The sequence below is a fragment of the Pezoporus wallicus genome, unplaced genomic scaffold, assembly GCF_028554395.1.
Source record: "Pezoporus wallicus isolate ANWC-B61680 ecotype Strahan unplaced genomic scaffold, APGP_CSIRO_Pwel_v1 contig_5485, whole genome shotgun sequence".
NCBI classification, from domain to species: Eukaryota; Metazoa; Chordata; class Aves; order Psittaciformes; family Psittacidae; genus Pezoporus; species Pezoporus wallicus.
The window spans coordinates 4,812,005-4,956,183 of NW_026641550.1; the positions used below are offsets into that span (position 1 = coordinate 4,812,005).

The following is a 144,179-nucleotide window of genomic DNA, read 5'->3' on the forward strand; positions in this document are numbered from 1 at the left end:
GATTCTAGAATAAATACTGCAGGGAAGTACTTACGCCACAGCATGACAAATACTTTCTTTCTGTTAGCAGGTGATTTGGGGAGAAGGTTATCATCATCCTCATTTTAACACAAGGATATGAGATGCTGAGTGGGGTCCTCAGCTGTATTTGACATAGCTCCAGTGACTGCTGGGAAATTATAATGAGATATGTGGCCATGGAGATCTGTGGCCAGTTGCAGCAAAAATCCAGATTCGTTGCACTGGTCTAAGATCTTCTGTTTTCTAGAGCCCAGAAGGCTAAATGCCCCTGGTTCAGAGGGAACACAACAGTTGACACTTCTGTTCTTCAAGAGAGACTTCTGTAGATCCTGTCAATATAAAGTTAATGGCCTAAAACCCCCAAGGTCTCTCTCAGTGAGAGAGATGGAGCAAATTGGTGATGGAGCTAGGGTGGGCCTTGTGCCATAGACTCCAGCTCCTGTGCAGTACCTTGCCCTGTGTCAGTCCTGAGCTCTACCCTGGATGCTACTTACACACCAGCCACCTGCCACAGGGGAAAGAGCAGTGAAGCCTGGTACTAACATGCATCAACTACACCACACAGATAGCATTCAAGAGGATAAATTTACAGCTACATTGATTTAGAAGAGTCATGAGTAGATGGAGTCCTGTTTTTGTTTCTTTCTCCCTGATTTCTGTTAGTATTATTTGTCATAGTTGCAATAAATTTCCTATAAAGTGACTTTGATTTTTCTTATACAGTTGAAAACCAACCAACCAACCAAAAAAGCCAAAACCCAACACTGTAAAAAGATCTCTGCTAAAATGGTTCTCTGGAAACTCTGTGAGCAATATCAGCTAGTGCAAAATAGCTGCCTTCTGGAAAACAAGGCAACAGGGCCCTACTGCTCCCAGCACATGAGCACAGGTACTGCTCTACTCAGCAGAGTTAGCACATCTTCAGATGCTGACCAAGTCTTGGTCTGCTTAAAGCACCTGCTCATGTATCCCTGTGCAATGAAAAGCCAGGACACATGGTGCACTGAACACAGCCTTTTAAAGAAAATAATCTTTGTAAGACTTCTATTTTAAGCTTTGAAGTTCTAAAGTACTTCCTGAGCTTCTATCTTGGCCAACTTGTTGCATGCACACAACCAAAGGAAGGTATGCCTGCGGCTCACACTCTCCTTACCCAGCTTTAGTGTAAAGACCTCCAACTAGGCCACTGCTACCAGTCTCTGTACAGGCTCCTTAGATGCCTGGACTGGCACTCTGGCTGTCAGGTTGTGCTAACACCTGCATACTGCTTTTGGTACCTCCACCAGGCACCTAAACTGGCACCAGAAATAAAATGTGCACACAGAAAAGGTACACCTTCCTTCTGCTCTGCAGGAATTAGCCTCTGAAAGGAGTTACCCTCCACTTTAGCTAAAGGGTTAAAAATAAACTAAATAGTGTTGCTTTCCCAGACTTTACAACTATGCAGGTGTGAAATGCTGTTACAAAATATTATCTTTCAAACCAATTAAACAAATTCTCACTTTACCAAGAGATCTGCATTAATTTTACACAGCATTTAAAGAACAAACAAAGGTTAAATTAGTATTACAATTTAAATGGTGACCTTGTGTCCATTAGTGTATTCAGGGTAGGACAACTGCCTTCAGTTTCATGGAAGAACTTGGCAGTTTCATTAACGCAGCAGTATTAATGAAGAAAACATGACACTTTCATTCCAATAGGCATTTTAGCAAAAACAAGCCAGGGGAAACTGAGGGGACACAGAAAGAAACCAGATTTGTAGAGGGTGCATTGGACATACACAAGACCATAAAACATGAACAATCCATGAATTTAACATGCAAAGGATACTGGTACATTGCAATGCTGGTTATGGTTAAAGAGACTATACAGCTCCTATATCTTTGCCCTTGACGCTTCATTAAAGTAAGACTCTGAACTTCAAGTTCATAAATAAAATGGAAATTACAGTAGTGCCATAAAAACATAGGTAGAAAAATAGTGCAAAGCCAAGGGCTGGACACTTCAATCTGTCACAAGTACCCGCAAGCACTACTATTAGTGCTCTTAAAGAAAACACATACAGAAAACATTCTCTATTTTTTATAAATGGCAGTTGCCTGCATTGCACTCTGCATTTAGAATGTACTGACTACCTCTCCGCTTCCCTTCGAAGCTGTGGATGGAGAATAAATATAGCCTTTCACACAGGTGAGCCCTGCCTGCCCTCCAGTCACGACTGGTAGCAAAGTCAGACAGTATTTATAAAAGAAATCAATTAAAAAGTAAACCAGACAATATCATTTAAGGCCTCTGTTCCTGCTAGTCTGCTCAACAGACCACACTTTCTTAAAATAAGAACATCTTCCACTTCTGTTACAGTAACCAGAGAGCAAAGTTACACAAAAAAGAGGTCACATATATGGCTGCCAAGAAGGCAAAGCTCCTGAGGCTCGGCCAAACGCAACAGCAAAGATGCCCTTCACAGGACTCTTCGAGTGCCTCACACTGCAGATAGAGGAAGGAGGGCAGATCAGCGGAGGGTGAGCCCAGCATGCTGCTCAGGCTGAGCACCTCATTTAAACCTTGCTGCCCTTATTGAAAGGGGGGTGGAATTACAACCGATTACATAGTGCAAACTCAGATCAGCTCCCACAGATAAAAAATGCACAGATGGGAGTCTAGAACAAAAGCCACCACCAGCCAGGGTTGTGAGGAGCACCAGCCATTAAGGAAATAAACTCCAGGGAGCAGAGTCTGACATCAGCTAGTCCTGAGTGAGCCTGGAGTAATGCCAGCTTTTCAGTGAGGATTTGGTGAACTTACACAGGTGTAACTGATACCAGAGTCTGAATCAGTCTGGTGGTGAGGCACCAAATTAAAATGAAGCATTCATTAAATGACAGCCTTTCAGATTTAGAGCAAGTAAAAATCATCGGAAACAGAGTTTGTTAACCTCGAGTGGGACAGAAGAAACAGCCACCAAGGGACAGAGCTTATATTTACACAGCATTTCTCAAGTATTCGCTTCAGCAGGTCCATAACATTTTAAAGGAGGGTTTGGCTTAGCCTGGTCTGTGTAACTTTTTAACAGGGTTCCTGCTGCTGCCTCATGTAAACTGTTGAAAAAACATATTCTATCCATGCCCATGTGGCCACTCTACACAGGCACAACCAGAATTCCAATACTGTGCACAAAATAGGAACCATATCATAGCCTTTCTTAACATATTAGCCTCACGTAAGTTTGCTGCTCGCAGGTTACTGACAAAAGGCATGCTCAATGGCAGGGAAATATGCATACTTCTGATATTTCAAGGTAGATGTCATGTTTGATCTGACAAAAATACCAGCTTTCTCAAGGTAGTCCAGACTCTCAAAAGAGAGTGTTACCTTAGTTAGAAATAGTTTTGTTGGGTTTTAGTTCTGTAATGGATTTCAATTGCATAAATCAAATTGATTGCAATGCCAAAAGAAATGCCATGGCAGCCAATTGACAGGAAGCTGTCAAAAAATATTTTCTTAAGAGTTTGCTATCTTTAATGGGACACAAGCTAACAGACAAAGGAACTTAATCAAGCTTTTCCCTCTCCCTCTTTCGAAAAATAACCCAAACTTTTTGAGAGTCTGAGCGTCACCGAGAACCAACAGAAAGCATGAAAGTAATGACTGGGTCTGCACAGGTGGAGTAATACTGCAGGATCAAGTCATGTGCAGCTGATGGAAGATAGTAAAGTTCTAGCAGTCTCAAAAGCTGTCTCATTTAAGGGTACACACTACTGAATGGTGTCCCATTTTCCTTTTAGAAAGCAAAAACCTACACCATATCTACTGCATGATAATCTAGACTTTTCCCACACTGGGACTTGTTAGTGATAAAGTAGCCTGTAAGGAATAGGCACTTATCCCAAGAATTGGCGTAGAAGAGTATTATTTGGCAGGTATGGCACCAAAATACAACCATTGTGCTTTCTCACAAAAAATAGGCTCTGCAAATGGAGGCTCAGAGAGACACAGAGTTTTAGGTTGTTGGTGGGCTGTGTTTCTTCTTTTTGCTTCGGTAAGATTTGCAAATGCAGCAGATGATGCACGGAGATGCCACAAGCAGCAAGGGAGAGGTCACCAATGCTATTATACCTAGTCCAACGAGGATCCCCACAACCTGAAAGACATGGCGGTGAATAATATGTTTTTAGCTGACATGGTACATAAAATATACATATGCATGCACAGGCACAGCAGAGATCTCAAAAAGAAAGATAAAAACATAAAAATAATCATCTTTATCCTTCACTGAAGGGTAAAATCACTTTGCTTCCTGCGTGCATGAGAGCTCGGCTCAGCTGACTAGGAACGCACCTGCGTTCTGTTCCACATCACCGAAGCCCGTGAGTGGCCCAGCTTGTTTCTGCAAGGGCCTCTGTCGTAATGTCGCAAGAAGATATCGTTCTGAAAAACAAAAGTAGAAGCTGTAAGAACAGGTTACAGTACTGCAGGGAGAGGTTCAAGACTGGACTGGAAATACAACCTTCCCGATGCTGCGTTAAAATTACCAGCTGCCAGCAGACTAGCTCATCCCACTTCCAAATAATTACCTTGAGAGACTTTTTGCAGTTTCAGAAAGTGTGGTGTGTGTAGGACCTGAGATATTTTATAGAACCTTTCACCCCCACTTTTAAAAACCACAAGTATATGTGTTGCACCTACTGCACATCTGTAATCTGGTGGTGATAAAGGGGCAAAGTAAATAGCAGATACTTCCGAAAACTAGCAACCTGAGGAATCATCTTTCTGAGTACTTCTACCTTCTGTTCTCCTGCTGTCCCTACACCTTATAGACATTTCCTTCTTAAGCTTAACAGGAAAATTAAAAAAGAGAAATCCCTGTTTCCTTGTTCTTTTTCCACTGATGCTTACGAAATGATCCATTTTTACTTTAGAAAGTGACTAATGCCCTGTGTTACCCTCCCTTAGCCAGCTGTGCTGTAACCTGCTGCTCCTTCCTCTTTCATTTTAAAGCCCTGCTCTTTGGCTCTGCAGGTAGTACCTTCACCTATGCCAGGAGCTCCTGTAACCCTGCATATTTAGAAAAACCACATTTAAATCACCCTACAGCTTCCTTCTTCTTCCTCATTTTGAACTGATGAAAACTTGATAAGGGCATGTTTGCAGAGTCTGTGAAGATCTGGCAGTCTTCCAGTTCAGCACAGTGTTAAGCAATTGTGGACTGTATGTACTCTGGGGCAAGCGGTAAGAATCATGTTGAAAAAGCATGCTCACACACAGAAACAGGATCTGACACTAAGCAAAACCTGTTTAGCATGCTGAGAAAAGGAAGGACAAAGAATGAGGAAGTCTCATTGTTTGCTGGCTGCAAAGTACAAAGAAGAAAAGATATGCAGCACCTAACATTTTATTTCAAGTGCTGGCAAAGTCCTTTTCACACTCCCACTGTTGTTTCTGACAACTGTTTCAAGAAGGGAAGCTGCAATATACATGAGCACATTACTTCCCATACTATTAATCCTGATAGGAAACTTGAAGCCACACAAGTTGAGACTAGTTGGTATCCCTTGAGAAGTAACTAGCAACCTGTACTTCATAATTCAAGTTTATAATCCAATACTTTTATAGCCAAACCTACTAACCAATCATTCTCTTTAGTAATCATGGCACTAGAGATGGACTAGTAAAGGAGACCTAGTCTATATGAGCTCACCCTACAGTTAAACAACCCCCTTCACCCACTACCATGCCATTCTTTGAACAGGCTGTGACCTGTCAGGTGTAAGACCCTTATTTCCCTGGCTCTCAAACATTTTTTAGCTACTGCACTGGAAGAGGGAATCAGAGAAAGGTAGTGCTGGAATGGACCTCCAGGAAGCAACTGGTCTGGTCCATTTCCCTCAGAAAACTAGCATGGGACCCACAGAAATGTTTATGGAAAAAAAAGATATTCATATAAATAAAAACACTGGGGGAACAAGAAGAAAGAAATGAAGTCAAGAGCTGACTTGAGCCAAGACATTCACTAGGATATCAATAAATTGATGAAGAGTTTGTACAGGGCCTCAGATTAAGCCCAGCCCCTTTACCCTTTATCTAGGTGTTTTTTTTCTGCAGCACTTACATCCAAGTTCTGTAGACAGTACCAGCAAAATGTGTGTTTGCAGTTCTTGCACATCATCTGAGCACAGCCCTCATTTCGCTCAATGTAGATCCGACAAACTGGGCACTGCTTAATTGGTGCCTCTGACTCTGTTCCAATAAGTGATCTAGAAGAGCAAGGAAACATTAAAGTTAAATGTGAATGTAATTACTGTTGATATTCAGGTCCTAATGTGTGCTGAGCTTATTTTCCAGAGCATTTAATGTTGTTGTCTTCAATGCACTCAGTGTGTGAGGCTTGTTATGCTCAGTACAGTATATTGAGGTATACTCACTACTAGGTATAAGATTATTAATATAATGTTAAACTCCATTCCCTTTGTCTTTTATGCTACATAAAACTACCACTCGGTACACCCACTAATCTATCATCTGTAGAATTAAAAATCAGCACGCTGTAAAACAGCTTGCACAATTCATTTAACAAGACTGGATTATGCAACTCGTAACAGTCCTTGCCTGGGCAAAATAACCTTAAACTCCGCTAAAGCCAGATATCAAACTCAGAGAAAAAAAAGTTAGGGCAAGAGCTCTCTGGCAACTCCTATTCAATGAAGTCTTTAGCAAGCAGAATGCTTAGATTTTAAGGAAGTCTTTCATTTTTTTGCAAAAAAAAAATTATAGAAAACTTTGAATGCATATCACTGAAAGTCATCTGATTCTAAAGACAAAGACAGATGGCCAGAGATATGATCTAATTTAAATACAAAAGTGCTCTCTTTCTGTAGATTAATGTCTTATTCAACTTTATCTGTATGAGCTTAAATCAGGTTTCTCACACAAAATGGGACATTTTACTCTGCCTAAGAGTTAAGATTTGTCTATGCAGATAAATATTAAGCAGAGGTGATTTCTTAATCACAGTATAAGCTTGACTGGATAGGATATCCTATCTAGGATATAAGTTAGAATCCTAGAATATCGTTGGTGTATTGGATTTTTTGTATGGGCGCAAGTCACAATTCTAGCATGTGAGCAAACTGTTTAGGTAGATTCAAAGCCCTGGAGGGCTTCAACTTTCAGAAGTGTCAGTGGCAACCCAAACAAGTACACAAACAATATTAAGTATTAAAAAATAAAATTATCATTTAAAACAATAATTAAAACAGGACTTAAATTTAGGAAACACCAGGAGAGAAGGAAAGCCTTGGAGATTCACCTAAGGAGCTAGAAAGAAGGTGTTTCATTAAACTGATGAGACGCACAGAGCTAGTACCCCATGCCATAAAGAACCAAAAGACAGCGTGACCTCTGTGGGTTCCCCTCTTACCCATGCTCATTTAGCAAAGGAATTTGGTTTTCCTGGCACAGGTGCTGTGGGTGCCATGCCTCCTTGCAAAAGGAACAGAACTTCAGGTGACAAGATGGGCATTCCACCAGCATCCGTGCTCCCGACTCGCTTGGTGCCATATGGCACACCGTTTGGCAGTCGACTGCAGGGCACCATGTTCTCCGGGGGTCCAAGTGGACTTCTGAAATGTATCAGAGAAAGAAATAAAACTGTTTATTCAGTCCCCTTCCCATTCCAGTGACATTCCAGTGACAGGTACGCAAGACCCAGTTCTGCACGTGGGTGGCGAAGCCACCATGCCTGTGGGCGTTTGAGCCTACTCTTCTTTAGGCAGGTCTGCAATTGTGCTCTGCTAAGGCAGTTGCACTGGAAGCATCACAAGAATGGCAATGCACTACACAGGATGTATTCTTTGCCTTTATAAGGAGGTACAAAAGATTAACCTAACTGCTGCTCCCTGAGAAGAATGTATCTTCTGTGACATTAGGCCATCCCATGTTTTTCATGCGTGCAAGCCATGCAGTATCTTTCATGTAAACAGCAGGGCTGTGATTAAATTAATGTTAAGTCACATTGCATGCCTTATTTCCTCCCCTCTACCTGCAAACTCCAATTAATATTCACTTTATTATATGATCACTATTTGTCAGATACAGTGATAGCCAACATGAGATTCAGGGTGGAGATGCTGAGTTACAGACATGGCAAAGAATGATAAATGTTGATTCTTCCTCTCACTTCCCAACATATATTCAAGGAATCTGGACCTGCAGCAGAAACCCAGCTGAAACACATTCACTGTTACAGGTGCCCACTCTGTGCGCAACTTTATGCTGCTCAAGTCCATGAAGTGCAGCCAAACACTCCCATCCTACAGAGCCTCCCTAGAAAAGGGCTGTTGTGCTTGCAGGAGCTACCTGCCTTTCCTCCTTCACTGGGAGCTCTCTGGTACCACCACTGAAAACAAGTAGATGGAGGGTATGTCTCAGAAACAGGTAGAAATCCCTGACCGTGAGATGCCAAAGCCATTACAATGTACCTCCAGCAGATAAAATGTCCCACTTGAAACAAAAAGCTGTATAAGGGCCACAGACACATGTCCTCTGGCAAATTTTGCTAAAACAGTTGAAGGCACTTCCTCCTATGCACATTCCCCTGGCCTGTACTGCTCTTCTGCAGGAGGTTGCTGGTAACCCAGAGTGAAGGGAGCTGGCGGATGGACTATCTAGCAGATGCCCCAGTCATGTCATCTGTAGGCAATGCCAGCAAAACACCTGTACCATCCACCTCCATCTGTTTCACAAACTTGTTGCATTCTTTCCTCTTATTCTCTTACATGTGCTTCCTTTGCCCCACAGGCCAAACAAACGTTTTGGTTTGTACTGAATGAAAGCTGGAACAGTTTGCAGTTTCATTTGTTGAAGGAAGGGAGACACAAGGATGGGCAGTACAAGCCATATTTCATTTTTATATACTTTTAAAAAGTAGTGTCCTGACTGAGAAATCATTATTTCTGTAGCTTCCCTTGGTGTCTCTTAAAAGAAACTCTGAACTAGTCAAGACCATGGCCTAGGAGTGGCTATTGCATTTAAGTCTACACACAGTAGGTTCTGTATGCTTTCTGTTGATAAACAGCAGTTAAAACGAGATAAAATGCAGTTCCCACAGACAGCTGCCTCACATACCTCTGGAAGCCTAACTTCTCCTGTCCTGGCTTTGGATGAAAGCTAGGATGTCTGGTTTTAACATCACTGGGAGGAGGGGAGCTGGCTTGTAAATCTTACTGATTTTTACAAATTTGTTATAGCAAGATGTAATGCATGAGATGAAACTCCCTCCTCTTCCACTTCCTCCATTTTACAAAGAACCTACAGATGGTGTTTTGCAATCCATGCTGCCTCATACTGTTTGGTTTATCATGGCTTAAAAGTGAAACCAGAAAAAAATAAAAAGGAGCACCCAAAAAAAAAAAAAAGGAAAGAGGCTATCTCATTGCTGCGACAAGCTTCTCCATCTTTTGGTTAGGGGCATTTCTCTCCCAAGCCTTTCCCTTGCTTCCCCAGAGCCAGTTAAGACACACTTGCTCCACTCTCAGGAGGAAAGCCTTTCCACACAGTGACAATAGCAGGCAGGAATTGGGCCAGTTTTCACAAGACATACAAGCAAGCAGGTGGGAGACAGACAAGGGAAAGACAGCACCCTGAAGAAAGGAGAACTTCTGGCTCAGGAGAGGTACTCAATGAAAGGATGAAGCCTATGCCTTTCACAGAGTATTAGGAACACTTCCTTTTAAAATGGACTACTTTTTGGTCAGGCATAAAATGGAGATCCTCATCATCTACCACCTGGTCTATTGGGCAACTGTCACAAAAATAGAAATATAATGCATGTGTCCTAACCACATCCTATTCCTCTACCTCATTACTTCTGATGACCACATCAACCCCTTCCTCAACAGACACAGAGTAATTCCTGTTCCTTCTGTTAAAATATGCTGCATGGAAGCTCTGTGGCTAGGTCCTGACTGAATGCAGAGAAGTTACAGATACGTAAGAGAGTTTGCTTTTAAGCCTGAAAACATTTGCATTCTAAGAACACAAAACCCACAAGACAATATTTTCAGTGCAGTCCTTACTGAACCAAGCAAATGTACAGAGATATACAACTGGATAACAGTTACTTCTCACTACTTTTTCACCCAATATTATTTGCCTTTTTTTTTTTTTTTTAATAAGGAAATGGAGAAGAAATCTCTTTTATCAAAATAGCTAGCATGGGGGATGGGAAAAACAGCTTTTGGATGTATAAGCCCTTCTTCAGGTCTTCAAAATTTTCCTCAAAATTCATCTCACAATACAAAATGTCTGGAAGGGTGAGAAGCATTGGCTTTACCAATCACTTCAACACTGGTAAGCAAACACTACAGAGCGAGTCTTCTGACTTACCCAAGAAGCGTTTCTAGTAAAGCAAAGGGAGTGCTGAAGCAAAGATCCCATATCTCAACAGAATAAAGCTGAGAGAAGAAGGGTCTAAAATAGGAAGCTATAGAGTTTGAATAAAGTGCTCTGTTGATCAGAGCAAGTCATGAAGGATACCCTAGGACCTGTCTATTTTAAGAGAGGAGAGGCCTGGGTTTTCTGTAGCCCCATGTTTGAAAAGGGCTAGGTTGCACTAAGGCTGACACAGACACAAGACACACAACAGATCTCTGCTGCTGGGAGTCCCTGGGCAGATTCTGGGTCAGAATTCAGCCCCAGCAGATGCCATCAGCAAGGTTTATTGCAGGTTTCAGAAAAAGACTCTCAGGCCAGTGCTGGCTGGCACTGGTCAGGGCATGCAGGCTTGCCATGCTGGGGTCAGGTATGAGGACAAGCTTCAGGCCACCAGAAGCTAATAAGCCAAGTCCAACTGATGAGTCCATAAAGGTCAGCCTTGAGAACAGGGCTAAATCCAGGACAGGTAAAAGGTCTTAGCCAGGATTTGGATTAGGCTGGTGTCCAGGTCAGAGCTTTAGTTAGCAGGAATCAGTACGCTAGATTTATTGCTGTGACCAATAGGCAAGGCAAAAAGGCTATGTATAAGCCTGCTGCTGGTATGCCAGTTTTTACTCATCATAAAGGAGAAAGGACAGATCTTAGAAAAGAGGTAACGGAGGTGGAGGAATATTTGCCAGATTTAAGCAAGAAAGAAAAGGAGGATTTTAAAAACAGACAAGTTTCAGGCTTCTGTGTGTGGGAGGCAGTAAAAAAAGGAAAAGAGATATAACAGGGAATGGGACAAAAGATCATGAGTTCAGCTTTGCTAGTTACAGAGGAGATACCAGGAAATCCTTAGTTTCAAGACCTCAGCTAAAAAAAGGTTTTATATAAAACAGATCAATGTATTGCAAGAATGTCTGTTTCTTAATTGCTTTAATATGGTGATTTAAAAGCTCTGATTTCCCCTGTCTAGGGCTCTAGACAAGCCACTGCTTGGCTTCTGAACTGGAGGGACTTCTTAAGGAATAAAGGATAAACAAGAAGGAGGTAAAATAGGAGAGAGAAATAAAAAATAAAGCAGGGTATGGAAATTTTTTTTTTTTTTTGGCCTGAGTGCTTGCAAATCACAGCTACAATCTGCATCTGTCCATGAACTCGGGGGCATGCTGCAGTTTCTGTGCTTCGTGATCATTCACCATGACTCATGCCAAACGAAATTCTGTAAAAACCCACTTATTCTTCCACATGACCATCTTTCCAAGTGCATTACTGTGCCTCACTTTTATGAACTCCTGCATTTTTATACAGGTGTTCCCAATCTATTTGCATCTAGGCATGCATGTAAAGCGAGAACACGAATAGTCTTTCAGGGAAAGTTTGAAAACAGGCAGAGTCACAATAGATCAGTCCAGATACACTACCCTGCAAGCCACCATGGAGTGAGCTCTTTGAAAAACACTGCAGCTTCTAGCTGAGGCTTTCAAGTCAGTGTCAGCCTTTAAAACCAGCGTGGGACCTCGTCTTTCTGACTAGCAAGTTTATTCTTCAGCCTTGGCAAGGAACCTTCTTCTGAAGCAGAAGGCCGGCCTCTGGCATAGGAAAGCTGGGCCCCAGTAACACTTTCAGTTTCAAACTTCTTTACTAATGGGCCTTACTCAGTAATGAGGGGTTCATTTATCCCTCAGGAAAAATAAAATACACTAGATGAGCACACATGAGGCTTCTACATATGAAAAGCTCCTTGCATGGAGCAAGCAGCTTTGGCAAAAACCCATATCAAACTGCAGGGTCTGTTTCCCCCAGAAGTTCTGAAGATCCCTGTGGATGTATGAAAGGACCGTGTGCATCCTGCACCAGCCTCTAGCACCTTGTCTAGTCCTAACACTACAATCACCACCTCAAAGACCCAGGATAAGCATGCTGCAGGAAGAACAATGGAGCCTCAGGCATGCAATCTGAAGGTGCTGCCCACGAGCTTCAGTAAAACTGTGGCATTTCAGTAAGACACCAGTCTGTTGATTCTGCTTCACTAAAATAATTTCAGAAAAAATTAAAATAAACTAAAAAATAGATTAAAAAATTGTCTATGGAGCACAGTCAGACCTAGTGATTGCTCTTAAACTCTTTCAGAACAAAGGTATCTTCTCTGTCTCTTCTTTAACTTGCCCAACAGGCTTTGTCTCTGCAGTATGTAATACTGCTGCCTCCACTGACATGTTAAAAAGGAAGGTAATAGAAACCGAAAGGTTCACACCTCGTTCAAAGCTCAGTCTCTTGTATAACTGAAACTGGTCAACCGGCACCAAACAGGCAATCTGAAATGAGAAACAAACACACAGGAAAAACATTAGAAACACAGACTTGAAAAGAATTAATAAGCACTCTGCTCTACACAACCTGCTCAGCTGAGCCAGCTCTCCAATCCACCACTTTTCCCTGCTTGCTTTCACCACCACATTCCTCTATACCTTGGCTTCCTTTTCCAAAATTTAAAGTAGCTCTTGATCTCTCCTGTTTCAGCAACACAGCCCAGTAGTTCAGGCCATGTCTTTTTTACTATGCATAGGAAAGTCTTCTCTGTGGATTCTCTATTTACTTCAGGCTTCTCAGTCTTATTTCATGTTGGTTTAACGTAACAAAGGGTGACAGCTTGCCAGGCTTCTAGACTGCAGTATTCTTGTTCACGCACAAGAATATAACTCAAATGAATGGTTCCTCGTTCCTCAGCCTTAATGGCAGGGGTCACTTAGCTCTTCGGTTTCCATTTTTTATTCACTTCATGGGTTTTGGGCTGAGATGGTTAATGCACCGCTGTTGGAATTTGACTTAGACATGCACCAGCCCACTGGGAACTGAAGTTAACAAATTTAGCTGACATAGACAAACAGGCTTTGCTGATACATTTTATACATTACCATAATTAAACTAGCAGCCTGAAAGACAATTAACAGTCTATGTAGGAAAACCAAGCACCCTATTTAAAGCCCTTAAACAAACCTGCATACTAGGTAAGGAGGGCTTCAAAGAAACTTTACAGACATTTCAGGAGACACATGTTTGTTGGACTCAGATCATTCTCTTTATCTGATTCATTTGTAATATTGTACCAGCACTGAAAATCTATTTCTCTTTTATTGAAAATAAACCTAGACTAATACTAATACAGCACCTCATCATCTGAGGCACTGTGGGATAGTGCAGAACTGGCAGTTTCAAAATGAAGGGCTCTCAAACCTCATATCCAGCATCCCAACATAGTCCTTCATATTACTGTAAAAGGCAAAATTTTGTCCTCAGTGAAGTGGACATTGGCCCTTGCTATCCTTCTGGGATGTGTGACACAGCACTTGTGAGAAGAAATACAAAGGCAAAAAAAAAATCCAATATATAATTCAACATCAAGCTGTGGATAATTTGCTTTTGTAGATGGAAAAAAAAGAAAATAATATATCCACATCAAATCAATTGGAATTAAAATTGCATTCTGAAGCAGATATTTGGATCATTTATCTGATGTCAAGATTTAAGTATTCAAAGACACTTAAAAGACTTGAAGAAATCACAATGGGAAACACAAACAGATCTGAACAAAGCATACTCTTAGTCAAGCAAGACAGCCCTGGGTCAAAAGTACTGTCCTTGTTCAATTTCTGAATTCAGGGTGTAAACTATTTTTAGTATGAAAGTATTTGCATGTCTAAACAATGTTACATTAGTATGATTGCAAGACATGGAGTGCTTCCTGGCAAACTCTTCACTTGTTCATCAGAAATCAGCCGTAACACCCTTGGAAAACAAGTAACAATCAAACAGGGGGAAAAGAGTCAAGCTCAGCAGCTTCAGCAAAGATGACAACCAGCAAAGCTGTATAAAATCCACAAGACACATTATTTCAGTATTGCCCACTTCTCCACAGGACAGCTGCAAATATAAATGGAGTTTGGAAAACAAAAGAAGTCACTGCTTTTCTCTAGCTGGGTGAGCATTGGCAACTACTTGAAATTTCCCTTCATTACGACTAAATTAAAACAGTGCATCTCAATGCTGTAAGAGCCACTTGAGTGAATTGTTTAGTTGTCTGGGGTCTTTCTGTGCTTGCTTTTGCTTTTAACAAACAGTTTTCCATGAGCAGCTCTATCGAGCCCAGAACTTCCCATATAAAAATCAGCCTTTTCGATTACAGTGGGAGTGGAGTTAGGAGTGTCACTGCAGATTTCAATAGGAAGCAGAGGCAGCACTGTAAGCCTTCCTTTCTCCAACTGGAAACCTGGCTTTACCATGAAAGCCTTTCCCACTGGTTTCACCAACTCCACTCTTCTTCTTATGTACCCTGTTCACAGTTCAGGTCCCCCATCCCTGCATACAGCTCTGGGTGTTGAACACACACCAGTGGCACTGACTCCCCCAGGCTTTGAAAGATCAGACCCCAGTAACACCCACACTGAGATCAACCTGAGAAGGGCTGAGCCAAAGCCTCCCACAGGTTTAACATCGTTAGGAAAGAAGACAGGAATGCACAATTTCTGCTGCTGCCTGAAATTGGGGACACACCAAAGCTGTACATGCAAATTCAATTGAAAAAAAAAAAAAGAAAAATGAGTATCAGGTCCCAAAAAACACCCAGCAAATCCTTTCCTGAGTGAACTTAATCCCACTTATGCTTAATTGAGGAGGACAGCCGTAAACATGGTAAGGGGATTAGGTTTTTATCTTCTGCTTGGCGTCAGAGTCTAAATGTTCATCTTCATACAACTTCTCCATACAACTTCTCCACCCCCGTGCAGGAGTCCATCCTAAACACCTCCTCTTCTGCACAATCACACACACTTCTGGGCTAGACAGAGGATGTAGATCTGGGGAAGAAGCAAACCAGCACTCCAGCAGGTGGCAAAGGGCCAAGACGGAAAGACCATAAGCGCGTCGGAAAGCAGACATTTCTTATTCTAGGCCATGAAACTATTCAATGTAGCCAGAAATGCTACAGGACAAGTTTTTGGTCTTTTTTCTCTCCCTCTCTTTTTTTTTTTTTAATACTGGGTTAAGGTTACAATAAAAGCCTATGAAGAAAATGAGAGGCAAGAACTCCTCTGAACTCTCTCCTGAGAAGATGTTGATTTGTGACTTAGCAGGCTGCTGGGACTTGAAGTAGGTTTTCTGGTTTTCTATACCCTGTTAACAACACAAGCAGTTAAAATACCCTTGTTATAGAGCACAAGAACGTGTAAGAGCTCTCGCTAACAGCAGCAGCTTCCACCTGAAGTAAAAATATCAATGGAAAAAAAGCAAAATTTTGAAGGTTCGCTACCACAAAAGGCTCCAGCTGGACCCGTGCCAAGTGTCCAAAAAGGCTGCCCAATGTGGTGCGATAACCAGGGCCCTGTTACTATGCGAGACAAAGAGCAAAGGAAGGAAAATGAAAGCATTTGAAATAATCAGGTTCAGTTTACACAGGGGCAGAGTGTTCCTTGTAACCCAGGCAGTGCAGTAACCAGGAGCCAAGGAAGAACAACTCCCCTGTTTTCAAATGCTGGCTACCACAGTGGAAAGGGAAAATCACTGCTCCACCTATTCTCAGGCCTTCAAGGGAGATGCAAGGAGGCAATCAAGAAAACTGAATAGATCTTACTTCCTTTCACACCCATATGAATCAAACCTTGATAATTCCAAGGCAAGGAAGTTCACCAGTACAAGTGCTTCCCCGTTTCTCACTTTAGCAGATATACAAGGGCAGATCATGCATTGGCAGCAGCAATGGCTGTCTGCAAAGGGGTTGCATTGCCCTCCTCTGAGAAAGTCCCAGTCACATGGGCACTGCCTGGCTTTGCAAGGAGTGCAAAACAGTTTTAACTTGGGCGGTGATTTGCTTTTGAAAGGGGCATGGGAATTCAGACTCTTCATTGTTAGAAATTACACCCACACCTTTCTTCACCAGTTACCACGCTCACTACAGTCATAATGAAATATTAAATTATTCATTTTGTCCATTAAGGTGCTCTTCTCTTACTCCGTGGCAAATAAAAACAAAATTAAGACTCTCTCATTTGCTCCGCTTGGATTTATTTAAAAACGAGTAAGTAAGAACCAAAATTGTAATTTTGACCCTGAAAAAGACAGGTTGGCTTGCAACATTTTCTCAGCTTCCTCTTCATTTTACCATTTCAATTGCCTCAAGCAAATTGTAAACCAATTTTCAAATTAAAAATAAAACTCTTATTTTAAACTGACACCCAACGGGATTTTTGTTCAGCCGTGCATGGAATAGAGCGTAATTAAGAGTTCTAAGATCTGGGTCACTGTCCCATTTCAGCATCACTTTACGAAGTGCTGACAACCCTCTGTCAGGTTAGTATTAGTGCAGATCATAGTCTACCCCGATGGAGTGACAATAAGCAGAATCTGCACTGCATGCAAAGGGGTAATTCTCAAAAGACACAAAAGGACAGCCCAAATCAGTAACTCCTTTACTGCTTGCTGCCTTGTTTTAATCCGGATCAGGTTATGTATACATGGATCATTGGCATCAATGCTATAAGCCTCAAAACAATACAGGAATCAGAAAGAGCAAAGCACAATTCCCCAGACATTATCCGAGTGAGTATTACATTAGAAATCCCTGTTTGCAGTTGAGATTTATCCCGATTCATAGTTTACACTGGTGATTGGATTTGCACCAAACAAAACCATTTCAAACCATGATAAATTACCCCTTATTTAGATTAGGGTCCAATGAAATCAATGGAGCAAATTCCCAAGAGAGACAGGAATATTCTAGACAGAAATCTGCATGGCTAAAAAGAACTGTACTAACGTAAGATGTTCCTCCTACCTTCTGCTGCCAGGAAGGAATCCAAATCATCTTTGTTTACCATACTATTAGAGCTTAAAAGGACAAACATCTTGTTTAATGAGATTGCTTTTAAACTTCCCTTTTTTTTTGTGTAACCAGCTATTTGAAACAGAGTCTGTACCAAAACCATTGCCTTCCCACCACCAACACCCATTTATTTCTACTTGAAACCAGCTATAATACAAGCAGCTGCTATCTTGATGTAACAGGTCAAGATCTGACCTAAGACTGCACTCCAGTGGAACAGTTCCTTCTGTTTGAATGTATTATTGTCAAAACAAAAAAGTACTGCTGGGAAATGTACCAGTTTTGACTGGGTTTTGTTGGAAGTAAAAAACAAAACAAAACCAAAAACCAAGCCCACAACCAAACAGAGGGGTGTCAGGATACATATTTTCAAAGCACTGAAAAGTACATTTCTAGTTTAAATGACTCTTCATTTTAAGTTCTTTTGGAACATTTTCTTCTCAGGTCCAAAGAGGCACAAAGACCCAAAGTAAAGCCTGAATTCCCAACATTTTCTATACAGTATGAATAAAGACCTTGAGAGAGGGAGGCAGAGGAACCTTCATAGATATAATGTGTTATGAATTACTTATAAGCTTTTTTATTAATTGTTCAGTTTCCTCATTGAATCGAGTTCAATCCAAAATACACCAAAGTCAATTAAAAGGCTTTCCTTCACTTCAAATTATGTCTAAATTCACCTTCACAGGCAAGGGCAAAAGGCATTTAAAAAGCAAACAAAACAACCATGTTAGCTAACAGACACAATTTAGCCCAAAGTTTAGGAACCAATTTAACACCATGTCCACGGCAAAGACAGTCTGAACTGCTATGTTTTCTCCAAACTGTAATGGTACCTGGGAAACATCAGGCACAGCAGAGTCTGAAATGGACATGACATGGAAAGTATTTTTTCAAAACCCTGATGCTAACACAAAGCTGAAAAAAAGACCAATACAGAATACAGAGTGCTCATACACACTCTGCAGTTTACATACTAAGCTTTCATATTATTAACAGAGATAATCTATACTTTCTATCATTCCTTTGGGGCTTTTTTTGGGGGAGGGAGGTCCTTAAAGAAAGGAGTTTGGCAAAATACATGAGCAGTTCATTTTAATCAGGTTGGGTGCCTGTTTGCTTTTCAAGTGTAAGTCTGTTTTTCAAGCACATTGCCAAAAGGGAGTATCAGAACATTCATTTATCCATGGGATACTAATGCACATCTGGGCTGTTTAGTCATTCTGCCTTCAGCCCAGAAAACACCCTAGGATTAAGCTAATGGTTCATTTATACCTGCCCTGGAGTTTTCTCCTGCTTTACTAAGGGGAAATATATCTCTATAATTCCTATAGCATCATAATGCTACCATTTGTTAATTTTCTTTAAAAAACACGTTTTCAAGACTAAACCCCCAACCTGGTGGGATGGGTAGAAGGAACATTGCTACGCCCTCTCAGTATCTATACAGAAGGAGGAAAGGAAACAGCTGGCTACTTTCCACAATCGCTGTATTCAGCCAAAGAAAAGTGCCACCATATCCTGGCATGCCATGACAAACATAGCTGCAACTCCCAGGACCTGATTCAGCTAAGCATGGTGTTTCAAAGGTATGCTGGAGAGGAGATCATGATTTTCTTCCGGAACAATAGGCATTTTTGGTATTGGGAATTTCACTGCCTGTGACTGCATTTTAATAAGATTATATACTTCTACCACACCTATGTCATCTGTAGTCACAGGGCTCAAGGGAACCAAGAAGGTAAGCTGCTTTTCTTCAGTTCAGGGATGGAGACCTGATTCTCTTTAATTTTGTCTCTGCAAACAAATGCAGAGAGAATGCGCAAAACTAGCTACAATCCCTTAACCACCTTTTTTTCCTGGTTTGTCTTCTTTTCCTGCGTGTGTTCTCAGGCCCAGCAGGCACCTACCTGGTTTACAAAGCAAGAATAGCTGCAGGGCAACATCAGATTTGTCCACAGTCTTCTGTGGCCTTCTAGATGCACAGAACAGCTGGGACCTACTAGGGTTCCAGCCACGCTGCCAACAGCTTCTCCCACATCATGGGCTTGGTGCTAAACACAGTTCAGCAACTTTACACCATCCCTAAATCAGGCAGGAGGCTGTTCAAGCATTGGTGCGAAAGCCATCAGGCAGCCTGTTAGGAGCCATCTAAAAGCCCCTTGGGCCTCACTGTCCCAAGTGGTGCAAGAAGGTCTGAAGAGCACAATTTCCCCTCCAGTTTTTCCACCTCCAACTTTGAAACTGAATCTTCCAGTTACACTGGAAGATAGTGCATGTGTCTGATTGTGCATGTGTCTGATGTGCAAAAAGCCCTACCTAAACCTCATTTAGCTTCTGAGCTCTCAACCTGTCCCGTATCTGCCTTGGGAGTGAAGACACTTGAATGTCTTAAGAAATTCCACCCAGTGCTGTGCAGTTACCTTTCTTTCTATATAACTATACAGTCTTGTATGTTTATATTGGACTTCAAATTGGTTGTTGCAGACCACTAAAAACACACATGAAGAAATTCTGGCCCATCACTTTGAGTTCTTGCTCTTGAGTTACAAGAGGTGCAAGAATTACAGTGTTTGCACTCAAATCAAATCTGATTTAACTGACAACAGTAATGGAGGCTCAGCAATTCTGGGATACAGGGTATTCTGGTTAAGTCACCTGCATGGGTAATTCAGAGGTTGTCAGGATGCCAAGTAAGCCTTTCCTCAAGGCACAGATGGAGGGAAAAGTGCAAAACCCTTGAAAAACATCTGTTTGTTTCTAGTTCCTCTTGTCAGTCAGGCTTCTTGCCAAAAGCTCATTAAAGGTAATTAAAGGGAGGAAAAAGTTTATGATCATATTCGTTATGTAGATATCAAGAAGACTGGGGGGGGGGCAGGTATGTTAAAAAAAAGAGAGAAAGAAAAAAGTATTGGTACCTCTTCTTCGTGTAGGGTCCCATGGTTCAGGCATACCATGTCTGGACATGTGATAGAAGATCCACAACCTTCTTGAATTGCCAGCTGTACGTACTGTTTTAGGCACTAAAAACAAGGAAAGAAAGAAAAAAGTTATAGCCCACATGATGGTAACACACAGATGCTATAGATGCTGCACAGCTACCACCAGCTACCACACCTCCACTGCCTTAACTGGCTGTCTTGAAGCTCCAGCACATAGAAACATCAATTATTATAAGTGTGAATGCTACAAGTCATTATACTGGAAAGAATGCAACAAAGAACAATTAATTATGCATTACTTTATCTGCTGAGCATTGCATTTACCCAAGTCAGCAAGTCAGACCTTTCAGTGCTAACAACCCCTATGCTCTGCTAAACTGGGATTGGAGGATTTAAACGGGGAGAGTATCTCTCATCCTAATTAAACAGGCTTCACTCTTGTGTCTTTCCAACTATGTTCTTAATTCAGACTCTCAGCCAGCAGTCTCCATTGTAGGAAACCTCATTTACAAGAAAGAGACTACTGTTCTCAGCAGCATAAAAGGTGAAGAGAGTTTATAGCCTAGTTAGGGGGTTATAATCTGCCCTAGAAAATGTGCAGCTATCGGTTCTTCCCCCCACCTCCAACCCCCCACATAGATCAGGTAATTTCAATAGTTTACCATGATTTACCATTAGCCTCTAGTCTGTGGAGCAGGAATTCAAAGTCCACCTGCAGCATGGAGAATGCTTTATACTGTTTCCAAATTGTTCCATTACACAAAAATGGCAGGCCTACCCCCTCAAAGGAAAAAATAGCCCTCCCCACATGCTGGTTTCAAATATATTTAGCTTGTCTTTTTATATACATATAATATAATACATATACATATACATATACATACACATACACATACACATATACATGCAATAGAGGCTTCATGGCATAAACCTCCTGCAATGGACCAAAGGACAGGGTTTGAATTGTACCTCCAAACTGCACAGCTAACTAAGTAAGCACACTTTTAAATCAAACAAAAAAGGGAGTCTCCTCAAAATAATGACAAATTCTAGTATCAGCTTGCCTAAGTTTATTGTAAATGAAAACCAACATAATTTACGAGCAGCAAGACTAATGAAGCTTTGTTCCCTACAGATTTGTCTTTCATGCCCACATGATAAACTTCTCCTCTCCCCCCTCAGTATTCCTGCCTTCTTCCCATATTGCCCCATTAGTTTTGAAGAAATATGTCGAGGTGTAAGGTCTTTAAGACCTTAGGCCAACTTTCAGAACAGGCACTGAGTTCAAAAGGCTATGTTACGGGGAAATCACAGCCTTTTGGAACATCTATTCATTCTATGACTCTATGATTCTATAATCAGTTCTGGTAAAGTCCCAAGAGTCTTCACAAAATGTTTTCCCAGTATTTACAGGCATTTAACATTCAATTCAGCATTAGTTTGGACTGTTCTGAGAAGGCCTTGCATATCGTGCTTTGATTAAAGACACTTCCTCATTTGTATTTTTTATTGGAAACTGGTACCCTCTTAAATGTCAGGATAATTAGGACTTTTACAAATGGAAATGAGGTTTCCTTATTATCCTGTCTGTCTCTTGACTGAAATGTCCATGTCCACATGTTTCGGTTAATTGCGATGAACTATATGGAGGTATTAGTTCAAGCAAGTAGCATCAGCTTAACTCATTATTTTAAATGAGCTTACTTCTGATCTGTACATATTTGAAGCATATTCATTTAGAAGAATGTAGGGGTGTAACCTAAATGGTAAGCTTTAAATATCTAGCTCATTAGGCACTAATGGATTCAGATCTAGCACACACCCCTGTAAGAAAGCAGCAGAGCAGGCTGTAAGGAACTGATGGTGCAAGGAGTATGTGGGAGGTGAGGGAAATACAGGTGAAGAGCAAAAAAGAAATCATGTCAGTAACTGAACACAGTATTAGTTAGCTCCTTTGGGAATATCAGACCAGATTTAACCAGGAGCTATTCTTCTATTATTCAAGCAGCAGCCTCAGCGCCCTGTACCCAGCCTCCATCATGAACAATGCAAACAGAAAGTCCTGCCCCCTAAGCTCCTTTCCCAAAGCCTGCACATGCTGCAGCGTGTTTGCTGCACTTCTTAGAATCGTGGGTGTTGCTTCAGCAGAGCCTCCTTCCATCTCGCTACCTCTCCTCATGGAAGACCTTATCACTTTCTGGATCAAGTCTCAGGGCAGCATTTGGGGAAGGAGGACTGTTTCCCTTAATGTTTGCTTGCCTGAATTCCTCAGCAAGCATGGAAGAGCAACCTTTTACTTTCGCTAAGATCCTGGCTTCTGTCTCCTCAGTGGTGCTGCCTGACACTTAGTAATTTGTTTTGACAGCATGGTACAGTGGATTTGTATGCTGGGGGCAGCTCAGGTCAGCCGGTTACAGAGCAAGGACAAAGCCTAAGAAGTTACTACAGGCCCAGAAGCAGCCCAGAGGCTTGTTCTTAATTTAGACTTCCAGGACAGAGCTCAGAGCACTGACAATTACCCATCTGGATGGGCACGAAGCTCTTAAGGAGGTTCAACCCACAGTATGGATTTTGCAATCAGTTTCAATATGCAGTATCTTAACAATTAGGGTTACCTAGCCAGGAGAACAGAGGTGATGATTGCTAATGCATCTGGATTCTCCTTGTCTTCCAGCTCACTCTCAGTTGCAGGTAAGGACAGGTGAGCAACTGGAGACTTCTGCAATACTTTTAAATGATGCTGTTCTTTCAGAGGGTGACTTGGAGAGATTTTATAATAGATATGTGAAGTGCCATGGGTCATCAAATATTCCACAGAAAACTTCCGTGTTAAACAGCTTTTACAGGTATTGAATTTTTGCCTTGATTTTCTGCACTTGGAAAAGGTGCTGTGGGTGTAATTCAACAAGTTCATGGAAGGACTTTAAAGGTGCTGAGAAACTCAAAGGAAGCATTTAACATTCACCACTGAAGGATTAAGCTTCTTACTAAGTCTGTACATGAACATGAACTTCTTGTTCCCTGTTTCACAAGTCAGCAGCAAAGAAGAGCCAGTGGAAAATCACTAGAATTTTAAAATAACTTTAAAATAAGACTGTTTTTAGAGGGGTTTTACTACTCTTTACAGCTCAGCTACTAATTTAGCTACTTGAGAAGCAGCAAATAGAAGTATCTGAAAAGATCTACAAAGCTGCAAATGTGATGAAAAGAGGATTCAATGTCTATATAATGAATCATGACTGACCTTCTCAGCAGCATGTCCTCCCACACTGTGGAGAATACATTATACAGACATCAAATATATACACATACAAAAGACTTTTTGTTCATTTTGTCTACAAAGATGAGCAGTATCTCAGGAAAACTATACACAGTACCTATGCTACTTAATTGCTCTACAAAGTGAAGGTAAGATCAAGATACTCAGCCTTCTCTGATATTAGCAGCTCCTTGAAAGGATCTTAATCTTGACATCCAAGAAATTACATGGTCTCAACACCCCTGGGCTACGCTCCCTATGAATTTCCCACAGTGTGGTGACTTACAAGCATGGACAGCAGTCAGTGGCCGGAGAAGCCACACAACAGGACCTGCGGCTTACAGTGATAGTGATACCATCGTCTTACTCTCCATGGCCAGAGAAAGTCACCAACAGTGACCTTTCTACCAACACAGCAAGGTTTCAACAAACGTGCCACATAGTCAAGGCAAAATGGTTGAGGAAACAGACTAAAAGTCTATTGTGGTCTTCCTGAACAGGCTTGAATCCTGCTGACCAGAACATTTGAGCTTTGGCTACGTTATGTTCACCCTTAAATAAATGCTAGACATCAACATAAGGATTTTTAATTTCCATACCTGCAAGTGCAAGCTAATCAGCTATGTTCACTTTACTCAGATTTTCCCCACTGAGCAACTATACCATGTACATATCTGTGTTCTGGGATACACAAAAAAAACCCTGATGCAACCAAGCGAGAGGAATCTTTTCAAATGTGATAATGTAATTCCACCAGTAAAAGTCAGTACACCTAACAGAAGGTTCTGGTGCTGAGCTAACTTTCCCAAGCATCCTCCTGTTGTCAGTCTCAGTGGAGAGTGTACTACAAGTAATTTTAATCTGCCTGAGATTCATCACGCATAATGACAGCTTTTCAAACAATTTTCTGTCTAAGCATTTGGGGCAAGATTTTATTTTTATTCTTATGCCATTTGTGTCTTTCAGACCATTGCCTTCCTCTTATTTGATAAAGTCAATATCCATTCACCTACTTCACAAAATGATACTCATGAGTATCTAGTAAGTTAAGGCCTGTGAAGTACCTGGATCAAATTATCATGCAACATGCATGCATTTCTTTTTTTTTTATCTTGCAGGACTTGTAAGAAAGATTACAATTTAGGTAAATATTTACATATGCCCCAAGTACACATTCCTCTCCCGGAGCTCAGGCTTTGCTGAAAGTGTTTGTCGTAACATGAGGGAAGAATCTCTAAAAAAGCACCTAAAAGCCCAATGCAGGAATGCACAAACTAATAACATGAGAAATTCCTTCTTCAGTAATGAACACTTCCTCTAACCTTTGAAAGTGTTTTCTGTGGTCAGCTGTGAGCACCATGAACAGAAAATTCTGTTCAGGCTATTCATGAATTCTTCATTTCAACACTTCTCCTACATGCTGCTCTAGTTTCAACTTTTTTTTCCCCTGAAGTCTATTGTGTGGAGGGGATTTTCAATGTACTGACCAGGGAAAAAAGGAAAGAAAAAAATGTCTGGCAATGTATTTAAACTGCAAAGGGACCACAACAGTTCCTCATTTTAACATAACAATGAGTTCAAAGTATAATCTCAGTATTATGTTACTAGGTAATGATATGAGAAAGACACTATACCTCTCTTACTGTGAAATCTTATGTTTCTATTCAAAGCCATTTTCAGATAATCTCTGTACCAGAGACAAAAGATGGATCTCAATCATTCCCATATATTGCTTTTTCAAGTGCTTTGACATGTTTCATTACCTTGCTCATCTCCCATCTACATGCAGCTCTTTAGCTCCCCAAATGCAGCTTCATTGGTTTGGATGCAAAAGCATGGAAGGAAACCACATATGTGACATGACAAAATTGAACAGGTAGTTTCATTAAGAAACATGGGAGGATGGGTAGGAAGAAGAAAGAAATGGAAAGTGCTGGCCTGTATTCCTGCCAAATGCTACAGAAATTGCTTCTAGTCACTGTAAAGCAGTTGATGCAGGATAAGTAAAGGATTAGTTAAGTCTTTAAACTGCATAAAGGATAAAAATGGATCTACAGTATTTCCTAACCAGTACTAGGGCATGACCTACCTACATTAAATATGAAAATGCAAGAAATTATTGAAGGCACCTTGTCAAAAGAGGGTTTTCCTTACTAATGTATAATTTGAAGACAAGTTCAATTTCAGAAAAATTAAGAAAACTTCAGATTTCAATCTTAAAATCCACAAGATTGTTTATGTACTTTTTATTCAGTAAGACATAACTTTCATTTCTTTCTAACCATTTACCCATTCTTCAGTGGCTACACAAGACAATGTAGTAGTCATGTTGTTTTAAATGGAATATGGAGTATTATTGACTTCTGTGAGATGCCAGAACTCGAAATTTATCCCCCTGATCGCCTCAGCATTTAATCAGTTGTGTACTCAAATAAATATACTCTGCCCCCACAACAGTACTGATAGTGTTTATGACAGATCTACATAACATTTAGTATTATGTTCATCGTTGTCCTGACATCTGCAGTTCTGCAGGTTTAATCTCTAAAATGGCCTAATCACTTTCAATGTGTAGTAATCAAACTCCTGGAATATCTCAAGAGTTTCTCAACAGGTCTTAAAACCAGATCAGTCAAGTCTATTGGCAATTAGCCTGAAGGCATCTGCACTTCACCTGGAAAATGTGAGCTTTTCCAATTGAAGATATTTTTTAAGAGTACACCACAGAAATAGCCATTTATTAATTTGTTAGAGATAAACTTATAATAGGCACAGTTTAAAGGGGAAAAAAACAGACATGCAATGAAATACACATTTCCATTTCTCAACCTGTATTTTAACTGCTAAGGACTAGATACAGTGATAAATGAAATTGCTTTCAAATGGATAGATCATCAGGCCACATTAGAGCCTTACTGAGAGAGATGCTTGAAAGAAAGTGAGAAAATGCCCCTTTAGCCTCAAATGACATATAGTCATCTTGTGGCTCAGTAAGAAGGGGAGGAATAACATCACTGACAAGCATTTCATTTTGTCATGACCAAGTGAAAACAGCAAGCAAACATGACAATGGACCAAAATATAATGGCCTCCCGCTGCTCCACAAGCCTGTTTTTTAGGGAATCTTTCAAGCGTATCTGAGAAATATATTGTTATCAGCTTTGTCTTAGAAGATGTGCTACCAATGGTGCTAGATTCTGCTCAGATATATAGTCTAATGCTTACACATAACCCGCCATATCCTGGTAGCCTTTCATAAAAGTCAGGATAGTTTCCTGGTAATCATTGCCACGAAATGTTACCACCAAACAGAAAAGAACAAGAGAACAGGACCAGAGAAACTCACCCTTCCCAAAACCAAACCATCTGCGAATACCATTTCTTTCGCAAACAAATCTGTGTCAGGCCAAACCCAGTCTTAACCAACAGCTACAAAAACAGACATGAGCATGAGGCTTAAGCCACAGGCTGGCTCAGCTACCGCAGCACTCTGAGGCATTGACAACTTACTTCGCATCTGTTTCTTCATTTGTTAAATGACAATAACACCAACTTCACCAAAGTGGTGCTGTCATTAAACATGTTAGTTCCCTCTTCCTCACCTGTCTTCCCTTGGCCACCATCCAGATGCTGCCACCTCTATTGACTTCAGAAATATGTAAACCCTCTTCCTGGACATTAGCATCCATCAAAAAGCAATGGGTACATTTGCACTCTTTTAGTACCCCTAGTAACTCTGCTTTTCACGTGACTCTGCACAGAAATGCATTTAAGAAGTTCTTAAACCACCTAAGTTACTATAGAAGTGCTATGTGTTCAGTGCCAACACAGCAGGTGTGGGAATTCCATTTTTTTATAACTTTAAAACAAAGCTATTCTGAAACATTTTAAATATCAAGCTGGGGGGAAAAAGAATCCAATATGTCAAAACTTGACAGCTTGCTACCTGTGAGTGGAAGCAGAAAACAACCTGAGGTGAGCTTTATACAAAGTAGGGCATTTTACAGCTCAAGGTCTATTTAGGAAGAGGAAAAAGTAGTGCTCTGGTGTAGCTGTGAGCACATGCAGGTGTCTCCAAGGATAGGGGAAAGAGGAGGAAGAACAGCAGACCAAATTCCTTCCTGAAAATTAGCACAAAGAAACAGAAGAGATGCTAAAACCCAGTGCTGGCTAGATTGAGGCAAATACAAATTTTCCCTGACTCAGAAGTTTTACTAAGTAGTTTTTCACTGAAGTATTCATGTGCATTTCCTTCGTTTATCAGGCAACCCACGCTCTTTGTCATCTGCCTCCTCCTTGCCTTTGATCTACTCAGTCTCCTCTGCTCTCAGGCTTTTCTGCCCATGCATTTTGCTGATGACGCTGATCCTCCACATCAGTTTGTCTCCACTTCTGCAGTGCTCTCCTGCACAAGTGATCTGAGGCTCCACAGCACCAAGGACAAAATGTCAGTATTTAGCCACCTGAAGCTGCTTTTAAAAAGATTAAGGAAAGCAGAAGAGCCTTAAATGTAACAGAGAAACTCCTATTTCTGGAAGGGTTTCCCCTTTCCCCCTAACAAAAGTAGTGGGCAGCAGCATGCAAGCCCCCCTGTCAGAGGCTGCAGCCTCCCAAGGCCCTGACTCACCAGGCAGGCAGCTGCCCAGGGTGCCAGGCTGCCAATAGCAGCAGAAGGGCCTTTTACACCCATGTCTAGCCCTGGCCCTGCTGTCACACATAGCTACAGTGGAAAATATTGTTCTCACGAACACCTTCAAGATCACCTTCTACTTGTTGAATAGCCAAGACAACACAGAAGCTACCTGGGCTTCTGTTCAACGTTGCACACTGACTTCTTCTAAGGTTGCATGAAGTTTTATGTCATTCAGACTGCATTGTGTGCACCAAAATAACAAACAGGTGTATCATCATATTTGTTTTGCACCTTTTGTTACTCAGTTAACTCACGTATTTCTCAGAAATGTAAGACCCAACAAAGAATTTGCTTGGAAAAAAAGAAGGGTGAATAACACTAGTTCTGCACAAACATGTGCTGACAACAGAAGCACACACGGGAAAATATCTTCAGGGTTTGTTATCTGTTGTCTTAGGCATATCAAACCCTGTTCCAGTAAATAACACACAGATGGATCTAAGAAGCTGTTTGATGTAAATAGCAGCAATGTTTTTATTGCTCACCTGGCTCTCATCAGGACTCTGAAATGCTAAGGAGGAAGGAGAAAAGACAAAAGACAAAACCAAACAGAATAGTCATGCAAGGAAGAAGCTGACACTGGCTTTTTTACTGACCCCCAAAACCATGTTTTCCGTAACAGCACTGCACTGATTCTCTTCTATCATCACTGCCTCCATAGCAGTCTTATCACACCTGGTAAAACCTCATCTCCATGACTGCTACAGGCTCCAGACTCGCACCAAGTCTTACACAGGGCCCTTAGTATTTCCAGTTTTACTGCTAGTCCTACACTCCTCACTACTGCTTCCACAGTGTAATTTATGCTGTGCCAGCTACCAAGGAACTACTTGCAATAGGAAGTGAGGTGCATGTGCTCACACCACTCATCTCTGGCAGCTATCTTCCCACTTTCAGCCACGTTTTGAAAAGGCAGGAGTGTCCAAGATGTATACTTTCCAGTTAGTTTAATGAGTCCCAAAGCCTGGGTAACATCCAGTGCCCCTTCCAAAAGCAAAACTAGGTGGTCGGCCCATCCATTTCTGGTACTACCCTCTTCAAGCACTGCTGAATCTTGCCTGTGTGAGGCACCTCTGGAGCTATCAGAGGGAAGGAGAAGAGCAAAGGATACAAACATGTAGAATTGACTAGGAATGAGTCTAATATTCACAATATAATTCTATAGGTGTACCAATCAGGACACAATTAATATTAGTTCCTTTGAACCCAGATACAAGTGGACTAAAATACTGTATGTTGTAACCTTGTGATGGTGTAGCCAGACACAGCGCATAATTATTTCACGTACATGTGTGAGTGATGTAACCACCATAGGGGTAAAACCTCAGCAGTTGCACATGGGCATATTCACGGCAGAAAAAACTGAAAGACAAGAAAAGCACAAAGGACTGAAGATAGGAAGGACATCCCACCAAATATACAAGAAGGATGAATGGCAAGACAAAAACAAGATAAGCAGTATCAGGAATAGACGACAGCCCCTCCACTTTTGGGAATGGGGCAAATAGCAGAAAGTTCCATAACACATACATTGCTGAACATATATATATACAGAAGAATGTGGGCCACACCATGGCACTTCCACAAAGATTTTATGGGTATAGGAAATGAATTGAGTAATGCAAACTGCGAAGCCATCAGGTACTCTAGAGCCATTTTCAAATTCTTAGGATGTGTCAGTGTGTGCTTTATCTCACATTTCAGTAGAGTCTTACAAATGCAAAACACGTTGATAAATACAAGGCTGATGCCTCTTCAGACCTGACCAGGCTACCAAATAAGAGGGTGTGTTCTGCAAGCCATCTGCTTTTTCCTCTCTGAACACAGAAAGTAAAAATGTGTATAGCTATTTGAAAACTCCTGTCTTACTAGCAACATTCCACCAAAATGCAAACATACATCTTCTTAAACACAGGTTACTTACTTTGGCTAGAACACAGCTTTTACAAGGGATAATGTTTATTAAAAGAGTTTCTAAGATGAAAAATAGCTGTACACAATTCTAACTCATTTGAATTCCTTGGTTTTAAAGACTACAAGTGAAAGGAGATACAAGCTCACCCCCACAGATGCCTAAATAGTAACAATTTCCAATTATTACCACAGCCAAAAATGCTGCAGTGAAAAACAATCATAGATGTGGAATCATCATTAGTTAGCAAAAACAAAAAAAGACGTCACACATGTAATAGAACAAAAAAGAAACTAAACTGTTTCATCTTAGTAGAGCAGAACCTATTATGTCCATGTCAAGCCCTTTTCAATTTCAAATTTTAAACTACTCTTGGATCTATATAATTAACCTAGTGGTAGGAGATAAGAATAAGCTACATACGATAAAGGCATTGCCAGCTGAAAAACTCCTATGGACTCAATCCCATAGCTCACAGTTGACATTCTTACCCCAATCTCTATCTTAAGGCTAGAATAAAAGAATCTAGAAGCACTGCCATAAGCAGGAGGAAATTTAGGGCATTGCATACTAGTGCAGCTACTGCAGGCTGTGGCCCTGAGCACTCACTCATGCAAGCCCCAGCACCAAAGCCTTCTGTGGCAAGATGCTTCTGGTTCTACTCTTCAGTGCTGCCCAAGGGGCAACATATACGGCCTCCCAGAAACTGCTCTGGATTCAAGACAGAAAGCCATATAGGCAAGTTAAAAGTTTCAAGAGCCCTCTGATACAGGATGTAAGATCTACGTGTTTCTGTTGCATCAGTCCAGACATGTCCATTGAGAGGATATTCAGACACAGGCAACAACAGCCAGACAAAGGGTAGGCATGGTACGTAAACACAACTGAGACATATTACACCCACTGAAATAAACAGAGCATGTCTAAAGCTTCTCCCAGCTGCATTCAGCAGTCACTCACAGCTGGCTCTTGGTTCAGAGGAAGTCAGCGAAGTTTGCACAAATGCCAAACAACTGTGCCTGTACTCTCCTCTTTGCTGTCATGGCATTGGAGAACCAAGCTCAGAGCAGATGCTCTTCCTGCTACCAGCCAGGTAAGGGGTGTATGTATGGAGTGGCAGCTGCAGCATCAACTGGGGACAGGCAGGGACAGCAACATCCCTAGCCATCACCGACCTCTCCCTTTGGCCAGTGCCCTGGAGGTGTGGAGAGCCCAGCGCTGCCTGGCATAGTCCTCAGCAGTCCTCCCTTCCATGCCCAGCTAACACTGAGGTTAATGTGCCATTGATGATACTAAACCAGATTCACTTAATTCTTGGAGAACAGTGGGAGCACTGTAAAGGTATTAACTTTCCTTTTTTTTTTTTAATTTAAAGCAATATCTTCATACCTACTTGTAAGTTTCCTTAAAACTAAGATACAAAAATGTTTTCTGGAAATTGGCATGGAAAACAAAATTCATGAGGTCTGGGTTGAAAATGTATATTAATCGATCTTATCCTGCTTTCCTGAAACACAGCTGGATTCTTATCTCATTTAAGCTATCCTGAATTCAGAACAAATGAAGATACTCTCACACAATCTGGCTTCACGAATATCACCTTTCTTCCATGAGTTCAAACAATCAAGGGCAAAACTTAAATGTACTTGCTTGAAGCTTATCCACAATTTGTTGTTAAAAAAATAAAACCAAGTACATTTATTACAAAGTTAAAAAGAACAAAACCCTTTGACATATTATCAAAAGCAGAATGACAGATAAGTCTTTTAAATAAGGCAAGACAGACAAATAGAATCTCAGAATCAGTTGGAAAAGACCTTCAAGATCATCAAGTCCAGCCATTACCCAGGACTGCCAATTCCACCACTAAACCATATCACCAGGGGCCTCATCTACATGGTTTGTGAACACTCTTCAGACGGTGATTTCACCACTTCCCTGGGAAGCCTGTTCCAATACCTCACCACCCTCCTGGTGAATAAATTGTTCCTAAAATCCACTCTAAATCTCCCCTGGCACAGATTGAGGCTGTTTCCTCTTGTCCTATCACTTGTTACTTGGGAGAAGAGACAGACCCTACCTCACTACAACCTCCTTTCAGGTACTTGTAGGAGCAATATGGTCCCCACTGAGCCTTCCCTTCTCCAGACTAAACAATCCCAGTTCCCTCAGACATTCCTCATCACACTTGTGCTCCAGACCCTTCACCAGCTTTGTTGCCACTCTCTGGACCCGCTCCAGCACCTCAATGTCTTTCTTGTAGTAAGGGGCTAAGAACTGAGGTGCAGCCTCACCAGCGCCCAGTACTACAGGGGGATGATCACTTTCCTGCCTGCTGACCACAATATTGCTGATACAGGCCAGGATGCTCTTGGCCTTCTTGGCTGCCTGGGCACAAGCTGGCTCATGTTCAGCTCTGTCAATCAGCACCCCCAGGTCCTCTTCCCTGCGCAGCTTTTCAGCCGCTCTTCCCCAAGCCTGGAGTATTGCATGTGGTTGTTATGGCCCAAATGCAGGACCCAGCACTTTGTCTTGTTGAACCTCGTACCATTGGCCAGAGCCCATTGATCCAGCCTGTCCAGATCCCACTGCAGAGCCTCCCTATCCTCCAGTGGATCAACAGTACAGCTCAGCTTGGTGTCATCCACAAATTTACTGAGGGTACGCTCAATCCTCTCACCCAGATCATCAATGAAAATGTTAAACAACACTGGCCCTAACACCGAGCCCTGAGAGACACCACTACTGACTGCTTGACAATTAGATGTGACACCATTCACCACCACTCGTTGGGCTCAGCCATCCAGCCAGTTTCCAACCCAGTGAAGAACACACCTATCCAGACTATCAGCAGCCAGTTTCTTCAGGAGGACACTGGAGAGAGCGGGAGACAGTGTCAAATGCTTTACTATCCAAAGAGACAATGTCCACAGCCTTTCCTTCATCAACCAGGCAGGTCACCTTATCGCAGAAGATCAGGTTGGTCAAGCAGGACCTGCCCTTCATGAACCCATGGTTCATGACTGGGCCTGATCCATCCATTTTCCCACACATGCTTTATGATCTCACTTAGGACCATCTGCTCCATGTCCTTCCCCAGCACTGAGGTCAGGCTGACAGGCCTGTAGTTTCCAGGGTCTTCTTTCCTGCCTTTTTGTAGAGAGGCGTCATGTTGGCCAGTCTCCAATCCCCTGGGACTTTCCCACTAGACCAGGACTGCTGATAGATGATGGAGAGTGGATTAGCAAGCTCCTTGCCAGCTCCTTCAGCACTCTTGGGTGTAACCTATCTGGCCCCATAGATCTGTATACGCCTAAGTGGAGCAGGAGATCATAATTTGGTAACACCAAATGCTCTTTAGGAAAGCATCCTCTATCACCATAGTTAACACACATTTCTTGTACAGAAGAAGCAAACCCATCTCACAGCTCTGCATATCTCCCATTACATCGCTCCTGTAATGTAAAGATAATGCTGGAACTTACCGATGTACAAAAGATGCAGCTGCATTCCTGGAGAGTAGTCATCTTATCCAGGGAATATTCACAGAGGCATAGTTTGCAAGTGAGCAGGGGCTCCAGAGCTAACTCTCCAGCTTCTGACTTGTCAGCTGTCATGATGTGAGGACAAGCTTCCCCAGTGGAGCCCATTCACTCATTAATGGTCTGCTCAGCCTGAAAAGAGAAATCAACAGCTGAAACATCCCACAAGCCATGTAGTCACTTCTCGTTGACATCTGAATTTACATCTCAGATCCATAGAAGCATCTGCACATCCAAATGTACGACTTCAGCATCTCAGTGCCGGTCCCACACTTCAGGTCATCAAAATTTACAGAGAAGGCGCCTGAGAGCTCACCTCCCCAAAAGGTGTTGGGAACACTGCTGGGTTCTCAGAGAACGTTCACCTTGCTGACACAAAGCAGCTCAGTCAGGCCACTCATCAAATTAACAAACAAACAAAATTCACACAGACGAGACACTACCTATGTTATATGCCACAGTACAGTATATGCACTATATGCAACTGAAAGAGAGTAGATTTAGATTAGATATTAGGAAGAAATTCTTCCCTGTGAGGGTAGTGAGGCACTGGCACAGGTTGCCCAGTGAAGCTGTGGCTGCCCCATCCCTGGCAGTGTTCAAGGCCAGGTTGGATGGGGCTTCGAGCAACCTGGTCCAGTGGAAGGTGTCCCTGCCCATGGCAGGGGGCTGGAACTAGATGAGCTTTAAGGTCCGTTCCAACCCAAACCATTCTGTGATTCTATGATTCTATGGTAGTGGTCAGAGCACTTCATCAAAGTCCCAGAAGCAGGGATCCGACCTGGGACAATAAATTGTTTATTTAAAAAATAATCTGCATTTGTATGTATATATATATATATATCCCTCTGTCTTTATGAACAAGTTTCTGGCTTCACCAGAACACAAAGTGGGAGCTCTCCTGCGCAGCACAAGATGACAGCAAGCACAGATTCCCTCTTCCTAGGCACTTCAGACATTTAGCCTGTAGTATTGGTGGTGGGTACCATGAGCTCCACCTTCTCCATGACTTGTCACTAAGATAGTGAGCTAGCAGTCCATTGCAAGAGGGGTGGTGAAGGCATCTAAACCCAGGCAAGGGTTTTGAATTGCACGTCCTACTTCATAGAGGGCTGAAGTTTAAATCCAAGTGCATGAGAGTATTTCATGTGCAGTCCTTTCTGCATTGCCTTGATGATGCCAGAGAGGTGCCTGCTCAGGTGTGTAACTTTTGTGCGTATCAACTGTTGACATGCAGCTCTTCTATCTATTTCATAGGGCTCTTGGGCATCTAACTGAGGGTTGTGAACCATGAACTAAGTGCACTAGCCCTTTGACAGGGATAATCTCAGAATAGCTGTGCTTGACCACACATTATGCCACAGCAGTACTTGGGTAACAAATTTCTATCCTTTGAGAAGCAAGAAATAGGAACATCATGCTCATGCGGAATGTTTTCTGGCCTAAGCATTTCAAAACACTGCACCATAACAACAAAAAAATAATCAAGTCCCTCATTCTTACACAGAAATTAAAGAGAATATCCCCATGCTTAACATGGAAACAATAGCAAATTTGCAGATTTCATTTGCATCAAAATAGACAGTGGGGTTCTGTGCAGCATTTAAGGCACAGGAAAATCCACTCCCATCTCCAAGAAACTTGGCCCAACTTCCATAGATCCATTTCTGAATACACTCACCCGACGGCAAGAAAATTTCATATACATTTCTTACAAGCAGAGACCTGGTGGCTGGCTGCGCACAGCTGCCTGCAGCAGCACCAAGTAAGAGTGTGGCTTTACTACATGTTCAAAGCTGCATCATGAATGGAGGCTGCATGAACATGAAAACAACCAAGACCCATCCATGTGCCTGTCACATCTGACATCTCATGGGGCAAACAGGAGACTCGAGTCCTTTGGTCCACTTCTGCCTGCCTCCCTCAGAGTCCTGAGTGTCCTCATGGCAGGGCTGTCAGGTCACATTTGGCAGCATGTCACTGCTGCCATTCTGCAGCTCCCAGAGCAACCAGGCCAGCTGCAGCCAGTCAGTGCATACGTGACGTGCTGGCTTGCAGTACCGGCTGAATTGCTCCCCAGAGGGAGAAACAATGGGGCTCATGGAGTTGGAGGGGTCAATGCACAAGAACCTTGCCCCACAGCTCCCTTGATGCGCAGCCAAACCCGATCCCTTGGCCTGCGTTGTAAGCCTCATGCCCTGTGTTCCTATGGGTCTGCCGGAAGATCCTTTCTCTTCAAAAGCCATGAAACCACAACAAATCAGTGTGGGAGCACACTTGTCTATTCTTAACTTTCACACCTTGCAGTTTCCTAGTGTAGCCTGACAGAGAAGCCACCAGATGTGCCCCCTGGAATGTCTTTTCTGCAAGCACCCAGTTTTGATACAAGAATATTTTAGAGCCGAGATTCTGGCAACCAGATTTCTGGCTAAGAATTCAAAGCAAACTTTCTCTTTAATGGCTTGCTACCACTGGTTCCGTGCTTGGGTTATTGTTAGTGCAGTCCTGACCTGCTACCATGATGCCCCCACCATCTACTCCGTAGTGTTGCAGAGCTGGAGCTCCAGCATGGCCAGAAGCCTTGCAAGGATGCCTCCCTCTGAGTCAGGAGCTTCAATACTCTTCTGTATTACTGCAGCGGGTGGGGAGGGGGGAGAAGTGAGTCACTGGAAATGCTATGGAAGATCAAGAACTACCTGTTATTTAAAGCTACATGCTAGACATTATCTCATTATTTAGGAGGATTATAGCACATTCACTCAGGTATGCTTTTCAACTGCAGCTGCATCTGTACAGGTAAGCTACTCACTGCATCGGTACAGCTAAGCTACTCACCCCAATTCCTCACAGACCTGGAATTTCTTCATTTACATGGTAAAAGGTGGCAACGTTAAGAGGAGGGATGTACAAAAGAATAGGTGGGAATATTTTGGGCTGGATATAAAATGGATACAGTTGTTTCTGAAGTCAGTTTTCTTTTTATAACCAAAAGGATCATGACCCTGCATGCTTTTATTAAGGCAGCAGTAGAAAGATTCAGGTGCGTGACTGAATTTTAGGGCCAGGGGCTAGCTTTAGATGGCCTAAATCTGGCACTCAGTGTGATAGCAAGAGAGTTTGCCACAGGGAAGAGTGGGCTCCTGATACACTGCCCTGTCTTAGAAGCGACCAGATGCCAGTGTGATGGTTGTGGGGACTTGTTATGATCTCCCAAGCACCCTTGTCCCTGAAGACTGCAGATTAAATTCAGCTTTGCTCCCTGTCCCTCTCACACTCCTCCTCCCCTTGCACCAGGGTTCCAGAGCAGGGCTAAGGTTCTCCATAAAACAGCCAGAGCACCTTGTGGGAATCTCCAGAAGACAACACCAAGCAAACCTGGCAGACCAGGGGATCCAGCCCCATACAGCCCAGGCTAGCTCACATCACCTCACCTCACCATGGCCTCACCAACCCCAGCAGGGTTCAGCTAACAAAGCGAAAACACAATGGGAGCCATGGACACAGCTCTGTGACCCGCCAACACAGCCCCTGGAGTAGGCACCATGAATACAGAACAGAACAACAGAACTCTCTTCTATGCTCCCTAAGGGCAAGCTTGTCCACAAGCAGTCCTCCAGGTGAGGCTGGCACAGGTAAAGCCATGCAGTTAGCACCTAAAACCCACCAAAGGGAGAATAGATGGATGGCCTACTTCCCTGCTCTTTTTCCTAGAGCAACCCAACCAGCTGGTTGCTGCTTCTGCCCACCAGAATTGTGACTTCTGCTACTGCTGCCCAAGGAAGCATGCAGGGGGAAGAGTTAATGGTTACGGAGAAATGTAGCCTCATCCAGTGGCAGCTGGGCCCTGAAAAGAAATAAGGCCTGTGGAAGAAGTTCATTCCCATGATCAGATCAGATGGTGGGAATGATGAGGAGAGAAACACACACAGAATCACAGAATCGTTAGGGTTGGGAAGGACCTTAAGATCATCCAGTTCCAGCTGCCCTGTCACAGGCAGGGACACCTCACACTAAACCATGTCACCCAAGGCTCTGTCCAACCTGGCCTTGAACACCACCAGGGATGGAGCATTCACAACTTCCATGGGCAACCCATTCTAGTGCCTCACCACCCTTACAGTAAAGCATTTCTTCCTTATATCCAATCTAAACTTCTCCTGTTTAAGTTTTAACCCATTACCCCTTGTCCTATCACTACAGTCCCTAATGAAAAGTCCCTCTCCAGCATCCTTATAGGCCCCCTTCAGATACTGGAAGGCTGCTATGAGGACTCCATCTTCCTCTTGTTCTTACTGTCTATTCCTTTCTCCTGTTCTTTCACATCACTTCAAGATGCACTGTCCTCTCCTACGCTCTCAAGCCACCTCCTCAAATTTACTACCCTGGCAGAACTGACTTTTCCACTTCTCTGCAGAGAAGCCATGAAGCTCCACCTCAGCTGCATACAAACACAAATGACCCATTTAGGATTGAATCCCAAGTAAAGCAAGAAATGTATCACTGAAACTGTAACACAGCACCTAACTCCTCACAAAAACCTCCAGGGAACAGCAACACAGGCTCCATGAGATGTTGTGGAACAAGGATAAACACATCTCAAGGACACTCTAATCCAGAGGAACATGGTAGACTACATTCAGCACCAGAGCACACTCATTGCAAGGAAGGGTTAAACTGGAGCCAGCGTGTGTCAACAGTGAGGAACAGTAAAGATCCACAGTTTTCACATACTTCTATTGGCCACGTACATGCTCATTCATGTGCAGAGCACACTCCTTTCACATTGCACAGAATTTCCAGGAAATGGGATGTATTTCCTCAAATTGTATGCTGCCCTCCTTATAAGGAAGAACTGTTGGGAGCACTCATCCTTCCATGACTCTGACACTAACGGTGTTGATGCCATAGGACAAGGCAGGACCGGAGAGTCTGAACAAATGTGAGATATATGGAGTCAGCCCTAGGAGGGCATACACTGTACCCTCACCCCAACCACAGCTTGGTGAGCATTCTGACCTGTCAACGTTTCCATTTCGTTCATCTGTGTGAGGACACTTTTGCTTTGTGTCGGGGGGGCGACAAAGATTTGTGCTTTCACATAGCACTGAAATGTCTCAACACTATCCTTAAGCAAGAAAACACTGGAGTGTGCTGAAAGCAGACAGAGAAAGGGCTTGGTGGGGTGGGAAGGACAAGTACAAGCAGAAACACTAACACAAAAGCAGTGGAGATTTTGAGCGAAATAGGAGCAAAAGCACTAAAGGAAGGAGTATAGAACTTGTCTGCCTTCAGGGCTTCCTGACACCATGGTGTCTGGTGCCTGGCTTTCAAATCTTGGTATTAGTGTTCTGAAGTGGAAACTATTAAGCCCCTGAAGTGGGACTGAGAGCAGCTGGGTGGACGTCTGACAGCCAGCCAAGGTCAAGCGACCACAGCTCCATAGAGGTCTTAAAAATTGATGCAAACTAGGGCTGAAACTTTCCCTGTGAGCATGCGTTGTAAGGTTAACATCCTTGTTACAGTCACACAAAGGGTCACTTGAGTCTCCACAATTGCCTCAAACCAAGATTACTAGGCTCAAAGTATAAAAGTTACTCTGTATATGTGATAGGGGAAACAACTGAGGCAGTCTCCTGAGCTGCAACATCAAAAGGACATTGTCTGTGTGCCTGCAATCAAGACACTGTACTTTCCCCCAAAAATGTGTCTGAATGTGACTTTCACCACTCACAAAGATCACACAAAATCATGAAAGCCTTCTGCACTGAAGCTATAACAGAATGAATGGATTGTATTCAGCACCATAAGTCGTCCTTTCATTTTTCACATGCTGCTTCCAACAGCAGCAACAGAGCTCTTGCAGAAGCTACTTCAAGCCTTGTGTTTACAAACAATTCTGCTCAAGTTAGTAGTGCTGCATGCTTTTAGCTGAGTTTGGATTCAAAGGAAGTCAAGACATGTATAAACATAAGACATATTGCTCCAGGAAACATTAATGGAATAAAAAGGGTACAGGTTTTTCCCTGTGGGATGGTGTGTGCCTCAAGCCCATCCTGTGGAGCAAGGTGCGCCCTGACAGTCCCATGCACCCCAGTACCCCCCAGGCTTGCCATAAACCAGAACCCAGGCATGGACTTGCATCAACGTGGTGGGATCATAAAGAGGTCGTGGTTACGTTTAAGGTCATGTGTGGGTCTAACACAGCACTTCCCCATTTGACATAAACCATTTCAGTATCAAAATGAACTCGTAGCACCTGTGCTAAGCTCCTATTTAGTGTACCAGGTATTCACTGAACTTTCTTGAAGAAATATTTGCAAGCACTGTAATTGTTCCTCATGCCCTGGAGACTTTTTAAGTACCCCACCCATTACAAAATTATTGCAATGCCATATAAAAACCTGTTATGACATTGTTCAGGTCAGAATTCTGTTGTTTCCTGTAACTGAGGTCTCCCCCTTAAAAAACAGGATAAAAAAGATAGTTACCTGAATCATATAAGTGTTCAAAACCAATGCTAAAAATCAGAGCCTTAGAGAAAAAGAGTAATTATAGAAAGACTTCAAAAATGTAACTGAGTGGTATTAAGATAACAGGGTCAGATCACAGAAGGTATAAACTGAACTATGAAATTAGGACATGTGAAGACAGCTGTCAAAACCCCCACACTTCTATCACCTTCAGCAAAACCCCATCATTACCAGTTTTGGCTGCAAGTCCCGAGCTGTCCCAACTCTCCTGATACTATGTCAGTCAAAATTAATTTCTTAAGCAGCTTTTTTAAACTCAAAAGCTCTGCACAAAGAATTAGTCTGAATCAAGCACACTGGAACTTCTGCGGTCTAATAGACTGACTGACCACTAAACCACAATGCACTCATTTCTCCGCCTTTTGATATGCACTGTTTAAACAGAGCTATCAATCTAGTCCATACAGCATTAGTTATCAAGCAGTGACTCAGTAAGGCTGTAAAACATATGATTAAAGCTGCAAATCAGGAAAGCCTTCATCTTCAAGAAGGACATTTAATCATACGTTTAAGTGTTCCTGTGTATCAAAGCCTGAATATTTTGCTTTACTGCAATGGGACTACTAACAAGTTAAACGAGTACTTGAGATTTTCTGAAATTGTGGTGTCAAAAAAAGGCAACCAGATCCGTGAATAGAGAGTCTAATCTTAAATACATTTTTAATATATTCAGAATTAATGTATTACATCTGCGCCTTAATACAGCAAGCAGTTGATTACATGCATGTACAAGGAAAACCCATTTCTGGATTATCATAATATGTTACCAAGACTAAGTATTAGAGAGAATAAACGTATTTCAATATCTGTTCTCTTTGAGCAGGGCTTAAGAAAAGTCAGATATATAACATTTCATGTCAGTTTTCTGCACTGTAGAATTTTTATCTTAAGAAAACTTGTTTAAAAACCAAGCAGCCTAGGTAAACGTGCTGCCCGTACATGAGAACACACCGAAGGCAATTCCTCTCACCTGCTTTCATGGGAATGCCTGGAAAAAAAGAAAGAGCCCTCCAGCTGCTGTTCAAGAAGCACCGGTTGTATGGAGTATTTTCATACCACATTAGCAACCAAAAAAAAATACTTACAGATAAAAACACAAAGACTGAAAAAGAAATAATGCAGCCTCTTACTAAACTGAAATGCATAATCACAATACGGTCTTCATCTCCTTTCAATACTGACAGGAGCCACACAATGACTAATTTCATTGAATCCTGAAGACAGGAGTAAGCATGGTATGAGGTCAGACCATCACATCGCAAAAGCCACCACACTGGCTCAGTTCTGCTGGAACTGTACTTGAGCTAGGACACACCAAAGTTCAGGATACAGCTCTGTCAAAACTGGCAGGCTGGAAAGGCATAGCTCCCACCACTAGACCTATTGGACATGAGCCCTGGGCAGTGGGTATCAAGTTTGGGATGACCCAGATGTATCGAACTTGCTATACCTGAGCAGCGTGACAATGCCAGCCACAGGCAGTGGGCTACGTTGATGCATCTGGTCTCACAGAAGTTCAGGAGCAGGATTCCCCTGAAGATTTATATTCAGCCCGGCAAAACAGAGCTAAAGGAAGCTGATCATCACAAAATGCAGTGACACAGCAAAGTGCAGTCAGATAACAGAACTTGCATGTTTTGGCATCAAACATTTCCAAGTATTTCCAAAACACACTGAAAAAAAAAAACAAGTAGTAAAATTATACCAAGGGGAATTGTTAGCATTGGTTGCCAGATCTAAGATTAAACTCTCAAGCTTATATAAATACCATCCCCTATTCTCAGTGACACTATGCAACATCTGTTAATGCTAAACTACAAGGAATTTCCCTCAAAACTAGTTTGGTGCACTTTACTTTTAACTTCCTGTTGACAAGAGGTAATATACCACTGTTAAATAAAAACATAGTCTTCATAACTTTAATGCCAAAAGCAAATGATAGTTCTTCCTTTCCAACCACATGAAGGCTTTTCATAACTGTAGCATTTACTAATTAAAAAGGCTTTAGGAGGAGCTTTCAGAAGGTCAAATGAGTTATCTTGGCTAGCTGTCTCAGCTGAAACAGGAAGTCAGATGTAAAAATTTGCCTTTGACACAGAAAAAAAAAGTTTATTTTTGTTAATCAAATAACAAAACCTTGGGATATGTTAACTCCTTGAGATGGAATGTTTATAGCTTAGACACGGGTGTGCTCAGAAGATAGTTGTGACACTGGCCTGTTCTAACATCAAGGATTTTTAGAAGACATTTGTAAACAAGCATTGTTCAAGTGAAAGCAATGGGACTTTTACAGAGGGACCAACTTCATCTGTTTGCTCATATATGTACTGTTCTTCTAACAAGAAACTAATGGGGCTGTCAGGCTCCTCTGGCTGGAGATGGCTCCTTTTTCAGAGTAGCAAAGCTGCGTCTGGAGCAAGCAGCGTCCTGACTGCAAGGGAAGCAGGTCAAGGCAAGTGGAGACATGACACAAAGCCAGGCCTTGAAAAGGACAGCAAGAAACTTCCTAGGGCCAAGAGAAGCGTGAAGAGTTTGCCAGAAACCAAAGAACAACTCAGCTGACCGAAACAGTGAAATTGATCCTCCACTGAATTCTGCAAAAGCACCATGTACCAGATAAATTTACTTACCACCTACTGAAAAAAAAAAAGTGCATATTTAGGTGTTTAGTTTTGGAAGCGATGATCTGAACACTGTTTTTTCAGTGCTTGCAATAGGATGATGCCTTTAACATTGCTTTGATTTCATCTTGTCAGGCTGAGGTAACTGCAAACTTGCAAGATTATGGTCCAACAGTCTACTCACTACAAGCATCAAAAACACGCAACTTTATATTTACATCAACAGGAATCAAAGAATAAGTTAATTTTCTTTTATAACAATTTTTGTGTGACTGCTCAGTAAGACTATTAAGTATAATTTTTTACTTTGCCCCTATCTAATCTTTCAGTCAAATATGCTGTCCATTATTACAGAATAAACATGCTGTTCAAGGCAACCAAGATAAACAGGTACTACACTGAGAAGTGCCCTTGATCCAATACAACTCAATGATTTAGAAAGTGGTCACTTTCAAGTTTTAGCTACAGTGACGTTCAGTGAATCAAACGCTGGGAATCAAACCTGAAGATTAGACCTTGGGGAAGTCTCTATCACAAACATAAGCATTTTTTATTATGAAAGCAACATAAATTTAATTTTCCATTAAGAAAACAACACTGACTATACTGGAGGTTGTTAAGAAATAATATAGTCATTAAGAAGAAGGGTTTGGACCCAGATAGGAACAGATCGTTTTGAAACTAAACACATGCACTTACTGAAGGAACTATTACTGTTTCTCACAACTAGTTACTAAACTAATCAGAGTGTAACCCTAAACCACCTCTCTGCTAGCTCCTGAATGAACCCTATCAAAGTCAGCTGCAGCTGGAGATGACAAAAGGACAGAGCACTGAACTAGTCCCAACTCTGGCCAGAACTGCAGAGGCAAAAGAGGGAAATAAACACCAGCAGCAATCTGCTGACTGAGTTTCTCTCTGCTTTCCTCTTAATATCCACATTTGCTCTCCCTCTGTTCCAGCCCTCGGATGGGAAGAGCAATGAGACCAGCATGCTGGGAGACAGCTCCTGGGAGGAGCTCTGCTGCAGGTGATTCCTTCCACATTGCCTGCTGCCCCAGTGTGAAGAAGCCCCATGGTGCCCGCCCCATCAATCAAGTGTGAATATGGAACATCTCTAACCTCTGGTAGGCTTCACATACACTCCATTTAACAGAAGTTGCAAACTATGCTAGAATAACAGTAATAGCTTCAATTACAGTTAGTTTTACACTCTTGACTAAATTTAGCACCTACATATTTTTAAATCACCTATATATTCCCACTTTTATAAATTAACATTTTTAACAGAGCATGATATGTTTTGCTCTGCATCTTATTAACTATGTAAGACAGAAATGTAATTTTCTTAAACTTGAGAAAAAAAGCTTTGCAGCAGCTCAGACGAGGACCATCATGCATGCAATGCACGTCCATCATGCGATGCGATATTATCTCATTGCTGCCCTGCCCTCTCCCACCTAACTTTCTGTATCCATCTTCTGTCTCCATGTTTCAGGCTTTAAGCACTCACAGAAGATTTTTGCTGTACAGTGTTAAGCACAGGGAACACAGTTATTTTCTCAAAGGCTCAATGCAACAACTTAGAAATCCAGATGATACTATAAAACATATAATAAACCAGAAGTGTACATCAAATGCAGTTAGAGGTTTGCATTTATCATTCCCTCACTTGAGTTCCAAATTTCAACCTCTATTGCAGAATTAATTTCAAAGGAGAACAGCAACCTGTAAACATACAAGATTGCAGACTCAAGTGCCTTAATATCTGTTAACAACTGGCTAGTCTCTACATGATCTTACCCATGAAGTCAAAGCCCTGCCAATGGCAGTGTTTCCAATAGCTCCAATGGACCTGCTTTATGTGTGCAAAGACAAGCAACTAGGAGCAGACGAAGAAAGGTGTCCCACCTCTCAAACACTCAGTAAAATGAGTATGTAGAACACAGCACTGAAGGAACTTATAGACTTACTATACTAGAGTGAGCCAATCTTACAAAAAGCTTCTGAAGATATCTTTCTGCTAGCTGGTCTGTTAATAATGACCTTGGCAACTAATGCCCCTCAGACAGGCATTCTGTCCTCATTCTTAAGGAATTACAAAAAAGGACCTACGTCCAGAATTCTCTACTCCTTCTCTACTCCTCTCCCCACAACTGCATGTTTCCTTTGTTTGTTGGACTATGCTCCCAAAATGTGGGAAGCTAAGTCAACAACAGGTTTGAAACCAGTCAAGCCACGTACACTGCTTGGGTATTTGCAATAAAAACATTGACCAATCCAAAAAACACATGTCCTTAGAGTAGAATCAGCTTAATTATATATATATGTGGCTTTCACTCTACTCCAGGCGAAGGGCATGACTGCATTTCCCACAAATCCTCCCTAGAGGGCTGCGATAGAGATTCCCCACCACTGAACCCATTAGTGCAACTGTGAACAGGTCAGGAAGGTGCAAGGTCCTCTCCGTTGTGCAAAACTTCAGCAAGCAAGTTATTGCTGGCCTTGTGGATGTTATCTTAGCCCTATAATGGGTAAACCCTATTAGGAAGAGTTCCAGGACCAGTGGTTATTGGAGTGTTTGCTGCTGTGAAAAATCTTTAAGAGCGTGCAATACTAAACAGCCCACAGGATCAGCTAGTTTTCCCCACTGACTACATAGAATCATAGAATGGCTAGGGTTGGAAGGGAAGAACATCTAGTTCCAACCCACCTTCTTTTTTTGAAGGGGGAAAAAACAGCTTGCTTTCCTTCATCATCTCACCACCTCCACCCATCAGAATGCTTCCAAAATTAAGCACAAAGCAGAACACATGAATTTTCCCATCTACAGCTCAGATATAACCAGTGTCAGCCTGCACATCACAGCTTCTACTTAATCTTGGAATTTTCTTTGCATGCAAATGATTAGCTTATATACTAGCTGTCAAGAAATGTGTTTTACCTTCTATGTATACAGGGGTTTGGAGCATGCAATTTTGAATGATTGGCAGCTATATATACATAAGCAAGGAATTCACCCCTAAGCCGCAGCAACATATAGTACATAAAAGCATAAGTAGAGGTAGTCTTGAAAGACCTGTTTCAGTCCCTGAACACAGAGATACAGCTCTTCCATTGCAATGTTTTTCCTTTCTGTAAGCATAGAGCTCATAAACGTTTTCAGATCTGCACATTTACTCCTTTACAGTCTGAAAATACAATAGCTTGTATAACCAAACATGAATATCAAAGCTTCAGTCAGACACCCAGACAGCGTCCACTCTGAGCAATGACTCATGTCTTATACTTTCCCTCCTCTCCTCATCATTACAACAAAGTGAAAGGTAGAAAAACAACAGTCACAAACACTGACATTCTCAATTAAAGGGGAAGAAACATGAGAATGACAGTAAAAGTATAAAGTAATTCTGTACTCTGTCTCCTAGTCAGCATCTCTGATCTCTCTTTCAGACCAAAAGCATGTAGAGAAACTCTCCACGACTCTTGTGTCTACAAAAAGCTCTAGCATACAGGTAGCTCCAAGCAGGGGATGTGTTCTAGCATGCACAAACGCACACACACACACTGGACTTTTCCACAGTAACATCCTGGTTATAGTTTTCATGAACAGCATATCTTGGCTTCACTATCATCACTGGTAACAGTTCCAGACTAACACCAAAAAAAATACACCTTATTAAGTCCCAGTTCTGGTAGTCCCACCCTGACTCAGCCAATTGCCCTTATTTACAGTCTCTGAAGTCTGTCAGGCAGGTACTGAACTTCTCATTAGGTTTTATATAAACATAATTTAAACAAGGAGTCCCTTCACTACAGAATGTCCAGGACTGCCTTACTTCAGAAAGGCTATCCATTCCGTAGCAGGAGCCAGATTCACATATCCCAAATCTCTGTGCCTGGTGCTGGTGGGCTTTGGGACTCCAGAGATTCCAACTCACTAAGAAACACAAGGCCCAAGGATACCCACAGGTCCCGTAGTCTAGTAGCCCAAACACCACTGAAGTTAAAACCATACCTGCAGTCACCAAGGACTTTCAAAGAATCAGGCAAACTGATGTCATTTCCAATTACAGATTATGGATTTTCCCTTGGAGGCTGATCAGATTCCCCTAGAAATACAGTGGAAAACCACCCAGGTTTTGGGCAACCCACAACATTTTTTCTTTATTGTAATAGAGTAAGAGGAACCAGAAATGGGGAACACATATGTCATTGTGTGCAAGTATCAACACATCCAAAGAGACCTATGAAACTGCATCAACAAAATGGTTTTTATATACCTACATTTTTAAACTGAAAGTATGTTTTCAATGCAGTTACCCTAGTCATGCCCTCAAGAAATCTCTACTTGGCACTTCTGCTCCTTCCTGGAAGCCTAGGAGTTGGAAAAGTCCCTCTTTTGTAGGAAGTGAAGGATGAGGTCTTTTGTAATTTGAGATACTTTTTTTTTTTTATGAGTGTTTTAGTATCTGCTGGCACTTTATGAGTGTAATGCCCACTCAGTTCCCACTAAGCCGAAACCAGTTACGAGAGACACAGAGGAAGATTACTGAACACTATTTTCTTACTGATCAGCACAAAGTTATTTGGCTCAAGCATCTCTGTAAATATTTGTCCAAGACTAAGTAAATTTGCAGTGTACAATGGCCCTCCAACCTGTACTTCTATCAAGTGAGAAGTCTCATAGTCCAGCACTGGATTCCAGCTGTGCTTCTGCAGAAATACGGAATGCTAGGGGCTGAGCTTAGTAACACTGCTATCCTTCTCTCTGGATCTGTTCTTTTTCATTTTGTTCAGTATTCCATTTCACAAACAAAAAGAAGATTAATTCTGAGATGGAATGAATGTAAGGTTATTCCTGGCTGTTGGGTAATGAAGAGAATTTGTGAAGTGCATTACAAAGGGCTAGGTTTTGGCATGGGGAAGCCACAGGGAGAGGAGGGAATTGTACCCACCTCCCAAACAGCATGCAGAGGAAGATCTAGATCCAGAACAGATCCAGAACCATTTTCAGCCTCCTGAAGCTGAAGGCAATGTCTGCTTTGGCATGTGCAAAGAGGTTCAATGGACTCAGTTCACAGCAACACTGGCAGCCTGCCACAGTATTCTGTTCATGTATGCCTGTGACATCCATGGACCCAGAGCTGTAATTATGGTCTCAGATGTCACAGTACTACTAGCCCAAGAGATATTTATGGATCCAATACATACAATCTATAGGCACTGTATAGTTTCAGACACATCCAAGAAAACTCCCCACTCAAGAATAGGGACAGCAAGTCTGTAGCAGGTTTTTTGAGCTACTTATCAAAGAAGTACACTCCACCGGGTCTCACCACTAAAAGTCACTGAAAGGTCTGGACAGGGTGGATTGCAAGCACAGGGCTCAGACTCATACCACAGATACTATCAGAGGCATACTAATGAACTGGGAACCACAGTAAGTATTAGTGCTGCTTGTTTTCCTGTGAAGCGACTTGCTGCTTCTCACAGTTCCATTTTAAATTTAAGATGATAATAAGGACAAATACATACTTTCCTTCTCCACCAGAAGGGAAAGGCCAAATAACCACATGCACTATTTATTTCTACAAAGCTTATGAAGCATCTAGAGAACATAGTGTAATCCAAGAACCTAGCTAGAGAGAAACAACTCCATATTGTTTGCTATTTATATTATTAACTTTTGCTCCAACATATACCTCCACACACATAAAACCACCAAAATGTCACCATTTGTGGGAAATACCATGACTGTGCAGGAGTTCAGCATGGGGAACAGAAACTATACCAGGTTGCCAAATGCTATTCCTACATGAAGTGTTCGGAGGTTTCCATGTCCTTGTATAAGCAGACAGCACTTTTGTATTAAATACCCCCCCCCCGGACAGTAAGACACGTGGGAGAAAAGGAGTCTGATTCTCATCATAACTGGCTTGGCTCTGGAATAGCTCTAGTTTATTTTGAAGGAGTACCTCCCACTTCACCACAGCTTTAGGCACTCTGCAAACACATGCTTCTCCATCCATAATCTAAAGCATTACTTTTGGCATCATAACTGCAGCCATCCCTTTATCAATGTGCTGTAGTTTTTTCAAACCTAGCTTATGTTCACTGAGGGAAGAGTTTAAGCCACTTTCATGCTATCACAAGAACCCCTACACCCATTGAAGTTCAGGCATAGGCAAATCCCAAACAGGACCAGAATCAGGTCAATATATACATTTTGGAAAATATTTAAGGACAGGATTCTGAAACTTCCACTTCTATAACTATTGGTACTCCAAACCCAGTGCTTGCCCTTAACCAAGAACACTTGCCCTTCAGTCTGAGGGTAGCCAAACATATCATGTTGCTGTGCCTGCACACAGTCAGGGGAAAGCTGCATGAGGGTATTTCAGTCACGGCCTGTATCTCTGCTGAAATTTACTTCTTAAAAGCATTCAGTGTCTATTTACCAAGAGGATGGGAAGTCACCTTGCAATGCTTTCTTAACTACACTCATCCTAAGTAATTTACTGCTTACTTATAATAAAAGTTACAATAAAACTGAAAAAGACAAGGCATTAGATATGACACTCATAAATATTTTTCTCTGAATTAAAATATATTGCTGTAAACAGTTAGGAAGCAGGGTGCCTTTGTATTACAGAAAATACAGAGCTTTATGATAAAACATCTTCGTTACTGAACCAGCGTTGTATTGAGACAGCCTTACTCTGAGAGAGCAGTGCAAACATGCCAGTAAATGCAGTTTTCTGTTCTTAGGGTAAGAAAGTGTAAATATGTAAACTAGAAAAGAAATGTACTATATATTTAGTATGTGCTTACATAACCACGTAACCCTCAACCCTGAGCAGATTAGACCTGCACATTAACACTAATATTACAGATCAGCATATTTTTCCTTCCTGATAGCAGCTGTACAAGATCGTGGCAGAAGAAATGCCTTTAAACCAGGAGTAAATCTCTGCATTTCAAACTAGGGCTCTCTCCAGCTTAATCAGATGTGTTTTCAGTGTGAACAGAGTTCTTGTATTCAAACTAAAACAGCTATAGTACTGACAGTATGCCATCTTAGCAACTGCTTTCCACAAAGATATGTCCTAATACTGCAACATTTCCAAACACTTTACACAGATATTTCTTTACAAGTTACACTGACAAAAGTAACCTCATCCTTTTGGGAAGTACCTGATGTCTATTTCATTTTCTGTGCCTTTAACAGTCAAGCCTCCAAGATTTCCTTTTGCCTCAGCTCTAAGCACCACACAGTTCAATTTTAGCCAAATGAAAAATAACATTTATTTTAGCTCTTTAATCACTCTACTTCTTACCTTTTTTTTCTAACTAAGCCTTTCCTTCCATTAGAAGCAAAAGCTGGCTTCCTGTTGTATGCAGGGTAACCTTTGCTTTTAAGGAAAAAAAATCAGGACGCTGTATTCCGACTTACCTTGAAAGGAAGTGGCATTCACTGCCAGCTGTGTGACTTTTCAGTAGCTGCACTCAGACTCCAGTGTTCCAAAGAACCACGATGTCACAAACCCCTAAAGCTCGCAACCAGGAGCAGAGGCAGATTGCTCTCGCACGCCCTTCCTCTTCACCCGGTATCTGACAGCTGTACACTTTTTAGGACTGCAGCAGGACTTGTCTCCCAGCCCCTTTGCCACTCCTGATAAATCATTCCCTCCCTGCTACTAAAAGCATGCTGCTATTATATCTTAAAAGCACGTCACAGCTTGTATGCAGTAGCTGTGGGAAAGCTGCATTTATTTATACAGGAAGCTTGAGTACAGCACTTCCTACTTCCCATCCGAGTCTCAATTCAACTGCAGGTGATTACTTAAACCCTGTCAGCTTCCAGCCAATGCATACCCTACGTTCTTATTTGGGTATCTGTAATGCTTTTAATCGGAACTGCCACCTGAGCCCTCACATGATAAAACTGAAAGAGACAAGGCATTAGATGCCACACTCACAAAAACCCTCCCAATTGCCATTTAACCTGTTTTAGGATAGCAGTTTGTATAGCTGCTGCTCTGTCAGCAGATGATGTCTGAAACATTGCTGGCTTCTGCTTATCCACACATGTGAAAAATGTTATCTAAAAGAACACCAACTTCTTCACATTGGAGGGGAAGGCAGCAAAAATCCTAAACTGACAAGTGAAGCACCGGTGTAATTTCAAATGTGAGTGCTTAATGATGATGGTGCTCACCTTATTCTGCCAATAGGTAGGCTTCTGTGCAAGTGGGGCTGGAAATGCTGCAGTTCTGCACCCCAACCCTATGGGTGTGATCCACACCAGCCAAGCAGCCCAAGAAGGTACTACTGTGCCACGTGACACACGAGTCCTCAAGAACTTTTCCTGCTGTAGGAAATGTACCACACCCACAGATAAGAAGTGCAGACACATCGGAGTGCAGGGGGTGCAGAAAAACAGAGGCAGAAACAAGTATAGATGCTAATCCGCAATTTTCTCTCCATGATGAAATAAGTTTACTTTGTGCAATTATGGCTGGCATTTTGCCTTCAGGACTTTTCTGTGAAGACCGACGTACAGGCATTTCTTCCAACGTACAGAAGCTCACAGCTGAGCTTTTAGTTATTTTCAGACAATTATACTGCACCAGATTAATTTAAGGAAGAAAGCTCATGCAACTTTAATTCAGCCTCCTTGCAACTATGCATTACAGCTTTGCTTCAGTTATCATCACATACTCTCTTTCCCCTCAGAGTACGTAAAAACTTTTATCAATCTATTTGGCATTGGGTGTTATATTTAATTTTCTATCTGGAGAGGGAGGGAGTAATCACCAGAAAAAATACAGCCATTCCAACATGTGGAATTATATTGATCCCAACAGTGTTCATCAATAGGATTAGGCAACCTAGAGCCATGTCACAGATATTGCCTCTTGAGCTAGTAGAGCATTTCCCAGTAGGAGCAGACTTTCTTTCATCCTCAGCAGTGACCAATCCTAGACAGTACTCAAGAAACACATGGGGCTCAGAGCTATTTTTTAGGCCTCAGAGCAGTAGTGAAAATGTTGAATTCTGTCTCAAACTTGACAATTAGAAAAGCAGCCTCCTTCAGTGGTCAGATTTTTACCCTCCATCTTCTGTTCTAGTATGAAATACCTTAAGCCTCTCTCATGGTCTTTTCGCCACCTCTCCTCTCTTCTCCCTCCCTCTGTTCCAGTTACTATATTTTCTTCCTGCAGCTGCTACCTTTGCTACCCTGCCTCCATCACACAGGTACTTGGTAGGCCACAGATGAAGCATTGCAAGAAAAATCTTCCTGCTCTCAGCTCCTGTGCTCAACACCACAGCACTTGAACAGCAAAAGGACAACTAACTCAAGGATGAGATTGGTGAGACAGGAACGATACAGGAAATCAAGTCATTCTTGCAGATGTAGGGAAAATGGCAGTGCAGTAGGTCCAGAAGCAGAGCAGGGCAGCTGCCAGTAGCAAAGTAGCAAAAGTAGCATCTGGTTTGGTATTTACTCCTTGCTGGCACAATAAAACAAAAACAAGCCTCACTGCAGTAGCCTCCACCAGTCAAGAGAAATAACTGCAAATAAAGGCTAATCATCTTTCCTTCAGATAAATGATGAGGCCAGCTTGTATCTAAGGGAGCTGTTCTTTTGAACTAAGGAAACTAGATTAGACCATTAAAATGCAGATAAATTACGGAAACTTCAGCTGCAAACATCACAAGATATTTTTATTCCGTTTTCTACTATGTATCTCTATGCATAGAAGTTACAATGTCAGTGCACAAATGTGGAAAACTGCTTACAGCAAAATATCCCTTAAACATCACAAAATCGGTGAGAAACATTGTGAATGTTTCTCAAGACATCTAATTTTCTGCAAAATGTTAGTATGTGCTTATTCCAAACACTCCACTTCTAGGGTATCAAGCTGCAGTCCCCAGATTTACATGCAGAAGAAGCACTTACTGATGCTCCGTGGACAGCTGGCTATTCCCCTTCTTCCGTTTTCACTTCTGTATTTGCCCCTGCTTCTGTGCTTATCCAGGATCTCTGCAGCAAAGATGAGCTGAAGGTGATGTGGCACTATGCAAGAGCTCAGGCTATAAGGACTTGAGATGATCAATACTGATGACTTTTTCCACTGCCATTACCAAAGGTGTGAGCTGGACTCTTATGAGCTCTTCTGTCAAAACTGATTTCTCTTCCAGCCCAGGTACTGCATAGTTTCACAGAAGCACATCTTCTTCTTAGCAAGCTAATTTAGTGAAGTGTTATGAGTCATGCGAAAATTGCTACCCAGCTCAAATCCCTGAATCTCTTAACAGAGATTGATTGATTTCCTCTTTCAGCCAACAAAGAAATAAAACACAAGTTCACAAAGTCATACAGTGCCAGTCAAGGCACAAGCTAAGCCCTCCCCATTTGCTTTCTTCTTCAGTAACAATGATACAAAGCACAAAACTGAGAGGGTCCAATTAAATTTTTGGACACTCTTAACTGATGCTTTTATAACTCCAAGGCTGGCAGGATGGACGTGCCTCTGAGCTGACAGATGCCAAAATACAGTACCAGTGTGAATTTTTAGTGGAGCTACTAGCCAGTAGAAGAATAAAGGTTATCATAGTTAATAACTAACATGGCTGTGTCATCCTTGCAGCTACTTGAAATACTTACAAAATGACTAAGCCAATTTGGCATTAACTAAAATTACTAATTAATTTATGATGTAGGTGGTTAAAAAAGTAATACCATGACCAGTGAAAAGCCCTCTCATATCCCACAAACAGAATACCATTAACAGCAAGTGAAAACACTGAGTTAGTGTATAACCAGCAAGCAGTTTCACTGTAATTCTACAGAAAGAAGTAGGATTAACTTGTGAGGAAAACCAAGGAAATTTTCACTACCTCGATTCACCATTTTCAACTCATAAAAAGCAAATATCTTTAAAAATAACTGCTACCCATAGGCATAAAATAAAATCAGGTTTTGTAACAAGCTTTCTAAAACCAGAGCCTAACTAAGAAAATCATGGTTTTATCCACTTCACATGCAAATTATCCATTTTCCTATGGGCAAAAATGGAGTGTATATGTAGAAAGATGGTTTCACAAGAAAAGTAGATACTAATGTGTAACATAACCAATGCTGAAAACAAAACAGGAAGGGGTTTTGCACAGTGGATATACATGTATTATCCGAAGTTGCAAGCATGACACCCCTGATGTCAGGGCTAAGAATAGTTTTCTTTAATGGGAACTATTTTAAAGGGGGATTACACCATCAAAAGTCATTTGTGCTACCTTCGTAAATCTAATGTTTTAAAAAAGGAATCTCTACTAATGTATGTATTTATATAATCAGGCAACACAAGAAATCAGATGTCAGTGCAAAAAATATAGACCTATGTAATATTTACATGCAGCAAGCTTTACTCAAAACAGCTACAAGAAAATCAGGATGACATCTTTTCCTGTTTAAATAACGCTACTGTTCTACAATTCTGACTTGATATGCAAGTCATTCACTGACAAACCAGGCCTGAAATCTTCATTATTCCCTTCAGATAAAACATAGTAAAACTTTATTATAAGGTGTTTTGCACTGGAGTGAAATAAATCAAGTTAAATGATTTTGAAAGAATAGTAGGTGCAAATCCAAGAGTTTTATATTTTACAGTAAAAAAGTGAGTGGGATGGCACACTGTCTACTGAACATTTATAATCATTATGATCTCAAAACACATGGATTTGTCTCAGACACAAAGAGAAATGGTAGGTGACTTACACTTATCCTGCTCTATGAAAAGGCAAAATGCAATACTCATTAAAATTTGTTAGCAGTCCGTCTCCAAACAAAACATGATCATATGGCTTCCATAAAGCCCTCTTTCTTTTCTATAGATACTTTTTCCTGTGTTTATACTTTGAAGCACTTCCTGACATACTGGAAACTAGCTTTTGGTATTTGATCCATATGGAACAGTGCTAGAGGAAAAATCCATACAGCTTCACCAGAAAACAATGAGAAGACAGCCTGCTACTCGAGTGGGTAAGTTTGAGGTGCTCAGAAATCTCAGCTTAAAGATCAAGGCTAGTGGCTTTTACTGTACATTACTGGAGTTCCAGTGCAGCTTGTTTGCTGGTGGCAGAGATCCTGTTGCCACCCTGTGCAAGCGGGTCCAGCTCCCCAGCTGGATAGCACACAGAGTTTCACCCTGACCAGCACCACCTCATGAAATGCTGGAAAAAAATAAAACCAGCTTTCCTAGTTCTCACATTCCTGTGTAACACATACAGATGTGGAGTTGCTTAGGTCTTCTGAGGATCAGCTAACAAGTGAGAATTTCTAGCTGCAAAAAGATTACTTTCTAGAGTAGTATCTAGGGTACCATATTACATACATATGAAATAAGGGACACTGAAGATGTCCTCTTCTCCAGCTCTCTTTTAAATTAGGCATACATTTTTAACAAGAGTATAGAAAAATTGCAAAAGAAAAACTTAAGTTTGGCTACATGAATTTCTTTTCTTTTAACTGCTTACAACCAGCTTCAGCATATGGCACAGGCTTTCAATTATGCACAGATTATTTTTTTTCCTGTTTGCCCAAAGTGACACCATCTGTTGACTTTTAACCAGTGTTTTGGTAACGTACCTAGAATTGCAGTAATTCCAGACATCAGAATCACCATCAGTTGAGAAAGTGAGAGGGCAAAACCATCCTGGCAGCCAACACAGGAAGCTTCCTCTGTAAGAGAGGAGGTCACCAACCTGTCTTCATCATGAGGAAAAAATGTGCACACTGTTTTCATTTCTCCATTTCTACCACTCCTTCTGTCCTGTCCCAAGCTCTTAACAGCCCTTTTCTGGAAATACTAAGAGACAGCTTTATTCCTTCTGACCCAAGCCAGTCTCTTTAAGTCACAGTTTTGCCTTAGCTTCATGAGACTCTATCTAGCTTGTAAGACAGAAGGAGGGGAGGGGGATGTTATAAAACACATTTCAGCCCAGGCTTTTTTGGTTTAACTATACCTCTGGAGTCAGTGATGCACAGATCAGAGATGAGACAGAGCTGAGGCACCTAATTTTATGGCTATAAAAGCCAACAACAGGACTTCCAGAGACATGTGACAGGCAGGATCAAGGTGTGGAGCTAAAGCATAACCTCCATTCATCTCTTTTCTTTAGTATTCAGGTGTGACACAGACTTATGCTTTGACTAATTTAGTGTGAGGAATTGTTTCCAAGTTGAGAGGGGTTACTCCAGTGGTTATGCATGGAAATGCTGGAACTTAAACACACCCATGTAAGAAAGCCAAGAACCTGTCCCTCTCTCCCAGCATCCCTCTCTTACTCCATTCCCCTCCTCTTTATAATCTCCTTTCTCTATCTTGGTTTACATTTCATGCACTTTTGGTGAGACCAGACGTTAAAAGGTTTGTCCAGATCTACTTTTCCCCCTACAGAATTTAATTATGCTGTTAGATAATCCCAGATAGTAAGAGTTTTTAAGGATTTCAGCCTCTCAGTGCACCATAGTAGGACTGTTTGAGCGAGCCTATCCCTGCTGTTTCAAGCTGGCCACCTTTGCAGTGACAGCATCCAATAAGGACACAGTACGGCTTCCCAGATGAGAAGCAGCAACATCTTAAACTCATGCAACTGTTTGCTGGCAGCCATGGTGTTACAGCTGTATAAACAAAATCCAGGATCACTCCAGATGTGGGTCCCTTGTTAGGACAGAACTTTTTTACCCTCCTTTGCTTAGAGCAAAAAAAAAAAACAGCAATTACAATAACCCCCTTGGAACAACATCACCGCCACCTAGCAAGTGGTTGCTAAATTCAACAATTCCAAAATTAGCATACTGAGAACTCAAAAACAAACAGATTGATTGCTTGCTGCAAGTGATGTAAGGATTCATTCAGTCACACTGAAATAATTTGGCTGGTTTTATCTTCGTGTTGTTTATTTTTGTGTCTGTTAACATTCAAGTGCCAGGTATGTTTATCAAAAAGATGCTTTTTACCTAGTAACTTTTCAAAAGTCTCTTGTAAAACTAGTTAGACTCATTTGGACAGAGACAATCTCTAGGAATAGAAACATGAGTTTTACGAAACTGGACAGGGGCAGAAGGGCAAAAGGCATACCAGAACCTTTGCTTTTCCAAACACAGATAAAATCCAAGCAAATAGTGTTTTCTGCTTCACTGCCATCTGCGGTCATTGAAGAAATGGTAAGTGAACTCATCTTTTTGTTAAGCAGGACTTAATCTGTAAGAATCCATGGGCTTCACTTAACTCCCCTATACTTGTCAGGAAGAAATATAAACATTCGGGCATATCCTCCAACCTTTTATTTTAAACATACATATGTATTTCCTGGGATATGACAAAGCAAACTAGTTAGGAGCAAAATCTATCATAAATTTATTCCCACAGAGAATCACTTTGGATGATATAAACAAAGTTTTGAAGCGTGAACTCAGAATCTGTATAGATTCCACAAGTTCTATTTTTCTCTGACCACAGTATATGAATGCAACGTGAAAAAAAAACACGCTCAATGAACTCTATCAGTAAATAACAAAATTTCTCCTATATGATTGCAATTTACAGATCTGGAGAAAAAGCAATTTCCCAGCTCACAGGGACTGGAAGTGCTGCTTTGTAGAAGAAGAAAAAGAGGCTTTAGTAAAGAGTAGAAACAAATGGCCTGTTTGCATGGATAAAGCAATAAAGTCTTGACATCTCCCTTACTTCCCATATGACCAAACTTGTCAGCTCCCGCCTGCAAAAGGCAGATGGGAAGAAACTTCCAGAATCTTGAAGTCTACCAAGGAGGTATAAGAGAACATGAAGTTTAAGGAAGAACAGGGGCCAAAGGCAGGAAAAACATTTGACTCTCTTGAATGTCAAATTAACAGCATGAAGAGACTGAGCATTACACTCTCCTGTCTCTCTCCCTGCTTTTTGTTCATGTATGGAGTACATCTGCTATAATGAAAAAAAGGCAAGTGAAAGGGAGGAAAAATCACGCACACAGAATATTTCTAACATTTCATGAAAAACATACAAAAAAAGGAAAAGTTATTTCAATTTTGCTAATTTAGTTTTTCCTTTCTAAAACCAGCTTTTAAAATAACCTTTTAGCTTTGCATAACTTCAAGGCTTTCTGAGAAACATAACAGAGAAGGTGAGAAACAGCATTTCCCAGTAGCCTCACAGAGATCAAACTCAGCGACAGAAGCAGACATGTAGCATCTCCAGCATCCCTTCTGGTGACCACAAATGTCTCTCCAGTCTCTGAGTGTCCCAAGGAGCAAGCTGCCACAGGCTTCAGCTGTGAAAGCAACAGGAAGCACCTTTCTGGGCCGATGAAACTGGAACAAATATGCTGCTTCCTACTGAGCAAAGCTCAGAGAGATTATCCAGCACAACTTGGTAAGAACCACGTTCTTCACCTAAGATTCTTTTGAAATACAGTCATCATCAAAATATGCCACAGAAACTTGCTTACAATAATGGCTTCTTGGGTTTGGGTTAAAATAATTATCAGATTGTGATATATGTAGCACCCAAACTTTGTACATGGAACAGAATTTGGACAGGGGAAAATGATAACTTATTTCCACCATGGTTTTGCTCCTGATCATACTGGTTTACGGATTTGAAGGGTTTCTGGCAGTTCTGTTTAACTGGTATTTTTAGGAATAGTCATTTCTTCCCCTCCCCCACCCCAAAGAAAAATGACAGGAAGCATGAATCAAGACTGTTTAAAAACTAAAATAACAACTTCCTTTGTCCTTATTGATAACATTTTTGGGCTTGTGACCTGAGTGGATATTTGTGTGTGTGTTGACTGTTGGAAATCTTTTCCAGTGACTCACTATTTTGATGCAATTTTTTACATAAAGCCAACAGTTGATCTTTTGTGTCACTTATTCTGTTCTTGATTAGGAGGGAGAGGAGGGATGTGAAAAACATAGGAAGAGTAAGTAAAATGAATGTTTTACAGGAAATTATATGGATGTTCTGCTGCAGTTAATTTCCAGTAAACACAGCAGAGTCTGGCATGAATGGAGATAGTGATAAAGGAAAAATTCCAAGAATCAGCTTTAGCAATTTGATTGTCTGTCCATGAAACATGGAAGTTACTTTAGCTTCCTTCAACTGACAACAAATGCACAATGCATCTTTTGTCATTTAGTGATAACCCAAATGTACAACACTCCATGTACCATGGTGTTTTCAGTATGGATACCATTATGAGCCAAGAGGTCCATCCACTGCTCTGTCCCGACCACCCAAGGTAGGCTACTGGCACTGTATCAGTGATTAAGATTCCCTCACATTAGAGTGTCCCCAGACTGATGACCAAGATCTCTGCTCTGTACCATCAATTGCCAAACATTATTTTTTCAATTATAAATTGTATAGGAAGAGTACAAAATGCTGATGAATTTAAAGCAATGAAGGGTTTGATTGTTGTGTGTTTATAGGCATGTTGCTGAGGAAGTCAGTAAGAAAAGTACTTTCCTCATTCAGAAGGTATTGTAAACTATGGTTTTTCTCAGGAATGAAGATTTATTAAAAAGGCAGATTTATGCTCCAAACTTGTACATGAAGAAACGGGTGAGTAACAAAGCTGACGAAGCCTCGTTTCTAAGGATTTATGTGCCTTAACACTACTAAAACAATAACCCCCAACACCCTGATACTGTGTACGATGTGCCTCTGGGCAAGGCTCAATGCAGGTTACGACTTGCATTGATCCACATGAGAGTGGTGAGGCACTGGAACAGTAAAATGCCCCATCCCTGAAAGTGTTTTGACCTTGGAAAAAGTGCACTAATTTTATCAGCTGGAACACCACAAAGAAAAAACAACCCTTACTCATTTGTGCCCCAGGTGTCTTGTATACTTTTTCATACACTGTAATGTGTCTTGCACTTTCAGGCTAGAGGGATTCAAGAATAAAGCAGAGAAACATACATGCTCAACAGGGAAATGCAAAGTGAATTACTAGAATGAAAAGTTAGTCAATATTAAAAAAAAAATAGTTTTCTAGTGACCATCACTAATCTGATGAACTGGATTGTATTTGTTTGGAAGATAATACAATTGACCATTCAAACAATACAAACTGTTGCACATACACATGGCATATGTCAATCTTGCCTTAGCTAAGGTAGAATAGACAAATACCATACACACTCTAACCACCTGAAAACTAGATGTGAATACAAAATAAATATTCACTCATTGCCTTCAGAGGTGGGATGGGATTATGAGGTGCCACTGATACCTCTCATTTCTGAATCTCTCCCCAAGGTCTTCCTTCCAACTTCTCACCTTCTTCTCTTTAACTTTTCAATGTATGCCGTGTATGTCTTGTAATCTCAGCCACACAAAGACTTTGGTAGGCAGTTCTTAAAACCTCCTGATCAGTCATCCCTGTGCTACGTGTCTGAAACTGGCTAAATCTACTCTAAATTTCTAAATCTTTTCACCTTTTCTTCCAAATAGTCTCACTCAGCAAAATCCCAAATATCCCACTGTGAATATGACAGTAGTTTATGACTTTTACTATATATAGAAACATAAAACATGCTCCAGTGTGTTTGATCTTGGTTTTGCCTTAAAGGCTTTTGTGTGAAATGTGTTGAACCGACATTTTTGTTAGTATATATAACTTAGTTCCTGTTTTACTGGAAATTCAATATGCATGACCATGGTATTTTTATGCTTGTCATTAATGTGGGCATAGGATTATCATAAGGCAAATCCTTTAGGAAATACCTACTTTATAATTCTTAACTGCTAAAATTTCTAGTATTAGAATGAAAGTAATTGTAAGAGGCTGTATTTTGTGAGACTGTGAGCTGAATTAATTAACTAGCCAGGTATCAATTACATTTTATCTTACAGATTTTCTGCATCCTACTTCAAACTGTAGTCCTCCTGCAGGGCATCACCCAAAACCACAGAAAGCTGCACTGTCAAAAAGAATTCATAGCCTCAGCTGCAATCACAGGGAACAAGGAACAGTTATTGAAACAACAAAAGAAGAAAAGGCAGGAAAAGTGTGACTGGAAGAAGCTACCTTTTTATACAACTAAATTATTTAGAAAATTTGACATTTCTTCTTCAGTCTCCTTTCTTCCTCATCAAGAAAATAAATAACTGCAATTCTTGACCAATATTAACTAGTCATCACTGTTGGCTAGCCACAGGTGTAAGTCACAGAGGAAGTGAAGAAGCTGAAGGAAGAGATGTTTCCCTTATGAATAATAAGGCAAGGTGCTTTTTTTTTTTTTGGGGGGGGGGCACATAAAGGATCATTAACAACATGAGCAAGGCAGACATCATTGACAGAAGACAAGGGAGCAGCAATGTGCTCTGGAGAACCTGAAATGTAGAGAGAAGAAGCAGCAATCCTCCCTGCTGGCGGGCTCTGGGAGACAGGGCACTTGGCATGAGCTACAGGCCAGTGTAGGAAATGGAACAGCCACAGCTGAAGAGCCACAGTCACCATCACAGGTTGGCCAATGGTAATACCTAATGCCTGAGAAACACTAACAACCAAACCACACATTTCCTTTCACAATTTCCAGAACTGCCCATTTCATCACTTAAAAAAAAAAAAAAAAAACCAACAAACTTTTCAAGCACATTTTATGAATTCAGCAGAATGCTTTTCCAGACCCAAAAGCCATCAGTTGAATTCAAGTGTTTTTCAGTCACCTTATTTTATTACAAAGCTTTTGTCTATCTGTCTGCCACTGGGGTTGGCAGTGGCAAGAAAGAGAGGCTGCTGATCCCAACTCAGCCCCCTTGCAGAGTCACACAGAGCTGCACCTTTCCTCCAATACAAAGTCCCAAACCCTGCTAACACAATCCGCAAGGGATAAACAACCTGTCTTTGGCTAGACACATTTCTCCTTTTCAAAGTCCATTTAATCCTCATGAATGTTACCTCTATCAAGCCTGCCTTGAGCCAAGTGGCAGAGCACTACCTGGCAGAGCAGCTGAAACCTAACATGTGGAAAAGGGCTATCCACTCTCCTGAAGCTCAGATCTCCTCTTGAGCATTGCCTTGCCATGTTTTAGACTCTGGGAAAGCTTTTTGCCTTTGAGAAGTGTCACAGACTCCAGACCTCCTCCTTCATTTCCACCCCCTCTTTTGAAGTGAGAACAATTTCTCTATTTCCCAGCTCACCCAAACCAAACAAGCTGTCCTCTTACTTCTTTTTTTCAGCCCTTTCCCCCCCTACTGACACCATCTACAAGAACACTGGTGCAGTCCATCTGCGTTCTCTGCAGATCTTCAACCTTTTCTGGGACATGCAACATTTGTAGACTGCTTCACAGGAAAACTGCCCCACATTGGATAAAACTACCGTAAAACTAGCAACAGCTGAGAGCAGGATCTAGCCTGAAAGTTAAAAGGCTCACACAGTATGCTATCAACATTTGAAGTATTAGACAACCTTTAGTCCAGTACATATGCTATGTACTGTGACCATACAATTACGTTTTTTGTCTTAGTATCATTCACAAAACTGATCTGATGGTTGCTAATCAGCTTTTCAACTTCTGTAAAGGCAAAATCAGTAATGCACACTAACAATGCATGGGAATTTCCAATAGGCTTTCCAAGCGGACAAAAAAAGTGATGAAGAGCCCTCTGCTCCTGTACCTCATCGCTTTCAAAAAGCTACTGAGCTAAATGAACATGCTAAGGTCACCTAAAAACCAGGTCTGACCAATTATTCAGTGGCCCTTCAAGAACAAAATAAATACTTTAAAACACTGTTCATATTTAATATTTCCTCTAACTTCAAAAGGGAAAAGTCAGTAAAATAGAAGAGAGACTACCTAGTCAGAACTACCACAATAAAGAACCAAAAAACACTGATGAGAAAGTGCAAATTAAGAGCTGTTGTGAAAACTGGATAGTGTCTGGCAGCAAGAGATTGAAGAAAAACACACTGCCATGTAAAAGAGGTATAATGTCTGAAAAGATGTGCAATTATTATTATTACCCAGCTATCACAGGGTTTAACATTATCTCTTCAGACTCCACCAAACAAGTTCATAAGGATCTTCATTAACTGAATCAAATAGACACTGCTGGAGAAAGAAGTTACTGGTGTTCCCAACTGCTCACTTGTGGGATAAATACCTTTGAGATCCAGAGCACAAAACAGTGCACCAAAATAGAGTTTACCTTGGGGGGGGGGGGGGGGGGGGGGGGCAGGTTGCCAGAATGATTGTAGCTTGCTTACTAAACTTCAGTCACTCCTTCTGCCTTCCTTTTATTTCGCTTCCCATCTTCCCTTATATTACAATGTGCTGCATAATGTTGTTAAACACATACGTTTACGAATGTTAGAGAAAAGTAACCTTTTGAATTCATTCAGCAGGAACCAGAGAAGTTGCAGATGAGGACCAAAGACGATTCTCTCCATCCCCTCTGAAACGGTGGCTCTTCCCAGGTGTACATCAGGCTTGATTATTAAGTTCTCTCTCTGATGCAAGTACATACCAGTCTTGATTTTAAAGTTCCCTTTCAGTAAAACTACTGCCTGTGCTTTCTTTCATGCTACTGTGAAGAAATATGAACACAGAAAGCTGTATTTTTCTATCAATATTCTACAGACATGTAAAAGCTTTGCCCTCATGACTTATATTGTCAACAGAAAGCTTTAACTAAGTTACAGTAATATTATTCAGTTGAATTTAGTTTGTTGGATAGTAAACATATGTGAGCTATAAATCTCGAGAAACAAAAAATCTATTTAGCTGTAGGCACTTTTATATCACCAGTGGGTTTAGGTATGCTTTCAGCATTTTGTCTGTTCAATGCTAATGCCAATGGATTAGGCAGATTTGACAGGCCTACTGGTGCAGCTCCCCGATAAATTATAGGCTTTCTATCCACAGCAGGCCCTCAATAATTCCATTTTCTGTGAAAATGAAAATGTATCTTTGGAACAAAAGAAAGTACTCGGTCATCGAACCATTCACTGAAAGTTTAGTTAGTATACAGCCATACATCAAAGCATGCCTAGCATTCTGTAAGTCACCCTGGGAGCAGCAGGAAAAATGAAGCCTGGTTTCCTATGGAATTATGTCCTACATTTAGCACTTACAGTATAATACAGTCCCTGAGCCCTCCAGTGTAGCACATCTGTATTCCCTAAACTCCCTCACAGCAGTCATTACTCACACAATACCTGAGCTTCTCCATCACACATACAGCTCTCCTTCTCAGTGTCCTCCCTCCATCACCTCTTCTCTACACCTTCTCTCTTCCTACAGTTACCACCCTCGCCCTCCCTCTTCCATCCAGCTCCTGCCAGCATAGTGCTACAACCATGACCAGCAGCAGTTGAACAGAATGAATTAGACCTAAGCTCTGTCTCCTCCAGTCTGGCAAAAACCACTCTAAATTGGGCAGCGAGTCCCAACATCACTTGGAGAGAAGATGGACAAACAAATAGGGTCATTGCATACACTGTGTTCTCTTCAGAAGCTAACAATCAAGTCTCTTCCAAAGGCTACTGGGATGGTGCTTGGCACTCCTTTTCAGGAAACACATCAGCATGCCAGAGGTATCAGAAAATTCACCTTTCAAAAATGTCCTGGTACAATTATTTTTCATTGCGCAACTTCCATTTCTGTAAGCTTATTTACAAAGTTAACTCAAAAGAGAAAAAACAGCCAGTTGCTGTGTTCTATGCATTTTATAAAAGCCTTTAAGAAACCATCTCAAAATATTAGTACTGCTGCCTCAAGACTGAGGTCCTCAGTCTCATCTTCCACCTACAGAAAGGCTTTGCTATGACAGAACAGGATGCACTATGCAATTCCTAAAAAACAAAAAACATGGGCTTGTGGCAAGTTTTTCAGTTTCCTCTACCTCTGAGAAATCAGTGATATCAGCAAGAGATTTAACATGGATTTGGCTGTTGTGTTATGAGAGGGATCTCAATAGCAGTCAAATAGCTTTTGCGGTTTTATTTTTAAACTGTGTCATTGAGCCTAAAGCAAAATTTCCTCTGTGGTGGAAACACGCAATCTGAAAAAGTATGGGCTCGGCAAAACCAATATGGATACTTGGGGGTGAGCTTACAGCTCCATCCAGCCTGTCTTTGGGACTCTTTTGCACAGGCTGTCTTTTGAAAATGAAATCAAAGGCAGGAGTGGAAAAATGGGGACCCAGTTGTGGCTATGCTGGGTTTAGACAGCATGGCTGTATGCTTCGTATTGAGTAAAGGTTAGTTTTTACCGTCACCCACATAAAATTTTCCACTTCCAGCTGAACTACTTGGATGAAATCTGGGAGACATCAACTTCAGATAATGGATAGAGAGAAACATATCTATGTATCTATCATAGAAAGTATTTAGCTGTGATTATAGTGACCAACACCCATTTTCTTAGATTGTCAATAAGTTGCATTGCTAAGAAAAGGGATTGGCACTATTTACTGTTGCTTAGTAGAGAACCTGCAGATTTCATAAACTTTATCAAAACCATAGAGCATCAGACCTCTGCAGTATTTCCACCCTTACCAGTATACAAAGAAACAGGAATTGGTTTTGGACTGGTACTACCAGTTTCTACTGGCAGAAGTCAGGGCCTAATATGATGACCTAATACGATGCCCATATGCGCTTTCTTCTCTTCCTCTTCCTTCATCCCCTCTTTACAACCCAGGAACACATTACCTATCCCTCTAGAAAAAGCCATGCCTTTGAAGGACAGTATTAATATAAATGGTTTTAAATTACAAGAGGCATTGAGGCAAATAATACTACACATGAAAGAGGATTCCCCACATTTGTTAAGGCCCCTAGTTGAATTTCTTTCATCAGAAAGACAGAGCTCTGAATGTGCTTTTAATTTCTGGCTTGTTGTTGATGATTAAGCTTTGTGTAAATTTTTTATGATTTACCAAATGTCAAAATGATACATCTAATTATTTTTAAAAATGTTTTTAACAGAAATGTTGTCAAATGTTCCTTGTCTACAACCAACTTTTGTTTCAGAATTTATGTAATGCAGAACAAATATACTCTCCTTGAAAGAGTCTTGTATCAATTTTAATAACTAATGGTACTAGTTCATTATTTATCCTCAGACAAGTTAAGCTTTTTAGAATTATGTGACTTTTCTAAACATAAGCCTTTATCTTCTAATAATGTGAAATACATTCATCTTTCCTGACTCTGCTTGGCACAATTTAGCTTCCTCCTGAAATGCTGCAATTCTTGGCAATTATCTGAATCTTGCTCTGAAACCTAGAACTGCCAAAGCTAAAAATATAAAAATACATTATTTCAAGTAGGAACTGTATCTATTTATTCACACTAGCAAGAACTGAGTAGAGTTAACAAATGAGCTCAAGCTTTCCAAAATGACAATACTGTGTACTCAAACAAAGCCTAGTCAGATAGAACTAACCATGACACCGGAGACTGAAAAAATTTTGAAATGTATTATGTTCTTTTCACTGAGTATTCGGTCTGCTCAGCTTAGTGCCAGCACAGGTCCTCCTTAAATCCTAGACTGTATTCAGGGGATAACCTTCTGATTATATCAAAGGAACCTTCTCCTTGCCAAAATATTTGCTACCTGACTGGCATTTTCACTAGCCAAGTGTGTTTTGTAAGCTTTATGAACTGTGCTGCAGCCCATGCTATTTTGGTTCTATGATAGCTAGAAGCAGCAGCTGAGACATCCAAGCCTGTCATTTTCTAATCTAAGTCACCACATGCATCGTGCTTCATCAGTGAGGAAAAGTAGAAATATAGCAGCTGGACGTGCCCTAGTCTGAATAGCTGAATAGCACCTTTGGCCATATAGTGTCCAGAAGACATTTTAATGAAGTCTGATGTCCATAGCTCTAGTTTGTACGTACGCAGAAAACTAAACCACACATACATATGCAATGCATTCATCCTCAAAGAAAACTGAAATTACTTTGATTCTGCTAATTGTCAGGTATAACATCAGCAGTGTTCAGGAAGAGCTATGCTGTCCTCCATGGAATCCCTTCAAAGCTCCTCAGCAAGACGGGCAAAACTACTGTTACTGCCCCAAGTATGGGAAGAAACTAAGTAATTTTGTCCTCATCCCTGAGCCAGCAATATGAACTTGGGAACAGCTGCAGAGCAGGGGTATAGGTGGGGTAGAGGTGCTGGGAGGGTGGTTATGGTAAATGGCGAAGTTATTGGACTGTAGGGGAGTAAGGGTGAGGACCTGAAAGAGGTCTGGAGAAGGTTTAGCAGCAGTCAGGCATGCTTTGGGCCTGTAGTAGGTTTTCTCCTTCCCCTCTAAACCTCCCACCCTCCTTCTCCCAGTCTGACCTTGTACAGCAAACCCCTCTGCCTACTGCACTGTATGCTCTTTCCTCATCTCTCTCCCTGGCAGGCAAAGCACACTAATTCCCCTCCCATCGCCCTTACATACATTTCTCCATACATTGTTTTCCCCCCACTTCCCTCAGGAGCTTCTGGCATGCAAGAACAATAATGTGATCTTGATGGGACTTGGAGGAGAGACAGTTAAAAATTGGACCACCAGTGTTCTTTCCCTGCTCTCTTTGCAGGCTGTTCTCGTCAGTTAACACTTCACTCACCATCAGCCAGGATCTTCCCTGACCAGTTTAATTCTTCCTTGTAAATCCATATCCTCCTTTTGGATAATGTATATTTTGAGTCATGAAGTCTCAGGAATCTGAAAGAAAAAGTCAAATGGAAATGTCTCCTCCCAATCTTGAAACAGCTGAAACAGAGTTCCTGCTCTTGCGACCACTACACCATTACTTCCACTACAAGCCTCCTTCAAAAAATTCCACTTGGAGGCTGAATGTTTTGTCCAGAACAACCACACCATGGGCTAAAAATAAGCTGCATGTACCTGTGACTGGAAACAGTACAGCAGGCCAGGAAAATCCAAGAAAATGGGGAGTATTTGACAGCCAAAGAAAGTCCCTCAAGTAAAATTACTCAGCTACTGCCAATATTATTTAACACTGAAAAATCACCGCCGGTTTCTAGGACACTAGTCCCATGAAACAACTACTTCTCAACCTCTCTTTCAAGTCTCATTTGCTTCTTCAATGATTGACTTGCTGTAGGGAAAAAAAGTGCCCTTCATTTTTCTAAACAAGCAATCTACGCATTGTCCTCCACAAACTCTTCCTGAAACAAGTGTCTACGTTTGTGTGTATGCAAAAGCTTTACATTTCAATGCACAGCAGTATTAATTTTGGTGCCTAATTTCAGGCTTCCCTCTGACAATATAATATTATGCTGCCTAGAGTGATGTAAATTGGGTACCATAATAACTAATTCAATTTGAAATGTCTCTTCCTTTCTCTAATATCAATTATCTTCTACAACACCACAGTGTCATTGAAAACGCTAGAACAAATTACGCACAAGAACAACTTTACAAGGAAAAAACAAGAGGATGCACGAAAAAAAAATATATCTGATTACAAACACTGTGTAAACTGAGACCATGAAGATCACTGTTCCCCTACAGCTTATAGAGTGGTCCTATTTTACAGTTTTTCCCATCAATATAGAGCAGGTTTTGCAGCTCCCTTCTTCCCCCGCCACCTCCTGCCAATGGTATCAGTTAACACTGGTATAAACACACACACAGAGTCTGAATTTCAGTCAGTGTAAGATGACAAAGCCTTTCTCAGCTGCACTAGAAATTCACACCAGCTAAGAATCATTCTTGACATCCACAAAATAAAAGTTTGACCCTTTTTTTAAAAGCAGGTATGAAGTGATTGAGAAACATTTTCAAACAAGCAGAGTGACATTTTACATTCACCTCGGCATACAATAATCGTGTATGCAGCATGATACAATGTTACTATAAATTAAATACCAAGTAAGGAAGGAAATTTAAAGGTGGACATACAGGCAGAAAGAAATATAAACCATGCAGTTACCTTAAAATAAACCACTTGGAATGGGAACATGAAAAAAAATCTTACCTGCTAATCAGAAAAATGTACAAAAAATTTAAGCCTGCTAGGTTTAAAGGCCCCACTTCTCAAAATCTCAAATACTTGCTACATAACAAAAGGTTATACTTCACTTCTTTCAAAGATACTGATTCATTGCTCCTTTAAAAGGAGTGTGTTACACTATTCTAATAAAAAGCATGGCTTTGACTATTTAACTCAAGATAAGGAAATGCCTCAGACTCAGCCTCAATTATTAACATGACATTGTATTATTTTGCATTAGTCTAAAGAGCCCTCTAGTGTTCACTTACCACACACATAATAAACTATTTCAAATGACTAAGAAACTTCCTTGCAAATCTCTACCTAGTAGCTCGGTCAAACACCTCTAGCTAGTTAGGCACTGGGTGATATATCTGCATGAAGAAAATAACTTAAATCCCATAGTTGAAATTGTTTATCAGGAGACTATTTCTATATTACTCTCTGTATAATTTTAAAGGACTTGTGGGTTTAAACAGTTCAGCCAACCATTAATAATATTCATTGATATATATTCATTTATATACAGAAAAAGAGGCTGCAGTCGTCAAAATGAACCATCTCTCTCACTGAGCCACCACTACTGAAAGTCAGTGACTAATAAATCAAACTGCAATAATCTCCAAAGAGGTATTCTACTACAGAGAGAAAAGAGGTTCTGTTCAGTTCTTGATGGACCACCTTGTTCCAATTTAAGTAATGAACTGCAAAAAAAATCTTTAGGCCATGATGTCGGGAAAAGGCAACATTAGCTAAAGATTTCTTACTCATTAACACGCCCCGCTCCCTAATCCCCTAATCTGGGTCAACAAAACTGCCTGTGGAGATAAACTACAAACCACAATATGCCACAGTGCTACCATGGGCTACATGCCTTTGAGTTCCCTACCCACTAATAAAAGATTGAGGAGGTGAATCAGTTTTTCAGAAGCATTCCATCTTCACAGTTGTTTTGGATGAACTGATGGGTCCAGGGAAACACCTTACTTACATGGGCACCTAAGAATGAACCAAGTCTTCAGAAAATCTTGACCTAAAGCTTTTAGCCTTCTGAACAATTCCTGCCCCTTAAACTCTACACTTACTTTCTTCTCTGGATTGGCCTTGCATCTTGTGATGGAAGACTACATCCAGGCCTTGTCTGAGCTAAAGAAAGGTGCCTATCTGAGCATGAATCAGTCCACAACCCTACACAGTCTCCATGATTCAAATGTAAAATGTCTCTTCATTACCTTTGCATGGATTAACAATCCTTCCTTTAAATGGGCTCCCAAGAATTAGACAATGCAGGGTGAGTATAGTTTTCCACAGATAGAATCATAAAGCAGTCTGATTTGATCTACTCTGTAATCTCCAACACCTTGAGTTCATGTTCCTTAAAATGTTTACCAGTACACTTGCTATTTAATCTTCCAGCCCACACCACTAACAAGCACTACAGATTACCCAGTAAATGGTGGTTGCCAGGTATCACAGAATTAGCGGTCCCTTTTTTTTAAGGGGAAACTGGTTTTTATCCAAGTACCTGTAATATCAGAATTAAGTCAGTATAAGATTGTAACTAACTTCCTTTCCTCATCATAATGTCAGGAAGCTATCGTTGGTTATGCCTTAGAAAGTATTTCGTCAACTGCAGTCATGATCCAGACAAGAAAGAAGAGTATATTCTCTGCATTTAGCATTTAAGAAATTACTTGTGTACTTACAAACACATGTCAGAGAGTTATTCCTTACATTGTCCAAGCAGCATCATGTGAAACTCCACACCCAGGCTCTTCAGCACCTTTCAAAACAAAAAAAAAACCAAACCAAAACAAAAACCCCAATGTTGTCCCCCTCCAAACAAACCCCCAAACCAAGAAAAAAACTGAATAAACTACACACACATATAATTTATCTGAAAATCTATCTAGTGTTTACAGAAGCAGAGAAGACTTTGGCCTTGGCAGAGTTGGATATAACACTGCCACTACTGGAGAAAAAACTTTCTCAGTAGATTATGAGTTTACTTCAGCTCGTACAATTCTTCTAGACTCTGCTATGCATTCAAAATTGTCTAGGACATGGTACCTCTAACACCTGTGCCGGGAGTATGGAGTGTAGCCTAGAGGATAATGTGACAGCAAAGACAAAACTTGGAATGTTCTTTAAACTATAAATGCATAACTTGTATGGACCAAGTGGTTACACTGGTACTTCCACATCAGTTCAATTAGCTTTGATGCAGCTCTTACAGGTGAATTTAACCAAGATTCTCAACCATTTTTTCCTGTAGAATTCTTGCTCTCAGCAAGAGGCAACTCTTCAGCTACATCAAAGCTTTTTCTTTTGGGAGATAATGCAATAAATACCAAAGTATTCTGACATTTTATTTCTGCTTCTTTCATAATTCATAGTAGTTTTTTATATCCACTGCATGGCTGCAATTGAGAAAGAACAAGACATGAAACCCTTCAGTGAAATAAAAGCAAATATATTAAATACTTGAACAAATAATATTAACTTCTGTAACCTGATTTCTAGAAAGCCTGTGCAAAAGTCTTGAGAATAAAGTTTGATAGCAAAAAAATCCCCTCCTTCAAGACTGATACTCATCCTCAAGATGTGCAAGATTGTCATTCCAGTGTCCCTTTATATTTGCTATAGCCTAATGACATATTATGTACAATCAGAAACACTACTAAAATAATGGGATTATGAGGCATAACATCAGCTTTTGTCTGAGCTCTATTAAGCAAGTTAGGCATATAAAATGCCATTTAGTAACTACCTGCTCACTTTTCCATTAGGAAGAACATAGACTATGTGACACAGTCTTAACTTTCACAGGTTTACTTAACAGGATTCTTACTTTGGGGATTGGAAAGACTATTTTTGTGTGAATTATTTTAAGTATGGAATGAAAACGTCAATTTGCTGACCTCAGTTATAGAGCACTGGTATAAAAGCTTTAGAATTGTTTGTAACTTCCTAGCATTAGCACAAATTGCTTATCTAAATGTAAATGAAATTTATGTTTTCCATCAATATCAATAAAATTGTCAAGGAATAATAAGCAAAAGGAAAATACATAAAAACCTGCAGTAATTTTAAGTCTACAAAATTACTCTGCTGAGGTCATTAACCACAAGGCCAAAGCACATATGATTTTATGAGGAACAATGGCACCAAAGAAGAAAACCTTGTTTTCCCAAAGGAAATTCACTGTTACTTTACTATTATGTAACATATACATGTAACATGTAACTTCTCCATGTAACATTCTCACTGTTCAGTTATGAGGTCCCTCTTCATGTAACCTCTATTAGAAAATGAAAAAGCAGCATGAAAGAAAGTAGACTGACACCAAAACAAATTAACTATGATGCTCAGACACAGGGGATTGGATTGTTTTATTATATTAATGATAATACAGATTAATTTTCAAGAACCCTACTGGTCCTACTTTACAGAGACTATAGATGCCAGAGGAATATTCTGTTAAAACAAGCACTGATTTCCAAGGTCAGGAATGAACTGAGCATGCCATTATTTGACAGGAACATTTTCAAATACTTCCTATGACTTGAAATCATGTTTGACAGCTGCTATTAAGTCAATTGTCACAAACACGAAGTTTCATTTTCACCCTGACATAGACCAAAACTGTCAACTATTCTATCCCCTAAGACAGACACAATATTATAAACCAAATTTATTCAATAGGCTTGCCTCTCCTCCTTAAAAAAAAAAAAAAAAAAAAGTCAAAGTAAGGAAAATACATGTACTACAGATGCCTGTTGAGAGGTGGCTCTGCAGAAGTCAACTTAAGCATGCACGTTTTCTCCATCCGAAAACTGAAAACCACGAATATGCATCTTCTACATATGCTTTAAAGAGAACTGTAATTCTGTATTTACAGAAGTTATTTCTGCCTTTGTCTTTCAAAAGTACCTTCAACAGGAACCATTTGCAAGATGTAACTTCATACTTTCTATTACATACATCAATCTTTGATTAGTAATCAATTTTTCTTTTCCACTTCTCAAGAGAGATGTCAGAAATCAACACATTTTTGTTCTCCAATCAAAAAGGTTTACAGATCTCACAAGATTTTACACTGATCTCTTAAAATATCCCTAAACCTTACGTGCCGAAAGAGGAGCAGATTTAAATACTTACCCAAGATTCTTTCAACCCATTTCAGGTGAAATAAAAGTCAGACAATAAAAATTTTATGACTGTTTCATATAAAGTCAAGTTTTTTTATAACAGCAGGCGTGAACTGAACTCCCAGTTGAAATTGAAGCTACTTCAAATTCTGTGCAACCCAGACCAAGACCAAAGCAGGGACCTGCTGCACAATGGCAGCATAGGCTACTGCCACCATCCTCCCTGGCAAAACCAGCTTGTAGCCCTGGTATACAATGTTCACTTTCAGTTGTGGAGCCACTAGTCCTTCACAGACCTCACACAGGAAACTGGCAGGATGATACAGAATTAGAGTGTTATAAGAGACATTAAAATTCAGCACTTTAGAGCAGATAATAGTAAACCACCAAAAAACTGGCAGCCAAAATCTTAGACCTTCAGAGGCAGATGGAGTGCCCACCTCTAACCAGCGGTGGTCCCCCTGGTCCAGTAACGCTGTTCTGAGCATACATCCAGGGGCTCCTGCAGCTCTTCATGGACCAGACAAGGGCAGTTTTATTTTCTGGCACTTAGAGCATTGTCCCTCATGGCAATACAGAATTTTAAAAACAACTTATACACTTGCATTTTAAAATATCTTGGACTCTTTCAAAAGTTTGTGAAAATGCAAATTGTCATAAACAAATATATACACACTTACATATTACACAACAGTTGCCAGAATATAATGCAACACAGAAGGGCAAAATGGGCCAATTCTCAGCTCTGCAAAGGTAGAGAGTGGCAGTAGGGAAAAAAACCTGCATTAACAAAAAAAAAAAAGTTTTTAAAATCATAATATACTGTGAAATGAAAAAGAGACAAAATATAAATGATTACAAGTCTATGAACAATACTTATACTAGCCTTGACAGAAGAACCCCAGGCACAAACCTAGGTATCCTCAGCAGAAAGGAAAAACCAACACATAGTAACACTTCCAAAAAACCTGATTTAATTCATTTTCAGGACTGTTTTTCTGAGGTCAGGAGCAGAGCCCAGGCCAAAGAATGTGATCTGTTTCATCAGTCAAAAGGCAGTATTTTATTTAAGGGGGCGTATTCTGGGGCTTTTTGCTGGTTACTACCAGCCAAATTCCAGATTGTTGGGACTAAGTTACAAGAGAAAAAGCGATGTGTAACTACTTAAATGTTATAAAGGAGTTTAACATGCATTACTACACACAATGTTTGAAAAGGAGTCAGTGTTCCTACCTAGAACCACATAAACGAGAAAGATTCCATATGCTCATCTAAATCAATCTGTACCAAATTTAATCATAATTCCAGAAAAGGAAGAGCACCTTATCCCACCACTAACTGCATTCAAAGTTTCCTCTTGCACACAGTTTCTGCAGTATGGCCTCACTGCATGAGTATCTCTGGCATCAGGGACGGCCACAACATGAGAAGCATACTTTTGTACTGCTGGAAGAGTGTGGAAAAATATTCAAGGATACATGGCCTTGTGTCACAGTAAAAGGACTCTTACAGCTTATCTACACAAAGGAGCTACTCTGTATTATTTGAGGGTATGAATTTACAGAATAAATTCAAATGCTCAATAACACTTTCCATGTGCAATGAGTTGAACGCTCCAGGATAATGAAGTACTTCACATTCAACAAGAATATTCAATTATAGCCAAAACAGGAGCAAAAGATGTTGTGCACATCCTGCCTTACTCCATGGCAACTTCTCTTTGAAGACACACCTTCAGTGTCAGGAAAACAGAAACTATATATATATGCATGTGTATATATATATATATATATATACACACACAAACAGTTTAACTTAATGCCTTCATGTTTTGCAGGTTTCCAGGAAATCCTGCAATTGATGTTATGGATCACTGAAGACATCACCACTTTTTGCTGCCTGCCTCACTTTCTGCCAAAGACGGCCATTGCTGCAGCACAGTAAGCAATCTGTCTGTGCTTTATGACTCCCCAGTTTGCAGTCCACTGTGCTTGCTTTCTCTGAACATAAGTTTGCATCAAGTGCCATTTGTGAACCACCCTGCCTGCACAGCAAGTCTACATGCTGTTCTGCTACTCTGTCCAGCACCCTAAGAGGAGCAGAACAGAGAACTAGGCAACATAACCTCATCAATCACCCTTAACAAAACTTAGCAGGCTTTATTAGCCAGAACCTTCAGGAAGATTAATCTGAATAAGCTTTTAAAATGTATTAGTTAACCATAAATAGAGTTTAAAAGTGACAATGAAATGTTTTTGTTTAATTTACTTCAGAAGTCAGCTAAACAAACAAACGTCACTTCCAAATAAATGTATCCGTAAGAGATTTGAATGTGATCTAATTAATACACTTTGGAAGTTGGCTCAAATTAATATTCCAGAGTGCCCATGCAGTTAATGTGGAATATTTTTTACTGAATGTTCCTATGTATGCAAGCCCAGAAACATCTATTCATATTTTCTGAAGCACAAAACGCAGTCAAGACAGAGGGCTGAGTTTAGCATTGGGCAGAAAGGTAGCTGTGAAGAAGTGTTAAGTGAAAGCATTTCAAGCAAGTATTTTTGTAAGGCACTCACAAAAATGGCTATGTTGCTTAGCTCACTTTTAAACTGAATTACTTAACCAGACGGAAAGCCAAGATATGTGACCTTCTATGCCAAGTAAGGTCACACATCTTTTTTTTATTTTTAAGAGAGTTTAAAAGTATAAACTACTCTGAAGAGACAAGCAAAACTTTTTGGTCAAAACTCGAGGTGAATGTATTTTCTAAAGGATAATTGCATAGGCAGTTACCCATACAAAAACAGATGTAATCTAACAGCACTCAGATTTCTGTGAAAGAAACATGATTTATACCTCCCTCTGTAATAACGATCATTCTGATGCATACTGCAGGCCACATTCTTCCTTGGCAAGTCACCTCTTAAGCACAGAAAATAAGAAAATGACATACCTATCCATTTTAGCCATGACCTAACTAAATTCCTACTCTGGTGAGCACCATGGCATTTGTTTTAATAAGTCTTAACTTCTATAGTTAATGCTAGATCCTGCTTTACTTTTAGTATCTGCAAAGCCCAGAGCAGATTAGACAGAGGCTTAAAGTTACAAACTGAATTGACATTTACATGTCAGCAGTGACACGCAGAAATTCTGCAACTGTATCACTCAGCCTGCATACTCCTGCAGCTGGCTTCAGTGGTGGGATACATGAGGTGGCAATTTACTGTGGGCAAAAAAGACTTTTCTCAGAGCAGCTTCATTCAGAACTCCTTTACAACAGTGGAACAACTTTGAGTAGTCAAATCAAAATTAAGTAAATTTTTAATGCTTAGGAAATGCTTACTTTTCAAGACCAAAATAGGGAGTTTTATAGAACAAGCATATCTAATAATATTACAATTTTCTATAAAGCTTACAACTTCTCACAGAGATATCAGCTATGTCACATTATTAAAGTCTATAACCCTGCACGTAACTGTAGAAACCTTTAGGTATGTGAATATGCCATCTTTATTTGAGTAGGCAAATCAGGTAACCACTCTCATAGGTATTTATAGCATTAGGGTTTCAGGACCTATTTCTGAGAGGTGAGAGTCAACTGCTTCCAGCTTACCAGAGTGTTCAGGTTACAAAGCTCAAGTGTGATCAAGGATCTTGTAATTAATGCTGCAAATCCACCACCCAAAAGTCTAATTCTCATGAATAATAAAAGCTGCATTACATAGTGGGTATAAGTATTTCCCTTAAGGCCTAACTAAGCATCCAGGGAAGCCTCATCCCACGAAAGGCAGTGGCAAATATATCATGTTAATCCATGTCGATCTATGGCAGTTTAAAAGTACAGCAGGACAAGCCTCACCACATGGCAGCAACCAGGGTACAAGTCTTTCAAAAAACAAACAGCATAAAGCAACCAAGAAGAAACTAGGAACAGACACAAGATTTTTTAAATATTTGTTCAATCTTTTATTTCCAATGTAATTAAACAGTGAGAAATGGCCAAGCTGAAACTCTCAAATTGTATAGCTGTGTTTCTGTAACAGCAGACTCGTTCCCCAGCTACATTTCAAATGGGAAAAGTACATAATTTTTTATATGTATGTTTGTTGTTGATTTTTATTTTTTTTTTAAATCAAAACCAGGCAGAGGATTTTTCCATGAGCTTTCCAAGAAAGTTAACCTCTGGACTAAAACCTGATCAGGAAAGAAGAATATTTCATTGAGTTACGATGATGCAAAGACAACACTCAGAGACAAGATGCTGGTGAAAATTCTTACATAACTTCTAATTTAGCAGGCTTCTACAGGCTACCACCTACTGTAATAAGACCATAATAACTTATTTAAAAAAAAACAAACAACTCTCAACTGAATCCAAGGCACCAGCATTATATTGTGTGAGCTCTACTTCTGTCTAATTTTCATTTACTAACCTGCCGTATCAGGAACAAATGCTTAAAAAACATGTATCCTGTTCCACAGGGACACTTCCATCCACCATACATGTTCTGTTCTAAAAAGCAGCAAACAATTTCATAGAATCATAGGATTTTGCCAAGTTTGACAGTTCACATTTTTGCCAAAATTAAAGAGATTCAGTTTATTTACACAATAATTACTCAGAGAAGGTAGGATATTTCTCTTGAAATTTCCTATGCTGTATCATCTTCTTGCAAACTGAAGAAGTACAACAAATGCTTGCAACAACAAAGGTTCTGTAACCAGAAATAAAGTTTGAAGTGTTTTGTGAAACTATTTTTATAAGAGCTGGAAAGAGTAATATCTGAGGCACCCCAGAAACTTTTGTAGAGTATGAACAAGCCCAAGATCTATTTTACCAATTTTAAATCCTTTTAAATTATTGGAGTTACACACCTCTCTGTGTATACTGGATCATTAATAAGAGTAAAGTGAGACATTTATTCAACACAGGCCTAAAAAAAGCATGATCTTAATCAACACATTGTAAGAATAACAGTTTTCAAGTTAGTTTTGCATTTCAAGATCTTCCTTAAAATCAACTTACAATGTGCCTAAAAGTGCGGAGCAAGGATACAGGAGACATCAGACCTCTGTATATATTACTCTCACTAACACCCCTTTGCCCTGATAACAGGTTATCTACAGTAACAGTTGTTTGGTTGGTTTTTGCTGAAATCCCAAAAAGCACTAACAACGTAAGTCACAAAGTTATTCTCAGAAATTGAAGCAAATAATTTTGTCATATTTTTCATGCCAGCAAACATGCATAATAAAGTACATACATGTTCACAGAGTACTTCAAAGTGAAATCAGGGAGATAGCTTATACTAGATGTATGTTTGTACACTATATGTTTGGTTTTCTGTCCCATAGCTCTCTGCCACAAATCACAACATGGTGTTCCACCTTAACAGGTCAAGCTATAAAGCACAGTGAGGCTGACGCTCCATACACAACAAAACCGCTGAAGGAGACAAAATGGATATCATAACCATTTCCAGATAAGCTATCCCTGTTAGCGATTAAAGGTCCTGTGGGACTGTACAATTCGATCATTTTACGCTGCTCTTTTCTACTGACTTTTAGGAAAGCTGTTGTAAATTTCCAGTTTTTTCAATTATCCAGGCAGTACAGATAGGCATCAGCAGACTTGTAGCTTATTTCCATTTCTGCTATTAAATGATACTCATGCTATGCTATTCCTCAGTTATAAAATGGAGAGCGGAAGAAAAAGTCAAAAAACAACAACTGATTTCACATGAGCAGCTAGCCCAGATTTGGCATCTTAGAGGTTGTTTCACTTAGAGAGACTGATCAGTAATGTCCAGAATTCCAGTAACAGAAATTTATTTATTTACAACAGAAGTATAGGGAACAGAAGAGGATGGGATAGCAGAAAAGGCAAAACAAAGAAATAAAAAGTTTCCAGCTAGTTCCAACTAGTTCCTGAGCTCTTTTATCACCAAGTATTTACACTGTTATATATGTAATCAGGGGATGAATATGACCTAACTAGCCTGTGAATTTTGTGAAAAAGCTCACCCATCTACCCACAGATGCATGTGGGTAGCAATACGATGCTATTCCTGGAAAGTCTATGTGTAATGTCCACATTTCAGAAGTGGTATCGCTCATCCTCAGGCAGCTGAGTACTCAAATTCTGCCTTCTGTGACACCCTTGCAATAATTTTGACTTGTATTTGGATTGCTGTGACTAAAGCGTTTTACAAAACAATCTAATTTTTAGACTTACATCAAGTAAAACAGTGTCTTGATACTGTCTGCAAAATAAACAGGATAACTAAGGTACTGATTTCCATGTAAATGGATACTCTCGTGTTTGGTTATTTTGACCAGGAAGGCTTAGCCCAACATTAGGAATTACTTTAAAATGAAACTTCTATACAATTCCAAGCATTGTGAGAACTTACATAGCTTTCATTCACTAGGCCCCACGCAGTGTTTCATCTTTTTGAGCAAGCTTCAGAATATTCCTGTATTTTCTCTGTATGACATCTACAAAACCCAGGTACAGAAACCTTCACTAGCTTGTCTCTGATGACACAGGAGGTGACTATTAGATTCACACACACTGGACCAGAAACTTATTTTCTAGCTCCATACTCAAAAATTCTTCCCACTTTTTCAAATATGAAAAGTTAATATTTGGTAAAACACACATCTTGAGCAAATGTTTTCTAAAATCCACCAACACATGTAAATACACTACTCTGTACTGGGAAGATTTCAGAATCTACTCTGTTGTGGTCATCAGAAAATGACTGAAATATGAAAAAAAAGTATTTCTGTTTAAAGAAGCAATAAAATCTACAACTACAAGCTTCTCTTCTACAGAAGGAACTGAAAAAAAAAAAAAGTGGAGCAGCCTGTGTCTGAAAATCAGGGTCTTCCTCCATAAAGAATGTGGAGGAAGCCCTAGAAGTAAAATTAGGAAGAACTCAAGTTGCAAGAATATGCTATAACATTCCCCAGTAAGTATCCAGCCACATTGTCTTTTGCATGGCAACATCAATAATCACTCCTATGCCAGCATCTTCATTCCTTTATATCATTCTAAAGTAATAAATGCCCTTGAATTACACTCCTGCTTGTTGCAAGCAAAATCATCCACCTGACGTTTTAACATGAGGAATTTACCTATTACAATTCCTGCAAACTGGATTGCTTTATCTGGTAATTACCAACGTACAGTCTTTACTTTAGCCTCTTGTAAGTAAGAAATTTTTATCACCATATCCACATCTGCTAGTCAGGAATGATTAGTTTCACAGCTTTCAAACCTTTCCACATCATTTGACTGCACTATACAATGGCACATTCCAAAATGATGGGCTTCTTCAGCCAGCTACATCCACTGGAAGAAGGGGTGAGTGATTCAGTCCTCTCAGTCTCAATGCACTCTTCCTTGTATAGTTTTTCTTAATCATTATTGCATATGGATACCTCTTGGAATTATGTAATGCATTCATGTCAGTGCAAATCTCTCATACTCCAAACTTTAAATGAGAGACATCAATGAAATTTATGGAAAACAGCTCTCCATTTCTATTTTTTTTCTGATTTTTCTCCATTTCCTAGTTTTCTAGGCATGAAAAATGATAAAAGAAAAATGATAAATGCAAAAGCATGTTATGAAGAAATGTAGAGACAGAATCCACAATTACAGACTTTTTACTCTTTTATAACGTTTAGATTAGGATGCAGCTCAGCAGAGACTCCCGAATATTTATCTTAATTTTTCCCCTTATATGACAGCTCTTTGAGTCTCACATTCAAAAATGGCCTTTAGCTATGTTTTCTCCAAAATAAGGATCCTGCTATCAAAGGTGATTCTTCAAATAAGCGTTATCAAATATGTTTCTACTTTCAAGTATTGATAATAAACAAGGTTTTTTCCATCCATTTCTACTTACTCAAATAAAAATCTTCTGTATTTAAAAAAAAAAGAAAAGGAAAAAAAAATATGAGGCATTTTCCCTTTACAGACTTTGAGAATTTAAAATATGTCCTTCTAAGTTCTTACACTGCAAAAAAACTTTATCGAAGTGCCCCCTACAGATGCATTAACATACAGCAAGACCAAACCAAGAACCTGACTTAAATCTTCTATTCCATGCCAAACCCCTTCAGCTCTTCACAGGCCTCCTGTAACTCTCCTTGGGGTTCAAGACTGTGGTGGAACCCTCCTCCTCACACTAAGAGGAAGCTAGATGCAGAAATCTCTGAAGCCTCTGAGGTCCAGCCACCAGAAAGGAAAATAGGAGCTTCCTATATTTAAGTTGTCTCTATTTCAGAATGTCATTACTGGAATTCTTAAATACTTTTTTTAACTTTAAAAGTCTTTCTCATCTGGACTTTGCAAGTCTATTTATGTGTGTTCACATAAAATAGTTTCCCTGAGGCTTTTAGCTCTGTCATACCAGAATTTCCACTAAAAAGGTCATTGAACTGAATGGTTGTAGCTTTTGGGCACATAAAACAGCATTGTGGTTTCTTGCCTCTACTAAAAACATGTGTTACATTTATATTTCCAATTCTGCAAGTGCTATTGAAGAGGAGAATCAGTTAAATTGTGCATTATCCAATTTACATACAAATCCTGTATTAAAAGTCTGGCTTGATCTGACAAAAGTCACAAAATATGACAGAAGCTATTGAACATATTCAGTATCCAGTTACAGTCAGGTAAATCTAGAGTAACAGCTCCAAGAGAAATAGAGTTACCATGGAGTAAAGTCTGAAGTAATTGGGAACAGAGCTTGGCCACCTGGCATTAACACACTTCACTAAACCTAAAGCCCTGTAAGGGTCAAACAATGAATAACTACATAATTTCTGAGAAGAAATGCCTAGAAAACCAGGACACAGAGGTGAAATGAAGATAAATGCTTTGCTTTCATGCAGAATTTCTGGATTTTGTTAGTCTGTGCCAGACCATGGATACTGCTTTAATATGCCATGAATATTTTAAGTGTGAAATTCCATTCATTTTAAAATAAGACACGATTCATACAGAATTCACGTGGCAGGCCCTAGAATTTTAAAGTAGCTTGAATATAGCAAGCAGATGTATAAACCTTTAAAAAAATGTAGTTGAGATTTCTTTTTCTATATAACATATGTAATTATTTCAACTACGGATTGTTCAATATTTGTTTCTATGTCTAGTTTATGTATTTCAGAATAAATACTAAGGGCTGAAATCTGAAAAGAAGAAGACTTTCTTCACAGTAGTAGTCTCTTAAGGTTTAGAAGTTTTTGCATGGTTGCACTTACACCTCATAGGAAACAAAGCATACCTAGAGAAAAGGTATAGGGAAAATACGCTAAACCACTGTTAAATTGCAGAGTACATGCTTAAATGAATATATATATCAGCCTTTACTAGGCTTCAGAATATTACTTGTATGTAAAATGAAGCCCCTCACTGAATACCACTGCCACTGTTAGCTCTGGAGCAAACGGAGGAGCAAGCCTACATTCACAAACTCCCAGAGTCCAAAGGAACCGCACACAATTCCCAAAGGTGAGGAAAGTTCACCTCTTTTGCAGAGAACAAAGCAATTAACACACATGCCCAGAGCCGGCAATCACCTCCTGTGCACCTGAAAGGTAGGGGTGCCGAAGCCTGCTTGGCTTCGGGCAGGGAGAGAAGCACGCTCAGCTCACTACCTCGCTGCTGCAGGTGCCCGTTGGTGCCGTGGGGCAACCTCGGACAGCCCGGGAAACAAACTGGAGGCGACGGCCCTGGAAGCGCATCCTCGCCGGCACGGACAGCGTCACCTCCCGCTGCCGGGGCGACCGGCGATTGCTCGGCACGCGAGTGCGGGACAGCCGCTACAGACTCCACCGGCCCTACTGCCGCCCGCCGAGTTTCAGCGCCCGCCGTTCCCTACCTTTACCCCTGGCCTGGCGGCGGCTGCCTCCGCAGGCGGCGCGGGTGGGACAGCGGCGACGGACGGACGGGCGGGAGGGGGAGCAGCCAGGAGAGCTGCCGTGAACTTCAGTCCGCCTTCCCTCGCTCTCCCCTCTTCTTCCCTCACGCATCTGCCTTTGGCGGAGGCGGCTGCCGACGAGCGGAGCGCTGGGGCCAATGCCCCCGGCACACCCGCCCCGCCGCTGCGGGCAGAGGTAACTGGAGGTAACCGGCGGCCCCGGGCCGAGCCGGGGGCGGTGGTGCCCCGGCCACTGAGGCCGCTGCAGGCGGCGCGCCCGGGGGGGAAATGCAGGCGGCGCTGGCGGCGCCTCGGACAAAGGGCAAATTCATGTTGCCTTTCCTCAGCGCGGCGGCGGAAGGGCTCGGTGCCGGGCGAGTACCGGTGCTACCGGGCGGCAAGGCGAGGGCTGGGGGAGCTCGCTATGAAAAGAAAAGCCTCTTGTGTTCTGGAAAATGTCAAATTATGTCAGGTCATGTCCACTAATCATTACCAAGATCACCTTAAATTATTAGAAAGCTACTAGTTTTCCTTTTTCTCGTTTCTGGGGTTTTGGTGTGGTGTTTCTTGAAACAGAGGTTTGCACTAACGACAGGCAATGCATGTGGAAAACCACCAGTGTATCTACGTAGCCCAACTTTTAATGAAAACTTGTCCTAGTGCAAAGTAGTAATACCCCTGGAAATGTTTTCCATTTATGAGTTTTAAAATATGTAATTGTAAATTGCCAACTGTACCAAAACCTAGAACTGTCAAGTAGAAATTTACAGACTCAAACCTTAAAGCACAAATGAATTGACAGAGTTTCTTTTTCCAAAGTGTGAGTTGCAAAGCATGTACACAGTTCACTGGCATGTAGGCATGCTATTCATTGCAAAACTCTCTCCGAAGTAGCGGGAGGCCAGTAACGGAGCAAGTATTCACTGTGGGCCAGAGCCTGTCCTTGTGGAACCTCACTAAGAAACCCTAACAGTTCTGCCAGCACTTACTGACCAGTGAGCAGTGTGTGAGACACTGGTGAAAGCCCTTCTGCCACGTTTAACCTCAGTATTGCAGAGCAACATGGCAGAGTTTACAGAGCCATTGCCCTGGTAACCGGACTGTTAACAGAAATCCCAATACGGAGCTCAGTCTGACAGAGTACAGCCTTGTCCTTCACACACAAACAGAAAATGTTACTTGGTTTTGATTGTCTATCTCTGATGTTTCTTATTACTTTACAACTTTTTTGAATTTTGCATAGACTTAACAGGAAACATGGCCCACAGATTTACAAAATACAGTGAAGCGGCTTAGATCAAGTCACAGCAGCTACTCCATGTTTGTGAGAATTTGTATTTACAAGGGCAACTCTTTAAGCTTCTTAAGGGTAAGAAATGGGTAAGACCTGTGGATGACATAACAGCGTGCTAATCCTGACACATTCAGGTGAGGACTGAAAGGGTGGGAAGGCAGGATGTCAGAAGTGAGCAGGACACCCTTAGGAAACACTCTGCAAAACAGGTATTATCATAGAATCATCATAGAATGGTTTGGGTTGGAAGGGACCTTAAAAAGATCACTTAGTTCCAACTCCCCTGCCATGGGCACGAACAGCTTCCACTAGACCACTTTGCTCAAAGCCCTGACAGCCACAAGTTCACTTTCAGCCTGGTCCAGTGTCTCACCAACCTCACAGTGAAAAAATTATAAAGGATTTAGCAGTCAACAAATGTAAAATATCTGGCATAAATTTGCAGTGAACACTTGGCAATGCTCATCATGTTATTATTCCCACCATAACTTAACTACATATTGCTCAGATAGTTTTCAGAAGTTTGTCTTGTAAATTATGTTACTTCACTCAATTATCTGTTCATATTTAGATTCTTGCTTTCAGTAGCAATTCTATAACCTTTAGATTCAAAAGCCATATAATGCTTTTAACTTTAATGAAGACTGTTCTTGGCATTTACAGAGGACTTTTCTCAGCATTCCATTGACAAGCCACCTTAACATTTCCAGGAAATATGCAGTCACATGACTGTTACAGAGAAGCTGAAGGGTGTACATATATTTATATAATTCAGACAAGAACACAAAGCATCAGTACCTGCATTGTTTAAAAGTAGCATCCCATAATTTGTTGCTGTGGTATTTTTACTCCATGGATGTAATTCCTAGCGAGAGCTACCAAGTACTTACTTTGATGCAGGGCACTTTCTCTGCAAACTTCAGGAGATCTCTTCTGTAACGTTGCCCACAGCAGATCTCCTGGATTCTGTGTTGATGGCAAGATACTGCAGTAACCAGCCACTTTGGAAACAAAATAAACACAATCCTGTCAGACTTTGTACACCCTGTGAATCCCACACTTCCATGCCTGAAAGCTCCTCAGAAACTGCTCTGTGCTCTACGCTGAAAACTAGTAAGTATTGCTTGCTGATACAAGCTGCTCTGAACTAACTGAAAAGCACTGTTTATATTCATCAACAAAGGCTGGTAACCATGTTTGAAATTACACTGCCCAGCACACTCCAACATACAACACAAGCTTGAAATTTATCTTCAAAACCACCAGGAGCTCTTTACAGAGCCTTCAAACCATTATTCAGCTTTTAATTCTACTGAGTTACAATACCTAAGAAACATACCCTTTGGTTATCTAAAAAGTGAGCCCAAGGTACCTCTGGGATAACTATGTTTTACAGAACTGGTGTTTGTCAGTGGAGCTAGCACTCAAAACTAGAGACAGCTAGAGAGAGTGTCCTTAACATTTGGGCTATAGCAGTAGAAGAGCAGCCTCTCTGTGACAGAGTAAGAAGAGCAGGCTATAGTAAGCAGCTCATGCATTAACTCCTAGAACCTCTTGGAATCACTTATCCCTTTCCAATTTAGCCTTCTTCCAGAACCAAGGTTTTAAAGTCGTGTTTAGTAGTTTTCACTACATTGTCTAAACACCTAAGATAACACTAACATCTTATACCAATATAATTGTCTTATCCAGGTCTTTCAACTGTCAGCTGACACTGTATCATTCCACTAATTACATCAGGTTGGGCAGAGAAAAGGTAGCAATATAAAAGTTGATACAGTGATGCATCCCAAAGCAGTGTGTTGACAACAAGCATTCTTCCGCAGTAAAAATGAGATGAACCAGTTTCAATCTCTTTTATTGAATTAGCAATTCCCCTTTAACATTTATCTGATATTTTTGCAAATTTTCCCCTCCTTCTCCTAAATTCTAGCTAAATTCTAGTTTTTTCTTAAAGTCTTTTTAATTCATGTTGTCTCAATCTTGTCTGAGAGATGCAACAACAAAACTGTTGCATACTGAAACTATTGCATAAACTTAGAAATCAAAAAGATACTATGAAGGGCAGAAAAGGTTTCAAAAAATAGAATCAAGAAAAGATAGTTTTCATAGCTGTTGAAGTTCTGCCAGAAGAAGCCTGAGACAAAATGCTATTTACCTACACTGAGTATATTAGTTCCTAAAATACTAGATTCAGTCCATGCTTAAGGGTCTGCCTGCTGCTGAAGTGGTATGTCTTCACGAAAAGGATCAATGAAGCCATTATCTTCTATTTCTCCTCAAGATGTGGCTCTAATGTGCTATGTGTACAACATTAACATAGATAGTTTCCTTGGGTAAATTGCTTCCATTGGGTAAACATGTCCCTCTTGATGAAGTAATGGTCAAATTTCTCATCACAACCTGAAGCACAGCCTTTGGATGCTTCTGTCAAGATTCTGAACTAATCCAAACCTATTCATCTTATACAAAGTAGTCTGTTGTCTTTAAGCATCTCTCTTGAGCCATTTGTGTAGTCCATGGCTTAATGATATTTTTGCCTCCTTGTGTGTTAACTTCAGGCTTGTCTAATTATGTATTGTTGGTAAATAATTTACATTTTCCCTTTAAAGACCATAACCATCTGTGATTGCACCAGCTTTAAAAGCTTTTGGAAAATGAAATCTGTATCTCTGTTGCCTAAATTGGGACATGATTAATTTACAGTCCCCAGACTTTCCATATGTACACTATATACTGCAGTATTTCTGAAGTATTTTCCTATTCCAGATTCTATTATTCTGTAGTATTTGTATTACACATATTTTCTAGCTTTATTACCAATTCTGCACAACTGTGCTTTACACATGCCTAAGATTAACAACTCACACCTGTGTGAGTGACATTTTTCTCTCTTCTTTCCCCCATACTAAGAGCCATCTATTTACAGCTACTCACACTAGCCAACAAACTGCTGGCAGTATAATGTAGCTTTGAGACAGTCATCAGCACTGGCTAATTCACAGCATCACAGAATGGTCTGGGTTGGAAGGGACCTCAAAGGTCATCTAGTTCCAAAGCCCCTGACATGGGCAGCAACACCTTCCACTAAACCAGGTTTCTCAAGGCTCTATCCAACCTGATCTTGAACACTGCCTGGGATGGGGCAGCCACAGCTTCTCTGGGCACCCTGTACCAGTGTCTCACCCCCCTCACAGGAAAGAACTTTTTCCTAATATCTAATCTCAATCTCCCCTCTTTCAGTTTAAAGCCATTACTCCTTGTCCTATCACTACATGCCCTTGTACAAAGTCCCTCTCCAGATTTCTTGTAGGCCCCCTTTAGGTGCTGGAGAATGCTGCTGTAAGGTCTTCTGTAAGTTTTTCTTCTCCAGGCTGAGTAAGCCCAGCTCTCTCAGTCTGTCTCCACAGGAGAGGTACTCCAGCCCTCTTATCATTTTCATGACCTCCCCTGGATGCTGTAGGAGACTAGTTCCAGCTGCTTCCTTATTCAATCTATTTTCTGAGTACTCCTGACCCTTGCTGAAGGCACACTAAGCTCCTCTTTGGTTTGAAGAGTAGATCTTAAGTTCTGGCAGAGGTAGCACAGGGAGCAAGACAGGGCTTTTGCCCTTTCGAAGGCCATCTGTGACTTGTCTCATTTCACACGGCTGAGCAGAAGACCTCACCCTTCAGCCCCAGCTTCTACTTTTCTTCCGTTTTCTTCCATTGCCTGCGATCCCTCAGCCTGTCAGCACCGTGGCCGCCGCTCTACACTTCTCCAGCACCCGCAGGCGCGAGCAGACGAGGCTGTTACAATAAAGCTGGATCGCTCGAGCCCTTCCCACCCACAGAGGAGCGGAGTCGTGACCGCATGGGACGGAAAGGGCACTTTGAACTGGCGCCCACAAAGCACCAGTGGGGACGGGAACGGCGGAGGAGCGGCTTGGGCCTTCACACACACCCGTGTCCCTCTCCCCTTGTCACCGAAATCTGGGAAATAAACTGTCTGACCAGAATGACAGGTTAGAAAGCCGATATTACTTTATTACGGTACCGGGTGCATGGGGGATCGCTCCGCCTGTCATACACACCGAGAAAAGACAGTTTGCAGCTTATTTATCTGTATTATATACATATTCATGGTAATTCTGCAAAGTGCCCATCCAATTCCCGTTACTCATTGCATATGGTGATTTGGGTAAGGTAAGGCTGCTGTGCAGGTGCTATGAATCTTGAGGAGTGGGCTCTGGGGGTCGTTTGGGTAGAAATATCCCCATTCATTGTACCCTTTTATGGAACTCTGTTACTGAAGAACACTGGAATGTGTTTAGTCTGTCCAATTAACTACATGTTATTGTTTGGGTTAATTTATGATCCTGAAAGGCTCCTCGAGATGTTGTCTTTCATAGCCGTTTGTCTTTTTTCTTATCAACAGAAAGAGGGCATATATTGATTTGACAGAAGACATGGTTCTCTTGCTGCATGCCTGCCTTATCTCCATACCCCCTATACACAGTAAAATTCTAGTTTACGAACTTGTAGCTCTAAGTCTCTATATTCAGTGAAATACTAATTGAATTTGCTATCAATTACAGCGTTATATACTAACTTAATTCGGTTTGACCCTCCTCACCTCAACACACCCAAACGCCCTCACGCAGCACTCCGCTACCTGGCCCCGCCCCTCGCGGCCTGACGTCACCTGGGAGGGCGGGAGCACGTCGCTCACATCCACACGCCCAACAACAGCCTTCCCTGCGCGCGCACCCGGCCCCTCCCCGCTCCGGCCGGGTTGTGGGCGCTGATTGGCCTCCGCCTTCCCGCTTCCTTCTCGCCGTTCGAGAACCCGCCATTTTGAAAACCTTGTTGATTCCGGGGTGGAGAAGGAGAGTGACCGAGCGACCGACACACCGAACGAGTGACCGACCGGCGGCGGGACGCGTCTGTGTGTCGCTGTGCGTAGTGGCGCCCGGCCCCGCACTCTCCATCCTCCGGTAACTGTCGCTTCCAGCCGCTGTTGCTGCCGCAGCCGCGCCTGAGAAAGGAGATAGGATCTGGGGCTCGAGCTGAGGTGGGTCCCGCCGCCATGGCCATAACGGCGCCACAGGACGCGCTCCCGCCTCTTCCCTTGTCACCTTGCCGCGGCCGGGCCGTGCTGGGCTGAGCCGGGCGGAGCGGCCAGGGAGGCGGGGTGACGAGGGGAAATGAAATGCGGCCGCTGCGCAGCTGGACGTCTATCCCGCCGGGGAACAGGCTGTGTGCCGGGGGCGCTTGTCGCCGGCTCAGCGGCGCCCAGGGGCCGTCTCCCTCACAGGCTTCGTCTGGGCGCCGGGCTGTGTTTTCTGCTGGAGTTGTCTCCTGGGCGTTCTGTCCGGTCCGGCGGAGGGAGCGGGGCGGAGCGGTGTCACTGCCAGCTGGTACGGGGAGAGGGGTGGCGCTCGCCGCTGCCCTGCCGCCCTGTTCCTTGGCGGCCGGCTCCTTCCGGCGCTGTCCATCGTGGTTGCTTTCTCCGGCCTCCGACTAGGGAAGGAGACGGGTGGCGAGTCCACGTTTGAAAGGTGTTGGACAAGGGTGGGACGTGCTGTTGTGCACAATTATCCTTGGGGCGGATTGCGAGATACTCTCTCCCGTCCCAAAATACGCCCAACTAAAGTCTTCCTAAAGGTGTCTCCCTTTTTCACTGAACAAGTTGTCCTCGCGGACCTGGTTGCTGGAAACGCTAAAAAGCCTCTTAATTTTCCTATTCCCCTTCTGCCCTCGTTGAAAGGGTAAGGAAAGACAACTTGTAGTTCTTCACTTGCTCTTCCAGTTGTGCAAATAAAATTCAGAGTCATATAACGAAAAAATCGGGTTACTTTTCCATGTCAAATTAAATACTGGTAGCAATACCCTGAAAGAGATTTAACTTTTTTTTCCTTTGTGATTTAGCAAAGAATAGTAAACTTCCTTTTTCCTATTGATAATATAACTCATATCTTCTGCCATTTGGAGTGTTGCTGTTCTCTGGCACGTGCTAGTATTGCATATAAGCAGTTGATTTAATTGTCCATTCATCTTAAACCCCTACAAATAATACTGACTTTATAGTATCAGAAAAAGAAAGTGTTTAACCATATGATAATTTTTCCACAAGGGCTTATACAGCTGATGATGTATTTTGTTCCAGATCTGTAAACAGTGGAAGATTCTGAAAGCTAGGTTGTTTTATTTCACATTCTCAGTCAGTAGGGAAGTGGTGTTTGCCAAAGTGAGATATTTAAGTTTTTAAGTTAACATTTAAGCCACTTATGATGCTAAGAAAAGACTCCTTTTAAACATGCTGACTACGAAGCATTTATTCTTTTTTGTTGTAGATCTACAGATTAAAGCCAAAAAGCATTTTCAAACCCTGAGATGTCTCAGCTATCTGAACTCTGAAGGCAGTGTTAATTTTTTCTAAATTGTTCGTAACTTTTTATGCTTCGGTTCTTATTTCCCATGTTAATATGTAGCTTGCTCAACTTATTAGGAACCTTGTATGCATAGTTAACCATTATCAGAAATAACTATTCAGTTTATAATACAATGTACTAAAATACCTTAAAACATTACAGTTCTCAATAGATAGCAGCATCAGCTGCTTTGAGTGGGTGTTTCCGAATGCTTCACAAAGACTTGTGGTCAGAAAGAATTTATAACCTTTTAAATTGTCCTTAACCAGTCTAGTTGCAGAATGGATGGCAACTATTCCTCAAAAACCTTTTTTATTGTGTATATGCAGAATACTTTAGAGTCTTAAAAAATGTGAACAATCACAATATGAGCATTGTGATATCATGTAGACAGTAGAAGATGTTTTTAAAAAGCAGGTTTCCTGTATTTATCATCTGTAATGCTATATTGATGGTGGTTTCCCTGACTTGTTTTTATAGAACCATACACCATGTCTTCTGTTGCTTCATCAAAAGAAGACACAATGTCATCTGAAAAAGCAGATGAGAAACAGTCTGAAACTGAAAACAAAGACAAAGCTGAGGAAAGCGAGGAAGAAGAGGAAGAAGAGGAGGAGGAGGAGGAAGAAGAAAAGGGTACTTGTTTTTCCACTGAATAAGTTGTCCTTTAAAAAATGCCAAGCTTACTGAATGCATTCTCCTGTAATTTTAGCTAATTGTACAATTGCAGTTTAGGAAATTCCGTGATATATCTTATGGGTCATAAATCACTTCCCGGTAGACTGTAACAGGTGACAGTAGAAACAGCAATGCTCTTGTTCTTCAGGAAAGATTGAAATAATTGCCAGCATCCTGGGTTCCTACGCTAGGATTTTGGTTTTTTTGTTGTTGTTGTATAAACTTCTAGATGCTTGGAATAGGTAGTGTCCTTTATGAAATTATCTGTATGAAAATGCATATCCAAAAAAGAATTCTTTTTTGCCAGTAACACTGAAGTGATTTATGTTTGCAAAAGAGATACACTTCAAAAATCTGTGCCATATTGTTGGAAACAATACAGATGTCTTTGCTTAACTACTATGGATTAATTTACTGGGTACCAAAATTCAGTTATACTGGAGGGGGAATATCCCATTTGACTGATGATATAGTGGTATCGTAGATGAGCAAGCAAGGTGGGTTTTATGTTGTGGCATGTAATTGAATAGGATAGCCAAGGTATACAAGATGTGATGAAGGAACTACTATGCAAAAATGTTAATTCCCATCATGAAATCTCTAGGCACCTGTTCTGCAAATAAAGGCATCCATGGAAATAGAGCTGCTGTATGACACAGTGAAAACTAAGTCACTCATGGATTCTTAAAAAAGCTAAAGGTTGTCTTTAGGAAAGGTAGTAGAAAGAAGATAGATTATGCTGTTTGAATAGCCTAATTAGAATTAGGCTTTTAGAAACAACTGTTTCTTGTGTACACCCACATATATTTTTCTCCGTTTTCAGCAGATACGTGTCCAGGCTTGATTATGTTCATACAGATTTTGAAGCTGCTTTCAGATGTTAACGCCAGGACAGCCCATATATTTACTGCTAAGGATAGTTTGATTTGAGGTCAAGTATTCTAGTATGAAATGTTGAGGTCAAGCATTTGGTTTCTCTCCTGACATGACATCGTTGAAGTAGTGATGTGCAGCGTATACATAAAACATTGTATTCATTTAAACAGTATCAGAATTACTGGAAGTAGTGTTCTTATAGTAATTGTGACACTTGTATTGTGCCCTGCTGAGGGTCACACTGTGTAGCCCTGTGAGGTGTACTACAGTCCCACTGATCTTGTGTTTCTGCCTTTCCTGCTGATACATGTAAGACCTGCAGTCCAGTAGTGGGAAGAGAAAGTGTCTGCAGGCATGCTGGACTCTCCTTTTGCCCATCTGGTGGTAGTGTTCTCCCCAGGAAGGCTGAAGTGGAGCTGGTGTGTGTAGGTTAAGTTGAATACAGGACTGTGGTTAAGAACTAGACTCCTCTAGTTACATATGTACACACACGCAGAGATCAGTAGAATCCCATTGACCTATTGGCAAAAGGTTTGAAAGTGTCATAGTAGCTGGTTATATCATAATCCATTTTTGGTTTCCCATGTCAAAAATGCAGTGTTGTATTGCTTGTCACTACAGTCAAATCTGCTCCTGTAATAAAAAATACTGTGTTTAAGGAAGCTGTCCTTTGCAGAAAAGAGTCTAATTGTTGAAGGGAAAAGAGAGAAAAAGAAGGTTGACCGACTGACCATGCAAGTGTCCTCATTGCAAAAGGAACCTTTTACAATTACGCCAGGTAAGCTTGTCCTGTCACATAATAACTGTGAGTGTTGGAATTGATAATGAAACCTCTTAAAAGATCAAATTACTTATTTGTTGTAGATGAGACCTAACTTAAGAGTCATTATCCAATTAAAATGATAAGGCTGTTATATGAAAACCCTCTTTTATTCTGTAACATCAGTTTAAACCATAAAAGATAATGTTTACACTTACCTGGAATAGGATCTTCAGTACCTAGCCACCACTAAGAAAGGCAGGAGCAGTTATAATAAAAAGTAAATGCCAGGTCCTTGTACACCGGTGTAGGTACTGTCAAGTAAGGTAGATAAAGGGACTGTCAGGATGCCTAATTGATAGGAAGAGGCCTGCTTAATAACTTCTTTGCTTTTTTAACAAAACAGTACATATTTGAAGTTATGAACACATACTGATGAATGTGATGAATAGCATAATTGATTTTAATTGTTTCAGGAAAAGGACAAAAACTCTGTGAAATTGAAAGGATACAATTCTTTCTGAGTAAAAAGAAGACAGACGAACTTAGGAACCTGCACAAACTTCTCTACAACAGGCCAGGCACTGTAAGAATTTAAAATCAATCTTATACCTGTTATTTCTCATGCATAGTGAAAATGTTTTATTATAGTTTCTTAATTTTTATTCTATTTTAATGGGAGGAGGAGTGGTTTACCTTATGAGGATGAGCTGGAAATACTTTATGGTTCACATGCTATTAGCTGCTGACGTGCAGATAATGGTCAAAATACTCCATGTAGTTCTTTTGTTGAACATAGCTTTTTCTTGGTACTTCTATTTGTTTAGTGTTTGAACCATGTTAATACATTGCTACTGACCTAGTGATTTTCTCCTTTAGTTTGCATAAAGCAGTAGAAAGTAAAACTACATTATATGTAAAATCTTAATAGTGATTTTTGGCACATTTATTTAAGACAGTTAAAATATTAGTGAAAAATTATATGCTTGCTTTTGTATTTAAGTATGAAACTTAAAGAAAATGCAATAGCAAGTCATTCTTGGAGCTCTTTATATATCAGTGATTGTGCCTTAAATTTTGGGGTAAATATGGCCCATTTTCCTTGCTTATACAGGGAAAATGGATGTAGAGAAATTTAAGCAGATTAAATTTTACTACTTCAATACACATATCGTATTTATAAGAATTTGTTTTTAATCTCTGTGTATTCTGGAAACCTGAACACCTAGCACAGAAACCAGGAACTGAAGACTACTAGTATAGATTAATGCTAGCTCACTAGTAATACCTCAGACCACTGCTGCTAATGCAATGCTTGTTTAAATGGCAAAGAAAGATCTCTTGCCTCACGTATTCAGAAAAATAACAGTATATATTCACTAACACCTACTTCTGTGAACTGCTAGTTATTCATTATGGCAGTAGACCAGACTAGAGAATTTCTAACTTGGTGCATTCAGAGTTTTGCAAACTTCTGGATTGTCCCGCAGTAGAATTTAATTGTTTGTTAGGGAAGGTACCATGGCAGAACCATGTAACTTTCCCATTTAACTGGCTTTATCATAGAAGTTTTCAAATTGGTCCATTTACCCTTCATGAAACCATCTTACCATCTTTGGGTGGAGCTACTGGGATACCATAACCTCTGAATCCACCTTTCCCACTTAAGATTGCAGATCTGAGACACACTACGAAGAAACTAACAACTGTTATTAATAATTGGTTTAGCAATAATAATTTATATAATAAACTAATAGACACATCTGTTTGCCATTTCTTAATTATGTCCAAATGATGTAAATTGATACTTGATGCCCCTAAACCATATTAATTAGACACAACTGCTGTTGAAATACAGCTCTCTCCCTTCTCTCCCTACCACTTGATTACATTTTCACCTCACACCCCCCACACTTTGCTTTGCCCTCCCGCATTTAGTCCTTTATTCATAGACTTGTTGGAAAGTCCAGCTGGATTGCTGCAGCATCCCAGTGGTTTGAGTCCAAAGGTATAAAAATATACTGATTTGCTTAGAAATATATCAGTATGGTTTCATCCAAAACTATATTTAATTGGTATTACTGGGAACTCAGAATGCTGTTTAATATGGTGAAGATGAGATGTTGTCTTGTATGCATGTTCTGTATGTGCTTTAGATCATGATTAATGTTTTTAATAAACCATACCAATACTGTCTGCAAATTTTCTCCAGGTGCTGGACAAAAATAATTCTCTTTGGGAAAAGGAGCTTAGCTTTGGTAAAATTATAAGCTAATGGAGAAATACCAGGAGCAAAATTTGTAGAACTGTTGAAAGTGGGTTCAAGTTATTCTTGATGGTGTTAAAAATCTCAGGAGAATGAAAGATTTGGGGATATTTTTTAACTTATTTTTTGGTAAAAAGAGAGAGTGAAAACAAAGAACTATATTGGTGTCTTGATGGGAGCAATTTTCCCATTGTAAAGGCTTTGCAGTGAAATTTAACTCTGTTTAGACTACAGGTATAGTGGTAGAAGCTGTAAACCAAGTGGTATGTGAATGCAAAAATTAGTTACGCTAAAGAAAAGGTTCAGAAGTATAATCATGGTCCGATGTAAGACTAGAAAAGCAGGTAAAGCAAATCTGCTTTAGCAGATTATATAGTAAAAATAAAATTCACTGTTATGTAACAAACTTTATAGTATGAAGTATGCAACAGGCTACATATGTTCGTATTTGTGCAAACATGTAAATAATCATGGAATACATTCTAAACAAGCTTGAAGTGGCAGGTGATTTTTACCTAGGAAGTTATTTAAAGTAAGAAGATCACAAGAACTTGGTACTTTTAATCTCTGTATTTTGGAAATCTGAACAGCTAGCACAGAAACCAGGAACTGAATACTGCTAGTACAGATGCATGCTAGCATGCTAGTAAATTTGTTGTAGTATAGCTGCCATGACATAAATAAAGGCATATATGTTATCACTTGAAAGAGATAATTTTTTGTCAACAGAAAGCTAAATGCTAGAATAGACTTGTATGCAAAGTTGACATGTAATTGGATGAAATCTTTTGAAAGTACTTGCATTGGAAAGTAATTGTGTGTTCTGTTCCAGGTTGCTTCCCTAAAGAAGAATGTGGGTCAGTTCAGCGGGTTCCCATTTGAAAAAGGAAGTGACCAATACAAAAAGAAGGAAGAAATGTTAAAAAAGTAATTATTGCTTCTTATCATATCTTGACTCATGTTATACACTCCTTTTTGTTTTCAAAATTTTACTTCAGATTAAATATAATTTTAAGCTGAATGGCTGTTTCCTTGAGCTGTTTCTGAGCTGATTTTTATCACACAAACCGATCTTTAAAGATGATTTTAACTATTACATGCTAACTAGCAGATTTTTCTGCCAAGTGAGAAAAAAAACATTTCCCCAGTGTTGTGAATACATTATGCCCTGTTCATGCTGCAAACTTGCATCCTTCTATGCCTCGAAAACTTTCTCCTTCAGAATCAAAGCTATTTCTGCTTATGTATTAAACATAGTCTTATTCCTAGAATTGCTGTAGCAGCTAGTCTATCAATATTTCTTCTTTTACTGTCTCTTCACATTAGCTGCTTTTCTATTAACAGGATAAATGGCTGCAGGTTGATTTTTGACTGTTCTGAAAGGGTTTAAAAATGCCCTTGCGTATCTGTTCACCTAGTTGTGACAAGAAAAAAGAAAAAAACTACTAACAAAAGAACTCCTAACTTCCACCCAGTTGATTCTAAATCTTTTTTTAGTGTCAGTTTGATGATAGTGTGGAGGCTTCCAGAATTAAAAATTTGCAATTTTCTTGCAAATCTTGGAATTCCAAGATACACAATTTTCTAGGACTAGGGTTTGTGAAGTACATGTGAATCTATAAGACAAACTGTCTCAGGATGGGGATATTAACTGTTTCCAATTGGTTTTATTGGGTAATGTTTTCCTTTATCTGCAGAAGGTCACAAAATATTTTTGTACTTATTTTTTTTGTATTTTCAATATGAAGGAACTACTAGTTAAGTTTTATTACTCTTCACTCTTCAGCAAATACTCTGAAACCTGACTGTTACGTTAAGCCCTGCATGTCTGCATTACTGTGTTAAATTCTGCTGCTGTTCATAGCTATGTATGAGATGCTGCTGGTTAGATTATTAATTTATTCTATGTGGTTGATTTCTGCCCACACTACACTTGCATGTCATCATGTTTTAACACCATTGAACAAGGTGAACAAAGGACAAAATTTTTTTTGCAGAATCTGACTATTCTGGTTCTAAATCAGAAAGAATGAGGGTTGAGGTTGATGTGTGAATTAGAGTTCTTGTATTTTGTAAGTCAAAAATACTTGCCGTGGAAATTACAGACTCAGAACTTTGTGTGCACTTGTTTATTCCACATTTGAACTGCATTTTAATACCTAGGACTGCTATTACCTGCAGACGTACCATCAAAGTATTAGAAGTATGAAAGGCTGGTCCCAAGTTAAAATACAGGGACAAATGCCATGTGTAAAACAAGTTGTAAGCAATTTTAGTTAAAGCAGCAATAGAGCCATAAAATCCTAAATTCAGTATACAAGGTCTTGAAAGTCTGAAACAAACTTCGACACTATGCATTTTTAAAATCTCTTGACACGTTAACTTGCTTTAACTCTATAGTATTATTGTATTTCAAAATGCAAGAGGCTGACTTTGATTCTGCAGGAATACCTTACAAGTATTCAGTGTATGCCCAGAAGCTAAACAGGAAGGCTTTCCACACAGTAAGATCACACAAAACTTCTTATAAGCTTGTCTAGAAAAATGATTGAAAGAATTTATTTAATTGTTGGAAGGGTGGTGGATGAACTATACTTTGAGGTTGGGAGGTACATCAGACCTGTCAAAATTTCCTCTTCCCATGCCCTAAAATATCAGAGAACAAAGTTGTTCTGCCCCCTTAAAAGTCTGAGTTTAAAGGGACAGTCTGAAATTAAATGCTACTTTAGGGAAGTTGTAAGCCCCCATGGAATAGCTGCACTGGCTTTAAACAAACAATAATAATAAATAATAAAAATAAGTTTCCTTTTAATGTGATTATCAGAAATAGCTATTAAACTTGTGAAAAATGGTCAGACAAAATCCACTTTTCAGGCAGCATTGTACAAAATTAGTGAAAAGTATAAGCATTTGAAGGGAAGTAAGGGATAGAGTAAGTAGGGGCTTTTTTGGTTTTGATTTTAAAGTCTCATCATGCTTCTATTCTGATGTTGTACCCTCGCAGGATCTGACTCTCTCTTCACTTTTTTCAATACCAGTGGAACAAATGATGAAGCAGGGCAACTGGTTCAAGATCCTTTTGGATCTTGAAGGGGGTGAATGTCAGAGTTTCTCATACGAGGTTCCTCATAACCTTGTATCTTCATCAAAGGTACTGCCATAAGGGGGTAAGGAACTAGAGAAAATTAAGCGAAGACCCCGTGGTCTTGCAGCCACTGGATACATTGTCCCAAGATTGATTCTTTCCAATGTGGTAGGTTAGGGAATGTGCTGGAGAAGATTTTCCTCCTCTCCCCCCTAAGATTTTATAACTTTTTTTTTAATATATCCTACTTTACACACATATGAATTTGGGATTTTTGTTTGATTATGCTTTATGTAATGGGGTGTTGTTGCTTTGTGTAAGATAGGCAAGACTGGAAATGTAGTTAAGTGTTTGGTTCCAGACACAAACCAGATGGCAGCTTCAAGGAGTCAAATGTTGACTGATTGTTTAGGATGTGATACTGATTTTTCTCTTTTTTTTTTTGTTTTGTTTTTTTTCCCTTCCTTCCCCAGATTTAGAAATGCAATGTTGAAAAGTATCTGTGAAGTTCTCGACTTGGAAAGATCAGGTGTTAATAGTGAGCTTGTCACGAGAATCTTAAACTTCTTAATGCATCCAAAATCTTCAGGCAAGGTGAGATGCGGGTTGTTACACTCACTTTTGCAGCTCTGTTCTGATGAAACATGCAGCTGTCTTTATTGTTTATTATTTGCATGTTATCGGTGCTGATACAGTTATGTTGTACCTGCTGAAGTAGCAGTGGCTCTTGAAAGAGAATAGTTTTACTCTTGCAGGCATCTACAATGGGGTGAGAGCTTAGACACTATATGCTTATTATGTAAGTGTACCTGTTATACACTGTTAGTGCACATAGTGTATGTAGTCAACGCAGGAAACTATACCCAAATACCATAAGTAGCTTCTGCTTTATGGGTGAAAAGAGGGGAATAGACATAATATGTGAGCAGGAAAGGGGAAAAAAAAAAAAGGTGTCAGCAAAGGAATAAAACATCAAAGGACAGGAAAATAAGCAGTCAGATGTTACCTGGGTATGCTACAAATTGGCAAGTGAATATGATCACATTTGGTCATCACAAGATGAAATTTGTTGTAACGCTAGGAAAACTTGCTTTAACTAGTATATGCTTGTGTACTTGATTCTGCTGCCAAGACTACAAAACTCTATTGATCTTGGGGTTTCAGTTTTTAATCTAAAAGCAATACTTGAATAGTTAGACTGTTGTTCAGGAAATTCTGCATGCCGACTTAGATGCACTGGTACTGAGTGACAACAAAATGCAGTTTTGCATAAGACATGTCAGAATTCCTGCCTTTAAGCCTTCAGAAGAGTTATCAGCTAATTTGTTACCCGAAAAAAGTGTACTTTTATGAGGTGGGAGGATATAGGTATGTAAAAGTTCTTGCTAGATTGCTTTTCTTGCTTCCCTTCCCTAACCCCCAACCTTTGAAGATTTGTTTGGTTAGGGGAGTGAAAGGGGTGCTTAGCTTAGAACTGAAATTTCATTTTACTCAGCTCTGTCTCTGCAATGAATTTCTGCTTAATACGAAATGTTAATGGCTAAAGTTTAGTGTATAAAATAGTCCTGGGTTTTGTTACCAAGGCTCAGAGACCTCTATATTTGTTTACTTTCACGTGATTTGAAGTAATTTTTTTTTTTTAAATTCACTTTTGTATTGATACTTGGATTACACACATCCTTGTTTCTCAGCCATTGCCAAAGTCCAAAAAAACACCAAGCAAAGGTGGCAAAAAAGAGCGCAGTAGCACTGGAACAACAAGAAAATCAAAACGCACCAAGTGTCCAGAGATCTTGTCAGATGAATCCAGTAGTGAAGAAGATGAAAAGAAAGAAAAAGATGACTCTTCAGAAGAAAAAGAAAGTGAAGATGAGGTAATGAGAATTTTTGTTTGCTTTTCAACATAGGGCTAAAAACATTTGTCTGCAATTTATCATTACATAGTTATTCTTGACTGGTAATTCTTGGAACACAGTTGGGGAGTAAGTGATGTTTAGCTGAATGAATAGTTTAAAAAGAAAAAAAAAACACAAAACATCTGCAATTTGTAAGAAATTTTCATCATTTTTTAGTGTGTTAGAGAATCAATAAGATAAAAGCCAAAGGTTCCAATTCTTGGATATATGTATGCACCTTATAAAAACATTCATTCTACATCATTTTGGATTAGCCAGGATTTCAGGCATAATTGATTGCATTTCTTTTATCATCTGTGATGACTTTGTTGTAGTTTCATAAAAATTGTCAATATCTATTTATATCTGGGCTTTTTCTGTGTAGTGTATGATTTGATACCTATGACTTAAGTTTGAATTCAGTAAATTTCTCTGATCTAGCTAACTGCATTGGTTTTTGGGTCTTTGTTCCATATTTATCCTGGATTTTATGTTCTAATATCTCTTTTAGGATTCTCTATCTTGAATCACAAAGATAGACTGAGCAACATAGTAAGCAGCCTAACAAAGATCCCTGCAACCTCCAAAGTGCTCAGCAGTAGTTGAGCAGACTTTGGAAACTGAAGTTGAATTGCATAAAAGCTTAAGTATTACAAGAGCGTTAGTATGTCAAATTAGTTTGAATGTAGGAAATCAAATGGAAAATGGCTACATTTGTACAACTTTAAGATTGCAGTATTAAAAGAAAAAAAAAAAAGGTTAGGTTTATGGCGTACCTTTAACATACCACAGGTTGAAGGATGTAGGCATCAAAGCATTGCGGCCCCAGCTTGTGGAAATTCTGTGCATGGAGTGACTGGAATAGATTGTCCTCAGGTTGTGTGTCTTTTGATTGCAACTCTTCCTTTAAGCAATTGTTGTGGTTTAAGCCCAGCCAGTAACTCAGAACCATGCAGCCACTCGCTCATGCCTCCCCTGCTCCCAGAGGGATGGAGAGGAGAATTGAAAGAATTTAAATCCCATGGGTTGAGATAAGAACAGTCCAGTAACCAAGGCATAATACAAAACTACTACTACTATTACCACTAGTAATAATAATAAGGGAAATAACAAGGGGAGAGAATATAAAACTAAAAGGGGAAAAGGAAAAGAAAACAATAAACACAAGTGATGCACAATACAATTGCTCACCACCTGCCGACCAATAATCAGCCTGTCCCGAGCTGTGATCTGGGCTTTCCGGGTGACTCCCCCCGGTTTGTAGACTGGGTATGAAATACCCCTTTGGCTAGTTTGGGTCAGGTGTCCTGTTTCTGCTTCCTTCTGGCTTCTTTTGCATCTCCTTGCTGTCAGAGCATGAGAGACTGGAAAGTCCTTGGTCAGAGTTAGCATTACTTAACACACCAATGTTTTTTAGGTTTTGCTGTCAGAGCTGTTCTCAGACTAAAGTCAAAAACACAGCAGGGCACCAGCTTCTAGGAAGGAGAAAAAATAACTGCTACAGCTGAACCTAGGCCAACAATACAAAAAGTCTTAGTTGTCTGGAAGCAAAAGATACCTGAAATATTTTTGTGTACTTGGAGAGCGTAATTTTATAAGAAACTGAAATCTGAGTCCCAGGTTTGTCTTCTGACTTTATACCTGGTGATTGAGCTTTTAGCAAAAATTTGAAAGCTGAAAAGTTGAAAAATCTTTCGTTTTCACTCTTGAAATTTAAATAAATCTTTACAATTATTTGAGCTAATTATAAGTAATTACAAATAGAAAGCTGTAGCACAACCAAACTGCTAGTACCATCAGAAAGTTCTCACTGCGTAAGCTTAAGAGTCCACATAGAAGGACAATGTGAAATCTAAAAGAATGCAGGAATACTGTTTATGGACATATTCCCCCTGTAGTATACAGGTAGAAATTGCCAGCAAAACTCAGTAATCAAGTTTGCTGATTTAGTTTGTATTGACAGAAATGGTAATTTCTATTGTGGAAAAGATGTATGTATTGTTTGGGTAGAAGCCATCATTTTGATCTTCTGGTTTTCTTCTTTATAGCCTCCTAGAAAAACATCTAAAAGAGAAAGATCTAAAAAGAATACTTCCAAAACCAAGAAAGCTGTGAAGAGTGCGAACGTCAAGAAGGCAGATAGCAGCACTACTAAAAAAAGTCAGAACAGTTCTAGAAAAGGTAAATGCTTTAAATCTTTCATTATACGTTGACTTGTGGCTTAACTGGCATGCTTATTAGAAAGCAAGATTTTGCACCTAATTGTGAGAGAAAATAGAACTTGGTGGATCCTTGGCTTGCTACTTGATGTTTTTTTCCTTGTAACAGCAATTAAAAAGGGTCTTTGTTTGGAATACTTTGTAACTTCTGTTAAGTACATATATATATATATATATATGTACTTTGTGTTTGCATATAAACTGAAAATATCAGCTTGGTTTTCCTTTCAGCTGGAAGAATGCTAGCAAAATTCTGTTGGTGCATGTTTAATGACTTCACACAAATCTTACCAATCCAGAAGTATATATTCCCACTGTGCATGTCCTTTGTTCAGCAGCTTGTTTTGGGTTTTGTTAACATAAATATGGGTTTTACATGTGTCCTATTGATATGCATAAAAGCTATCCATATGTTGAGTTTATTAATACCTGTGTAAAGATTGCAGCAGTGCAGGTGGGTACAGTGGTTTCTTTCTAAGCAGCTTTGTAGAAAAAGATCAGGGTAGGGGGGCAGGTGGTTCTCGCAGATGGCAAGTTGAACCCAACTCAGCAACATGCCCTTGTGATAAGGAACACTGGCAGCAGCTGTTTCAGCACATGTGTAGCCAGCAGCTTGAGGGAAGTGATTCTTACCCCCTATTTGGCCCTTGTGAGTCTGCCTCCAAGAGCAGAGTCCAGCTTTGCGCTCCTGGGTGCATGACGGACACGGACATAATGGAGCGAGTCCTGTGGAGAGTCAGCAAGACAGCCAGGGGACTGGAGTACATGATGCAGGGAGAGAAACTGTGGGAGCTGGCCTTGGTCAGCCTTAAGAAGAGATGGATAAAGGGGGATCACAGTGCAGTCTGCAACTATTCAATGGGAGAGCATGGGAAAGGAAGGACCAGGCTCTGCTTGGAGATGCACAGAGGATGGGAGGCACTAGGTGCAAGTTGCCACCAGGGAAATTGCAATTACAGGTATGGGGCAGAAAAGCTTCACCATGAGGTTAGTCACATGGAAACAGGGCCTGGAGCAGTTGTAGAATCCCTGTTGTTGGAGATGTTCAGAATTCAGCCTGGCAGGGCCCTGAGCAACCAATTACACTTGGCCCTGTTTTGAGTAGTGGCTTAAACCAGATGATCTTCATAGGTCCTTTCTCACTTTAAGTTCTCTTGCTTTCTGAGGTAACAGCCATGCCTCTGTCACAATTGTAGTATGAGTTATTAATGTAGCATATATTCATGCTGCAAACACACTTCATTTAATGCCAGCAATAGACATATGCATTCTATAGCAGACATCAGTTCAGATTAATTACCCTGCTTTTCAGCATGTTAAGAAAAGGAATGGTTACACTCTCATGCATAGAATTATGCTGAACTTCCTTCATAGCTTTATTACTCAGGAGAGTTAAGTGGCCTGTACTGAACTCTGTATTTTCAGATTGACTGCCAGCAGTACTAATGTGACTGACTCTGTGTGTACATTTTAGTTTGTCATCAACACACACACATATAAATGTCAGTATGTGTTTTGCGTATAAGTTGTGTAATATATTCATCATTTCTTTTGTACTCTTCCTGTATTTCTGTTTTGAGTATATGTTCTTGATACAAAATTCAAAATGTTAAGTAGGTCTTTCTGTGAGCTCATTATCTACGTTTTTTGGCATCTGCTCTAATGTTTTTGTTGTTGTTGGCAGTGCAGGAACTGAGTGGAGTTGTTCAGTCTAATTTTTTTTGCTGCTGGAAGAGATTGTAGTAGAGTCCTGTGCCTCTTGACTGAACTTCCTTTATGATTCTCTTAATTTGTTGTCGTGATTTTTCTGATAGCATGTTTAGTAATGCAGCATTCCAAAATTACAAGATCTTTGTACACAGTGCTGTTGGGGAAAAAAAAAATTCAAACTCCTTTTTAAAACAAATAAGTACTGTTTTTTTTTTTAATAAGGGCCATGAGATCTCAATTTAAAATTATGATAAACCACTTTTTAGCTTGATAGATTAATCTGTCCCATACCTTTCAGAGTTCATATTGATTTGTAAACTGATAGTTCATCGAGAGCAGTGCGGATTCATAAATAAATGTAGTGCTGACAGCGTTACCTTTATCTTCAAATGGATGGTCTGGCAAGGTGTCTGTTTTAAGGGAGAGCATCTGCATCACATATCTGGGGAAAGTTCTGATAGTTTCTGTTTTGGAGGAAGAAAGCAGGCAAATGGAAAACCTTTTGTTACAACTCAAATTATTCTTCCTATTTAGAAAGCGAGTCTGATGATAGTTCAGATGATGAACCGTTAATTAAAAAGCTGAAGAAGCCACCCACAGATGAAGAAATTAAAGAAACCGTCAAGAACTTGTTGGCCAATGCAAACTTGGAGGAGGTCACAATGAAACAAATTTGCAAGGAGGTAAGCAAGTATGATATTGCAGTTTCATTTTAGGCAACAGGTTGTCTATGAACTGACTTTTGTCATTGTATCAGAAGTGGAGGCTTGCACTTTGCACAATGGTTCAGAAACAAACTAGTTTTGCATTGGTTTATTTACTTTCTAACAGCTTTAACAAGGAGAGCTTTAATTTTAAGGAATGCAACACTGATACCCAACATTAGAATTGAAATCCCCAAAGAAAAAATAGCTACATGGAAAGTAGCAGTATTACCTCCAAAACAAATGCCATGTACTAAAGTATTTGAGATGTTGAGAGGGTGCAGGAGCTTGCTACTGACAAAAAGGGAGGGCTGTGTCCTGCTCTCTAGATTTCTCCTACTCACTTTGTCCTCATTCTTCATATGTGCTCTTTCTGAGTCCATTCAACTCTCATCTGTCAGCAAAAAAGTTAATAGTTCTTATCTGCGTTAGTTGAGTTGAATGAATTCAGCAAGGAGTTCATTGATTGTCAGGACAGGTGCCAGCAAGGGTCCATGTGGCTGGGAAACGAAAGGAGAAGTTACTACACGCAGACAACACTGTTACCTTGATGTTTTCTATAGTCAAACTGTGTGTTTGTTTCTCTGGTACTTCCAGGAGACTGTCTTGAGAAAATGAAACCAGAAGTTATGAGAAAACAATTTATTTATGTTCTGTGTAAACTTTTTGTCACGGTCATTTTCTAGCCTTTCTAGAAGTCTGAAATTTGGTATACTGAATTAAAATATTTTGCATTGGTTGTCAGTGTTGGCATCTCTTTCTTGTTTCTTTGGTCCTCTCCCACCCAGTTAACTAAAAAATAGTTGTAGAATAGCACTCAGATTCATTGGCTTTTCTGTTAGTCACCTGAAAGGATTGCCATTTTACTTACTACCAAAAAAAATAAGTAAATATTAGGATTTGATATTTGTTTGGCTTCCTATGCTAGTGCGGGGGTATCTGACAGCATGTCAGACAAAGGCTGGAGAGTTCTTACTTGCCTGATAAGGCAAGCTATGCATTCCAGTTTACTAATGTGAAAAATTATAGCATGAGTTTTGTCAGTGACTAAGCATAAAAAAGAGTATTTAAATATTTATGTGGTCAAAATAAAGACAGAAAATAAGCTTTTCACTTCCCATAATTAGCAGAGGGCATTTTGGTATATTAGAAATACCAGGTTTTGCCCTAATTTTATTTAAGCAACTTCTGTTAATACAGTACATTGAATGAAAGTAATCTGAGGTTTGTTTTGTTGTGTGTGTTTTGTTTTGTTACTTTTTTTTTTAGGTGTATGAAAACTATCCTAGTTATGATTTATCTGACAGGAAAGACTTCATTAAAAAAACAGTCAAAGAGGTAAAAACGTTATCATTTAGAAAATGTGCTCGGTTGGGGTGTTTTTTCTTCAGCCTTGTAGAAAGGAGCATGGCATCCTGTGACAGTTTTAATAGCCTCCTGTATAGTATTGGAAGTTTAGTGGTCCAGTAAACCTGAGCTCTGTTCCTAATTTGATTTTTTTTTTTTTTTTTTCCTTTTGTATTTCTACTACTGTCATGAGTTTCTTTGGTAAGCAGAACTTAAAGCTATCATGCTGTCATCATTTTTGATGACTTTTACTCTCTGAAAGGTATGCATTTACTTTAAATGACAGCCTTGACTGCAAGGTGCACTGTAATTCATGCACTGACCACACATACATATTTTATGTAACAATGCATGAGGTTGTGTAAGTTCTGCAGACCTGCAAGCTTTGGCAAGGAGAGAAGGCAAAAAGAGGGTAGGTAGCTTTTCTCTACATTTGCTTCTGGTAGCTTAGTTATTATGTTGCCTTCAGGTTTGCTGCTCTGAAGATTAGTGATCTAATGTATTCATGACAAACGATTTGTAGTCTGGTCTGTGGTTGGTGATTAATAAAAAAAATTTCAAGTTCAATTACTTTTGCTTGCCCCCGAACTAAAAATGGAACCTGAGAAGTGAGGTTTTCGTAGCAGAGTTAATAAAGTAACTTTCTCTTCTGGCTTCATTTGCATATGTTGATACATGGCTATCTAGAAAGTTTCTGTGTGCTGTGCGTACATGTGTCGCTATCAGTGAAGGTGTAAGAAAGCAGTTTGTTTGCTGTAGGGGTATTCTTGGGGGTTTGTGATAGCTAAAGTAGAGTGCATTTTCTTGATAGTCTGATGGAAAAGGAGTAGCTGTATGTAACTGGATTGAGACAAAGGAGAAAACTAATACACTTCTCTTTTCAGTTGATCTCATGATCTGATTTGACTGTGGGGAATGAAGATTCCTGGTTTTATGTTCCCATGGATTTGAAGATCTGATAGGCACCAGCAAAAGGAATGTGTGTTACCCTTGGTGGTATTTAGTCAGAGCTGATTCTGCTGATCTAATGTTGAGTGTTGATGTAAATTGCTTTGTGTGTCTTTTTGTTTTAGTTTGGGTTTTTTTGCTTGTTTTGTTTTGGGTTTTTTTGGGGGGAGGGGGGAAAATAAAGCTGCATTTGATGCAGTTTTTAGTTGAACATACTTAAGCTTCATGCATGGCAATAAATGTTCCCTTTTTATAGTTTTTGTACATTTTGAATTGCTTTGTATAACTAGATTCATTAGAAACATCATAGCTTTTCAGTGTGGATTACTAGCTTGCAGGATATTTTAAAATTAAGTGAAATGAAAGCTGCTTATCTACACATGTACATGCAGAGACTGGAATATTGCAGTATTGGTTATAAAGATATTTTGAATACATATCCATTCTGAAAATAACAAGAGTTAGTCACATGTTAATCTCTTTTATATTCTGATACATTCTACAGATGCAGAATTATTCTGAATCTAGATTATTGTCTTGCATGTGTAGGCACTGAGAGAACTGTCAAAGCATGGTAACTAATTGGCATAAAGATGTTATTTTTGTACTTTAGAAAGGCTTTCTGTTGTGTATATAAAGTTATTTCAGATTTCTTTTGTGCAAATCAGTTTTTTAATCTTGTTATCTTAGAATTTATGACATGAAATGTCAGTGTTCAGCAGTGGGGCTATGATGAAAAGTATGCAGAAGTTTCATGAAGCTACAAAAAAGCTGAGGTTTTATGATGTTTGCCCTCTCTTGCCTTGTGCAAAAACGAAGCTGTAGTTTTATACTTAAGCTTTTCAGCTTATAACTTTGTATAAAAGACTACTACAGATACATTTGTTTCAATGGCTTGAGAAAGTAAATGAATCCCTCCACAGGCTGTAGGAAAATTTGTAAAGGTCACTTCGCAAAAAAATCTTTCGTGTCTTGACTTGATGGCCTAGCATCTTGGAAGTGGGTTTCCAAGATATACAGCTGGGAGGATCAATAGTTTTGGAAATCCACAGTGGGGCTTTTGTATTGGATAGCGCTGATGTGTGTGGTTAAGTTCTCTTCTGTATGCGAAAGCTCTTCTGAACCTGAGCCTTGGTGCTTCGACATAGACAATGGTACTTTTAAGCCTGCAGTCTTGAACTTTGGCCCACAGCTTTTCAGATCAAAGTGAACTCTTTGCATAAGGTTTTGTTATTTAGGTTTCTGTTCCCCATATACCTTGGGAAATCCTACACTTACAATTATGAAACTAATAATTGCCAAAGTGTGGGCTGCCATTAATGCCATGAGCACAGAATCTCTCTGACTGTAGTATTGCTGAAAGACAAAGCATATTTTTTGAATTTTATTGTACAGTTGGGAAATATGGGTTCATAAAGGATTTAAATTCTGAAAATGTTCAGCCAGTTAGACTATTATTCTTAACATACTTTTTGGATTTCTTTGCGTGTAATGGTTTATAATAAGGCTGAATGTAATGGGGGGGTTTTGTATTCAATAAATGGCTTTCACAAAAATGTAAATCAATTTCAATGATCTAATGTTTGCTTAAATGTATAGTAAAAGAAAAAAATCTGTACAGAAACAAGGTTGTCTTTATCTCATCTTGTAGAAACTAGTCAAGCCTTTTTCATCAAGCTTTTCTGTTTTGAAGAGACTATTGCTGAAATGTATGTCCTTGCATCAGTGTACAATTTTATATGTTCTGTAAGGTTGGTTTGTTTTTATTTGTTTGGCTTTTTCTTTTCCTTTCCTTTCCTTTCTTTTCCTAGAACTGCCTTAACGTAAAAACCACTTTTTCATTTACAAATAAAAGCAACAAAAGTTTCCAAGTCCTACTTAAAAGCAAAAAGTTATTTCAAATTTTCTTGGGTTTTGGGATGGACTTTCTACAAACACTTAAACTGCTTTGTGTTTTTTAGGTAAACATACCAGTTCGTTTCAGTTGTGTGAGTCAGGAGGTGTTTTTAAGATGAGTGACTCGCAAGTATAAAAATTCTAACAAAAAATTGCAAGAAGTTAGTGTACTTCTATTCATTGTATGTATGCATTTCTTGCCACTTTGGAATTGTGCAGATGGAATGGAAATGAACTTGGCATTCTTCAAATACTTTGTTTCAATCTCTTAACTATAACTCAGTGTAGCCCTCAACAGAGAAGAAATGTCTGAGCTGTTTCGCCGCTTACCCGTACCAGTCTGGCTGCAGCTGAGACAATATTCCAGTTCTTTCTGCAACTGGGAGAAAGACTGCAGCACAATACTAAAAGGTAAACAAAATGTCTTGCTTATCCTCCTGCTGTTGGATTAAAAACAGCTGATAAGAGCTCTAAATCCTGTACAGAGGTGCTCATAAAAAAATAGGAACTGGGTAACTAAAGAAAAGGTAACTAATTCAAGTGTTCAGGCATATACCTTCCCGGTGCTTAAGATTATGTCCTGACTGTTGTTAGGACTTTTTCTAGAATACATTTCGATTTGTTTGCTTGCAGTGTAATTCCTGCAGTCCAGTATATTTGTTCCTCTGTTTAGTTCAGGTTTTGCTATTCAGTATTTTGGTTAGTGACCTGGAACACCACCCAAGTTAACCTGAGTGACTTATTTGTATCAACAACTGTTCTTAAGACTGAGCCTGGCACCTGAGATAGCAGTGTATGGGCCCTGTAGAAGAAGGGTGGAGAGGGCTAGGAAGGTAAAGGGAAGAATAGAAATTTTGAGTGAAGAGGTCACATGTCCGTAGGAAAAGAGTTGAGTTGGAGTTACGTGGTAACCCACAGTACACTGCTCAGTCATATCGAGCAGGGATGAAATTAGGAAGATGCAGCTTTACGAACCATCCTACTTTTTTTTCTGGAAGCTCTATACTAATAGCCTCCTTGGGCCTAGCAGGCTGCTTACAGCATCTGTGTTCCTACTGCATTATCGTGTTACAAGGCGTGTGACAGCAAGATACATGAATGTCTGGGTTTAGATTACCCACTACTAAGATAGACTTTAAAATAACCTTTTTGGAGGCCAGTGCTTTATCTGGCTAAATGATGCCCCTGGCAGTCAGCATGGTGATTTCCGATAAGGTGTATTAGCTCTGCTGTTGTTTCAGAGAGACAGTGACTCCTAACCACTTGGGTAGATCTAATTATTCCTGTTTCTGAATAACAAAGTTGACTGTAGTCTGCAACTACCAAATAGGAGAGCATGGGGAAGGCAGGGCCAGGCTCTGCTTGGAGATGCACAGTGAGAGGATGGGAGGCACCAGATGGGGCAGAAAAGCTTCACTGTGAGGTTCCTCACACGAAGATGGGACCTGGAGCAGTTGTAGAATCCCTGTTGTTGGAGATGTTCAGGACTCAACCTGGCAGGGCTCTGAGCAACCAGTTCCACTGGGACTTGTTCCAAGTAGTGGCGTAAACTAAATGATCTTCATAAGTCCTGGGGTAAGAGGGTAGCAATATTATGTAACTTGCCCTGCCTTTTCACCTGACCTTGTTCACCGGATTGCACCTCTTTGTAGACTCACCACTTTTATTTCCAATTTAAGTTTTAGACCAGTGGGCTAAAAGGAAATAAATTCCTTCACATGAACTGTTTTCTGGGAGGACTGTCACTCCTAGGAGGAGCGTGATGAAATCTACCGATTTGTACTTAATTTTAAAAGCAGCATTAGTATCTTGTTTCCATTTCAAAAATTGTTATTGAATTGCTATTGAATGAAGTTAACGTTTTCAAGACCAGTGTCAAGTGTAATGATAATAATTTTCCTGCCAGGAGATACTAGGAGAACAAAGTGCATTTTGGGGCTACAAACTTTGAACTGCTAATAAGTATGACAGGGTTAGGGGAAAGCAGTGAATCTTCCACACCATAATGCATTCAGTGCTTCAGACCTACGTGTGTAACTGGTTGAAACAAACTTTCAAAGGAAGTACCAGTTTGGGGTGGGTTATTTTTGTTGTCTGCCGTCGGACTTAAACTAAACAAATACATAACCTCCCCTTCAAGAAAAACAATGTAGGTAAGTGTTATCAGAATTTGTTGCTGTAGTGAAGCTTGCAAATGCTTACAGTGATCTGTGACTATTAGGAATCTTTCAGTACCACAGTCCTACAAAGTGTTCATTCTACAGTGAAAAGCATTAAGTGGTTCGCAGGTGATTTTCCTGGCTATTTGAAAATTATGGGCAGTGCTTCTAAACAACTGTTTTAGCTAAAATTCCCTCTGGCTAAGGAAAATAATCTGATAGAAGCTTATAAATTTGGTAAAACTTTGAGGCAAAATACACTGACTTACAATATTGTCCAAATAATATCAAACCTAGAGCTCAGTGAAGGCTGTAGAGCAGCACTTTTGAGGAATTGGCTAGCTGTAGGAATATCTGAAATGAAATTGTAATATCAAATGTAATAAAGTAGATTTACCTACTAGTTAAATTTAAAGAAAAGGAAAAAAGTAAACAAAAACACCCACGAAAACATGCGCATCCTTTGGATACTTTCCAGTTTTATTCTGCTGCCATAACACAGTCACACAGAAGAGTTGAAGTGTAACAGATCATGCTCTGCATTCAAACATGTAACATCTTCTCAAAGAAAACATTCGCCAGTCCTTTATTTGCAGGGAATAAATTAAACACAAAACATACACATGCTTGAAATAAATTTTAACATAGGTATCAAAAAAAATTTGGGGGGAACATTAATTAAGGAATGAAGTCTCAGAACCAGCCTGATGTTCTTATACATTTCAAACGAATGTAAATTATAATGGAACATACTTATTTACTCCTCAAACTGAAGTGCAGCACAATATAGTTTAAGTGCCTTGGCACCGAAATAATATACAAATAATTAATATACTAGGCCATTTGTAAATTCATCATTAGTTATCCTTTTTTTTAATGCTAAAAGAAGTGTGCAGCAGCTGAAGCCAAATGTGACCATATTTTGTTCACGTCCATCTTTATTCTCCAGAATATAGCATTTATCTACCTGAAAAGTTATAGATTTGAAACTCCAAGTACAAATTAACAGTATGGAAGCATATGCCTAAAATCAAGCATGTTCACACAAACTTTGGACTGCAGAAAGGGATGCTGAGCTCAACTTTCCAGGCATTTCCTGTCTAAAATGCAATGTGTTTATATACTGTTACTAAGGTGACTGAAATTTTGATCAGCTGAAGCAGCTATTTGGGCTTGTAGAAATTGGGGGGGGGGGTCCTACTTCAGAAGCTCCTCTCCCAGTAATTTTGTCATATATGATAAACTAGAAATGAAACGTGGAAGTCAAACTAGGCAGCTCTCAATCTTTCCTACTTAGGGTGTGAATTGGCTTGTAATTTATTAAATTAACAAAGTGCAAATGATTACCCAAAGCAAAATCTGATGCCTGATTACCTTTTCTCATCATTTTGTCTTGCTTCTTATAACCTTTAAATTACAATTCAACACTTGGAAATACTTTTAAACTGTACATGCTAGCATTTATATAGAGAAAAATTATGAACAGTTACGCTTTTCCTATTAATTCATATAATTCAGCTTTAAGAAGCAGAACAAAATATATATCTGAAAAACATCTAGTTATATAAACATCTTCATCTTGTAAATTAGAGATTAATTAAAGGTGTTTAACAATATCATAGCTATTCTAACAACAAGATATTAGGTAAATAAAAAGAAGAATTGCATTTATTCAGTAGGATTTTTCTTAAGGTTGATTGTTGGGTTTGGTTTGGTTTTTTTTCCCCAAGGACACAGCTTTATAAAAATAAGCACTGTAACTCAAAAGCTTGCTGTTACTCTTAAACGAAGAGATTAAAGAAAAAGAACCTGTGCATGGAAACAGATGAGGGGGAAGAGAACAAATGCTCACTTTCCTTTCAGAAGTCAGGAGATTTGTGCAGTAGTTAGAGGGAAGGTGTGGGGGAAGAGATCTAAAAGTTGGGTTACATTTTTCTTTTCATTAATACTGTTTTAGTGGAACAGTATTACAACAGAGATCCTCATTATGTCTGTCTTCTTTGTATTGAAAAATACTTCGTTTCCTTCCCTGTCCCATTGAAAAGCTATTAGATGCTTAGGCCTTCCTGAATTACACCCTCAAGACACTTTTAATAATACTTTAATTATAAAAGTAAAAAGAAGAAGAAGAAAAAAAACAACTTCAAGTTAAAGTGCAAGCCACCTTGTTTCAGCCCTTCATAAAAGTCTTAATGTTTTTCCTCATTCATCTTCACTTATTTTTTAAATATAAAAGCTGAATGAGCCTTTAGGAACTTAGAGTCCTTCATACCCAACTGTGCACTCATATCAGTAGTTTCTCTACTCAGCCCAAATTTCATTTGGAAGTTTGTTTTCAAAATACTCTTAAGAGCTAAGAGTGTTTTTAAGCTGTCCTATTCCTACATGATCAGAAGCACTTAGCCTATTACTGTAATAAGAATTTATCTGAATAAGTAGCAGAAAGAATACTTTAAATTTCTGTAAAGTAAATGTTAATTTTTCGAGTTCTATTAGCTACAATAACCTTTTTATGATTGCACTGTAAACTGTTCCAGCCATCTGATTTAAAGGAACAAACTTGATACTCCAAAGCCCACTTTTTGGAGGCTAAGAATATGAAAAATATTATAGAAAAGGTTATTGATTCCAAGTGGAAAAAGTTGAGTTCCTTCCTACAATAATTCTAGAATTTGTCTAGGTTCTTCAGGCTTTGGGGAGGAAACTGGAACCCCTATGAGCATAATCAACCTGAGAAGCACAGTTAGCAGAAAAGTCTTATGACTACTAACTGCTAGCATTTTTAATGTTGTATATTAACTTGGTTTTAATCTGACCTTCTGAAATGAAGGTTCATAATAGCAAGACTCAAGCTGTACAGAAGAGGACGCTTAATAAAAGTTCCATTAGTTAAGTTGTGGCTAGGGATTCCAGTGTCACTCTTGCCAGTAATACCTTAGAATCCCTATTAATATCAGGGCTTAGAAGGAGGGGAAGTGAGAGGGCTAGGGAGAAAGAGGAAAAGGAAGATGAAGATTTTATCTTCAGGTACCATACACTATTTAAGTACCACTTAGGGAAAAGGCAGCAATAGGAAACTTGAAGATAGTTCTACCCACAGAAAACAAGTAAAAATATATCTATAAACACAAAATTTCAGTACTTAAAATGCTGCTATTTTGCTCGCTTCTCGAACTCCACTCAGGTAAGCTCCTGTGACGGTCTGAGGAAAGTGCCTATTTGTGGCCTGTATTTAAACAAACAAAGTTAGTTTTCTCTAAAACTATTAGAAGATAGAATTTCAGTTTATAATATCAATTTTGTTTTCCTTAATCATACACAAACATTTTTAAAAGCCATGGAAAACTTCTTAGGATTTTGGAGTAAATATTTAAGATTTTAGCTACTTCAAAATTTGCAAGCAAGTCAACTAGCAAAAGCAGTAGTCTTGTTTTGGCATTTGCACATTAGTGGGGCAGGTAAGTTCTGATCCAGTGTAGAACTCACCTACACCATCAGCAGTATGCATTTGTTATGTTACCCACAAATGGAGTAATAGACAATTTGACTGAAGAAACAGGTGGATCGTATAGTCTTGTCATGTTCTGCGCTTACAGTTTACATGGTTCACTCCTGGCCTGAAATAGTTGACAGACTTTCCATGCCAAATAATGTTAATAAAAAGGATTGAGTCCAAAATCAAAAAACGTTAGAATTGTAGAACCACAGAATGGCTTGGTTTGGAAAGGACCTTAAGATCATTTAGTTCCAAGCCCCCTGCCACAGGCAGGAATGCCTCACACTAGACCATGGCACCCAAGGTTCTGTCCAAGCTAGCCGTGAATACTGCCAGGGATGGAACATTTACCACTTCTTTGGGCAACTTGTTCCAATGCCTCACCACCCTCACAGTAAAGAACTTCTTCCTTTTATCTCTTCTGATCGTCCCCTGTTTAAGTTTAAATCCATCACCCCTTGTCCTATCACTACTCTGATGAGTAGTAGTATCACTACTTCCTGATGAAGAGTTAGCATATTTGTGTAACAGGATATTTATGTGCTACCTCTAGATTAATGGTGTTGGTTAGCAAAAGATGATCTTTCACAAGAAATAGTTCGCCGATGACTTTAATCAACACTAACAGAGATACTTACCTCGCCAGCAAAAAATATTTTTCCTTGTATGTCTTCAGCTATAATGTCGTAAGCTTCACCGCTGCCCCCTGTTTTCACAAAGCTATATGCCATCTGGAGCCAAGGGTCTTTGCTCCACTGAGTAACAAAAAACTTCACTGGGTCAGGAACCTCCTGCAAAACCAAAATGGAATTTATTCACTGCAAAGAAAAGCCCAGAATTACTTTGCTTCTTCTTATAAACAGTTCCTTATCATCTTTAGAGTATGTAGCATGATTACTATACAGATTAGATTATATTTCAGAATTAAATTCCAATTTTCTTTATTACAGTACTAACCACAAAGATAATTCTATTTGCTAGATGTGCCTGATGCCCAAAACATTACAGCTGCACTGTTTTGAATGCAACAAATCTGGATACTACGGGGGGGGGAACTCAAAATAGATAAATACTCTTGCAAACAGGTAAAATACCAATATCATCATCAGCCTTCCAATATCTGAAGGTGGCCTACAATGATGCTGGAGAGGGACTCTTCATCAGGGACTGTAGCGATAGGACAAGGGGTAATAGGTTTAAACTAAAACAGGGGAAGTTCAGGATAGATAAGAGAAAGAAGCTCTTTACTGTGAGGGTAATGAGGCACTGGAACACTTTGCCCAAAGAAGTGGTAACTGCCCAAAGAATGTTCCTGGCAACATTCAAGACCAGGTTCAAAAGAGTCTTGGGTAACATGGTCTAGTATGAGGTGTCCCTAGCTGTGGCAGGGGAGTTGGAACTAGATTACCTTAAGGTCCTTTCCAACCCTACCTATTCTAGGATTCAACACGTTTGTGTATGTAATGTAAGCACTTTCTATCTTGGTAAGGCGTGGTGCTTTGCTACTTCTAGCTGTTAAATGTCAAATAGTAATCTTCATTTTGGAGATGAGATAACTTTATTCCAGTGGAGAAATAACATTACTTATCTAAGACCAGAAAATGAGTTAGCTTGAAAACCAGGTTCAGGAAGAAATTAGAAAAAAAAAGGAAAAAGCCAACCCAGAAAGTCAAGAATGCCTATAGTGAAACTATGACAGTAATACTGGGTATTCTTTGTCACATTGCAGCATAAAAATTGCATGTAATTCTACCAAAAAGAGCCCGGATAACAGTTGTCTGAAGGCTTAGTCAGCTACAACTGTATCTTACACTTGAGGAGCTTGTGACAAGTAAACAGAAGCACCTCTGGTTGCCTCCTACACAACATCTGGTATCAACAAATAGACTGCTCCATTTAGGTAGCAAATGAGAGACTAAAGCTCAAGCAATTAAGGCAACAGCTAACCAAGCGTGGCAAGTTTCATGGACAACCCAGAAGAAGTTCTTGTACAGCCCTGGAAGCTATCTTGTCTTTGAAAATCACACTGTGTTGTGGACAGATGACTGAAATTCACAACTGCTATAAAGCATGGAGATGGACATGAAAATCATTCTTCCAGTCCAGAGCATCACTAAAACCAAAGACCTATTTGCTGCCTCTACGTTCTCACGAGATCACAATAGCAGGTATGTGGACTTAGCTTGCATGGGATTCTGGTAACTGTAAAGCTATCACCAAACGTATGTTTTCTAGGAAAACTCAAGCTTTCAGATACCAAAGTTTTTCCAAGATCATTAATCCTAACATCTCAAATAAAACTTGAGAGATCACCCATGAACATTAGCACAAGCATTCCTTGGGATCCAACTGCTCTAAGTAATTTAAACTAAGGCATTACTGTCTATAGAGTGGAATTCAAGTAACATTGCTAAGTGATCGTCTTCTGCTTGCCCCAGATTTCCACGAGTTTCCCATTAGTTTTTATCCTAATGATGAGTGGGAGGGGGGGAAGTAGAAATTTCTATCTGATGGTTTTTTTACACTCAGGATGCAAGGCCCTTAATAAATCATTCTGCCTGTACCTCCATCCCAAGACAGCTCAGCAAGGGTTGTTTCTTATTACAAAAGTAAGGGATTTGTTTTGGGGAGCGTTGTATTTTTAGTTGCTTTTTACATAGGGGGTGGGGAAATAATAATCAAATTAATCTAGCTTAAAGCTTTTATGATGTATTGGAAGCAGTGATGAAAAAAATACCCCCACCTAACTATCTCTTAGAAAAAAGTGACAGCTAAGAAAGAAGCATATTTATGTTACCTGCCTAAAGTACTGATTTTAATTCATTTGCCTTTCTAAAAATGCTTTGAAGGGTGATAGTTCATTTCTGGTTTTCAATTCATTACCGTTAGACAGATCTAAGATATTTCAATTCACATTTTTCACAGAAGACCAAATACTGTGGTTTTAAGTGTGTCTCAAAGGAAGCATATTCCCTCAAACTGTTAAGAAAGGAAAAATAGAATAGAATAGTAGAATATTTAGGGTTGGAAAGGACCTTAAGACCATCTAGTTCCAACCCCCCTGCCATGGGCAAGGACACCTCACACTAAACCATGCCACCCAAGGCTTAGTCCAACCTGGCCTTGAACACTGCCAGGGATGGAGCATTCACAACCTCCCTGGACAACCCATTCCAGTGCCTCACCACCCTAACAGGAAAGAACTTCTTCCTTATATCCAATTTAAAGTTCCTCTGTTTAAGTTTGAGCCCATTACCCCTTGTCCTGTCACTACAGTCCCTAATGAAGAGTCCCTCCCCAGCATCCCTATAGCCCCCCTTCAGATACTGGAAGGCTGCTATGAGGTCTCCACGCAGCCTTCTCTTCTCCAGGCTGAACAGTCCCAGCTTTCTCAGCCTGTCTTCATATAGGAGGTGCTCCAGTCCCCTGATCCTCCTCGTGGCCCTTCTCTGGACTTGTTCCAACAGTTCCATGTCCTTTTTATGTTGAGGACACCAGAACTGCACACAATACTCCAAGTGAGGTCTCACGAGAGCAGAGTAGAGGGGCAGGATCATCTCCTTCAACCTGCTGGTCACGCTCCTTTTGATGTAGCCCAGGATATGGTTGGCTTTCTGGGTTGCCAGTGCACACTGTTGGCTCATGTTCATTTTCTCACTGACCAACACCCCCAAGTCCTTCTCCTCAGGGCTGCTCTGAATCTCTTCTCTGCCCAACCTGTAGCTGTGCCTGGGATTGCTCCGACCCAGGTGCAGGACCTTGCACTTGGCATGGTTAAACCTCATGAAGTTGGCATCACCCCACCTCACAAGCATGTCGAGGTCCCTCTGGATGGCATTCCTTCCCTCCAGCGTATCAATCGAACCACACAGCTTGGTGTCATCGGCAAACTTGCTGAGGGCGCACTCAATCCCACTGTCTATGTCAGCGACGAAGATGTTGAACGACACCGGTCCCAACACTGATCCCTGAGGGACACCACTCGTTACTGGTCTCCAGCTGGACATTGAGCCATTGACCACAACTCTTTGTGTGCAGCCATCCAGCCAGTTCTTTATCCACCGAGTGGTCCATCCATCAAATTGATGTCTGTCCAATTTAGAGACAAGGATGTCATGTGGGACAGTGTCAAATGCTTTGCACAAGTCCAGGTAGATGACATCAACTGCTCTAACCCTGTCCGTCAGTTCCATAGCCCCATCACAGAAGGCCACCAAATTGGTCAGGCAGGATTTCCCCTTAGTGAAGCCATGCTGGCTGTCACCAAGCACCTTGTTGATTTTCATGTGCCTTAGCATGCCTTCCAGGAGAATCTGCTCCAAGATTTTGCTAGGCACAGAGGTGAGACTGACTGGTCTGTAATTCCCCAGGTCATCCATTTTCCCCTTCTTGAAAATGGGGGTTATATTTCCCTTTTTCCAGTCATCAGGAACCTCACCTGACTGCCATGATTTCTCAAATATGATGGCCAGCGGCTTAGCAACTTCATTTGCCAGCTCCTTCAGGACCCACAGACGGATTTCATCAAGTCCCAGGGACTTGTGCATGTTCAGGTTTTTAAGATGGTCTCGAACCAGATCCTCTCCTACAGTGGGCCCAAGGTCTTCATTCTCACAGTCCCTGCCTTCCAAGACTTGGGTGGTGCGGTCAGAGCCTTTGCCAGTGAAGACTGAGGCAAAGAAGTCATTCAGAACCTCAGCCTTCTCCAAATCCTGTGTAGCCAGTTCTCCTGAGAGCTTCTGGAGGGGGCCTATGTTGTCCCTAGTCTGTTTTTTATTCGCTACATACCTATAGAATCCCTTCCTGTTAACATCCCTAGCCAAGTTTAATTCTAACTAGGCCTTAGCTTTCCTAACCTGGTCCCTAGCTTCCCAGACAACATCCCTGTATTCTTCCCAGGCTGCCTTTCCTTGCTTCCACCTTTTATAAGCCTCTTTTTTCATTTGAATTTTCCTCAGGAGCTCCTTATCCATCCAAGGAGGTCTCCTGGCCCTCCTGCTGCACTTCCTTCTAGTTGGGATGCAACACTCCTGAGCTTGTAGCAGGTGATCCTTGAATATCAACCAACAGTCTTGGGCACCCCTGCCCTCTAGGGCTATATCCCATGGAACCTTACTAAGCAGGTTCCTGAAGAGGCCAAAGTCTGCTCTCTTGAAGTCCAGGGCAGTGAGCTTGCTGCACGCTTTTCTCAGTGTCCTGAGGATCTCGAATTCGAGCATCTCGTGATTGCTGCATCCAAGGCTGCCCTGGAGTATCACATTTCCAACGAGCCCTTCCCTGTTGGTGAGCACAAGGTCAAGCATGGCACCTCTCCTTGTCAGCTCCTCTATTACTTGCAGAAGGAAGTTGTCTTCCACACAACTGAAGAACCTCCTGGACTGCTTGTGCTGGGCCGTACCGTCTCTCCAACAGATGTCAGGGTGGTTGAAGTGCCCCATGAGAACAAGGGCCTGTGAGCGTGAGGCTTTTCCTGTCTGTAGAGTGCTTCATCTGCAGGTTCTCCTTGATCAGGCGGTCTGTAACAGATCCCCACAGTAATGTCCCCCATAACTGTTCTCCCTTTAACCCTGACCCACAAACTCTCTGTTGACTGCTCACCTGCCCCCAGACAGAGTTCCATACTCTCCGGCCTATCCCTAACATAAATAGCAATAGTTTTAAATGTCAAAGGTTCTTTTATACATCATGAAGTAATAAGATCAAAATCTTTATGTCTGTTGGCAAATTAATTCATCTCTTAATAAAAATCTTCTTTTACCTGCTCCTTAAACAGCTCTCGAAGTACAGTCATACACTGTTGTAGTACTTGTTTATCATCTAAATTCTTAATGTTTGCCACAGCATCTCCAGTGACCACTGACATTAAAATGCTTTCTTTCCCCTAAAAACAAGAGATTAACATATGAGATCATTTTGAAATTAATAGGCTAGTATTTCTCAAAGAGTCCCTTTTAATTGGTATTGACAGAGAGATTCTCAGCTACCAAGCAACTTTTGTTCTAGAGGAAAGTGGGTTTAATTCCTTAGAATAAAGGCTGCATATTCTACAGTATTTATGCTCAATTTACTAACATCCTTTGATGTCTTGTTCACAGATCTGTGTTACAGTCAGCCCCATTTACAACCTGCTGAATTAACTGAAGACTTCCTATTTACCTATTTAAAAGCTACACCAAAACATTTGACCTTTATGGTGTTATTCTTTACGAGAAACCTCTTGAGCTCCAGTTCTGTGCCAAAATTCTACCTCAACTGGATTCCAGTTTCAAAAGGTGGTAATAAAAAGAATCTATTTAAATACTAGTTAGATACGTTTTGGATTAGGCAAATACTAAGTTCTTACCAGGTGATTTTGGCCCAATTCTTCTAGCAGAGAATAGCTATCAGGCAAATTAAAAATTGTATCTAGTGTCTCTGGACAGCACCAGCACATTAAACCTCATGTAATACTTCAATACTTAAGTATTGAAGAGAAAACTTCTGTTTAAGGGAAGTCATGTACAGGTACAGAGAGTATAGTAATGTCTTCAGGATGGCTTCCTTTTGGCGTAAGCCATAAGTTTACCAAATGGCCTTTTAACTGCAGCCAAGTAGTAAACAGCAGTTGTAAAAACATAAAAGGGCAAGATAAAAATGGAACTGGCAGGGAAAAGAAATACTATGTCAATGCACTGGTTTGAATTTGCTTTGAAATTCATGAGTTTGGGACTAATCTTACAGACCTCAGTTTCATACAAAGCCTAGTGTTGGTCTTTTCTTCTGCGATTCCACATAGCTATTCAGGCTAGTGCAAGTCATTAAGCGTTAATAAACCAGCATGATCTTTTTAACATATTTTTAACTAATTTAAATAAGGGAACAGAAGTCCTAAACTGGAAGTGACTGGTAGACTTTGTCCCATATTAGTACATCTATAGTCAGGTATTAACAGAATTTTTTGAGAATAAAAGTATTAACTTGCTATATTATTTTGTATCCAAAAGTAAGAAAACATTCCCATTTATTACAAAGAAGTATCAATCAGATTTTGCTTGATAAATAACACCGCTTCCACTTCTTTTGACAGTTGCAGGAATGGGGGGAGAAAAACCTTTGTTGTTCAGTAATTATCGCACCTAGATTCCAGACTGAATTTCTGAAAGGCCAACAGAAAATACATTTAGTGCGTGATACCTCTGGATCCATGTCATAGAAAACACTGAAGAGCCCACGCTGGCTGGAATTGGGTGGAACATGACCAAAAAAATCAGCTCCTTGAATTTTACTGTCCCAGAATCTGTAGGGAAACTGCAAGGCAATCTAGAGAGAGATGAAATTAAAGCGTTTCATATCACAAAATTTAAAACTGGATATGGTCTATGTTCTTCTTCTAATTCTTTGGCCCTTTTTCACTCAATTAGAGACACCCAGTTCTATGAGAGGGTCTCAACAGAGACTATTTGGGTCTGTTCTCCAAGAAGGACAGGGAAGAGAAAAAGATGCTAGTCTCACAAATTGCAAATGCACAGACTGGCAGTTCACTAGGGAAAATGCTCAAGAAATTCAGCAGAATTTTTACAAACCTAATGTAGAACTTGGAGATCCCAAGTTCTGTGGTTTCTGAACCTTGACTTGAAATTTCAACATTGTTACAGTGCTGTTCCCAGCATTACTTCTGTTACTGTTTTGTTCTAAGCACACATTTGTGATCTTTCTAGGGATCATTTCAGGAGAACCTGTATTTGCACTAGGAAAGGGTAGAAGATTTTACACTGGTCAAATACACAACTTTCAGTATTCTTCTGAAATAGCTTATGTATTTATTAGGTCAGAAGGACCTAGAATAAGCATATTATTTGAATTTTGGAAGATTTAAGACCATCATGAAGGCTTGCTGAAAATTAAACCTAAAATGTTTAAGTTGTGAAATGATTCTGCAAACAATGTCTTTAAAAAACCCATTAAGTTTGGAAATCTAAGAAAGAGAAATACGTGGGATCCCCAATAGCATTTTGCTCTTCTAGGCTAGTGTATGCAAGTAGAACCAAATACATAATAATTCCTGAGGAATAAGCAGCAAAGGCAACAGGGACAAAGCAGCTAGTGTTTCTATGAAAAGAAAATTAAATATAATCTGAAATTACTTACCTTCTCAATGACTCCTGCTCCTAAACTATTAATGGCTTTAATTTTTTTTTCTGACAGTGGAGGATTAAACTGAATGGCGTTTTTCTGAAGAAGGGCCAGTGGTACAGTCACCAATACCTGAAAGAAATAATTACAACAGTAGCAAAAACTACTGCACTTAAGCCTTGCAGCATCGTCTTGACTATCTTGGATTATCCTTGTAGGATGCAGCATAATACTCACAAGACATCTTTTGACCAGTGTCTAGTTTTACTCCCCATTAATGAGAAACTCATGACTTACATTCAGAAGAGAACAGGTCCTACAGTTCACTCTATTTAAGTTGTAGTCTGCTGAATTGTTTGTAGCAGAGTGGGTAACCATGCTACTAATTTTAATACCTCCCACAAATTATAATCAGTGGCTCTCATATTAACAAAACTGCCTTTTTTGAAAAGAGAGAGAAGATGGTCTTTGCTTTCTTTTTTCTTCCTTCACAGATCCCTTCTGTTTAAAATATGCTCAGTAACACTGATGTGAATCCAGTCTTGATCAAATTTATGTATAATTTTAAAAATCACTAAAGGCTAAATTACACAGCATGAAGCCAGTGGGGATACAAAGAAATACAAGTTGTCAAGTCCTGCAAGCCAAAGGAAAAATTTTAATAGGGCAGGTTCACTGGCTAAATGGGGTAAAGCTGTGAGCAGGGAATAGAACCAGAAAACATAATCGTCACTTCAAAGACCAGATAAAAATCTATTTGCTTCACATTTTTATTACTAACTTTATAGTGTTTAGTTCTTAAAATTAACTAGTACTCAAAACTCATGCATGCTCAATGAAAAATAAGCTCTAGGACATCCAAATACGGGTCACTAAAGTTTATAGTGTTTTCATCTTTGGGGGAAGAAACTGGACTAAATAAGTCTTCGGGGGGGGGGAAGAAAGAAAAAAGGACTGTACTATGGTCAATATTGAATATTCATTATTTAATATCAATCCTGAAGCATATTAGGTACCTTTTGTGTTGTCCACACTGTTCCATCTGCAGTAGTCACCTGTACTTCCTCACCAGAATAGTCAATAGTCTGTACCTGTCGAGAGACAAATTGAAGAAGGTTATGCTACAAAAATATACATATGCGATGCAAATTCAGACAATAGCAACTACAGCACCAGTCTGAAAACTAGGAATTGAAGAACAAAGGTTTTCCAAGAAATATTGAAAGAAAAAAATAGCCTCCATGGAAGCTGAAAATAAAACTCATAGTGATTCTAACATATAAGGTCACCATATCATAACATTTGAGTACTGATAGTCCTCAAAGAGGATTTCCAGAAATGGTGAAATTGTCCTCTCTTTATTATTAAAGACAAGTCAAAATAATCACAGGCACATATTTGTCGGGTTCAAAAGAATACAAAGATATGACTGTGTGCTTCAAAGCAATCCCAGACAGGCACCACATCAACATTTTCCAGACTCACTGGGAGATTCAGCCGGATGTCCAGCCCTTCTGCCAATTTATCAATCACAGTAGAATATCCCACAGTTAGAAGAGTGTGATCTCCAGCAAACTGTGCAAAAAATTCATTGTGGTCCCATGAGCGTGCAGATACCTGTGGACAGAACATAACTAGCTGTGTTTACTAGTGAAGTGACATGGCTGCTATCAAAAGTCCCACAGTTTAGAAGAAGCCACCCTAATTCCCTTCACAACTGGAAAAAAACAAAAAGTGTATCACCAGAACGTATGGCAACACTGACAAAACCAAACAGCTTGTTTAGCTAATGGCACTGTACAACATATGAATTGCTAGATTAAGAAATGTTGTAATGTGAGTTGGTCAATAGCAGGTACTGTATAGATCTGCTTAGTAGAGAAAACAAGGAAAGCAGTACAAAATTTCAGTTGTATTTCAGTGTATTTATTTTGGTTTTCTGTCTCTAGCAAAGAAATCAGATTTTACAGTCTTAAAACTTCAAATAAAACTGGAAATATTTTATTTCCCAACATGAAGGGAAAAAATGAGAACCGAAAGATCTCAGTGGAAATTTTCTGTCACTTCAGAGGTTCCTCCATGATATCTTTCATTGATCTCTCCCCCCCCCCCCCCCCGCAAACTCATAGTACAAAAGTGGTGATTGCTTAGTGCAAATATCACTAAGCAATAAAAAAAATTGGAAACGATTCTCAAACTGCTATTCAGATGCCAGTTCCTATCACTGCAGTTGCATTTAGTTCATATTTTGAGTTTAAAATTGAAGATAGATTTTAACATTTTTCTTATTTCCTTGGGTGTTTATGTGTGAAGAAAGCTTGACACATCAAACTGTTTTCCACTGACTGCCCACAGTCTTGCAGATTTGTATTATGTTATGTGCTTCTCAGTTCAGATTTGTGCATCTGCACAGATCAGTCAGCTGTCCCACTACAATTGACTCAAAACATCTTTAACCCAAGCAACAGGACTGAGTAAATAATGCAGTGCAAACAACATCATACTTTGATATCAATTTCCTGAACCTGCTTGGTTAAAACTGAAGTTGCAAGGAAAGCTAAGTATCATGTAGTCAACAGAATACCTAGGAGTGCTGAACCATCAGGGTGTTGGAGCACTTCAGAAGTTAAATGCATTTATTCTCAAGATACCTAGCAAGGTAGAGAAATACTTCAGTTTTTAAACACAGAACTGAGAAGCAGAAGTCACAGACAGCGTCTGAGGAGGAGTAACTCTCCTGTGAATCCTACCACCCAGTATCTCAGCAAGATGTCCTACTCCACTGCACCATCTACTTCCAACTTCCACGTTAAGGAGGATCTCGCTGGAAGTATGTCATGAACTCCTGCCAGATTACCTAAGGCAGCACTGTAGTCTGTCTCTCAATGCTTTTAAAGAACATGTTTGGCACACAGGAAGTTTAGGGGTAGCTGATCCTTTGGGACCATGGGATAGATCAGATGATTTCTCAATGTTGCCTCCAACCCTATTTCCTATGAAGCTCAACAACATCAGAACACAGCTATCAAAACTCACCTGAGAGAGGTTGCTGCCACAGGCATACTCCAAATTACTGAGATGGAACTGCAATACTTTTTCTTCAAGCTCACTGAACTGGATACCAGACTCCTGAATAAAGGCTTTATAGATCTCTTGTATCTTTTCTGCGAAAGAACATGTTTAAAACAAGGATATATCATGATTCGTCAGAAGTCCTGCTACATTTCAATATGCTGTTCTCTGGATCACAAGATTTTCATGCTTATTGCTATTTGCACCAAGATGTTTTTCTTCTCATAGGGAAAAAAAAAAAAAAAAAGACAAGAACTTTCTGGTGACAAACAACTTTGTTATTTGATCGCAGGTTTCCCTAGTAAATGGGAAGCTTTAGGGTAAAATAGAGGTTAAAATTATTTCAAAGAAAATAAGAAACATTGCGACAGCACAGCTGGGCTAGCCAATTGAGACAGGATTTAAATTAATCGTTTAGCTATCATCAATATACAGTAGAAGATCTTTCAAGGAAAATACACCATAAAATAATGGAGAATCCTTGCAAATAAATCCTTGCCGAATTTTTACAAAACCAAAAAAGCTGAGGAATTTAATCCAGAGTTCACTGAAGAACATAGGAGCTGCTAATTCTGTCTTACGGACTCCAGCTGGAAAGATCTGGAAGGCAGACATTTCTGAGCAAGTTTTCGTTGTTGTTGTTGAATGTGCTTGCATGCTGTAAGTGTGGTGGGAGACGTTACCAATGGGGATGGGAAAATTCTTGCCAGCAGAAGGCTTTAATCAGGCTATTTTTTAGAAAGATTAATCAAAAAGTGTAAGAGTTGTCGATAACTACGGCCTACTTCAGCAAGGAACACATCCTTTTAACTGCTAGTGCCACTAGTTACACTGAAAAAGCTACCTCATGAAAACGAGATACCACATCAGAAGTCACACAGTACTATAAAAGCCTACCAATTAGACTTCCTTAAAAGTTACAAGTGACATTTTGGTCTGTGTGTATACAATAGTCCTCCTGTTGGATTTAAGGTCAGATGTGTATCCACACACTTCTAAAAATGTTTAACATAAAAGTCTATGAACACAGCCAACATCTTCAGTTTGCAATACCTCTCACACTTACCACCAAGAGGAACATCTTGATGTTGAGTTTTATCTTTTCTCCACTCAGAGACGACATCTAGGATGGCATTGAAATGAAAGTCCATACGTTTATCAATGGTGGGATCTGTTATTCTTCCACCTTCTTGGATCAAGTCACATTTCTCCCCTAGTTTGTGCATTTTAATGCCAAGCTTAAGAAAAAGACATTTTATTGCGCTTTAAGTATTGAAAAACTACAGTGCATAGCCTGCTCAAAATTATTTAAAATAAGGTAAATCCCTCAAATTTAAGTGATACCACTTAAAAAATGCCCATAACTTTAGATAATTAGTCAGATTAACTCAAACTTTCATTGTCTTAAAACTGGAATACCAACAATTTTTCATTCCATTGATTTTTCAGTTTCCACCCCCCTCATCAATCCTTTCTTTATCAGGGATTTCCAGAAACCTTATCTCCAACTTTCCTCTCAGGCCAGGGGCTGGTATAGAAATGTTGGATCTAGTCATCAAACGTGATGAACCAGTCTCCTTTATTTCTACCTTATCTTATTCTCTAAATAGCCATTAAAATAATTTGCCAGAATTTTCTTCTGCCTGATGCCCAAATAGTTCCCTGTATTCAGGAACTGACAGGATGTTGCTTGCTGATTACCTCCAATTTTATTAACAAGCAAGCAAGCAAAGAAAGAAATTTGGAATTAAACCTTCTAGAGTACCTTGCTCTACTTGTCCAACTTGTACCAAACACACAACAGAACTAAATCAGAATAAAGATGTTTTTATGTTCTACAGTCTGAAGGAAATAGCAAATACATAAGGGTGCACTCCACTTTTTCATGTATCCTCACAGTTCTCTAGGGTGCTGGTCACCACTGCAGATCCATTCTCAAGATAAGAGTTGTGCTTTGAATGAAAGGCAGTATGAAATGACCACAAAGGGATGGGCAGCCAGGATATTCAGAAGCCATTGCTCTTCACCTCATAACTAAAACATGATAAAAAAAACCCAAACATCCTCATGAAAAAAAATCCCCTTATGACACTATAGAGCACTATACAGTTAAAACAGCATGGGCTCAATTTGCAAGCCTCTCTGAACAAAATCCATACTCTGGTTCCACTTGGAGATACTCAGCTTCCTGCCCCAAAACACCCACATGGAACAAAACAACCAAAAATCTAACTGTAGTGTGTTTACATTAGTAGCCCTTGGACATAATCATCTTAACTTGTGTGGAATTGAACTAGAAATACAGAGGCTGAGCAAAGGCAAGCCCGTCACAGAAGTATATATTATGACAACATAGCAATAGCCTCTGATAGCAAATACTTTCCAGAAAAAGGGAAAAAGCGGTTTCTTCTGGTTCAGAAGCTGAAGCTTTCCTTTACATAATGTACCATTCTACAGCCCTTCTTTGTTCCCAGCTGTTATCAAAGATACAATAGCAACACAGAGTTTACTTACAACACAGAACAGTGTTTTAATCATACCATGAAAATGGACTCCCACCCTTATCCAGCCACTCAAACCTGGCTTTAATGACAGTTTTTCACTAGTGACAATGCATGACCACTGCAGGGAACCCACTTGCTCACACATTAGTGCCATTGGGTTGTTGACACATCCATTGACGATTTGTGCACCTCTTCCAACAGTGACTCCTTTGAATGTCTTGTCATCCCACACTCGGCCACCAATTCGGTCTTTAGCTTCCAGGATAATGACCTATGACACAATGCAGCTTAGTAAATTGTAAGATTTGATTACATTAAACGTCTGCTCAACTCCAGAGCAAAGGAGAAAATGAAACATAAAAAAAACCAAGCAATCCAGCAGTGCTAATAATCTTTATTTTTATTTGTGGATATTGTCCATTTATGCATTTAAATTGTCTTTAAAAGGTTACCCTTCAGGATATACACATAGAAAATAATTGTTAATTTAAGAAATTACCCTAACAAAAATAGGCTTAAGATGTATTCAGGACATCTCAAAATTGGATTTAAGGCTATTTATATATATATGTTTTAGTGCTGGAGGCTGTTAAGCACAATGATCTGGGTGCAGTGTCCATCTGAGAAAATTCATTCACCTTTTGGAGAAATTTAATCCTGGAATATTCCAAGAAAACCCAATTCTCATGTATTTCCACCATTCATACTCATTCAGCATCCGCTATCTATCACAGACACAGGATACTGGACTAGATAGATATTTGGCCAATTATGTTTACACCTACTTATGTTCTCTTTTTATTTTTAGAGAAAGATCATCTCTTCAGAGCAGTAGAAAGCAACAGTGTGTGTGTATATATATATATATAATGTATCATATGTTTTAAATATCAACTGGCAAGACCTTTTTTATGTATTTTACTGCAGGATAGCTTTCCAAAAGACTTGGCGTACAGAAAGACTGTACTTAATTTGCTATTTAGCAACCAAAGAATGAGATAATGGGCCTGTAGGATTCAGGGAGTCATAAATATATACATATATGGACATATAAATATGTCAATCTGAAAAGTCAGATGCTTATTCATTTCCTTAAACATCAGCTTTGCAAACACTTCATATGTAAAGAGTTCCATAGAATGTACAATTACGTCAACATGTAAATATTGTGAGATCACACTGTCAAATATGAGAAAGGCAAAATACATAAAATTTGCTTGTTTTTAGTAAGCAACAAGGAAGTACAGCAAAGTGCACAAATGAAAGAATATTTCACCTCATTTAAACAACATTATCATCTACAGTCCCATTTTTTGGACATGATTATCTCCCCTATTCTCCCAAACCAAGCCTTTGTAAAATATTCACTGTGTGCTTTGCTGAATTTTAGATACCAATAAATGCTGTTTTAAACCAGCAGATTTACTCAATAAGCTTCTAGATTTTACAAATTGTCCTGGGTTCAGCAATAGCAGTCATTTTTCTCCTTCTTAGTAGCTGGTGCACCGCTGTGTTTTTGACTCTCAGCCCGAGAACAGTGCTGATAGCACTGATGTTTTCAGTTGTTCTTAAGTAATGTTTACTCTGACCAAGGACTTTCTGAGTCTCATGTTCTGCCAGGGAGGAGGGAAAGCTGGGAGGAAGCAGAGACAGGACACCTGACCCAAACTAACCAAAGAGGTATTCCATACCACAGCACGTCATGCCCAGTATATAAACTGGGGGCAGTTACCCAGAGGGCTAGATCACTGCTCGGGTCTGGCTGGGTGTCTGTCACCGGGTGGTGAGCGGTTGTATTCTCTCCCCTTGTTATTTCCTTTATCATTATTGGTGGCAGCAGTAGTGTTTGTGTTATACCTTAGTTACTAAACTGTTCTTATCTCAACCCGTGGGAGTTACATTCTTTCGATTCTCCTCCACATCCCTCCGGGAGCAGGGGGTGGGAGAGCGAGCGAGCAGCTGCATGGTTCTCAGTTACTGGCTGAGCTTAAACCATGACACAAATTAAGATTCCCTATACATAAATGTCTGTAACAAGAATGTAATTGTTATTTTCTCTTTCATTTTAATGAAGAACACCTCCAAAGCAGAGGAAGTCTAATTTTTTAAGTAGTGCGCTCCAAAGTTTCATACCTTAATTCCAAAGTTGTGCAGCTGCCGGGCTGCTGCTAATCCTGCTGCACCAGCCCCAACAATAATGACAGATTTCTAAAAAAATTTAAAAAAAATTATATAACTAAAAATAGAGCTAGAATAGAAATTATCACTGCACGCTTATTTTTCTTCTTGCTAAAGTTAAAAATACATGTAGGTTTCAGAAGTCTAGGCTCTCTTGTCCTCTAAAGTAATCAGTGATAACTTTTAAAGATGACAGTGCATTTAATATAGAGGAAAGATAAATTGTAGCTTTGAAAATAGTTACAGCTTTTAAGGACTTTAAAAGCAGATGTCTCAATTTCTTTTAACGGAAACAGCTGAAGTTATCAGCCAAGTAACAAAATCTAACTGAAGTTATCAGCCAAGAAACATGCTTACCTTGTCACGATGTCAATCACAGATTGGGTTGAACAGTAAAGACTATTTCATAAATTAAAAACATACAAATGCACTTTCCAAACATGAAGCAACTTACAATTTCTAGGAGATATTCCCAAATACATTAATTAATTTGATAATTAATATGTGCTGTCGAGCAAATTGTAGTCATAAACATGTACCCTTTAATCATAGTTCTTGCAAAACAACATGAAATAGGAATTTCCTCACATAGGGAAGCAGAGGTGTATTGTAAGGTTAAGCCATGAGAAGAACATAAGCGTATTGTGTCTTCTTCACACAGTTCCCATCCACCCGAAAAGCTCATAGGAAGTACAAATCCATGAATTCCATAGATTTTAGTGGAAACAAAAACCTTGCTGTGAACAGTCCGATGCCTATAGTTTCCAGAACTATTGAAGACAGATGAGAACCATATGAAAAACATGCAATGTGTTTGCTTTTAGATGTAATTTTACCTATTCCAGTTGTTTATGCAAATGAGAAAAAAAATCCAGAACCAAAAACTTGTGACATGTCCCATGTAGTTTTATAGCACTAATAATGTAGGGATTACTACAGCAACTTACGTTGTGGTATTCTTTAGGAAGAAGATACTGGTCGGGACTGACTGACAAAATCCCTGTATTAATTAGCCCTTTCCTTGTCATAAAATAAAGTATCCTCTCCATTTCATGTACACAGCGAATACGCACAAGCCCCCGAACAATGATGTGATGGATACATTTTTGAGGGGTAAGAGCCTCCTGCAAAGGAGAAACAAGGAAAGTTGATTTTCTAATACTCTTTTTTTCCATGCATTCACATCATATTTAACCTGTAAACCAGGTGGTAAAAATTAATCATGAATCAGGCTTCTGAGAGCATTTTAAAAGCAAGTTCTGTGGAAGTTTCTTTCTAGCCAGCTGTACTCAGTAAAGTAACAATTTCTTAAGTTAGATTAACTTGGAATAAAAGCAAATGAGTCTAACAGACATTCTCACAAGCTCCATGGTGTGCTACATTACTATAGGAATTGAAATGCATCCCTGATTGCAAAATTAATCTACCTAGTGGCAATGCTCACAATGACTTTCCAGTAAAATCTATTCCAAAATGGCATTCCAGCTAAAAATAGATCTATATCCAAAACCTTCATATAAATACAGACACCAGTATCTGAAAGCTTCCATATGTGAAGTTCTAGTAATTCCATTGAAGGCAGTGTCACAGAGTTAGCATAAGTAAAAAGACTATCCCTGACCAACAGTCATATGAAAAAAAGAAAATCATAAAGTACCCACAAATACTGCTTAAAAGTTAATAGCTGGGTCCACTCTGTAGAGTTTCAATACTTTCAAAACTTTTGTATTTTACTGCAAAAGAAGCTCTGAGGCATTAAAATTAAAAATCAGTAAAAAAAAAACAACAAAGCCACCAAGCATCCAAGAAGAGAGTCCACACCCCCAAAAAAAGTAGCTATTTTTTGTAAACAAATTAACTATTAGCATCTCTTACCTTACAGTTTGTATACCACAGAGCCAAAATCAGGTTTCTCAAAGCCAAGTACATGGTGGGGTCTCGTGAATATTCTGGGAACTCATAGAGCTCATCCAATTCCATAACATCTGGCCTCACACAAAGTGCTTTCCCACATTCATTGGGCTGGTAAAAAGGCTGGAAATACTTGTTCATGCCTGCAACTGAATAAAGACACAGCATGAACCAGTCATATTCTGATACATCTTCACCACATCCTTTTCCCTCTTAAGATGATCCATTGACCTCAGACAGAAAAATAAGTAACAAAGATTTCAGCCTCTAGCCACCTTTAGAATGATTTCATTTAAATTGCTGTTCCCTCTCCTACCCTCTAGGCTGTGCAGTATTAATTATTGTCCTGCTACCTGATGGGTATGTCTTGGACCTATCAGAGCTTAAGTTTTGTCAGAGAAACAGTATGTGCCCTCAGATATCATGATGAGTCCAACAAGGAACAGAATCTAAACTCGAGTCTAAGGTTCATCACTGTACAGGCTCATGCAGTACTCTGAAACCCTTCAGCTTCAACTCCCAGTACTGCCCAGAGTGGACAGTAACTAAAAGTAATCATTTTCCACACGCAGTATTGGTAGCAATGAAGTTTTCCATTTGTTAAGCAGATAAATATCTGTTGAATAGATGAACAGATTTTTCTTCAGCACATAAGGAGACCAGATCCTGCTAAGACAACACAGAAGCTGAACTTCCCTCAAAGCACTCTCTCTGAGATGAGTATTGGAATCCTGAATTACCTTTCCTCTGTACCTGACCTATTCTGCAGATCTGAACTCCCAGGCTGTCAGCCTCAGACCTGTCGCTAGCAAAAAAATAAACAGAATCTAAGTGCCTTAAGAAATCAAATCCTTTCCTCCAAAGCCCCAAAGATCCACAATACCAAAACCAGCAGAATTGTGTTTTGTTTTGATAAATCTTCATTTCCTTAAGAACACAATCTTTAAGTACCCACATGTTAATTTCCTATTCCCATAAACAAATGAGAAGTGGTAAACAAAAAGCCTAAGCAGTCTCAGCTTACTCCCTAAAGAAAAGCCATACAAAATGTATTACCTTTACCTTACAAAAGGACTAAATTGCATCAAAGAACTACAGAGGCAGTTACACAGAGAGTGTGTATCAGTGCTGAGAACAGAACCAGTACTTCCAATCAGGAGCATTATGCGTCTTATAAGCTCAGTTATAAGACAAAATTTATCACACCTACTTAAGCAACAGAGCCCTGCAGATGGCCCTTACCAGTCAAATTAGGCACGCTCTTTAAGTGCTCTAACTTCACAATGTTGGATTCACCAGGTAACCGATTGGTGCTGGTACAGGATGGACTCATGCCCACGCAGTCGGGATAATATGCAGCTAGAAAGGGAGCTGCCACACTGTCTTTCAGCAAGGGAGGGAGTATGAGCATGGAGTACCACCAATGGTCTGAAACTTCAGCCACTCTCTGGCCAAGCGGAGAAGTGAAGGAAAGAGGGGAGAAGAGAACATGTCAGTACTTTGAAAACGCTGGGAAAATTAACCAATTTCCCCCCCACACTCCAAAACTGAGTCCAATAAGCACTAAAGTACCAGTCTCCGAATTGCAAGTCAGAAAGACATTTTCTCTCCCTCTTTCCCCTTCCTCAGCCTGACACAGAAAACCTGCAGCATTAATCACTTACTCAGAAATGGAGGTGAAACTTCACAAACTCCACATCCACGTGGAAAGCAAACAGATGAGACATGCCATGACAACACATCTATGCCTTATCAAGCCCTTTATAAAATATCCACAGGCTTTTATTCATCCAAAAATCTGAATTTAGGAAAGTCTACGCCAACTGATCAATTTAATTTAGGTTCTGCTATCCCCTTCAAAGACCTTCTAAAACCCTAAAAACCGCTAATGGTTCAGTCTTAGTTTACAAGTCAAACATACATTAAGGAAGCAATCCACGAAGCTTCTACAAGAGACCACAAAAAGCTTAAACATGTTTCCTGGGATAGAGGTACCTCAGGTACACTTGTCAACATTGTCTTATTGAACATCAGATGATACTGTATCTGAAATGCAGGGTTACGTGATCATAAACCCATTGAAATACCAACATACATCAAGTCTAGTCTTGTGTTACGAGGGAGAAGAGAAAGAAAACATGTTTTGATGTTCTCTTGGAGTCTTTAGAAAGGGGAGACTAGCTTGACTAAAGATAGAAACCACCTGGAAGACAGGGAAATTTTAGGATGGGGAATTCTATTTGAAAGCTGGCAACTGAAGACTGTTTTGCCTTGATCAAAAATGAGAATTAGGAGTAAACCTTGAATCACAGGCCACAGCTCAAAGACACCACAAATCACCTAAAAGCTAACAGTTATGGTAGGGCTGAAGAGAAAAAAGATGAGAAAGTAGAAGGCCCTAGGCTCTGTTGCAAATAGTGTCTGACAATTTCCTGAGCAAAATGCATAAATACTGCTATGATTGGCCAAAGGACCAAGAAAAAGAAAGAAATATGCCATGCTTTAAGAATGCTTTCATATTCTAGAACAAATGAGAAAGAACAGTCACTACTCACCAAGTCCTCAGGCATGGAACACTGGTCTGAGCCCTCACCCTGAAATTAAAACAAACAGTATCACAGCTATTCTTAAGCTGTACAACAAAAATTAAATGTAAAACAAAGTAATTTGTCTATGGCATAGTTTTTTTAAACTTAAAGTGTTGCTATTAGTCTTCTGTAACAAAGATGATTATGTTAGTCAAAAATAGTGTAACATACACATAATTAAAAAACTCAACAGACCGTAAATTAAAAACAGGCCAGAAAATGTTTCTCATTTGTTAAGTTAGTTTCTATTGATCCGACATTAAAATATACATTCTATTCCATGAAGTGAAGGGGAACACTGAAACAAAAAAATGAAGGGGAAAAAAAAAAGGAACTTCATAGAAAAATTATTTCACATTTTCCAAAGACTCTTCCAGTCTTGACTATAAAGGACAGTTTCTCATTTATTTTAAGAGTATCAAGATTGAATGCTGACCCTTCAAAATTTCATATGGTCAGTCTTTTCATGTTACATTTTTAACTATATAGATTCTATGGCACTATAAGGGCTCCTCCAAATTTCAGGACTTAAATCTCATGCCACAGCTGAGAGTTTTCACGTAAAGCCTCACGACAGACTTGCTAGAAATGAATTAGAGCTTATTGAGCATTTAGGCCTGTTACCATGCAGCTCTCCAGGCCATCAATCATTTTGACATTAGAAACATTAAGCAGCAAAAGAGAAATTAATGTCTGCAAACAAGAAATACCAGCTTGTTGTTAGTTTCAGTATGGGCAAATTCTTCTGTGTTACCTTGGTGGAATTGTTCAGTTTCATACCACATCTGTAGGTTTTTGCTATTTGTGGTGTCAGCTGGATTTCCTTTGTCAGCTGACGCCATTTACCACAGTCTGACTTTGTGCACTGCACCTACAAGTCAGAAAACAAACATGTTTTTACTTGTTGCTGCCTGATTACAGATAAGATTAATGAAGCATAACTAACCAATTAGAAAGAAGAGAGATGTGAGACAGTCGTCAAATACAATTGTTAAATTTGTTCTCATGTAATTCTCAGGTCGTATATAGAAACCTTGTGCCCATCTCCAGTAAGACGGAATTTCTCCACAGAACCTAACTTCGAAATTAATTCAACACCCAGTTACTACATCCTTCAGTGGGTTTTGCAAGCATTATTGCAAAAACATATTGTTCACCACTTCAAAAACAAAATCCCCAACAACAACATTATTTGCATTCCAATCTCTCTTCTTCTGCTCTCTCTACCAGGGAATTAAAAAAATCTGGTTTGGAAGTCTTTAACACTTGTACTTTCTTATAGCTCCCTTTTCTCTGTCAAGTCTTACTCTACCTGAACATCACACATCTAAGCTGCCACTCACTGAAAAGTGACCAAAGGTTGTCCTTTGTGGGGTATGGAGATCAACGATGTAAGAGCTGATCAGAATTATATTGAGCTTTTCCGCAGCACTATAATACTAGAAAACCCCTACAAAAAAACTCAGCTGACCTGCTGCTTGAATAGACAATATCAGAAACTCACATCAGAACATTGCATTAAAATATATTCTATTAAATAAATCACCCTCCATCTTACCCAGTATGGAAGCTGTTGATCAGCCATGAAGGCTTTTGGACTGGGCTCACTTTTACCATTACTTGTCCAAATCCTTTTCCAGGCAGTGTATTTCTCATAACCATCTTTATGGCTAAAAACAAAGAGAAAAGAGCAAGCAGTCAGAAAACCAATTATCTAGTTAACTTTAAGCAACAGCAGTTACTCCAAAATTAAACTTTTTCTGTAAGGACAGAGAAATAAGGCTGTATAGAGTCCTGTATTTTTCCTATTAAAAAAGGAGAGTCATGCTTCTTAGGACAGCAGTAAATTACATCCTGACCAGTATGTCTTTTTGATCATGAGCACACTTCCTGGTATCTAAGGCCTGGACTGAGTCACAGGTACTGCTGAGCACATTAACATGTGAAAGTCTTGGCAGAGCTGGACTGGACTTGACTCCCTCTCAAATGGGAAGGAGCTTGGAGCTGCATGCACTCTGTGAGCCTGGCCAGTCTTCATGGCTACTGAACTGCAAGAGTCAAATCTGCTCACTGATTTGATGTTACAGAGAGGCAAGGTCTCCTGAACTCACACTGTAAAGTGCATTTGCTTTATAAAGGAAAATAGATTTACTTAAAACTGCTCTCCTATTTCAAATTTTCTGACATTGTTCTAAAAAATGACAAAAGCTTCAGGAGAACTGTATACACAAACCAGCCTGCCTACAGTAACCACTTTATTCATGCTGCTGTGTTTAAGTTGATGATTAGTCCATAAAACATCTGCAGTTTTAGCACCAATATTTAAGTTTTACTTTGAATAAAGCAAGCGCAGAGGAGAAGTCTTTGTGTTATGTTTATGTATGTGATGTTTCAGCAGTTGAAACAACTGCCAAATTTTAGTAAGTACTGAAAAAGTACAACCTTAATTGGCAAATCTACCTTCGGTAATAGTGGTCAAAACATTCATTGCAGAAGTGTTCCCCACAGGAAAGATGATACCATCTAGATGTATATCCATTTTTAGCACATCTGTAACACAGGAGACATAGAAATAGATTTATGATACATTTAGGGGAAAAAAAATAAATCAAATCTTCTTTTGACAGTAGCACATTCTAGAATGTGAACAAAACATTCAGGACAAGACAGGGCTTTATGTTACATTCATGAAAGCTGACTCGCACAAGGCACTGAAGTCATACAAACAACAATAAGATCATTTCAATTGTCTCAAACATTTCCATTTTCCAAACTAAGCAACACCAGATGCAACGGAGGCAAAATGTACACAATGTGCAGTTTTATAGCTGGACTGCCTTCCAGCAACCTCCCGCTAACAATGGTCAGCTGAGCCTGCCTTAATACCCTTTAAGCAGACGTTTCCTGAACATGAAATACATTTGCTCTTATGGTATGTGCTGTGACACACTAAGCATTTTACAAATTTATAAGACAACAAAGTCCCTCTCCACAGGAACTTACAGTCCCTTTGTTCCATTTTGTTCTGGTATTAGGGCAGGGGTGGGAGGTATCATTTAAATTAGTATTTTCCTTGTACGTGTGATCAATTCATTCATAAATCATTACAACATCCCATCCCCAGAACAACTGACAAAACTATAACGGCAAATCTGAACACAAAACAGATGTTGCTTATTTTTTTCACATGACTGACTTGGCTGCGATTTTAACCCAATGAGAAAACCCTCAGGAAGCAGTTACATATTCTGGGCATTTATTCGTTATTAATCTCAGATAGAAATATCCATTAACAAAATTATCCATTAAATTATCCATTTATTTTATTATCATTAAAATATCCATTAAATTATCCATTTTAGTGTGAGGTGTCCCTGCCTATGGCAGGGGGGTTGGAACTAGATGATCTTAAGTTCCTTTCCAACCCTAACTACCTTATGGTTCTATAACAAATACTATATTTGTCAGACAAAGCCATCAGTCTTCACTTAGAAAATTCTCATTAAACTCTATGAAATGTTTCAAGATAAATGCACGAGGTAAAAAGCACGAGGTAAAAAGCAGTGACCTAAGCTACGAACTGAAATAGCTAGCCACAAAATGATCTCATCTCAAATAAATAATGTTGAAAGTATGTACTTGGGGGAGCAGGATGGGTGGAAATCAAAATATAAAGATAACAATTCAAAAAGATGACTAAGCACTATCGTTTCCTTAATAAAAACAAAATCGCCAATGCCGATATCTCAGGTGCTCTTTTTCTTCCTCTTACGTAACTGCCAAAACACTTGGTTTTCCTATGCCAGCATCCAGAATACATCGACCTCCTGCCACCAAAGAACAATCCACACAGAAATGAATTATATAATTGGGAAATAAACAAAACAGGGAAAGTTTGTCTCAGTTAAGGAGGAAGGGAGGAAGGCTATATAATTACCGTCCAACTACTGCATAATGAGGTCTAACATGTTGCTTATTACAGATACATGTTGCCAGCATCTCAGTCCTGCCAGGGTCAGCATGCAAACGGACTTGTACACAGAAGCCATGAACAACTCAAAACCAAATTGTTCAAGTAAGTGTGACTGTCTCCAAAGACCTAAAATTTCAAGGTCAGAATCTCACCTCAGACTGCAAAGCATGCCAACAAGAGCAATAAAGACTTTTCTGCAGTAAATGATGGTTTCATTTTCCATCTTGAAAGCAAGTTCAGCTTTCTCAGATTACACTAATACGCTCTCAGTTTCACAGAAACAAGGCATGTTCCAGAAGACACCACTAATAACATAAATAAGTATATTCTAAAGATATTCTATATCTGAATTGGCAACTTCCATAGCAGAAAGTTATCCATAACACGAATAACTTGTGACACTCTCCTGTGAGACTTAAGACTCCTATGAGAACCTTTTGATTCTCCCTCTACATTTAGAAATAAAGGGATTTTTCAGAATATAGTTGGGATCCTATACTTCAGCTGCAAGTTCAGAAAAGTCTATGGAATATGCAGATAAAAAGAAACAAACCTTTCAGCTGCACTTGCAAAGCAAACAGGACATGTTGCAGTGCATCCAGCTTTTTCACACTTTCTGTATTTCTTCTCCGATGCTTCATCATCATCATCTGCTGCTTCAGCCGCTTTCTTCTTCACCTAATAAAGAACAGTTGAAATCTGACCAGAATTGACACAAATGCATCTTCTAGAAGACGGCATTCGGAGAGTTTTGCAGCTTGTGGGTAGCATCAAATGGTTAAAGTGGTATTAATGAAAATGTTTGTATCCATTGTGAAATAGCTGCCGCATGAAACAGCTGTCAAACTAGGTCAGTTTTTCTACCCCCCCCAAAAAAATAACCAGTAAGGCTGGAAATATCATTTAAAGCTAAAAATGTCCTCCCTTAGTCTAGCTGATCCAGTGGAGAAACTACAAGCAAAGCTTCCAGTTTAAATCATATTTTAAGATCCATCACATGCTAATGAGTCAAGCCTCATCATCCATTCTGTTTCTCCTTCAGAAAATCTCTCCTTCACATACTTACTGATATTAATTAGTAGCAATCTTATCTGTGCCTCAAATAAAATACTAGCGTAGGCTTGTGGCTTTTTTTTGACTCCAGATATAAAGCTATATACCAAATGTCTCTTCTGGGCCTCAAAGGTACTGTGTATTGTGTTGATTTAGGCCTCATCTGGATGAGCAGACAGTTTTGTCTGGTTGTATTTTTAACATATTAACCAGTATTTACAGGTTACACTGAGCATTTTTCTTTTCTGAGTATTATTCACAAATGGTGCACTTCGCCTGCTTATTCACAGAATTAGCAATGCTCCCTTTCTCTGGTTAACTACTCCAAGTCCCAGCCTACCCACGGTGAAGCCCACTTGCTTTATAAATGCCAAAAGAAAATAAAAAATACCAGAGCATGAACAATACCTGTCTTCCAGAACTCCTCAGAGGAAGGTTGTCTGGAGACTGGTCGGCAGAACATGCCTTTTTTTTTGTTCGTACCCTTCCAGTTGACATTGTATTATTAGATCTGCAAAAAATGGTAGGCAGTCATTTAAAATAAATAAATATATGCATAAATACATAAATAAATATAATTACTTGATTTTGCAGAGCTGTCTAATCACCAGGGCACCACGGCCACTCGTAATACTACTTTTAGTCATAATACTACTTTCTTACCTAGGTAAGAACCTGTTTAGATTGCCTGTTAATTCAGGAAGAAAATGAGAATGAAGCTTTATGGAAAGGAACAATACTAGTATTTTAAACTAAATTTGGAGTTAAGATTAGATCCTTGAGTACATCCTGACAGGCTGTTCCAGATCAGCATATCCTGGATTTCAATAATCCGATTGGCATTACGTGCAGACCTGGACTGGAATTTGGGTTGGCACAGTGAACAGACGTCAGCTCATAATGCACACATTGAAATACCACTCTGAGTAATGCTAACTAGTGATTTATTGGTAGTAAGAGACTTGCACTGCAAAGCACTTTTCCAATCAGAGTACCAAAGAGATCTTTAATACCAAGTGAACAAAGTTCCAAGACTTGCACACCCTCCTAGGAAAGTACATGAGAATTTAAAGGCTAAACTTCAGTTGCATTGCAATTATAGGAGATTAGAATATTAAAAATAAATGAAAATCAATAAAATAAAAGGTTTAAGCCACAAAAGAGCTCTATAGTGGTCTGCTGTCTTCCACTACATCATCGGGAACATGAAAAAGATCACAGTTTATCATGTAAGCTGCAAAGCATGAAGTATGAGAAAGTACGGCCCAGAAATACGAAAGCATATTTAAAATGGTATTATCAAAGGCATTCTTTTCACAGCGAGTAAAACACAGAGAGCCTAGAAGAATTAAATGTAAATATGCTCCAGCACATACAGAAAGGAAGTGGAAATAAAACCCTTATACTACAGTGCTGCATCATGAATGTTAACTTGTGGTAATAGAGATTTTTATTTAAAAAAAAATTAATTACATTTGAGACTTCTCAATTCTCTGTTTCAGGCTGCAGCTTCCTTGTTCAAGCTGACAGCGACGGACATGGTAGCAATAGCTTCATTCAGGAATTCTGCTAAAAGTAAAGGTAACAGAAGGGGAGAACGGGCATTTTTACAAAGTTTCAAATCAAGCTGATGCAAATCAAGTAAATTGGTGCTTCATTCTCCTCTCAAGCAGTGAGAAATTGATTTGGGAGGGAAAGGAAAATCACATGATGATCTGCATGTAAGTGAAAAATTAGTTCGGACAGCCCAATGCAGAAAATAACTTTCTTTTTTGTAGCCCTCCTCCCCCTGCTCCCCTCCTCAGTTATAACCAATTAGAGGGAGGAGCAAAAAAAACATTAAGGCAATCTTTAGTGCCTAAAAAACCCTGCAAAAATGTCACTGCACCATTACTGACCACTGTGTGGGTGTGGATGAGGTTGGAGAGTAGAGAAAGGAAAACCAACCAGTTTCATTTACATAAGATTTGCCTACACTACTGCGTAACACCCAAGGAAATGGTGGCTGTTTCCCACCCCCACCCTGGGAGCTTTCCTTCTGGATCAGTGGCACAACAGTCAGTATCTCTCTGTATTACCTTGGCTTCTGACACTAGGTCATTGGTCCTACATGCTGTTGCCTTTACAGTCAGAGGCTACAAACTACCTTAATGATGAGCAAGGCACCAGGCGACTCATTTTGGCAACTACCAGGTGACCACAGTATGCTGCCACTGTGAGGCCCTTTATCTGAGAAGGTAAAAGGACCTCTCATCAGTTTCACTGTGTATACAGGGGTAGAAAAAGGTGGCAGTTATCATTCACTAAGAAGTCTGGTAAACATATTTAATATTGAGAGAGGTCTCCCATTTTGAAAGGCAGAACAGAATCACAAACATATTTTTGCTGCAAGTACTATGGGAGTTGGGGTGAAAGAGAGAAAAAGAGATCAGCTTATGCATGTAAATGTAAGAAAGGCCACTACTTCCAGCTGTATCCCCATTTCCTCTCCACTTCCCCTCCCAAAACAACACCCCTTAAAAAAACACAAATTTTCAAAGAACAAGCAAACATTACTTACATGAGTCTGCATCCTATAAACATGAAATTACCGGCTGAGAAAATAGGCCCTTTAGAGGGGGACAGAGAAATGCATAATATGCTGTCGTGTTCTGTAACATTTCATCTGCCTGTAATGCGTAGCCTGTACGGCAAAGCTCTGTGGGGCTTACCTGCGCAGCGACAGCAAGTTTGTCTTGGGGGGGAAAGGGGCAGGGCAGAGGGGGCGTAAAAAGAAATCACACACTGACACAGGGAGGAAACGAGAGCAACCTGACACAGAAGGGGAGGCGGGACCGCGAACGCGCACCTCTGAGACTCGCCCCCGAGGGGCCGGCACTGCCTGGGGCTGACAGCCGGCAGCCCCCTTCCCCTCCCCTCGCCTCCCGGCCGCCCCCGGTCCAGCGCTGTGAGAGCCGCGAATGGGATCCCCATGGGGAGTCCCCGGTGGAGGGCTGTCCCCGGCGGGGATGTCACCAGAGGCGGCCGGGGGCTCCCCGCGGAAGGCGCACACCCGGCGGCAGAGGAAAGCGCTCGCGGTGGCGCGGCGACGCCGCCTGGCACTCACCTCGGGGCCGGGTCATTCAGGGACCGGAGACCACATTCAAGCGTGTCCGCGCCGCCTCCTGCTAGCGCTGCAGCGGGGGAGAAACGGGAGAAGAAGGGGGAAAGGAAAGGAGGGAGAGAGGAAGGGAGACAGAGAAAGGGAAGGAAGGTAAAAGCGGGGAGGTGAGGACGGAGGCGGCGCTCACACCTGCCCCGACGCCCGAGGTTAGCAGGAGCGGGGCAGGCGGGCCCCCGTCAGGCGCCACAGCTGAGGAAAGGGAGCCACTCACCGCCGCTACCATCCCCGCCGCCATCCTCCTCCTCCTCCCGGTGCCGAGCACCCTCAGCCCGCCTCCTCCTGCCGCCGCTTCCGCTCTCCGCGGTGCGTAGCGAGGGGGAGGGCGAGCGGGGAAGCACCGCCCCAGCCCTGCAGCCCCCAACGGGCCCTGGACCCGCGGCCGCGCAGGTAGTGACCGCCGCCCGGGTGGGGAGCGGAGGGGAAAGAGGGTGTGCTGAGCGCCGCAGGGGCCTTCCAGGGCCCCATCGTCCCGCGCCGGTTTCCGGCCCCGCGGTCTGCTCACGGGTTTCACACGAGGCAGAGTGAGAAGTGTCGGTGTCTGCGCACTTACTTAGGGATCCCTTGCTTGGGCCGGTTCCACGCACCCACCTTAACCCCATAACCCTGTCCCCCGGGGCAATAGGGCCCTGCAGCCTCTGGGCGGCCTCCAGATGTGTGCAGAACGGGAGGTCACCGGCTCTTCCGTAACGCTTAACTGCGGGTTTCACTCCGGGGAAAAAGTCTTGCAGAAGCCACGGGCTGCAGGAGTACGCGGCATCATTTTCAGTACAGCTGCATTTAAACAGTCGCCAAATTGTAATCTCTGAAAGTGTCCTAATTCTGTGTTTGATTCAAGGAAGTAAGAGCCGGTTCCAGACCATCCATTGGATGGGGGTGATTTTTCTCTTTTTCACAGCTCCTAGCACTCCGTGGGGACCATGGACCGC

The 144,179-nt window shown here is 40.1% G+C and overlaps 4 protein-coding genes across 7 annotated transcripts in view; 2 read left to right on the forward strand and 2 right to left on the reverse strand.

Moving 5' to 3' along the window:
* Positions 1-4,006: 4,006 nt before the first annotated feature.
* On the reverse strand, positions 4,007-70,640 carry RNF144B (ring finger protein 144B). Of its 2 annotated transcripts, none has more exons than XM_057424349.1 (8): positions 70,573-70,640; positions 33,606-33,788; positions 20,233-20,337; positions 12,695-12,755; positions 7,442-7,643; positions 6,134-6,278; positions 4,363-4,452; positions 4,007-4,165 (listed from the first exon to the last, which is right to left on the reverse strand). In XM_057424349.1, exons 2-8 carry the CDS (start codon positions 33,768-33,770, stop codon positions 4,025-4,027), a joined length of 909 nt encoding a protein of 302 aa, XP_057280332.1. In that variant the 5' UTR covers positions 33,771-33,788; positions 70,573-70,640; the 3' UTR covers positions 4,007-4,024. The 2 variants fall into 2 exon arrangements, with proteins under 2 accessions (XP_057280332.1, XP_057280331.1); XM_057424348.1 differs by lacking the exon at positions 70,573-70,640 and adding an exon at positions 50,270-50,848 and having other exon boundaries at positions 33,606-33,785.
* An 18,553-nt stretch (positions 70,641-89,193) lies between these two features.
* Positions 89,194-107,801, forward strand: DEK (DEK proto-oncogene). Its single transcript, XM_057424347.1, has 11 exons — positions 89,194-89,300; positions 91,141-91,296; positions 92,891-92,992; positions 93,451-93,560; positions 96,073-96,167; positions 98,799-98,919; positions 100,017-100,199; positions 102,269-102,401; positions 104,684-104,832; positions 106,123-106,191; positions 107,085-107,801. Exons 2-11 carry the CDS (start codon positions 91,152-91,154, stop codon positions 107,094-107,096), a joined length of 1,119 nt encoding a protein of 372 aa, XP_057280330.1. The 5' UTR covers positions 89,194-89,300; positions 91,141-91,151; the 3' UTR covers positions 107,097-107,801.
* A 5,837-nt stretch (positions 107,802-113,638) lies between these two features.
* On the reverse strand, positions 113,639-143,629 carry KDM1B (lysine demethylase 1B). 2 transcript variants are annotated; one of them, XM_057424346.1, is made up of 22 exons: positions 143,465-143,629; positions 143,197-143,263; positions 140,499-140,601; positions 139,591-139,715; positions 137,525-137,614; positions 136,623-136,734; positions 135,819-135,935; positions 135,032-135,070; positions 133,719-133,923; positions 132,441-132,625; positions 131,513-131,689; positions 130,521-130,595; positions 128,521-128,658; positions 126,950-127,121; positions 125,848-125,975; positions 124,297-124,428; positions 123,828-123,902; positions 122,827-122,943; positions 121,873-121,998; positions 120,458-120,580; positions 115,338-115,490; positions 113,639-114,429 (listed from the first exon to the last, which is right to left on the reverse strand). In XM_057424346.1, the coding sequence occupies exons 3-22, from the start codon at positions 140,586-140,588 to the stop codon at positions 114,346-114,348; spliced, it is 2,463 nt and encodes an 820-aa protein (XP_057280329.1). In that variant the 5' UTR covers positions 140,589-140,601; positions 143,197-143,263; positions 143,465-143,629; the 3' UTR covers positions 113,639-114,345. The 2 variants fall into 2 exon arrangements, with proteins under 2 accessions (XP_057280329.1, XP_057280328.1); XM_057424345.1 differs by lacking the exons at positions 143,197-143,263; positions 143,465-143,629 and adding an exon at positions 141,564-141,648.
* Positions 143,486-144,179, forward strand: part of TPMT (thiopurine S-methyltransferase) — a 10,925-nt gene continuing 10,231 nt past the window's right edge. The window contains exons 1-2 of one of the 2 annotated variants that reach the window (XM_057424351.1): positions 143,486-143,640; positions 144,149-144,179. The exon at positions 144,149-144,179 is cut by the window's right edge and continues 131 nt beyond it. In XM_057424351.1, coding sequence (XP_057280334.1) covers positions 144,171-144,179 — 9 coding nt within the window. In that variant the 5' untranslated portion in view covers positions 143,486-143,640; positions 144,149-144,170. The remainder of the gene's footprint in view (positions 143,641-144,148) is intronic. The other variant, XM_057424350.1, reaches the window with a different exon arrangement.

What these genes read in the sequence shown, in the direction of transcription:
- KDM1B (XM_057424346.1), bottom strand. Translation starts at nt 140,588, where the DNA reads ATGTCAACTGGAAGGGTACGAACAAAAAAAAAGGCATGTTCTGCCGAC. An exon ending in GAGAGCTGTTTAAGGAGCAG is followed by an intron (nt 115,491 to 120,457) that starts GTAAAAGAAGAT and finishes TTGGTTTTGCAG; the next exon opens with GAGGTTCCTGACCCAGTGAA. An exon ending in AAATATTTTTTGCTGGCGAG is followed by an intron (nt 114,430 to 115,337) that starts GTAAGTATCTCT and finishes GTTTAAATACAG; the next exon opens with GCCACAAATAGGCACTTTCC.
- DEK (XM_057424347.1), top strand. Translation starts at nt 91,152, where the DNA reads ATGTCTTCTGTTGCTTCATCAAAAGAAGACACAATGTCATCTGAAAAA. An exon ending in GGAGGAGGAAGAAGAAAAGG is followed by an intron (nt 91,297 to 92,890) that starts GTACTTGTTTTT and finishes TGTCCTTTGCAG; the next exon opens with AAAAGAGTCTAATTGTTGAA. An exon ending in TCTACAACAGGCCAGGCACT is followed by an intron (nt 93,561 to 96,072) that starts GTAAGAATTTAA and finishes GTTCTGTTCCAG; the next exon opens with GTTGCTTCCCTAAAGAAGAA.
- RNF144B (XM_057424349.1), bottom strand. Translation starts at nt 33,770, where the DNA reads ATGGGCTCCACTGGGGAAGCTTGTCCTCACATCATGACAGCTGACAAG. An exon ending in GAGACTGAGCTTTGAACGAG is followed by an intron (nt 7,644 to 12,694) that starts GTGTGAACCTTT and finishes GATACATTTCAG; the next exon opens with AAGTCCACTTGGACCCCCGG. An exon ending in ACTGTCTACAGAACTTGGAT is followed by an intron (nt 4,453 to 6,133) that starts GTAAGTGCTGCA and finishes TTTGTTTTTCAG; the next exon opens with AACGATATCTTCTTGCGACA.